This window comes from Larus michahellis, chromosome 2 (genome assembly GCF_964199755.1).
Source record: "Larus michahellis chromosome 2, bLarMic1.1, whole genome shotgun sequence".
Lineage (NCBI taxonomy): Eukaryota > Metazoa > Chordata > Aves > Charadriiformes > Laridae > Larus > Larus michahellis.
In genome coordinates, this window is record NC_133897.1 from 20,700,524 (window position 1) to 20,844,702 (window position 144,179).

General features: G+C 40.5%; 1 protein-coding gene across 9 annotated transcripts; it reads left to right on the forward strand.

Moving 5' to 3' along the window:
- The first annotated feature begins 2,303 nt into the window (after window positions 1-2,303).
- PIP4K2A (phosphatidylinositol-5-phosphate 4-kinase type 2 alpha) lies at window positions 2,304-119,219 on the forward strand. 9 transcript variants are annotated; one of them, XM_074574483.1, is made up of 11 exons: window positions 2,304-2,672; window positions 62,949-63,100; window positions 67,136-67,233; window positions 68,336-68,432; window positions 85,257-85,409; window positions 98,109-98,255; window positions 100,894-100,932; window positions 110,526-110,639; window positions 113,719-113,962; window positions 114,910-115,013; window positions 116,872-119,219. In XM_074574483.1, exons 2-11 carry the CDS (start codon window positions 62,981-62,983, stop codon window positions 116,950-116,952), a joined length of 1,197 nt encoding a protein of 398 aa, XP_074430584.1. In that variant the 5' UTR covers window positions 2,304-2,672; window positions 62,949-62,980; the 3' UTR covers window positions 116,953-119,219. The 9 variants fall into 9 exon arrangements, with proteins under 9 accessions (XP_074430584.1, XP_074430582.1, XP_074430586.1 ...); XM_074574481.1 differs by lacking the exon at window positions 62,949-63,100 and having other exon boundaries at window positions 2,306-2,672; XM_074574489.1 differs by lacking the exon at window positions 110,526-110,639 and having other exon boundaries at window positions 2,315-2,672.
- The last annotated feature ends 24,960 nt before the right edge of the window (window positions 119,220-144,179 follow it).

Here is a 144,179-nt window from a genome sequence, read left to right on the forward strand (position 1 = left end):
GCCAAGATGACAAGAAAGTCTCCTGGAAAAAAAGAGCAACTTTCTTCCTCAGCATTGCCTTCCCTGTGATAAACCTACCAAATTGTTTGCTGTTTATTACACATTCATAAACCAAAATGCTTCAATATATGGATTTACTCTGGAAAGAAGATGAAAGACACGTATGTGACAGGTGTTAGTCACGTCGATGTGTGCAGCATTGTACGGTGCTCAGGTGTCATGTCCTAAGCATAATATAAGGAGTAAAACAGGTACCGAACTCTTCTGGAAGTCTGACTTCAAACCTATATTTAGGCATCTAAGTGACCTGCTTTTATTCAAAGGTGCTGACTATTCAGCTTCCATTGACTGCAGTAGAAATGTAAGGGATTTTTTTGTTGTTGAATCTATTCTCAAGATAAAAATTACAGTTTAGAGTCTCTCTGTAACTCCTAAGTAACTCCTTCCTCTAAAAAAAAGAAAAAAAAAGAATGACAGAAAATGAAATACAGCATCTCTGTTCTCTCGTGCTCCCCATAAGATGCAGAAAAGGGACGATATAATAAATCCCAGTAACTGCTTCTATGCAGGAGGGAGATTAAACACCACTGGTTTGGACTCCAGCGTGATAGATAACTTCTCTATTGAGATCACAAGGGCAAAAGAGAAATAACTGCTTGGTGCAACAAATTTTTGCAGCTGTATAGATCTGTGTCAGGGCCCTGAGGGCACCTACTGACATTAATTGCTCTGAACAGCCTCACCTGGGAGCACCCTCTGCCCAGGACCTCCATTTAAGCCCAGGAAGGGCTCACTTTAGGTCTGAGCTATGTTGGAGGGACACCTGTCTCCAGCGCTGTCTTCTGGCTACGCCTTGGGCCTATTCTGTAGGTCGCTTGCCCGTAGTCCTCTTTCTGGCCCTGTCTCCTGGATGGACCCTGTGCCTATGTTGTTGTGCCTTACTAGATGGACCTGGTCCACCACCTCGGCTTCTCTGGGACTGCTGAGGTGTTGCTTTTGCCAGCACCTGGCCCTGCCCACAGTGCATGGACCCCGTGGGACTGGATCTCATTGCTGAGGCCACTGTCTGGACCGGGATGACCCCTGGATGCTGGTTTGTCTGCCCTCATGGAGCAGCCCTGCTCTCGCTTCTCCCTAAGGACCTGGTCACCCTGCTGAGTGATCAGCTGATGAACAAAGCGAGGTCTACAGCGGGCAGGTCAGTGTGTGTGCTTCAGGAGCTGATGGTTGACTTCCGTAAATGCACAGAAGATGTATGCTCTGCGTTACCTGTGTGTATGGACCCTGAGCAGGGACTGCAGTTGTCATTAAGGTTCCTCGTTATACAGTGGAGGGACATGTATGTTGCGTACAGTGTTTCCCAGCTGGGCAGATGTGCGTCTGCAGAATGTCGTCCCTCCCTGACCACATCCTCTGTGGCCATAGAGGCAGTTAAGAAATATTTTAAATTATTTTGCTGTGGGTATGAATAGAGGAATGCAGTTCACAGGGGTGCGATACCTTTAAGGAAGTGTGAAACTTGTGCAGGTGGCTGCGTTTTCAGTATTTGCCATATCCCGGCTGAAACAAGTCACTCCTCAAGTCCTGCCTCAGAGTGTCCTTCTCCAGCACTTGTAGAACGGTTTGGGTGGAAAGGACCTTAAAGATCACCCAGATCCAAATCCCTGCCATGTTCAGGGACACCTCCCACTAGACCAGGTTGCTCAGAGCCCCATCAAAGCCTGGCCTTGGCCCCTGTCACTCCTGGAGGTCTGGAAACTTGAGTAAATATTAAAAAAAACTACAGAAAGTTAATGATGCGTGTGATGAGTTAGGTAAAGATTAGGACGATGGTGGGTTTTATTTCCCAGAGGACTTGGAGATGAGGGTGGCGAGGGGATGACACTGGCACAGGTTGCCCAGGATGCTGTGGATGCCCCATCCCTGGAAGTGTTCAAGGCCAGGCTGGATGGGGCTTTGAGCAGCCTGGTCTAGTGGGAGGTGTCCCTGCCCATAGCAGGGGGGTTGGAGCTGGATGATCTTTATGGTCCCTTCCAACCCGAACCACTTTATGACAACCACCTTCTCCGGGAGGGTGCCGAGCCGGGGTCGGCCTCCGCAAGCCCCGCTCCATCCCCCGCGTCCCCGCCGCCTCCCCGGCAGCGCATGCGCACCGCGAGGGAAGGGGGGGTGCGGCGGCGCACGCGCAGTGCGGCGGCAGGAACCGAAACTCCCCCGCCGTTCCCGCGCCGGCGGGGGGGGGGGGGAGGGGCGGGGCGCGGTGCGTGGCGGGCGGTGGCTCCCCCGCGGGGGAGGGGGGGGGCGGGGCCGGGGCGCGCGCGCGCGCGAGCCGGGGCCATTTCAGCGCGCGGCACCGGCGGCCAGGCCGGGATGCGCGCGGCATCCCGCGGCTACCAGCCCGCCGCCGCCGGTCGCCGCCTGCCCGCGGGGCTGGGGCGCTGACTCGCCCCTTCCTTTCTCTCCTGCCTCCCTCCCTCCCTCCCGTCCGCCCGCCGTTTCCCCCCCCCTCCTCCCGCCCCGCCGGCTGCGCCATGGCGGCCCCCAGCAGCATCGTGCCCGTCATGGCGAGTAAAACCAAGACCAAGAAAAAACACTTCGTGGCGCAAAAAGTGAAGTTGTTCCGGGCGAGCGACCCGCTGCTCAGCGTCCTCATGTGGGGGGTCAACCACTCGGTAAGCGCCGCGCCTGGCTCCCCGCCGGGACATCCCTCCCCGGGGGGATGCGGGGAGGAAGGGGGGGGAGGTGGCGATGCGGGGACACGGGCGGGAGCGGGGAGGTACGTGCCCCCGGGAGCCACCCGCCGGTTGTCGCCCTCTGCCCCGGCGGGGGGGTCGGGAGCGCCGCCACCGAGCCGGGGGGTGCCGGCGGCAGCCGGTGTCCCCTCCATCCGCCGCTCCGGCGGGTGCGCGGGTGGTGCCCGGGAGGGGACGGGGCTGGCGGCGGAGCCGGGGCCGCTCCGCCAGCGGGCGTTGCGCAAATGTACTGCGGTGAAAAGGCGGGGGTGGGGGGGGAATAATAAAAATAAAAATACCCCGTCATTAGCGTTTAACCAGCGAAGTTTTTACCGTTTTCCGTGCAGTTTGCCCCAGCCGGAGTCTCCCGAGGGGTGGGGTGGGGGGGGACAGAGTTGCGGCGTCCGGGGGCGCTGGGTCACCCTGCGGGCGGCGGGCTGCTCCGTGCCCCCGGTGCGGCGGCGACGTCCTGCCGCGGTTCAGCCTCAAAAACGAGGAGGCTGGGAGAGACGTCACATGGTGGGGGCATTATGAGGCTCAGGCGGCAGCTTTACATCTTTAAATAGCTGCGGTGGCAGGTTAAAAGTGCGGGGCCCCGAAGATCAGCTGGAATCGGGTATCGGGGCGGTTGAGCCCAAAACTTCTCTCCTCTCGGCGGTGCGGAGTCGGCACGTTTATATTGTCGCTTCTGGTTGCTCCTGGAGACCTAAGAATAACTGTCAACGTGCGATTTGGGGTTAGACTACGAATGTTGTAACAGCTTCGTGAAACAGGCAAAGCAGTCTGTTCTGTTAAGGTGATGTTCCTTTTGTTTCCTACACATACAAATCCCGTGGGGTTGGCTGTTTTTTTTTATCCCCTTTGTGTACATTTTGGTAGTTTTTGCCCCAAAGCCTGGAGGGTGAGCATCAAGGCTAAGCCCTGTTATGTCACAGTGCCTGAAGTGATGGTCTGGGGGGAAAATGCTTCGGCTGTACGTACCAATGTGGTATGGATGGCAGAGAGGAAGCTCTGCTGAGGTTAAATAGTCTGCTGAAGATAGCCCCGAGTCGGTAGGAAATGGTGACAAAGGATCTCCAGCTTTCTGTAGGTCAGTTGTAAGCAGTGACATCCTATGTCACGAACCGATAAGAAACGAGATATTGATCTGCCAAGCAAAAAGATGTCTAGCGATGGAAGTGCACGCTATGCTGTTTGCCAGAATTGGGCTTAAATACATGATTTCTTCTGAGCCTTCTTTAGTGGCTAGCATTATTCATAGTAAAGTTCCCAAACAGGCCTCTTTGGTGAAAGGAAGCAAGCTGATAATTACAGGGTGAGAGACTTCCACTGAATGGCAGCGCGGTAGCTGTCGGCCGTCTCCCCGGGGAGAGGGGGAGAAGATCTCTGACGGGAGCGGAGATCTTCCTGTTGCAACAGCTTGTTGCTACATGTGCTTGTGCTGGAAATACCACCGCTTTCAGAGGAAAGACCTCTCCAGTAGCCTGCAAATGATAGCAACGTGAATAGTGACAAGCACAACGCTGTACAGGACTCCTGCGATCGCATACGGTGGTGTACATAGCTGTCCCCATTAGAAAATATCATAAATAAGCATACTGGTTCATGGATATACAACTAAAAATTGTAAACTAAAATACTTGGGGGGGGGGGGGAGCTCACAGAGCAAGCTCAGCAGTACAACAGGCTCAGAGAAAGGTGGTTTTGTGGTCATAGAAAGATGATGGTTGTAGGCGTGAGTGTCCGCTGTGGCTTCTGCAGATATTCTTCCATTTCTCTTACCCTGCTGCCAGGTGTAGTCGTGAATTGGGTCACGTGGAAGCACAATCCCTCCGAATGAGAGAGCGTAAAAAAAAAAAGTTAATTTGATGTGTCCAAATCTAAACATCTCTCCTTAGCCAAGAACACAGGGTTGAAGTGTTGCAGGCTCCTCTGTTAAATGCTTGCCCTTGTCGGTTTGTAATGTTTGATGTGACAGTCCCCAGCAAATGAAAATAAGCGTTTGGTGTGGCTGGAGCAGACTCTGTTATCGCAATTAAGAATTTACCATGGGAGAAATACGAATTTTGCACGTGGATTCATTAAGAGCAGGAATTAAGGATCCTTGAGTTTCTGAGCAGAATAAAGAGAAATCCGTAAGGAAAGGTTAGACTAGGAAATGAGCAGAGATCGTGGTTCATGATGTCAGTAATAAAATAAACTTAGAACATAGTAGTCACTTGAAAAAAATCTTATTTAAGGCTACTTCCAGTGCAGTGCGTATCAGTTAACGAGATAATAGCAGTCTCTGAGTCTTACTGTCTTGGGGGATAAATACGTATTGAAATGGAGAAGCTGAGATGCCATTTCCACGTTTTCTGACAGGATGCGGCATATACTGGAAGGAAGCACTCGGGGAAGACAAAAAGGGAAAAACAGATCTTTTTTTTTCTGTAGGCTTTTTAACTTTTTGATCTTAGGGCCAAGATAATTGATAACTGAGTTCTGGAGGGTTTTCAGATTTTAAATTGCATGTCTGAAGAAGCTCCATCTAAAGAAAAAAGTTACAAGAACTGTTATCTTAACACTCCTGTCCTAGGAGGAAACGTGACTCGAGAGGGAGATCTCGAGTGTTGGTGTCGCCAAGCAGAGGGCTTGCGGCAAAGGTGTGAATTCTTAATGCAGGGAGGTGTCCGTTACCCAGCGTTCTTATAAATTACACCCCCCACCCATCCAAGAAGCTGTAAGCGCATTGCTTTTGGTGTCTCAGTAGTTGTTTAGGTAGAAGTAGAGAGATACCTAATGCAAAATCCTCCTTGGTAATGCAGTCAAATTCAGTAATAACTTAGAACAGCATGCAAGGGGAAAGCACGTAAGCATTACCCAAGTATCTTTAACAAGAAAATAGGTGCTCACATTCAGAGCTGTAAATTCGTTTCTCGGTATGCTGAAATACGCTGCTGAACGAAACTTTCTGCTAAGTGAAAGGGAAAGCAACTGTGTCCCATTTTGCAGATGAGATTATAATACTGATGACTTGTAGCAGCAAAGACTAATTGTCAGTGCGCTTGGATCTTGCAGGCATCTGCATCATTAAGAGTTGATCTTATCTCCGTCTTTTACCCTGTGTCAAAGATAATCTGGCTGTGCTGCTGAAACAAATACTTAAACTCGGTGGTTAGTATGACTTAAAGCCATATTTTTAGCTAGTTAACATAATTGTAATAATATTTCATTTACAACTGGTATGGTTAATAACATCCTTATTCTTACTTCCATATTGTTGCTGCTGCTGAATTTCCAGGGAAGGGAAGGGAAGTGGCATGTAACTTTTTGCCTAATGCTTTTGGAAGTAATTCTTCCCTCCTTGCTTTCTGTGCCAAAAATGAAAGCCGGAGGTATTCTGTGTTTTCTGCAGCCTATGATGGTCGTCCTGGGCACAGTGATGGTGTGTCTGCTCTTGCTCGTGTCAGTTGCCTGCTTCTGTTAGAAGCTTGTTAGGAAGGCGTGGAATTTGTAGGGAACTACTAAGCTTAGGTCCTTTGAAACATATCACCCCCAAAGATGGAAGAAAATTAATAGAAACGGGTTTGTTCTTGTTGGTTTTTTTTTTGTAACTAATTTTGAGGTAAAGAATGGACTGCTGGAGACCTCACCTACTGTGTCAACCATTAAATTAAACATATTTAGGAGAAGAGAGTGAATGCCTGATGCAGTTATGGACCATACTGTACAAGTCGGGGGGGGGGGGGGCGGGAAGCGCAACCAAAACCAAACAAACCCCCCTCCCCGCCCCCAGAATCTGTAATCGCCATCTGTTTCTTGGATGATTACAAGCTGATCTAAAAATTTAGCAGCGCCTGACTTCTCAATGGCACTTGCTGCCTAATAAGCAAGTGGAACAATAAGAATACATGGATCAAATGACACCCCCCAGTCCCCCCCCGGCATATTGCAGAGTACATCAGAAAGAGCACACTTTCCGTGGGTGAAGATTTCAACAGATAATAAACTCCATGACTGCCGTCAGCTGCTCGTGTGAGGCAGCGTGAGCCCGGTGCTTCTGTTGCGCTCTCGGCTCTGGCTCGATCTTTTTAACAAAAGTGGAACAAGACAAGGACAGAATCATGAGAGCGAGAGCGGTGGGACTCCTCTCTCCGCCAGCGCAACTCCTGGACTCATTCACTGATACAGTTAGGAGTGGGGAGGGGGGAAAATGGTGTGACATGTAAATGCATCTTTCCCCCTCATACGTACCAGGGTCTCTTTGGTCACGTTAGGAAATCCTCTGTATCTCTACAGAAAGCTATAAAACGTCAGTGCTCTTGTCATTTTTCAGCTAGCATGCTTGTTTTTTCTGTTACAAACTTTTATCCGGGCAAATACGCAAATAGCTCACTTATTCAAGCCTGTCCTTATGTTTTAGCATGGCTCTGGAGAGCTTGTTAGGTAAATGTGTACCCGCTCGGTTCGTGGCATAAATCAAGTTTCTTAGTGTTGACTTACCTAGCCTCTCTCCAGAGAACTTCCTATCCTGAAACGTTGTACATCTAGGAAAATGACACTGAAAAGTGCTTATTGAGTATATCCTTAGAAAGATTAAACTCAAAATAATTAAAAACTAGGTTGTGCCTTCTGGAATATGATGTACTGACTTATGTTTATGATCAGTTTCCTTTAAAGAGGCGGGGAATCCACAAAACCAAACTCACAGCACTTACTACTAGCAATATATCTTCGTAAGTTATGGGAGCTGATAACTTCTGGGTTCATATTTTTAATATACCCATAAGCGATGATGGGACTGGTGAAACCCCGAGGACGTGGAACTATAACGTTGACTCATGGCATCAGCTGTTGGCACAACAGGTTGGTTGGGAACCATCTTGAGATGGAGAGGGCTGCTTGGACGTCATGTTGTCAATTGTGTTCATAGTATTTGTATTTCATGCAGAATGTCATTACTGCAAGTGTGGCTTTTCAAAATGACTGAAACAAAATAAAGCTAAAGCTCCTGATCTTAGAGTTAACTCGAGATTTGTAGCAGTGAGCTTGGGAAGAAAACCCCAAACCTTATTAATTGTTTAATGGCCATGGTGGTAGACTACATGGGAGAAGGCTCTTTCGAAGAAGCAGGAAGAAACAATGTATTAAAAAGCATTGATTACAGCAGAGCAGGTAATAAAGCAATTAAAACTATTTTAAATAAAGTCAGCTGGGCACGCAGCCCAGATGTTTGTATATAGAAGGAAGTAGAACAGGAAGAGCTATTTATTGAAAACTTGGTTCTTTTTTGGGTGTCAGGCGCTGTGTGCTGCAGAAATTAATTTGGTACTGCTTTTGCAACTGAGTGGATGGACTAGTAAAAATACAAATTGTAAATATTTATTGTGGTTCAGTTAAAGGTAATAAACATTCCTGTATGAAATACAGATGGGAGGTGATACTTCATGTCCTTCTCTGAATTATTGATAGGGACATGTGCAATAGCCCCTATTAGGGAAGAGATGGGAAGAGCTATGGAAAGAGCTCTGACAGCAGTTTCACAGCTACTTTCTGTAGTTTCTTCCGCTCCACAAGATAAGGTGCTGCAAAGGCTAGAGTTGGGGGTTTTTTTGCCTATAGGTTTTCGAAACTGAATTTCATTAACCACGGCGGGGAGGGCTGGACAATGTTCATCAAAGCAAACAGGCGGCACAAATTTGTTTTGCTGACTCAACTTTGTCATTCTATTTGAGTGTCCTGTACCAGTTCCCTTAAGAAAGAGTCTCTAGGGGATTATTTTTTTAAATTCCTTGCTCATTAAAGCAGACACTTGTATTATGCCCATTGGCCAGAGCCTGGTAGGTGTTTATTTTCCTCCTGTAGTTTCAGGGTGACCAACCTTGTTTAATATAACTGACTCACCTCATTATGCAGTTCCTGCTGTACAGTCCTGTTTTCTGTGCTTCCTTGAAAACATCTTGTGCCGTAGGGTTCCATAGGTTAGCTGTAGGTTATGCTGCTTCATGACGTCTTTAGTGTAAGGTGAAACTACCTGCTTACAGATCCTCAGTGTGATCTCGCCAATGCGAAGCGCTCAGAGTTGTAGTCATGTTGGCTTACAGATATCTTGACTTGTTGCGAGGTTAGTCATCTTTGTTGTTGAACTATGAGGTTTTAAAGGCTTGAAAGAAGTACACGTTCATCTTCATTTTCTCCTGACTTTTAAGTGATGATGACTACTGTTATGGGTAATGGACTCCAATATGAATTCATTATTTAATGTTTACTCCCAAGGCCTATTTCCATGTTTTTCTACTTCTTGATGCTTACTATTTAGGTGTCTAACAAGTCTTGATTTCTCTTCCTCATTTCCACTGTTGGTAAAGCACAAGTTTGCACTTGGCAAAACAGCTCAAGCAGTCTAAGAAATTGCTGCCGCCGCTCTGGGATGGTAATGACAAACCTTGTTAGTTTTCATGGTCTGCATCCTGGTATGTGCTGAAATGGGCTAGCTTTGAATTGTTGAGATGGTAACTTCTTGCATGTGGCTTGCTATGTGAACATCTGTCTTATGATCTTCCTAGATAGCCTGGGCTGCTCTATAATAAGTTAATTAGTTTTGTGTTGAGAGATTGTTTAATAAGGGTGTTGTGAAAATTGTTTGAAGTAGCTGAATGCTGTAGTGATGGCTGTTACAAACTGAAAAGAAAACATTAGCTTTGTCTTCAAAGAGCGGGATTGAATAGTTTGCAGTAGAAATACTTAATGGCCATACACCTTTTAGAGTACTTCTTTTTCATCAGACTTGGTGAACAACTACCTTGTGTACCGAGGCAAGGTAATTAGTCTAATCCAGCTCTTTTATGCGCACTGTAAGTTCCCAAGGCAACCTTAATATTCTTAACACAGCTGTGAGCGTATGCATGATCCTTTTAGATTGTAAGACAAAACTGAAAAAAAATCACATTCCCTTATGTGGTATTATTAGAAAGCCTGTGGAGCTCCTTGGCGAGGCTGGGACATACAGAACCACCTTGCAGCTGCTTGAGCTAATCGGTTTAATCTGTCACTTTTCCCAGTCTCCCTCTTGATGCCTTGGACATACGCTGTCTCACCTCTCACGACGCTGCTATTCCTGTGTTTGCGTTTTATCAAACAAGTCTCTGCCACTCCAGTCTTCCTGGTTAACAAGTTCAGCCGTATCTCTCTTCCTTATCAGTCATTACCCAGTTCCAAAGTAATAATCCAGCAAAAATAATACATTTTGAGGAGTTTTTAGATGGACCGTAATTCACTGAAGTTCGTTGTCCAACCGTGCAAACAGTTGTGCCGGCACAAAGAACGTGGAGTTGGTGGGAAAGCAGAAAAGGTGGGGCAAAATGACCTGTGTGTGAGGAAGTGCCCGTTCGTGCCGGCTGAAGGTTAGTCAAACCCCAGCCTCCACCGTGCCGAGGCCAGCTAGAGCTGGGGCTGCTGGAATTGTTTCCGCTTTCTCTCTGGCTTTGGTCTGATCCTATGGTAAGTTCCTTCAGGGAGATGCGGTAGATGAAAAACTCATGCAGAAGAGTGAATAAGTAGGGGTTTTATACCACAACGGGCCATATCCACGAGTGTCGGCCCCAGCTCTAAGGAGGAGCTGCAAAGACGCTGCGGGGAGAGTGGAGGGAAGAGGCTGATGTATGTGTACTTTAGGGTGAGTTTTTATAGTTGCTTAGGACAGTTGGAGGGACTCAGATAGCTCTGGTGCATACTCTTTGACCAGTGATCTATCTACACCTGAATTTTCGTATTTGGTAGCCTGGCGTTATACTGTTGCCCACAGTAAAAAAAGACTCAAGTAGAGAACACTCGCTGTGGGATTCTGCACTTTCAACACAGAGACATTTCTCAACTCTTTTAACATTTTGAAATAGTCATGTGTTTTGTAAGAGACAGAACTGTCTATATTGTACCTGTTGGTCTCTGGTCATCTCTTCAGTCTTGGTTGTTGGAACATGCTGAACCATCTAACCTCATAATTTCTCTATCGAGGTAGAGGGTAAATGTCTTTAGAAAAGTTGTAATGGCTTCCTGGGGGATGAAGTTTTTGAAGTTGCCTTTAGAGGTAAACACCAGCATTTGGAAGACCTTCTAAGCAATAGTAACTCTTGAGAATCCTACCTTAAGTGTTCTCTTGTAGGATCCCAAGCCTGTGGCTGTAGCAGTCACTGACTCTCTTTTTTTTTTTTTTTTTTCTCTCCTTTTGGGGGAGGAAGAGAGGAAAATACCCAACTTGGTTAGCCTAAGACCAGTCAAAATAAAGCAGCTTAGTAACAATTTTATTACACTGAAGGGAAACTGAGCAATATCTGACTAGCTTCTGGTGCCAAGCCTCAATAATTCTGTTACTAAACTAATAATTCTGATATAATGCCCTTCATCTGTGGCATGTCCTATTGCAAAGTAGACTTGAAGCTGTTTTTCAGAGTTTAGTCTGCGTTGGTCGTGTTGCCCTGTTTTTTGTAGACCCTTGCTAGATCGTTTGGGTACCAAACCCACTTTTGGTACAGCTGGTTCTGGTGTCGCGGTGTTGCTGGCTGTGTTTCTATTTGTTCAGTGTACTTGTTTTCTTTTTTAGCTGTGTAAGTTGCCTGTAAATAGAGCACGTGTTACGGTGCGGTGTGACCCCCATTGTGGGTTGGGTTCTGGATGATTATGACAGAAAACTTTCTAGAAGAGCTCAGAGAGAAATACTCTTTAAGTACGTAGTTGTCAGGGCCTTTACAGTGTGCAGGCCTGATGTGTTATGCTTGCCTGGAGGTGAGCAAAAATGAGAAGACTGGCATAACAAAAGCAAGGTTGCTGATCTCTGAGCTTCCTGCTTCAGTCTTTCTGGCTTTTTGTATTTTGATCTGAATCTAGAGCTAGTTTTGGGAGCCAAATTGCAAAATACCAAAACCTGAAAAAGCAGTTGAGTTGAGGAATGGGATATCTATTTTTATTTTTGTTTTATATTTTGAAGTTATGATCCTAATACGGTGTTCTGGTTATTTTTGCTTCTATGGAATTCTGAGAACAGTGGCAGGAGCACTTGCGTTCAGGGTAGTAGTTCTAAAATTTGTGCCTCTCTAATGAAGTATTGCATAATTTTCTTTTGCAAATAACGAATACAATCACTAAGATGCTGTTTGGGTAGATCTCTCTCCTCTGGAGTTTGTATTTAAGTACTATTCTGTTTATAGGGGTTTTCTGTAGCCTTTCCCATCCTGAAAGAAAAATAGTGTGATCTCTTCCATGCTTACTCAAACAGCATATATAAAGATATACAACTCCAGTTTTAAAGATGATATGCAAATCTGTTCTTGATTCATAAAGTACATATCTGAGACTGCTTGGTCCAAGTAGTGGTAATATTTAATGGCTTATACTTGAATGAAAATTATTTTTACTGTAAGTCCTTGAAGAGGAAGTGTTTTATCAACACATTCTGTCTCAGCTGGCTATTCAAAACAGCTGGTTGTCTTTCTGGGAAAGATAGCGGTCTCAAACAAGCTGACTTCACTGGAAAGCCCTTACCCGTCCTCCTCCTCCTCAGTCACTGCAAACTTGCAGTTGGAGGACTCAGAAATGACTCACAGGAACTGAGATGCAGTGTCAGATGCTCAGCGAGGTGCTGCAGCTCGGCAGCAGCTTGGGGCTGATCAAACTAGGGTTTCCCTGCTGCTCTCGATGTTCCCCCCCCCCCCCCTTCTGGTGATAATACGGGTAGCAGAGGAGGACTGAAGAGAAATTTTTCTGGCATCATTATCCTTTTGGGTCAAAAGCAGAATTGTCAGACCTAGTGAGTTTTCAGTCAGACTCATGCTGTGCTTGCAGTCTGTGGCATGTAAACCAGCCTTCTCCTGTGCTTGCACAAGGGACAGGACCAAACAAACAAGAAAAGCTTTTCTGGATGTTCCCCCAGCCCACGGAAGACAAGTGGTAAGACTGACTTACAGAAACAAAACCTTAGTGCTTGCTAACAAACACACATACCTGGTAGCAGGCAAAAAAAGCACTGCAGCCACTGTTTTCAGAACCTCTTTGCTCATTTCTATGGATGCAGGGAGTTCCTGATATAGCAGTTTCTCCAGCTGTTATTTTGGGCTTCAGCTGATTCAACAATGCTGCTGTCTGTCTCCTACCTACAGCTGCAGGCGGTTGTAGCTGGTTATTTCGTTTGAGTGAGCAATGTCCTTTGGGCTATGTTGGCTCAGGGATGTTAATAGGGTTCAGATGTCTCTGGGCTCACAGAATCCTGTGCTCCTTGTCCCTCCTCAGCATGTTCTTTTGCAGTACATCAAAGCAAAACAGCACTGAAGTCTTGAGCATCTTGAATCTTGCTAGTGCTCTACATCTATTTCTTGGTTGAAGGTTTTTTCCTTTTCTACCACATGTCCCAGTTACCATTTGTCAGGATTCCTGTCCCCCCTCACCCCACCCCCAGCAATTATCTGAGGTTGGCAGTGGTGTTTTTAGTTCACTTTTCAAGCCAATTACTCTACAGATATTGTTTTGTACTTGCTGAATTTTTCAGAAAAGGTATATGGCAACTTTCTCCTTGAAAGGTGTCATATGGTAGGATATTTTTTAATATTCTTGTCTTGTTGAGGAAATCTCTCAGGCTTTCATATTTAAGTTATCAACTTTTTCATTTTCCAGTGAATGACTTCCTAAGGTTTTCTGGTTGAACATGACTTGCTTCACAATAAAGGCTGAGCACCTAAGAATTTACTGGAAAAGCCTGAAAGAAGTGGTTCTTCCTGCATGATGCGTTGATCACCTGAAAGATGAAGAAGGTCCATTGGGATGTGAACAGTGGTAACCCTTACAATGGGCTTGTTCTTGCTAACTAATCTGGAGTGATGTGCCTGAGGTCTCGTTCACACCGTTATGAATGCCCTTCAAAATGCAAAGACTTTTCTTTACTGAAAAGCCATATTACTAACCATTTTACAGTAAAACGTATGTAATGACAGGTAATTTGGAGGGTGTCTTTGTGTTCCTGAAGTGGCTAAGCCATCCTTATGTTACTTGGCATGCAAAAATGCTTGTTTATCTACATATCTTAAGAGTTATTAGGGACAGGAATACATTCCTCTTGTTTGGCTTTGTCACAGGATACCATACTATTTTTGTGGCATAATGCTGAACGGAAGTTCAGAAATCAAGTTTAATTAAGAACAGAGGGAGCTGAGGGTTACAGAACTATGGCTAGCTGGCAGACAGTAACTCCGTCACTTCAGTAGCTGTTGCTATGTCTGCGTGTTTACCTCAATAGCAAGGCGGAAAGTAATTTCAAAACTGCATTCATAGCTTAAGGGAGCCCGTGTTACTCTGCTTGCAAAGTGGAATTAAAATGTGATGGTTTAAATCAATGTGTATTAACTTTCCGTAGTTGAGTTGGCTGAGGGTGTAGACATCCTTGCACTCAGCTGGGAAGTAACACCTGAAGCTGAAGTAACTTGCTTGCTTTTATTTGGGACCCCTTTCTGAACTGAAGACATCAACCAGGAGATTTGTGTCCCATATAAACACATAACTAATATTTCAGGGTTGCTTGTTCTTCAGTCAGACTTGCATTCTGACCAATATTAGCTTCTTGATAAGCAAAACCGAAAGGAACCTGAATCATCTGTGTCGTGCTGATATGTGTCTTGTGACACGTGTATAGCCTGTTCCTCAAAGGAAAAAAGGGGAGGTGTTTGAAATGTTCTGTGAGGGTTGGACTTACTGGTCAAAGACTTTGAATAGGGTTAACTTGGGAGACGAACCAATTTCTGACACGGCAAGAACTGTTAAAATATAAAAAAGCCAAAGCCCTTTGGGGGAAGAAGGTTAAAGGAAGAACATAGATTTGGTTGTGTAGAGTTCTCAAGATGGAAGTGGCGCGGCTGCTCATCAAGACAAGTATTTTTACTGCAAAGACTTCCCTGCCTTTCTTCACCTGCTACTGAAAACTGACTCAGTGGGGCGAGCTGGCGTGCATCGCTTGGATGATGAAACTTAATACTACATCTCCAAGAAGCAACAGGGAGGGCTGAGATAGTAAGGCATGATCCTTAAGCTCCGTGTTCTCTGCTGCTTACCATTGCTACCCGAGCTGACCAGTTTGAGCTCAGAATTGGTTTGTCAGATTCATGCTGGCTATGTTTTGTGCCAGTTTTCCCCTTATTTGATAGGCTAAGGAACTGAACCCTAAAATAAGGTTTTCGCAGAAGTTATTGTTGTGTGTCACCTTCCTTGCCACCCAGCTCTGCTGAGGGATGCAAAAACTCAGCTTTCCAGGTACTACCGAATATATCCGAAGCTTTGCTCCCTGATTCTTATGCACCCCACTTTTTCCATCCCAGATTGCACTGTGGGATCATAGTAGTTGTCTAGTGTGCGGAGTTAAGTTTTTCCCTCTCCTCATGTGCTTGATCTGCCAAGTATTTTAAATACAGTTCTGCAGGCTGTAACCACATAGGGTACATAGTTTATGAAAATGATCTCTTTGTTGTTGAAATGTATTTAGTCCAGGAATGCTAAACCTTGTTATAGTATTGTTGTTGATGCAGTCGTGCTATACAGTAATCTCCCTACAACTTGTGCCAAACTCGTTAACCGGTCTTTGAAAAAACAGGCATGTGTCTGACAAAACTAACTTCCAGTTAGTTTTAGCCAAGTTTTCAGCTATATCTAATGGCTTAGAGCTTGAGGTAGGGTGGGCAGAAGGGGTCCAGTCCCACCTTCTGCATTTGATTTTGTTTAGGATTGTTTTGCCATAATGGCTCTTCCAAATTGAGGCTTTATAGACCACTTTTTCAACGAGCCTGACAAACCAGGAATGAAAATGCTTGGCTCTTAGACTCTGTGAACATAAAATAGTTTGTGCGGTGAGTCACAGCACTACCACTGCATAACAGAGGGGAGCCTGCAGTTTTTTAATATTTCAGGGTTTGTTTTTTTTTTTTAGAAATAGACTAGGCAAAAGATTGCTATTGTTGAATTTAACTGTATCTTCCAGGACAGAACAGCTGATTTCCTGCCTAATTAACCTATTGCTTTGTGAAGTGTTCTCTAAAGCCTTGAGAATCCTGTGCATGTACATATATTTGCTGAAGTAAAGCAAGGAGGAAGGTGCTCTGGAGAATCTGACTGGGGCTTCTGGTGGAGTTGGCGGGATTCGCTGCTGCACTAACTGCCTGTTTCACAGCTCCCTCTGTGAGCAGGCAGCTTTGCAGCTCCTTCGGGAAGGCATATCGAATAAAACAGTTATAGAAATGCAGGCAAATAAATCCAGCCTAGAGCTCTGCTCCTAGGCCAGTCACCCTGCTCCGGTTATGGGCAGCGAAATCTGTGCTTACGGGGTGGATGTCTAAAGCTTCGGAATGGTAATTGCCACCGAAAATCTGAATTAAATAAAAAATAGTGCAAGATTGCTTCAAGGCTGAGTTAAGCTTACAACCAATGGAATCTCTCCACAACATCATTAATCGTCTTTTAACTGTCCAGGCTATGACTTCAGAATTGTTGTGTTGCTTTACTGGAAATATAAAATATTTCCTGTGTATAAGCATCTTTACACAAGTGATGTTTTCTTTGTCACTTAGCTCCAGCACTCTGAAACTGAAGGCATTTAATTAATCTTGTTAACTTTGCACAGTGATTTACTAATGAACTATTTCAATTATTTATTAGCTCTTTTTTCTTTTTTTTTTCCCCTTTCCAAGGGGTACTTAAGGTCAGGAAGCATGAAATGACTAACCTGAAGCCAGTAATGCTGCAGTGTAATGACTTTGCTCCTAAAGATTTCCAGAGATCTAAAGCTGGCATTGCACCTTCCCTCTCTCCATCTGGGAGGGGGAGAGTGTTTCCTAGGACAGAGGGGAATTTTATTTGAGGGTTTACATGTTTTTGGGTGCAATTTTGTTTCTCCGATTTCTGGCCAAGTTTTTTTTTCAATAAAGGCGTGGCTTTGTTGTCAGAGTGAGCAAATGGGATGGAACAGCAGGGCAGAGGGGGGGGTCCTGCCTAAAATCTCTCCTTCCGGTGGTCAGGGGACAGCCCCTTGGCCAGCAGCCCAAGCGTGGCCACCAAGTCTGCCCTGGGTCCTGCTGAAAACTCATCCTCTCTGGAGGTGGGAAGAGTGGAGAGGACAGGGATGGGATACGAGTTGCTCTTTCATTTTTTTAAAGAAAAAAAAAAAGTACAAAATGACTCTTCGTGTCCTTTTTAAGCACTGGTAGGAGCAGTTAGTGGTCAAGAGAGCACGTTGGGAGTTGGGCTGTGTGATTCCTCGCTGTAGAGGAGAAGCTGAGTCTCGCTCTAAGCCAGCTGCAAACCAGATCCTCTTCTGGGCTGTACTGGTTTCTCTCCCTGCACAGAGGCCGGTGACTTTGAAACTTGGAAAGTGTTACTTCTGGTGATGCTCAAGAGGAGGAGCAACAAAAGAAAAAGTGAAATCTCTAAGTCAGCTGCTACTTGAAGTTTCTGCTGCTTAAGACTTTACCAACAGACTTATACTAATAAGCCAGTTTATTCTTGAGCTTGTTGTCCTCTAACAACAGACACCAGATTCTGTCTGATCAGTCTCTTCTAATTAGCTTCACTCCTCTTAACATTTAATCAATATTGCTCTTTCTCTGTCATGAAAAGAAGCAGTAAAATCTGATGACTCTGATATTGCCGGTTTAAATATCAGTTTCTTAGTGGAAATGCTTTTCAGGCATATTTGCAGCAAATGCTACTCAGCTAAAGTATAAAGGAAATTAAGGTGTAGTCTCTGTATGGGATTTTTTTTAAAAAAAACAAAACACCCCCCCACCCCACCCCAAGTTTTGGAATACAGATAGTCCTTATCCGTGGTAGCTTTTGGGGCTCTTGGAAGTGCTTCTGGTTGTCCCAGTGGGAGACACTGACATCAAGTCTGAGTCTGTTGCTGAACCTAAAAATGAATGTATTGGACTTAATCCATCTTGGTATTCTGGTTTTAATGCTGTGGTTTTTGCAGTAAGTGGTAAAGAAATCTCAGCAAACTGTTCTCCTGCATCTTTGTCAAGAAATGGGAAAATTATTGTGTTCTTTTTTTCAATTAGTTCTCTGATGACACTCCTTCCTGGCATTATGTGAGACTATGGAAAATCTTCTTTCTACAGAAAAAAAATTGTATCCTTTTTTCTGTGCTTAGAATCTCTTCCCTTCTATTTTTGAATGTGCATCTCATGCTTGTGTGGCTATGTCCCTTTCAAGTCTAGTGTTGTGTCTTAGTAGATCTTTCCCCCGAGGGACAACTTATGCTTCCTGTGAATAACAATTTGCCCTATAGGTAATGCTATGTTAGATTGTTTGCATCTATATGTCTTTAGGGAATGTGACTATGTGTTCCTGGTTGGATTCTTGGAAGGGATAACTTTAACCTGTGGTTCAGTTTTAAATGTTACTTCACTTTTACTTCCTTTCGGCAGCAGGAGTTGTTGGTCTTGGTCCTGTTCTTTCCTTCCTTTTTTCACTGTCCTCAGTGTTGGACCCTTGGCCAAGCTGTTTTAACTTACCAAATCAGCAGGAAAAGTATCATTTTGGGGAGGAGGAAATATTTTTAGGAAATTAAGAGGCAGTGCAAAAGGGGTAGGCAGGACTGCCCGGCAGGGAGCAGCTGGGCAATGAGTGTCCCCCTCGCCATGGGAGCGAGATGTTGGGTTTGGTGTCTCGCATCCCTTCTGCCTCGTTCTTTTCAGTTTTAACTTCAGCCGTGCTGGGTACACTTGCAGACTCTCACAGCGGTACTACTCTATAGCTGTCTTGAGCAAGCAGGTATAATGTTTACATGGGCAGAAAAGGTAAAAGGCCTCTACTTGACACGACACACATCTTTTCTGTGCAGCTACAGCGTGCTGCTGTGTGTTCTATATGGTACATCTAGTAGTTAACTGGTTTACTAAAAAAAAAAAAAAAAAAAACAACACTTCTGCAGCTACTGCTGTCCAACACACCATTTTAATTTGTGTCTTTGTTCAGACAGGCATAAGTCTCTTCTCTGTGCCACTCCAATAAAAAATGTGCTTCAAATTCAAGTGGTTTCTCCCCTCAGTGACCTATTTGTCTTTTCTTATGTGATCTTTCTACTAAACTGTGTCCCATCAGTACAAATCGCAGCAGATCAGCAGCACTACCTGTGGTATAAGATAAAGGGGTAAATAACTCTGATGAAGCCCCTTCTCAACCGTGTTTGTGGTTTTAATAAAAGGAGGCCCAGTTCCTACTGCTTAGTTCATGCTGGCTCTGGTATTTGTCTGATCATCCAGTAAATCAATTCAGTTTGTTAAAAGACCAGAGATGAATCTGGCAAGAAGTCTGTGTTTTAGGCTTTTGTTTTGATCTCGTTTTTGCTGGGTTCATAAGCTGAATCGACTTGCTTTCTTATCGAAGGGGTTGGTAGAGAGGGGAAGAGGAGGTGAGACTCTTCCCGCTTGCCAAGTGGCAAACCATGTCATTTGGCTCAGCGGAGAAGCAAGAGGCTGGGAACCCGCCGCCTGAGCTGATCTGACTGCTGGGTGCTGCTTGGGGCACCCTCCACTAGCTGAGCTCCACGAAAGGTCTCTCAAATGCCAGCGGGGTGGGTGGCTGGATCTGGCTGTCAAGGTGGCTTAAGTGGCCATCGAGCTACAGTCAGAGATGATGAACAAAATTAACGCCGTAGTGCAGCATTGTGTTGTACAGTAGTCTTCTGAGTTTCAAGCAGTTATTCTGACAATCAGTATTTTCACTTCCTAATGCTGATAGGCTTCCATACATCAAACCTGATACCTGGCAGTACTTGTGTATTAATGTGCTTTCAAGACCAGATTCCAGGCTATGCATGAGTTACGATGCACCCACTTTGTGCAAATATTGTAGCTCTGCCTTTTCTTTAATGATGGCAGGTCTCAGTGTGGGCTTGAGGACTCTTCAGAGTTGAGTTGACTCCGCGTAGGGCATGTGCATCAAATACTTCCAGAGTATTCTGGAACCGCTACTGAACCAGAGCGTTGTGTTCTGAGTTTGTTTTTTTTCTACTATTGTTTCCGCAAGAGTAGTTTTACTCACGGCTATCTACCTTGATCTTCTTTTTCATAACCTGGATGTTTTCTGATACCTTAGATCAATAAAATACTGTTGTCTGAAGGTCTCCGGAGAGAATTGTGACTTCATGCATGTACAGTTGTTCGTGGGAGATGTAACACTCTCCAGCTTTCTTGGTGTGTGTCTGAACTAGCTTATCTCATTTTGATATTGTATCATAAAGACTCTTAGTTACTGTGATTGGTTTTAACACTTCCTCCTCCTTTTGGCATTTTCTGCACAATGCTATTGTAAGAGCTATGCATCAGTGTGTGTCGTGACTCCAATGAGCAGTAGACTTGGATGAGGTTTTTGGACAAGCATTTTGATGGTTGGCTCTAACAGACTTATAGACAGTGCTGGTAAGTGCTTGAGAACTTTCATTTTATCCCCATAGGTTAAATTTTGTACTTGAATTCAAATCTTGGATGCTAGCTGTAGTTTGTTCATGTTAGGTATCACTAGTGCCTCGCTTTCCTATGGTTGAAGAAGTCTAGAAGTGTAAAGGCTAGTAGCAGCTTTGCAAAAGGTACCGAACATATTTGAAACTCAGGTGATGTTGAGCATGTCTGTGTATGTCTGTAAAATGCAAATGTATTGGTGGTGAGGTAGACAGCTACTTTTTATGTGTACAACAAAAGAAAATTGTAAATACTGTACCAAAATTGGAGAATGGGCATATTCGAATACATCCTTGTAATTTCAGGGGACTTAAAATACTATCAGTGGTCTTGGCAGATGGCCAAGGGCGCAGACGGCTTCTGGAACTCTTCCAGCTGCTAATGGAGTGTGGATTCTGATTAAATTTAACTGTGGCCGCTGAGTCTTGGTCTGCATGTTTCTGTATGTGTTAAAATGTATGCTTTTCTAACTAGTAATCCTTCATTTAAAAATCTATTTCAATACTCAGAACAGCTGTACAGTATGCTCATGACATGGATCTCTCATATACGTTAAGCACAGTAAAGATTGAGACACCAGCATTATATGAGTGGGAGGATGCAGTCCACCATATAGCATTTTCTAGCTTTTAGCTGTTCTAAAAGCTTTAAAGTCTTTTTGTGTTGGCAGCCTCAAATCGTCCCAAGAAACACTGCTGCGTTAACTATATGCAGTCTGTTCTATTGTTGATGTAATTAACTGGTTAAAAAAGATAAAATCTAATATAGCTGAGTTGTGGTGTTGTGGATAGGGCCCTCGACAAGACCTCAGGCTTGTAGTCTGGACACAAGCCTGGATCAGTTGCCTGCTCATCCGTTTTGCTGTGGCTGAAATGGTTGCAAAGAAAAGGGATGGTAGGATGGTAGGGTGGTCCCTCATACTTCAAGATACGTCGGTGTAGGGAAGAACACATTAAAACAAGGTGGTAGGATGAGGCTATTCTTCTAATTTGGAAGAAATGGGAAATTTTCTCAAACTTCAGACACCAAAGAGTAAATGCATAAGAATTGGTAGGCTAATGTCAAAGACCAGTGCAGTTCCTCAAGTGCATTCCTGTTAAAATACTTAAAAAATGCTTTTTACTTTGGTGCCACAACTAGTTTGGGAGAAGGGGAAAGCAGATTTCTGTAGCATTTGTGTGAGTGCTGGTATGATCCTATGGAGTAGGTGGCTATACATATTGGATTAGTTCAGCTCTCTACGTGCAAATACATTAGGATTATATTTTTTTGCATTGTGGGTTTGTCAAGTCAAGAAGTCAATCTAATTGAATTCAGGAGCAGTACAAGGTGAGGTAATACTTTTTCTGGAAAACATCTTAGACAACCAATGCCAAAACATAACTGCATAAGTGTCTATAAAAAGGAATGGCTCTGCCTCAGTAAACTTGTGAAGAATCGTTGATGAGAAGACTTCAAATAAGGCTGTATCTGTAAGAGAAATAAAGTCGTCCATCTGAATGATTTGAGAAACTCCTTAGGTTCTTGGCTCCTGATTGGGTGGTTTTTGTTCCAAATTATTAACATATTTTTTTACAATACAGTGATGTAATTGCAGTGATGTCATATAGATAGGTTTTAGTGTCTCTGAACTGCCCTTGTCATTCCTTCAGTGTTGTTAAATTCTGCAATAAAATTTGCAATGTTTTAGTGTGCTATTACATATGCTGTGTTATTAGAGAGGTCTATGAATTTTAAATAATGGACCTTTTAACTATGAAAAAATGATGGGTCTGATCCATTGCTGCATTTTCCTCTTCGGTCTTACTTTCGGTCCTTGCACCAGTTTGTAGTTCGTTTGCAAGCAGTTGGAAGTGAACAGGCAGAAGTCTATTGATGCAGAGCCAGGCTTCCCAGCGCCTGCTAAACTGTATGGTGTTTCTCCTGAGACTCCAGCAATACTTACCACAGCATATCTTTGTGCAAGACTCCTGTGTCTTTGCTGTGCATTTCTTTTTCATGCTGAAGAGATGAACAGAGACTGTATAGTGAGGGGAGGCTATCGTGTGCAGAATGGCACCCTGACTCTTACAGAAACGGGAATGTGTGTTGTGCAGAGGAGCACGAAAAATGAAATCATATTAAGGCTAAGGCAATTATAAAACTAATCCTAAAGCTATGGGAGGTAAAACTAGGGAGCTGTGTCCTGACCCTTACTGGGGAAAAAAAGCGTAAGTGATTTCAGTTACCATGATGCGGTGATCGTTCTGGATACACTTACTTCAGTGTGCTTTAAAGCCGATATTCAACTTCCACGTATTCAGTATTTCTTCAGACTAGAAGTCAAGTGTGAATGTCAGTTGGATGTTAAATATGCTGAGTACTAAAATCTTATTATAAACGCTGAGGTTTTGGGGGAAGACTAAAAGCAAGAGGTGAAGGGGGTTTGGGGGCAAGACTAAAAAAATCAAATTTATTTTTAGTATTTCTGAACTTCCCTTGTGTCTTGTGGGTAAATCAAGATCCTGCCTTCGCATTCTGGATCTACGAGGTAAACTTTTGAAATGCATTAGCCTCATTCTAAGCACCGCTATTCTAGAAATGGATGAGAAAACTAATTCTATAGCTAATGCAAATTTAATGTTGTGGTGTAAACTATACTGCTCATCTCTCTTTTATATAAGAAGTGATGCACAGTCTGCAGCCTGTGGGTGGGAAAATGAACAAAATCAAGACTGCATGACACTGTTCAGGTCTTTCTAGTTCTTGTAGACTTTAACTGTTGTTGTTCAGCACAAGTTTTGTTTTATAATTCGAATGTAACTTTATAGTTTTTCTTATGTAAAGGTCTTCTATACATGGGATGATAGTTACCTGTCACTACAGTGTGTATGCATGGCGTATATGAACTAACACCCGAAATGGGGAAAGAACAGTTGTTCTTGTATGTAGCTGGATTAATTTTTTCCAGAAGAGTTTCACTTCCCTGTCAAATCAGAACTGAGTGTTTTAAAGCCGACATGGTGTGTCAGGTAAATCTAACAGGGCCCTGAGTAGATAACACAAAGCACTCCTCTGTGAAGCTAGTGTTGTGAAGAAGCAACAAATGTGTGTTTAATATCATTTAGTGTTTCTTAATGTAAATCTCTTAATTGCGTAAGATTTTTTCTTCTTTCTTTTTAAATCCTGGATTTAACTCCTGTTTTGCAAAAGTGACTTGGGGAGTCTTCCCCCCTCCCCTCCTTAGAGCACAAACCTTTAAAATAAAACAGTTTGGCGCTTCTCAGAGATGGCGATCTCTCCAGCTTGTGGAGCAGCTTCTGTTCCTTCATGTTCTGCCTTCAGATTATCTGTGAAGGGATATTCTCCAGCGTATGGATAGTCCGTACCTTTTGCAAAACCACTGGCTTGCATGAAGCAGGGAATTTGGCTGGTTCCACCCCTTACTCTCTCAAAAAGCACCAAAAGGAGCAGCATTGTGCCCAGCGCCTGGCCTGGCCTCTGCTTTTCCTTACTATGGAAATCACTGCAGGGGAGTGGGGGAGAAATACCAACTTAATTGCAGTGGTAGTTGCAGGAGGCAAGCTTGCTAGAGCAATACCTCTAATGTGTGAGTATTTCCAGCTTTCTCAGCATAGTGCTTTATAATTTCAAAGGCTGAAGTTGCCTTTTGGCTGATCAGAGCATTCATGTTCTAAAGGGCTCTCACTGCAACTGTTTCCTTACTGATGGAAAATGAAAGCAAGGTGAGGTTGAGCAGGGAAAATACACCAAAGGAAGGTGATACTCTGCAGCCAGTGGTTAATGTCTGCAGTGCACTCGCGTGGGTCTGGCTGCTCTTACCCCAAATTGTGTCAACAAGCATAAATGCAACAAATAAGTGTCTGAATAACCAAACGTATGTCTTCCTATACTTACCAAAGTGAGTTCTTATGACTTTTTTTAGTAATTTTAGATAATCCATTCTCTTGTCCCATCCTATCTTTTAGCAACTATTGAAAAAGACATGCTTTATCAAAAATCAAGGACTCTAGTTAAAATTAAATTTGTGTTATGTGGCTTCCCTCTCTTTGTGGGGAGGGAAGATAGGAAGGAACCATTTAAAAGGCAAAAAAACCCACTTCAGCCATGAGGTGCAATCTCTTAGTTTTTGCAGTTGGTTTCCTCTGCACTAAGTAATTCTTGGCATTTTGAATGTTCTGTAAGGGTTGGAGTATTTTCTCTGTGCTGGGATCTGTAGGTCTTTGCAGTCATTTGATTTGTGAGAATGCTGGTGTATATAGTTGCATTGAAATAAACACTCTATTATGCATGTCAGGCTTCTACCTGCTGATCTGAAATAGCTACAATGACCCCAAAAGACATACTGAAAATACATTTCTCCATGCTGTGATGTGTGTGGAACTTGCAGTCAAAAGTAATAGTTGCTTAGTAAGGCATCTTAAATAAGACTTTTTATAAAAAAGAACTTTTTACAAGGACTACACTGGAAAATGAAATATTGATCTATATTCTTCTCCCTGGTATAGCTGTAAAGCTCTTTGCATTTTATGAGTTGTCCCAGCTGGTATACAGCAGTGCCACCGATATCCATGACACTTACTGCCTGTTGCTCACAGCCGGTTACTCAGTGCATGTACCTGACCAAAACAAAAACATTAACTTGCAATATCATCAGTTTTAGTCATAAAACATCTTCATATTTTTTTTACCTAAATTACTGATTTGTGCAATATATCCACAGATAAATTTGAAGCAGTTAGAGTAATCCGTTTTATGTGGAGTTAGCAAAAATTCCTGAGGGGCATGGGAGCTTCCATTGCAAATTTGTGTATAACAGCACATATGAAAGGATCAGGTTAAAGGCAAGCAGTTACTAATTCCTTTAGGAAACGCTTCAGCTTACAATCTGTATAGATCTGATCTGCGGACTTAAATATGGCAAATACCTGCTTAAAATGGTCTTAAGTCTGCTCCCTCCTGGACTTCCCATCTATATTTAAACCAAGACCCTGCCTCACTTGATTTACTTCTTTTGTTTTAGACCAGTTGCCTGCTGTTGTACAATGCTGAGGCTGAATCTTCTCAGCTTGAGGCTTGGCTAATGAATGCACGGATGCGAAACGAGGAGCAGCGCTGCCCTTCTAGGGTCTGTGGCACCCTGATCGATAGCAGGAATCCCACTAAAAGGTAGACTTATGTTGGAAAGAGAATGAGATTCTCATACTGGCAGAGAGATGATCTGGGTCTCAGGAGCTGCGGAGCGTTGGGCACAAGTGGTTTGACAGCAGCACTTGATTATCAGCCAGTAATTAATGTAAGCAGCTCACCTCAGCTTGAGTTGCTGTGCGCTGACTGCTTGTAGTGCAAGCTATTAGTTTAGCACCAGCTCTGGTATCTCCCTGCTGTCTTGCAGCCTCTTGGGCTTCTTTGTTTGTTTTCTGTGGTGGGGGGTTTTGGTTTTGGTTTTTTTTTTTATGTTAGTGCTCAGACATACCTGTTACCAGAAAGGATGATGGAGGTATTTCTTGTGGTTCTTTCTGAATGAGGTTCTTTCAACCTCATTTCAGAAGGTTGAAAAGAATGGTTCTGTTCATCTGCTTTTGACTGGTATACTCAGGAATCCTTAACTCTATATTCTAAACCTTTTCTGATTGTGAAGGAACTTCTCCAACAGGCAGAAAGCAAGAGCTCAGCTGCCCCCCTCGCCCTTCTTACATGCTTTCCACATGTGAAACTTTGTGCACAAGGGTGGTTCCTCAATACATTTGTCCCTCTGTCGGCTCTGCTCTTGCTTTGCTTCTGCTGGGGAGCCTGACTTTGGCTTCCTTCAAAGCGCCATCTTTAACAGAGAGGGAAATAGGTAGCTTTATTGCTTGCTTAGGAAGTAACCTATGGGATTAAAAGAGGAGCAGGTCAGATTTTCAGTTAGTGCAACACCATGTGTGTTTATGAACTGCTGACTTAGCTATGTTCTCTTCCAGGGGAATCCTTTCCATTTCCCTACAAAGGGATTTCATCTTCCTTTCCTCCCTAAACTCCTGTACTGTTCCAGATTTCGAAATCATCGCATACTTAAAATGAAAATATGTGCTGGTACTTCTGTATCTCATCCCACAACTGTAAATTCATCAGTATTTAAAAGCCGGCACATATTTAGCCTATATGCAAAAACTTTTTAAAATAAATGTGATAGCATTGACCTAATGCTTGTAACTAATCATATCTTGGAGCACGAATGCACTGTTCCGTCCTGTCACCTCTTCTTTGACAACATGTTTCCCAGATCAGTCTTCTTTCTGTATAAAGCTTTTTGAAGCCTTTTAAACCTAACCTCGATTCAGTATGTGTGCCGTGTATGATCGATGTAAAGGCGCTGTCTCTCCGTTCAGAGTGGTTCACAAGTAACAAACTACTGCCGTGTGCTTGTTTCCTGCAATAGTCTGGGTTTGTAAATGAAATAAAGTGTGCTTGTTTGTGAATGGTTTTGTCTAGTTTGTCAATAATCCACACGGACCCTGTCTATAAGGGTATGTCAGTTGGTTTGAATTTATTGACTTTCATTGAACTACTCCACAGTCTGGATTATAAAGTTGTAGAGTTGGGGGGAGGGTGTGTGTGCGTGTGTGTGTGTGTTGATTTGTTTGGGGTTTTTTTAAATTCACATATAAATTACTTATGTGGAAACAGGATTTATTCCAGTGCTGGTATCTTGCAGTGAGAGGAGGAGTTGGTGAACAAATAAAGTTTTTAATATATAAAATGGTTGCTGAACAAATATATTATTAATAATAAATATATTATTAATAATAAATATATTATTAATAATAAATATATTATTAATAATAAATATATTAAAAACAAAACCCATCTAAATAAACCAATCTGGCAGTGATTTAAGAGAGCCATAAATCTAACTTTATCAAATACGTGTTTCTGTCTTTGGATTTTTTTTGTCCTCCCTCTTTTTTAAGGGATTGAGGCCTATAATTTAAGAGTCAGTGGAAGTGTCAGCTTGTGTAACATGAGTACAGTGGTGTGCACCAGCTGTGCTTAGTACACACTTGTTCGTCACACACATCGCTAGGAGAAATGGTAGGTGAGAGTGGACTTTTGTATTCTTTAAAGAAAGATTTAAGCCTTTCTAACCTTTTGTACATCACCACATGCTTGTGTCAAAGTCTACTTCATTCAAAGAGATGCTATAAAAAAAGAGAGAGAAAAATAAAAGCTTCTTAAAAATAAAGTAATGAGACAGTTCTTAAATCTCTCAAGGTGACATGGACCATAGTGAAGGAGACAGATACAGGACATGGAGATCGTATCTGAAGCAGAGTGCCAGTGTGCGCCACCCAGCAAGAGAATTACAAAAGGGCAGAAGAAAGCTGGAGAGGATGAAGGAGACAACTAGAAGCAGGACAACTGCCTTCAAAACAAAAAAAGCCATTTTGAGATGATCCCTCACCGAAGTCTTTAAATGAAGCTAGTTAGCCATAGCATAAAAAGGGAAGGCCTTTGCATGCATAAATAATTCCCTAAAAGATAAAGAACATAGGGCAGAAGTAAATGCTTGGCTGTATCAGTAGAAAAAGTCACTTCCAGGCAGCACAAATTACTATTGGCATCTAAGATTTTCTAAGAAAGCTTGAGGTACAACGACAAAGAGCCACAGAAGAACTCCAGTGACTGAATTTGCAATGTTGTAATTTATCAGAGTAGCTTCCTGAAAGTCACGCCTTGAGGAGGACAGCCCCAGTTCTGCATACGGAGTGATGGATGCTAAACTGGCCATAACCATTCGGGAGTGAGGCTTTGGTAGTATGTCAGCATTCACTAGGAGCCAAACAAGCAGTAGCTGTGAGTTAGTAGAAGAGGAATAAGGAGTAAGATAGAAAAGATTGTCATGATACTTTGTAAATCCAGCTTGCAGACACGTTTTGAATGTTATATGCAAGAGGTACAGTAGAGCTTAAAGCTCAGTTTGAGGGCAACGAGGATGATCAAAGATACGGAACAGCTTTGACGTAAAGAATTGACTAAGAGTCAAGACTTCTCAGGCTGGAAAAATGATGACTGAAGGAGATGTCAGAAATCTGAAAATTCTTAAGTTAAACTGAGGCCTGGGTAGGAAACAATTTTTGCCTTTTTTTCATGAAAGACGTAGAAACCAGGTTCAAAACAACCAAGTGGTGGTTCTTGCAGCAAGCAGCCAAAGTCATTGCTGATGGGTACTGTGGATGCTAAACATCTATGAAAGCTCAAGGCTACAGTGGATGGGTTAGTAAGAGTGACCCATTGAGTGGTACTAAATGCATAGAAGCTACCTTCTGTGCTATGCGGAAGCTGACAAAAGTTTCTTGTGTGTTCAGTTCTTACACTGCTCCCTGGGGTATTTATTTCCAGTCAGTGCCATGCAAAGTCCGGGCTAGATGGACTCTCTGTTGAACCACAGTATCTGTTCTTGTGCCGTGTTCTTGTTGCAGTGTGACCTTGAGGTGTATCTCAAACAGGACTGCTAAGGAAAACTGGGAGATCAGGTCTTTGAAAGTGCAGTAACTCAAGGTTGTTACTTTGATGTTTCCACTTCACTTTAAAAGGTGGATACAGAAGACTTTTTATAGGATTTTGTGCCTTTGGACCAAACGTAATTCAAGTTTATCTAACATTTGTTAACATAGGACTCTTAATGTGGTTTCAGGAGAGATGCAGATGTAAGTTTTTAGAGGATATAAGCTAACAATCTTTAATCTTTGATCACAAGTCATTGTGACGGACTGCAGACTTGCTGTCTACATTGCAGGAAGAGCACTGAATTTTAAACCATCAAGGTGATGGACATCTGCTTTGTCAATGATGAGTTCCTGCTATTCCAGTTCAAAATTAATATATGTTTTCTGTATTACTTCTTAAATATCTTCAGCACAGTAGAAAATATAATTCTAATGATCTTGATGTAGTGAATTTGAAACCAATCCAAATACAGTTTTACTCTTGTTTTTATTGTTCCTTCTCTTGCTTGCCTTACAGGCTTTCCTGGCTAATTCTTTGCGGTTTGGTTATGTATTTTATATTTGTTATTAAAATAGTCTGAATAAAAATAGTACTGATTGAGAAATGTTGCAATAAGTAGTTACTCGTGAGAATTTGCACTCGGGATGCTACTCTGATATAACGTAATGTCCCCTTCATCAGTTCAGCCTGTGAGACTTCAATCAATTTCGTTAAACACCGTACAAAAGGCTCATCACTGTGAGTAAGGGAGGCAGCTGATAATCAAGACCCGTGTTTAGTCTTTGCTTTACCATCTAATCTTGGTGCTTTCAGTTGTCCACCTGGATAATCGAAATGATGAACCTTACTTTTGCCTATTAAAAGGACAGATGGAGGGAAAGCTCTGCCTAAGGAGTTTGTAAGAAGTAAATCTTGCCCTTGTCCTCGACACACCACCTCAGCTAAGATTAAAGATTGTTTCCTTGAATCAAGTAATGTAATCAGCAGCTAGGTTAATGGCTTTTTTTCAAACACAGGATTTTTACGGTTGACAAGTTTCAAACCTTTACCTCAAGTGCTGCAGATCCAGCAGTGAGTGGGTGCTTGCGGACATGGACCACTGGCTTCCTTCAGCATATACATCTGCTGCTGTGTTAGCTTCATCTCATCCTCCTTTCTGAAAATGTAACTAAAAATCTGGCCTTGCATGGAATGATATCATCATCATTTACTTTCTGTGTTAAGAGATGTGTAAGAACGAGCTGCAAATTTAATTTTTTTTTTCCTATAGCTTTTAGCTGAGGAGATGAATAAAGTACAAAATTATGAAGTGACCTTTTATCAAAGTCCAAAGCTGCAGCTTGTTCCATTTCAGTCCTAATGAAAAAATGTAAGGCTGAAGTGAAATAAAGGAATTGCAATGAGTGGTCAGAGGTGGACACCGTGTAGTCTCTTAGCACTGTCTAGTGAACCCGATAAAACTGCTTTGATGCTTTTACTTAGGCCTTCACAGGATCTGAGCGGAATCACTAATCTGACTTTTATGATAAAAAGCATCAAAGTATTAACAGAAAGTAATTAATGATTACTTACGTACTTCTCTATAATGTGTGATGTGTAGAGTTAAAGGCTTTCTGTTCAGTGTACTCGTTATTTATGTGAAAGTTTTTCATTATTGATATGAATATTTTAATAAATAAGAGGTTTTCATATGACAGCATGAAGTTTACATGTCTTGCATTTGTTATGTTCATGATAGAGTTGAAGTCGCTGGATAATTTGCAATCAAATTCTTGTTGCCCTCTTATCATAAAGCACATCTTATGTGCTGTGTAAGACTCATTAAAGTTGGTCAGTTAGACTGAGCTTATAGGAAAAGATAACTTGAAAAATCAGTAATTGCTATTGCTGGAAGTCAAACACACACTTCTCAATATAAAACCTGTTAACTCTCACTGGTGTTACCATGCGTGGTCTCAGTTAAAAGTCAATTTCTATGTATTCTCTACAGTCTGTCATTAGTTGCTGCACCTGAGAGAGGAGGAAAATGTACTTCATTTTCCTTCGTGTGATAACTTCTCCCTTTTTATGTGCTTCTTGGTTATTATTTTATTTGCAATTCAAACATGTTGCCTGCACACCGAGGCACTACAATCTTGTCATATAGTGTCATCTTCGGTTTGCCTGTAACTTTGCTTTTTAGGCTCTGTTTCTCTGAGCAAGCATTCTGTGTCAAAAGTTGTACTGGTGGGTCTACAAATTGAAATTGAGACACGGTGCTTTTATTTTTCTTTAGTCAAGTTGAATCATCTAAACGTACAAAAGGGAAACTTGACTTTATATCTTCCTTGACTACCTCTAAGTGAAGTGAGTTGTTTGTGTCACATCAGGGTGACCAAAGGAATCAGTAGCTTCTGTGAACTTCTCAGTGTCAGGCTTCACTGACGTGAACATCGTTGGTTCTGTTCCTTGACGAAGTGGCATCATAGCATATTACCAAAATGTGGAAAAACTGTTCCATTTAGTGGTCCTGCATCATCAGACTTAATCTGTCTCTTTATTTGAGGGTATTTAAGGTATGGTTTAGGGTTATAATAGGCTCATCCCCTTTCTCTTGCCCCTTAACGTGTACTTCCTAACTCTAAAGCAGTTATTTTATGGTTGCACATCACCTTTGTCTCACAGAGGGCTGCAGTGTTCTCTTGTCAGAACATGGTCATGTTCCTGATGTTTGTTTTAAATTGCTTTAAGGCATCAAAGTGTATAAAAGAACCTGGGCTACAGATCAAACACCTGTAGTTTACTCACTTATATGCGGAAGTATCTTGTTAGGTCCAGCAACATCAGTGTTTATAACCATTTAGGGATAGTTTAAAAAAAAAAAATGTTTTAGGGGGATAAATAAAAGCCATATTTGTTGACCAGGGTTATTGGAAGAAGGTCAGAAGGCAGGGGTATTGACTTGCAGTCAGGGAAATGAATGGTAAGTGACCTTGTTCCATTTGAAGATCTGTAACATTTTTGAAGAGGCCCTTTGATAGCTTTTGTTGCACAAATTAATTCTGTTATTCCTGAATTAAGACTCTGTCAGTTTAAAAAAAAAAAAAAAAAAAAATTATTGATACCTGTATATCACTAAGTCTGTAGGAGGAAAATCTTGCCCGGGAGGTGGGATAGCTAATCATCTTTTGAGTATGCACTGTGAAACAAATGGCTGTCTGGAGGTAGCTGCACAGTAGCAGCAGGAAATGAAACTAGATTTTCTTCAGCCCCAAGTGCCAGCACGGGTGGGAGGGGAGACTGAAACTGCTATGCCCTAATACCTCCACCTTCCCTCCTACCTGCCTGTATTTATAAGTCTTTTAGTCTAGTATCGTAGAATCACGGAACGGTTTGGGTTGGAAAGGACCTTAAAGATCATCTAGTTCCACCCCCCTGCCACGGGCAGGGACACCTCCCACTAGACCAGGCTGCTCAAAGGCCCATCCGGCTGTGATGGAGGATCTGTTGCCTGTTATCCTTTTCATCGCTTTAACTTGTTGTGTCTGTTCATTCCTTGTCCATTCCTCTAGCGATGCTGATAAATTTGAACGCATATAGCTGCTTTTTTTTTCTGTCCTGAATTTTGTACTCAAAATTACTTTGCAATACTTAAATTTTAACAGAATGTAAAATACCTCAGACGTAAGAAAATTTTAATAAAATGTTTTAGGGTTTTTCTTAGGCTTCTCTTAAAATCCATCTTTTATGGAGCTGGGAGGGATCTGTCAGAGCTTTCCAGACAGACAAATATATTTTTGATTTCAAATTTGATGCATGTGCCGTGGAAGGAATCTGCGCGCTAGTTGGGCAGAGCGCATCTCTACTATTTGCTGCGTGGGAGCTCAAAAGTGACGTCAGGCTGCGTTGCCAACCATCCTGATCGTGCTTAGAGAGAGGTAGGCTCCTATAAGCTTTTTTTACTCTTCAGAATAGCAGAAAAGTGTCCCGTTTCTCCTCCCCACTCGGAAGTTTGAGGAGCCGGCAGGCGGCCAGGGCGCGGGAGCGGGTGGGAGGAGGCAGCTGGAACTTCCCTTTCTGGCACTGCTTGAGCTGTTATATGGGCTCCATAAAAAGCAGTGAGCCATACTCGCAAAATCCTCATGGATTTTCAAGAATTTAGCACCTTCTGAAGTCTGAACTTAAACCATTGCTAAAATTTGAAGCCAGACAACGGTCTTTAAAATAAAGAAGTCATTACTTTCTTGTTCTTTTTCCATGCGTAAATGCAAGAGATTGGAAGAGGCAAATGGGGAATAAAATAAAGCCTTGTTGTGAGACAGTGCGATAGAGGAATACCAACTCTCTTTTAGAAGTTAAGAATCCTTTACTTTCTCTCTGGTTAGAGAATCCTATCCATGCAAAGCTCCTCCAGTCAGTCAGTAACTGTCAGCTCCTCAAGCTCTGTGTCGAACTCCTGTGTTCGACTTAATTCTGATAATTTGAAGGAAAAACATTCTAGTGCAGATTTGCTTATCATAACCAAGAAAAGGCAAGAGGAAATAGCTTGTACGTTCAATCTTATCTAGTGGCTTCTCTCTAGAAGGAACACAAGCTTAACTTGATTTGACAGTGCTGACTGGGTGGGACACACTCGCTGGGTGGTGGCTAAAGGGAGAGGGAGGAGATTCTGCAAGGCTGATTCCCCAGCAGAACTGACCTTAATAAGGAACAAGTATTTCTGGACTTCAGAAACGTTTTGAGAAGCTTTAAAAGAAGTATAAATGTGTCTGAGTCCAGAAGAAGGCTCTGCTTGCGTTCTTCAAGACTTCTTGTGCAAAATTAATTGGAGTATGTCCTCACATATTAGTTATTGATTACTATGTGCTGGGGTGGGAGGGGGTGTGGAAAAATATGCCTCAGATTCAAAATGCTGTGTGTTGAAGTGAATGAGAAGGTCAAGTTAGTCCTAAATTAATGGTACCAACAAATCCTTAGAAAAAACTTCAAAATTAATTTCCTGATAATAAAGCAAGTTAAGTTACTGTCTTCTGTTCCCCCTTGACACATGTACAAACGCATGTGCAATTAAAAGTAAGTGGAATGAGAAAACACATTTAAAAGCCTCGTCTGTTCCGTCCTGCTCGTGGCTGCACCAGCAGCTGCCCAGCAGAACTGTTTGGCTGCTGATTTAAAAACAGAGGAGCAACAAACCATCCACTGCCGTCTTTCACCTGCCCTTCACTTGCTCCTCCCGTCTCTCCTACAAAAAACGGCCCCCCCATATCTGTATTACTAAAGGCTGAGTTAAAGAAATCTGAGTGATTTCACATCAGGCTTGGAGGGGAGATGGGGTGGGACATTTTTCCTCTTGCAGACATCCTTTTCTCTAAAAGTGAAAAATAGTAAACATTAGTACGTACTTGTGTTGTTTTGAGGATCTGAATTAATCCTGCTGTATCCAGTTCCTGAATGCACAAGGCAAACGTGGCCAGCAGCTCAGGCCTTTTCCTAGTGGGAAAGACTGGGTTGCAAAGGATAAAAGAGACTGAAAAATAAAACGGACCATTTTTTATAAATAAGTGCTTCTTTAAAACCTGGAAGAAAATAATCCTCCTGTTTAAATTCCCTTCAGGTTCCTACTACCTACAAAGCAGCATCAATTGGCTGGTTCCAACTGGAAAATGCAAAGACTAAACATCAGTAAGAGCAACACTGTCAGTTCCCAGGTACCTGAAAATAAGGAAAAAATTGAAACTCGTTCAGAGGTTGTTTTTGGCTTCAAGCCTCTAGATTGTGTACTTGGGCATCTTTCTACAAATGTGTGGGCTAGACATTTTAACATTGCCTTTATATCAAAACATATGCCAACAGTGATCCTAGAAACTGGAACTTTCCTACACGGTAAGACTTTTTATAAATTAGCAGGAGTAACTTCAAGCCAATGTTGCTGTGCTGTAAAACTCAATAGTAACGGATTTTCATACATTGTTGGAGCAAGTTAGGATTTTACGTAGCAGATATATCTGTTATGTGTTCTTTCTTTAGACCTCTGTAATAGTGGGAACAATTTTGTTGTCTTGGGGAAAAAAAAAAAAAGACATGCCTTTACTTTTTGAAGATAGTAACTCTTTTAACGTCTTGCAACTATACCATTTTAGATATCTACCAAGAGATGATAACACAAAACATGGTGGAGGCAAGTGCTCATGGTAAAACAACAGGAAAGCTATAGTTGTCAGTTTGTCATAGATTTGCCTCGGATTTGTTTGGCAGAAGGTGTGCGTTCGCCTGATTGCTAGTGCTGCCTGTGTCTTTCTAGCAGCAGTCGCCATCAGCTTGAAAGTGTAGGAGTAGAATCCGAGCTTTTAATATTAATGAAACATTCTTGAACACGTAAATGGCTGCATAACTTCATTTTGGAGTAGGAGAGTGAAGAACGTGGTAAAAGCATAAATATGTCTTATTTTCTGCAATAAATTTATATTCCCATTTGACACATGTTCACCGTTACTGGTTGTAAATACAACGAGAACGGAAATGACAGCAAAATAGTGATTCCTATGAGAAGACGTACCACGGCTTCGATGTAGAAGAAGCCATGGTTTGACTGAAGCAGGGTAGAAAGCACTGTTATGGAATCAGATATCTAAGGCTTTATCTAGTTTCCAGTTAAATCAATAAGACTAACTGATCATAATGGAGATTTGATCCTCTCTCTGCCCATTTGCTGATGGGTATGGGAGCACAAGGGACTTCTTGTCTCAATTTCCGGCACTACCTTCTCGTCCCATATCTGACTCTGCTGCCAAACGGAAAATTAGCAGCTTTGTCTGGACCCAGAGTTTGGATTGCAAGAGCAAAGTGTGGCTGGGATGCGCGTTTGCTTTATTTAAAGCAGAAAAGTGAAGGCACGTCCCTGTGGTGCATCCCCCTTGGCTGCCACCTGCCTTTGGAAGGTGGGCTCTTCAGACGCAGTGCTCGCCAGGTCTCCCCACGTGAGGATTTCTTGTATTACTTCAGGAGGTGAAGTGTATGGTTGAAGAATAAGAAAACAAAAAAAGAACAGATTTTGCCTAGAGTTTTAAAAATAATAAATTTGTGAGATTCCTCTTTAGAAGGAGATGCCAATGCAGGCATCACCTAATGCCTTCACCCCAGTTAACTCAAGCAAGCAGTCATCTCTTATACAATATAGTTGAAAATGCATTTTAAAATGAAGTTTTTTACTGATTAATTGTCTTAATAGGGAACGCAGGCACAGTGCCTGTAGCTACAGCAGGTTGAAATTTGAAAGTATCGTATGCTCGTTTCTTCAGATTTTAAAGATCAGAGTACTAAACTTGAATAAGAGATCATTTACAATAAGAACTTTGATGCAAATTTTAGTCTGTTAAAATTACCTTTGCCTGGCAGAGGCCTGTTCTGTAGGTGTCAAGAAGACTTCCATTTCGTTTTAAATTTAATCTTATTCAGCTACATAATTTGAAGTTGCAAGAGTTTTTCCTTCTTGCTCCATATATGAATAAAAGTGAGGTATGAGAGAGTCAAATATGCTGCCTCAAAAATCTTGAAAGATGGTGATTAAAAGAAATCAGCTTGGATAGTAAAGCACGGATAATGGCTTTGCTAAAGTCATTAAAGTATAGTCAAGACTGTTTAAGGAGTTATCTTTAGCTGGTATCCACTTCTATTTTCTTTTTTAGTATATTATACAAATTCTGAATTAAACTGCTACATTTTTGTAAATAATTGTCAACTGTAATTTTCTAATATTCTAAAAAGCCAAGGAAATCTAATTTCCCTGTCGTCCACGCACCCTGTTACACAGCAAAAAATAAAAAATAAAATTATTTAATTTAGTAAAGAGTATATTCAGTCGCTGGTAAATGAAAATAATAGTTAAATCTCAAGCATTAAGATTAATATGTATTATATAAATCAAGGGATTTTTGATGTAGGTGATGCATCCCTTCATGTTACACCTGTGACATGATTTATTTTTTTTTTAATTTTGTTTTGCTCAACGCAAGTCTTCTGTTCTGAAACAGGCTTTTCCTTTGATCTGTTGCTGTTTCGCTACCAGTTAACCAGCTTCAAATGGTTAGTTGTGACATCCCAAATACTGTTTTCAGATTGAAACAGTGTATATATACCATGGGGGATTTAGAGGCAGAGGCAAGAGCAGAAAAAACAAGGTGTTTTGTGTTTTCTGTCTCCTTCATGTAGCAAAACTAGATCACAGAAAAGCTTGAAGACATCTTAGAGGCTTAATCCTTTAAGCTCATCGTGAACTCTGTGGTCATTTGAAAAAGCTGTGGAATTGTAGAGTTTTGTAACAGAAACATTAAGATCGATAGAAATGCAGCATGAATAGAAACGTGCATGGTAAGGATTGTAGAAACCTGCAGAATAAAGGGTTAAAAAAGTGGCCGGTGTTGATAACCAAGGACACCATCCCTTGCTGTAAAATCTGAGGAATGTGTTGTTTATGTCAAGACCAACAGGCTAAAACGGCCGGCTGCCAGAAAACGCTGCGTCGTAGCACCAGGAGAAGAGTAATGAAGCTGCAGCACGTCCCGCATGCTCTCCCTGTTCCTCTTAGCTTGGGAGGAAAAGCAGAAAAATGGGGATGCAGCCTATCCTAGTGCTGACAGAAACTGAAGTTAAAGTGATTTTGAGACAAAGGACCACCCATTATTAATTAGTGACTCCGAAAAATCAATCTGAAATTCAGTTTTTATCACCAGTTGGGAACCCCCAAAATTTCAGGAGGACAAGACGACGAAGTTTCCTTCTGTGGCAAAACCATGTGGTGGACACAACATCTTGGGACTTGGGATTACGTGGGAGTGAGCAAGTGAAATCTGAGAGTGTGAAGGCATAAAATCAACTTGCCTTTTTTTTTTCCCCTTTTAATCTTATCCTTCCTGTAAAACCTTGTATTGGGCTGTGTGGTGCTAATTTCCCTACAGAAGCTTTCTGGAAGATGGTGAATGTATAACTTTCTTCTCTTTTATTGTTGTTGACAACTGACGTTGTCAGGCAAATTTATTTAAGTTTGTTAAAAACGGGTTAAGAGACACCCCCCACCCTTGTGAAGGGAAAAAAAGTATCAAGTAGCTTTACTTGCAAAATCCAACTTTCTGCAAGCGGGGAGGTAGGTATACAGGAGGATAGCTAAGAATGCCGTGGGCTTTATTGCACAAAAAAGGAAATTATCTTGCATTTTGGGTTCTTTGTCGTGCTGATAGTACTTACTGCAGGGAAGTAAGTCCTGTGGGAGAGGCTAAGATTTCCTCTGGGACTTGTTAAGATACTCAAAGTGATAACACATTGTAAGTATCATGACCCTCATCCTTCACATTGCATCTTCTCTGCCGTCCTCATCTAGGGGTGGGCTTTTCTAATGCTCCTGGTGAATCTTGTTGAACTTTCAAAATTTGTCTTAGCAGCACTTATGATGATGAGCTGAGGATAAGACTGAGGTTAAGAGCATCTAAGTTGTTGCTTGAGTACGTTAGTTCTGAAAGATCTCTGGAGAACAATTTGCAGTAAAGCATTTGAGGGCTCTTGCGTCTTGTCTAAGTGGTGTATACTTCTGCCCTTGTGGTTGCAGCATTACACTGAAAGCAATGATGAACGCCAAGTGGCATAATAAAGATGTGCCAGATGTACTGGCATGTGAAGCTGCCGCATTAGACTGTAAAATAACGAAAGCGGGGAGAGGAACTTCCAAAACCTTCAGCCTCCGAAAACAAAGTATGTTCTAATTTGCAGGGGAGAAGAGGAGGGCTGGTTCTTGTTGGACCAGTGAGGAAATAAGAACTGTGGACCTTCATTTCCAAGACGCTACATGGCTGAATACAAGGACAGGGAGAAGGGAAAGCTGTATCTCTTCCTAGGAAATCACCTTCTCTTTCTTGCTAAAAGCAAAGACTTGAGTCAAATCTACTAAAGCCCTGAACAATATTTAATACTTCTGTGGAACCAAAAATGCTTATATTACTATAGCAGGATTATAAGTATGCAAAGATGGTTTATGAACTCTTAAGAATAATTTGCAGCAAAGCATTTGAAGGCGCTGATATCTTCCCCAATTGTTATGCTATTGCAGTTGCTCAGAAATATTGATGAACATAACTAATTCTTATTTGTCTGTCATCATCATGATTGAGAAGGGAGAAGAAAAAACATTCCAAAATTCTCTAATGAAACCTTCGGACGTTGTTCTGTACAGCCCTGGGGAAATTGATTAGAAAAGTTTTGCTTTCTGTTTCCTCATATTAATAAAGCGTTTTCATTAAAAAATCTGAAAAGAGCTGGTTTATTAAACTACCTGCAGCAGGCTCAAGACTTGCTGCCTCTGTTGAAAAGAGAATTCACGGTCACGCAGCAGATACTCAGTGCAGATGTTTGGTCTACAGGCGAAGCTGGACTTCTGCTAACACCGCGCGTGAGGGCAGGTCAGCGTGCTGCTGCGTGAGCCCAAGTTTAGCCACTTTATCTCAGGGGAAGGAATTGGTGCGGACTGGTTGTTGGTGGTGAGGTATAATGTCTTAAATTCCCATAAACTGTGCATTTTAATCCACATGCATTACCTAAAAAGCAGTCGCTTTGGCAGTGCTCGTTGACCAGGTGTTTTGGGATAGAGATTTTGTACATTGTAATGCCAGCATCGTATTCTGTTTTATTTTCTCAGCTGAGTTTTATTGCAAAATTCTTGTCCATGCAGGGTAGTTCTTGTGACAGCGTCTGACTCAGTTTGGATTGTGGTGGGTTTTTTTTCCTGTAAGTAGAAAAGGGTCAGACTGTACCGTGGTTCTGTTTAGGATTATAATCACTTTATGCTGGAATTTGCCATCTTGGACTGGAGGATTACAGTTCTGTATGGTTGCCCTTAAAGCATTTTAATCTAATTTTATTACTGACTGTTCATAGTGCATGTTTTTTAGCCATTAAAAGGAAGTTGATCTTCACATTGTTCTTATAGGGGACAATCTGGATTAAAATAATAATGCAAGAGTTTTAAACAGATCATAAATAACATCTGTAACAACTTCATCGTGCCTACTTTTTAAATGCCTTTTGCAAGTGATGAATGTTTAGAAAAACATCATTCTGTTACAGGAGAACTGGAAGAAATCTAGTTTACAGAACAGCAATTAATTGTTTTAATGTGTAAATCAGTCTAGATCCTACAGTTGCTTCTGTAGTGAGGGAGAAAGAGCAGAAGCTGGACAAGCCTGACTCTGTTTATGCGGCCTCAGAGCGCTGTGTGTGACAGTTAATGACACCATGTTCCTCCCGAGACGGGAATGGCTAGCACAGCTCCAGCCTCAATGGAAAAACATCCTTGTGTAAGGAGGCAATTGAAGCTTTTCATGAAAGAGTTCGAACTGACAATAATTTCCATTGAAATCTCATTTTAAACCCTAAATATTGAGGCCGCAGAGGAAACAATAGCGAGCCAGCTGTAACATAAGCTTTACTCAATAAGTTAATTGTTTTTTAGAATATAGTGGTTTGTTCACAAGTTTCTGTGGAAACTTAAAAACATGGGGAATGCGAAATTCAGAGTTAAATGGCTTGTACAGACTTGCAGTCTAATGGAAATGGAATGGAACATCAGTTACTGCTTGCTTAGGGAACGGATGCTCTCCTTCAGGAGAATCTGCTCCCGTAGTAAGCGGCGCGGCTTCCTGCAGCAGGAATTGGCGCTGCTCTCACAGCACGCGTGGGGACACAGTCCAAGGTGACAGATTTGTGCAACAGGCCATCCCATCCCATCCCCTCCCCACCTCCCAGTCTGCCCCTTCAGACACCTCCAGGAAGAAAAGAATGAGCTGTTGCCAGATGAGAAACTTGCTGCCCAGACCCTCCTTAATCAAACGGTCTTTACACACATGGTAATGGATTGAATTTATGCTCTCAATCCTAAATATCTATTATAATCAAAAAAGTACGTTTATAATTGTTCTGATACCTGGTTGTGGCTACTTCTGAATTATGTCTATGAAAAGGTTTTCTCATCCTTTTTTAAGCGTCTCAGAGGTAGAGATTGCTTAGCAACCAACACCTGAGAAAAACTTACTGCGTGGCGCTCTCTTTGTGCTTGAAACAGCGTGCATTTCCCATTTTTACTGTTTCCTTAGGGGTTAAAAATGCTAATTAACCAAACGGTATATCACAGTAATGATGTTATCTGTGCTGCCTTCTCCTTCCTTATGAAGCTTTATCAGTGAAGGTTTAAAAGTTTTTCTTGCCATGTGAAGTCAGAAAAAAAATCAGTCCGTCAGTCTGCTTGCCTGAAGTTTGCTGCTATATTAATATAACAGTTTGTACCAGAAGAAGCACAACTGGTGGGTCTTGTTCCTTCTGTAAGTAGCTCTCCTTTCTTCCTTCCTTCCTTCTCCTCCTGACTCACCGTATGTCTCCTGCTAGATAATAAAATACGGGATGCAGTGAGGGAGAGAGAAGTTTGTTGACTTTGCTCCCCCTCCTTTTTCTCCTTCCTTGCATTATTTATACACTCCTGTGGCCTTAATCCCCCCTTTCATTTTCCTAACGCTTTTGGTTGTTTTGCTTCCGTATGTATATAGTAGATGTTATTTTAATATTTTCTTTAAATATTGAAAAGTTACGTTTTAACCTTAGAGTTCTGCAAGCCCAAATGAGTTGGATTTTTATCAGCGATGCAGTAACTGTGTGGAATGAGTCAAGGCAGTTCAGAGCTTCAAGATGAAAACTGCCGCCTCCTGAAGATCCATTTAGTCCACGTCCTGCCAGAAAATGATGTGTGTTGAGAAAGAGGGTGGAAATGAAAAATGATAATGTTTCCCATTACTGGCAGTAGATGGTTGAGGTGTGAATTTGCTTTCCTGAGAAGGACCTTGCTCAGTAGTGGTAATTTCTGTTGTACCAGGAGGTGTTCCATTGCTTCAGAGCTGAATCTCGATTGATTGAGATGAATCAATTGAATTAATCACCTGATTAGTCCTCCTTAATGTCTTCCCTTCTTTATAGTCTATGAAACTTTTGCGGTAACACGGAGTTACAATTCACTGCGGGTAGACCTCAGGAGTTTCAAGCACCTCTGCGTCTTGTCACCTGTTGCTGCTCTTCCATGTGCTTCTATCACAGTCTGTAGAAGCTGGTTTCTTTCTATGATACAAATAACCTGTAAAGAGATTTCTTTAGTCATCTGATTGCAGAGCATAAGCGGAGCCACCAAGGACAAAAGGTGGAACGCTGGAGCGTATGAATGCTGCTGGTAGCTGCTAGCGAGCTGTAAAGTTTTAAAAACAGGCAAGGCTCCTTAAAATGGTGATGTTCTGCATTTTTTCTGGAGAAGTGTTTGGAAAATATGGCGGTTTGATCAAGCACCAGAGCACACAAAATACACCTGTTTTTATGGGTCGAAGTATGTAACAAAAATAGAAAATTCAGTAGTGTCAATGAAAAAATCCTACACAGGCACAGTCATCTTCCTAAGAAATATCAAGTCATTCCTGCTGCGTTATCTTTCTCGAGTTTTATGTGCATCCTTGTCAGAGAAGCATCTACAGCTGAACTGACAACAAGTGGTTAGCAATTAAATGGATCTGTTGATTTCTACGGTGTTGTCAGCTGATGGTAGTCGGTGTGAAACAGGACGGGGATTCCTGTGGTACTGTGTCATCTCTCCAGCTCAGGATCGTACCGAGGGGAGGGAAAACGCCCCTTGTCATTCTGGCATCGTGCGGTAGCTGATAGTCTGCTTCTGCTAGCCTGCGCTCATCTCCGATGCTTTAGAAAAACAAAGTCACTGCACCTTTCTAAGGTAACTTCTGAATATTGTCATTGTCCTTTCACTTTCTTGCTGCAAGAAAGTGGAAAGGCAAGTGGTCCTGGCTGTTCCAAAAACATTGCAGCAGCTCCAGTGGTCGATGGCGTTGGGAGTTCATCTCCCGAAACTGCCCTCATCCAGCAGCCTCGCTCGAGCTGTTCAAGCCGCTGCATTTTCCATGTCATCAATACGTAAAAGTATCAATATGTAAAAGTAGGAGGAATAGCAATCTCATCTGTAGTAATCTTGGGGATGTGGAAAATGGTGCTTTCTCCTCTAAAAGAAAAAAAAAGACGGATCAAACTCTAAGGAGCTAACTGCTGCCCTGTTGTGTTGTGCTCACTGGTAGCTCAGGCGAAGGGTGGTGGGACTGGGGCAAGCTCTGGGAAGCCTGGGATACCCAAACGCCGTGGTGATGCAGTTCTAGGAAGGAATAAAGGGATTTCTTCCGTGTGGAAGAAATGATTCCTGTCATGAACAGCCAGCCTCTTACTTTTGATGTGCCTAGTTTTCTTTATCAAACAGAAATTATATGAAGGCATTTCAGAAACTATATTAATTTTATTTAACAGGTAAGACAGGACAAAAACCAGGTCTGCAATATTTTGTTATATTGCCTCCTCTGAATTTTATAAACTCTTCTTCAGTATGAATCTCTTAACATCTGTAAAATACAGGTTTTCTCCATCTTCTGTTTCCTGTTTATTAGGCACTGGTTTGAAAGAGTTTATCAAGTGAAATATAGTCAGCCTCTACAGTCCTCCACCATGTCTGCTCTAGTCCCCATCTGCAGGCAAGGACACAGGAAGAATATTTTCTGGTGTGATTTTACTGTTCATATTTTTACGTTCATCTTTGTTGCTTTGAAATCTTTGGGATAATTAGTAACGCTTGGCATTTGTTCCTTTTTAAGAGAAGGTCTTTAAACCTTTGAATCAGTCATTGCAGATGTTTAGCTGCAGCACCCTATAGTTCTCAAAACCCACAGTAGGGATGCATAAAAGTCAAGAGTTGGCAGAGCGTGTGCCAATATACTCCTGTAGGCTCCCACAACAGCAAATCGAATGCTCATCTTAAACTTATGCTAGTTTTTTTTCATTCATCTCCAAAAAAAATTGTATATCATTTGTATACAAGACAAACCCCTATCCAAAAGACAGAAAAAGACTGAATTAAATATGAAGAAAATGACTTGTTAGGAAAGTCCTCAGTAAGTTTCTTATGTTCGTATGGAGTGATAAAGATTTATTGTAACAACAAAACTGTTGAGTAGTTTCAAGTTCTTGAATTGGGGGGGGGGGTGTTGGTTTGTTTTGATTTTTTTTTTTTAATGTGCTACAATAATGGAATATCAATAGTTGAAGGCAGACTCTACCACTCTGTTTTTGTCATAATTCTTTTTGCTTTGAGATTACCCAGCAGTGGAAGGTAGCATCCAGCCCAAAGATGTCTCCTTGCTTGGTCAGGGATTTCTAATGTGGTTATGGATACTGGTGCGTCTGCGTTCGAGGTGATGGCGTGTTAGTAACTTGGACTGCTCTGTTGCTACTGCTAATCATGTAACCGCAGGAGCAGCACTACTTCTGTGCTTACTAGAAGTGTCAGCTTTATAGCTCCTGGGGTGGGTTTTGTAGCCTGGGTGAGGCTCTAAGTGGGCAACATTTCACTAACGTGCATGCGTGGGCTAATTAAATATATGCCTGTGTGAGCTCCTATTGGATCTGTCTAGACCTAAGTAAAATTTCAGGTTTGATAAGGTCGAAATTGCCTCTATCTGTGTTCCCAGCTCTGCAGCTGGCTTCCCAAGTCCTGCTGGAGTAAACCTGAAAAACTTGCCTTGTGTTTTCATATCTTGTTGAAGACCTGCTTTTATTGATTTATAGGATCTGACCCAACTCAGGGGTGGGGGGATGGGCGGGCTTTTAACACGTTTTATATTTTCAAGTTGGGGGGGGATACTTTTAAATGCATTTTTAAACTTTCAGGAAGATAAGTGCTGTAATTAAATAGAGGATTTTTCATGAGTCTCCCTGAGTTCATTGTATTTTCCAGTGAAATAGGTGTAGCTTACTAATCAAGAGTCTGCAGTTCCATACTGTTTGGTGTTATGCTGTCTTAAAAACATCGAACTCATATCAGGCACTGAGACATAACTGTTTAAAAAAATGTTATTTTTTTCCTAGTACTAATGATGCATTATGGTTATACTGTAGGTAGTATAATGGGAGTTACTGCATGAGCTTAATACCAACCCGAGAATCTGGTGGTTCATAAAGATTTTTATTTTATGTCTTTTCAAATAAACATAACTTATCTAAAGAGGTAAAAAAAAAAAAATTGAATATACTCCATGTAGAGCACTAAACGCCCTGTTAAGGCGGTTATAGAGTGATTTGGTGCAAATACTTATTTTTGTTTGGGGTTAGTTGTTTTTCATGTAGATGAAAAGCACCCTGCTTAACCAGAGATAGCCCAGAATAATCAGATAGGAGAACCTATTGCTAGCATTCTTTTCCAACTAAAACTGTCAGGATAGTATAGGAAGAATTAGTTTTACGAATTCAGTGTTCAAAAACTAAAAGTAGATCTCAGCAGCTTCTGGAACTTCAGAAAACGATGTGGCGTGTGCTCTGTCATTTTCTTTTCTGTAACTGTGGCCTGACAAATGAGACTGTCACGGTCCTGTCCCATCGATCTGCTGAGAAGGTCCCCTGCAATTTGAGGCAAGACGCTGGTTGGTTAGACCCACTCGATGACTTGGCACCAGAAATAAATGAATGGAAATCGTTGGTACGGGCTTACCACAGGGTTATGGTATGGACTGCTCAGGATGAAATACTCTACCGCCGTATAATATTCTGCCCAATTTACTGCTTGCCGTCATGCTGCGTATCCCCTCCCCCCCGTCCTGCTCTCCTGCTGCCTTGGGTTGATGTGGCACTGTGGTGAGCCATTTCAGCCTGTTAACTCACTGAAAGGAGGAGGAAGAACCACAGTAATTGTCCTTGCGGCTCAGCAAGAGCAAAGCCACCAGCACTGGGGACAACGTGGGGGGGAGGATGGGGAGAGGCACGGAGCCTGGACGCACCAGACCTGCTTAGGCTGCCTGCAGCTCCCCACCTTGACCAACGCAGGGCTTGGTGTTAGGTACAGCAAACGACTTCTGTGGAAAGTGGTTTTCAGGAAAAAATGAAAGGCCACTTTGAGGGCCCTTTGCCATTTCTTCCTACCAAGGCTTTAGGATTTTTGTTCAGCTTATAGAAAAGCAGTTAAATTTAATTCAGAAGGCAGCTGACTCAGCTCTTCCTTGCAATAACAAGATTTGGGTCAGAAAAGATTGGAACAAGAATAATGCTCTCTTCTGTTGAATTTGCAGTGCTTTACTTACAATGCAGAATTGCCATTTTACCCGTATTATTGGTCAGTCTCCTTTTGTTTCCTTTCCAAATCGCTGTGTATGAGAGGCCAGGTAAGCTGCTTCTGTTGGCTTATTTATTTAGAAACATTCACAAAGATAGTCAGGCAGGTGTTGTGCCCAGAACAACTTGTAACTCCAAAAATAGATGGTTTAGGTTGAGCGTCACGCTGATAGCTTGGATTTCGCCTGCGTTTTTTTGGCTTTCTTCCTTCCTATCGGTGAGTTTCTCTCTCCTTCATTTACTTTTTTTCTAGAGTTCTTGGCTTTTCTTCCCGTTAACCTGTCAATGTCAGTGGGAATTTCCATTAAGTTACTGCAGTTTGAGTACGGCAGCCTAGGCCCCACTCTCTTGCATAGCGGGAAGGCAAACACTGAGAGTCTGATTCACCACCTTTATTTCAGTTTTGTTTCAGCTGCATAGATATCAGTGTAGATATTTTTGATGCACAGCCTTTGGGATGAAAGACAGTCAGGCCTCTGATCCTCAGCAGAAGCTTTTGACAGGGTGACTGTGCGTCCTCTCTGCTATCCGGAGACACCAGAGTCTGATGCATTTGGGGCGAAACACTCATGGACATCGTTACGTCAAACTCAGAACCATTAAGGGTGTCTTCAGCGCTGCTGTGCCTGACCACCGAACTTCAGTCAAAGGCACCTTTACTCCAAATGCCTTGTCTTTAAAATATCTGTCCCACGTTGTACATTTCATACGGTATTAGTTTGTCTCGAAACTGAATATTGACATCAGCATTAAATCTATTGTGCAAAATACAGTGACTTTTTTCCCCCGCTAGATATAACCATTGTTTCGTTCTTTTCTTTCTGTTTTAAATGTTTTAGCTTGTTTTATCTTGAATCCAATGTCTTGGTGTAGCATTTCAGAGAGAGGGGAAGGCTACCCACAAAAAAACTGCTGTGACACTGGTTTCATTTGTTCTGCTTTCCTTGGTTACTGGTGGTTCAGCAGAAAACGAAGAGATTATTTTGGAAGAGAGCCTGACGTGCATTTGAAAAAGAGACCACTGAGATGAGTCGCCATTCTTGAATGCCGAAAAGTGTTTGTGAGGATTCTTTCTTCTGACTGTAGACTTCTGCACACTTTTCATAGTAATTGCTTGCTTATCTTGATTATGTCCACAACCATGTATTTATGTGTCACACCCAGCCCAAGCCTTCCTGCGGAGTACAGTTTGGGACGGCGCAGGAGAAGGAATCAAAGATTTTGGACTTAAATCCTACATTGCCCAAAGGCAGAGATCTTCACTAGAGCTGTGAGACGAGTGACTCTGCGTTGTGAGCAAAACTTCCTCCTGGGATTGTTCTGGTTTTCTCAAAGAGCAAATCCAGCCTGTTACCCGTTGATTGTTTACATTGCACATAGAAAATATCTTTAGGACTTTATCATAGTTTCATACTTCCTTTTCTGTTAATACAGATTTCTGCTTCTGGAGGCTTGAGTGTGCTTTGATTTTTCCAGAAGAAGAAAACGGTGGTTATTTTTAGCACAAGCCTGCTTTCCAGGTTGCTGTTCGTCACCGTTTTGCTAAATGGCTCCTCACAAATGTGGCAGCAGGTTTTTGCCTCTGTGCTCTTAGGATATACGGGTGTTGCTTTTTGTGAGAGTTGATCCAAGTCCTGTCAAATCCTTCCTAAAGGTATGGTTAAGCTCCTTTGGTTCATTAGCCATTTCTCATGGGTAATACTCCTGCTGCAAATAAATATCTTCATCCAGACAGTAACAGATAAGAAAAGCATGGCTTCTCCTTGAATGGCAGCACTCTTCATTTTTTGTAACTCAGGTTCCCTAACTAATAAGCGAAAAAATCTCACTAAATCAAACTTGATGTCGTTATAGGTTAAATAGTGCACCCAGGATTTTTTATTTAAAATATTTGGGAGCCTTTCCAAAATTTCAGTGAACGTATGCATGGATTAGTGCAAGAAATATAAAAGATTTTGCATGGAAATGATATATGGTAATAATTATATACTAATCAAAGAATCAGACTCGCTCCACATGAGGTGGGAAGTCTTCTGGGATGGTTAAGACTTCAGACATGAAGAAATATTTTTTGGTGGTATAAATGTGTTTGCTAGTTGTTCTTTCCAGTCTAGCATTATTTTTGCTAATGACTTTTTTTTCCTTTTCCCTACCTGTCCTTTTATTAAAAACTGGAAAACAGTATATGGTTGGTTGTAAAATACAGTTTTATATCATCAGAAAAATGTTCAGGAGGCGTAATCCACTGCTTTAAAAAGAACAAATCTCAAGCTAGCTACGGTGTAAGTGACTGATAATTCAGATGCAAATTTAGGGCCAAGAAAATATCTTCTGTCAATAACACTGCATATTTCATGTTGAAGTGTGTTGACAGTTACAGGCTCATGTATAAAAGTCGCATCAAATTAAGTTTAAGAAACCAAAACTGAGGCTTTGTATTTTTTCTCTTCTTCCTTCCTTCTCTTCCCCCTCCTCAGCCTGCAGTGAACATTACTACTAGTTCAAAGCGCTTGCACAGGTTTAATTCTCACAAAAAGGGCAGCTGCTCACAGACCTTCTGCTTCTTGTGCATCTTCCCAGCGCTGACGGTTTGGGTTTTTCCTCCCGGCACCTTTGCACGGGCTCTTCGCTGTTTGCTCATGTGACTTTCTATATTTATATTCTCTGCGAGGTAAGAATGTATTTTGCATAAAAGTCAACAGTCTTTATCCTCGGCCTCCAAAAATTGTTCGTACTACATAATAGTTCTCAGTAAGTAGGTGCTTTGCAAATATTTGATTAGCAGAGTAGCGAAGGAATGATAAGTGAAACCCAGCCGGCCTCTGCAGTAGCAGACGTCTGGAGCTGAACTAGTCGCCCTCGGCTCCACTTGGAATTAACACAGAGAAAGAGGTGCTTTAAAGGCAGTATCTTATGGCCTGTTTTAAACACTTGACCATGACAAGGTCAGTCGGGACTCAGTTTGTTGTTGACTAGATCTCCATCATGGTAAGTGCAGCTGAGTCTTATTCCTCAGCTCATGCTATGTCCATAGTCCATTGAATTCTGCTCTGTGTGTGTGAGTATTGCTGCTCTGATGCTTTATTAATGGTTGCAAAAACTATTTACAACGTTAACTATTGCCTTAAATCTTAAGGCAGACTAAAGTTAAATCCTTCAATCAATGTAATATCTGTCTGGGGAAAACCGAAGTTTGCCAAAGGAGGACGGAAAGTGAAGCGAGTGAGAAATGATTTAGGTGTTTGCTGTTATTTCCTGTAAATTGGGAGTTACTAAAGGCTGATCTTGGTTGGAGTGGACTTAAGGGGGGAGGAGGTTAAGAGACTGGTGGCAACCCGGTATGGACACTTCAGGTGCTTCTTGGTCAAGATGTAACTTGTGAGCTGGTAACAGATTCCAGCAGTTTGGATTTTCTTGTGAATGGGAACTGCTTGATAGCAACTGAAACAGCAACTGGTCTGAAAGGTAAGTAGCTGCTAGTGAAGCGTCTCCTGGTTGGTTTGGGGGTGGGCTGTTTCTTTTTTAGTGAAAACGCACAAGTAAATGGCTTTGGAAGTGCCCCCACCTCAGCTAGTGAACGCCAGGTTTGCTTTTGGTTTTACTGCTTGCCAGGAGACACTAATGTAAGCTGGGTGCACACTGTTAAAAAGCACTTTGCTGCCAAATTCAGCCTGCTATCCAGATACATTAGAAGCGTAAAAAAGGAAGGCAATCTGTAACTCGTAGTAAGGTAAAAAGCAAGTTACATAAATTTCTTTGTTGAAACAATTTATTTAATGTTTCGGATATTATTTTCCTCTTTATTGCACCAAATGATTTCAATATACTTTTAAAGTGTTAACAGCGAAGTGGATGTTTTAAGGATGAATTACACTTGTAATTTTCCCTAGCTTCTATGAAACAACAAATACAGTAATTTGTGAACTCAGAAACATTTTTCCTTTAAGCACTCTCCTTTCAAAGAAATTTAAAATGACCAATTGTATAAAGATGGGCTAGATGCTGTTAAAGAGCCACATAAGCATTTCAATAATTTTACTGCAGATGCATTTCTTGTCTCTCTCCGAGTGGAGCATTAAGTCTTTCTCATGGTCTGGACTTTTCACTTCCTCCAGAGCACTCACTGAACCAGAGTTGAAATGTCTGGTGTGCTGAGATGGGCTTGGGAGCTGAAAGAGAGATTATTGCAGTGATGTTAGTTTTAGCAAATTGTTCCTTTTTTCGAAAGCAATAAAAAAAACCTTACAGCTGGTGACAGTTTGTGGTTTAGAGGTTCTGAAAGGGAAATTGGACAACAGTGGTTTTAATATAATTTTAACACTCTTTCTAGCATTTGCTCTATCTGGAGATTCTTTAAATATCAAAATTCATACTTTCTAAAGTTGAAGTTGTTCCTGTTTTATGTCACTGGCTTTTTGGTACTTTCCTTAGGCTGTAAGACCTCTATATTTTATAGAAAAACAAGATTATTGGCTTGAAGGGTACCACTAGTCAAGAGTAAATTCATCACTTATTGCTAACTTATTTGCACAAGTATTTGCCTACTATCTGTTGTGGATTTTTATTTTGATTGTAACTGGCAAAGTTTTCATAGGAAAGAGAGCTCAGCAGCAATTAATGCTACTTCAGTTTGAAAACTTGAACCTAAATAAATCTCCACTGGTAAGGTTTGCCTTCATATTCAAACCTCAATCAGAACCATTGTCTGGCTAGCTCTTGGGAGTATAGATTTCCCCAAATTGAACAAAAGTCAGTGGAAGCTGTTTCTGTGGGGCACTCCTGAAAACCAGACCAGAAATACTCTAACGTGGGAACCCAAACATCCGTGTCAGGTTGGGTGCTGAAGACGCAGGTGCACCAGCCATGCTTCTCATGGGAACTGGTTTCTGACAAGCAGAGCTAATAGACAGGAGTCGCTGTGCATTTTCAATTTGCTTGTGAACCATTCTCCTTCCAAAACAGCTTGTACCCAGTGTCTCCAGCTGACGTGAGATGAAGCAAGCTACAATAGCAAAAGTGCAATTTTTTGCTGGCACAAATTAGACCAACACTGTGGTTTACTGGTGACATTTTTCAAGTGCATAGCTAGCTCTAACTTCATCACATCCTGGATAAAACTACTAATTTCTGGATGATAAACCAAAGGGAAATATTATGAGAATACAGCATTCTGTATATATAATTTTCATGTGTACGAAAACCTCAAAAGAAGCAACTCACATGTCTTTCTGGGTGGTACTGGTCCTTAATTCCACCTTACTGTAGAGGAAACTTGGCTGCTTTCCTTATGGGTTTCATCTGAGCTAGTCATATTCAGTTCTCCTTGACATGTTCGATTTCATTAATGAGTCACTGAGAAACGAAACCTCTGCTTCTACAGAGTGTTGGTGGATAAGGGAAGAGCAACTGACATCATCTACCTGGACTTCTGCAAAGCATTTGACACTGTCCTGCATGACATCCTTGTCTCTAAATTGGAGAGACATGGATTTGACGGATGTATCACTTGATGGGTAAGGAATTGGCTGGATGGTTGCACTCAAAGAGTTGCAGTCAACAGCTCGATGTCCAAGTGGCGTTCCTCAGGGGTCAGTACTGGGACCGGTGCTGTTTAATATGTTTATTGATGACATGGACAGAGGTATTGAGTGCACACTCAGGAAATTTGCCAACACCAAGCTATGCGGAGCAGTTGACACACTGGAGGGAAGGGATGCGATCCAGAGGGACCTGGACAGGCTTGAGAGGTGAGCCCATGCAAACCTCATGAAGTTCAACAAGGCCAAGTGCAAGGCCCTGCATGTGAGTGAGGGCAATCCCATGCACAAATGGATTGAGAGCAGCCCTGAGAAGAAGGACTTGGGGATGTTGGTTGATGAGAAGCTCAACATGAGTCAGCAATGTGCGCTTGCAGCCCAGAAAGCCAAACGTATCCTGGGCTGCATCAAAAGAAGCGTGTCCAGCAGGTTAAGGGAGGTGATTCTGCCCCTCTACTTTGCTCTGGTGAGACCCCACCTGGAGTACTGCGTCCAGCTCTGGAGCCCCCAACATAAGAAGGACATGGACCTGTTGGAGAGGGTCCAGAGGAGGGCCACGAAGATGATCCGAGGGCTGGAGCACCTCTCCTATGAAGACAGGCTGAGAGAGTTGGGGTTGTTCAGCCTGGAGAAGAGAAGGCTCTGGGGAGACCTTTTAACAGCCTGCCAGTACCTAAAGGGGCCCTACAGGAAAGATGAAGAGGGACTCTTAATCAGGGAGTGTAGCAATAGGGCAAGGCGTAATGGTTTTAAACTGAACAAGGGTAGATTTGGATTAGATATTAGGAAGAAATTCTTTACTGTGAGGGTGGTGAGGCACTGGAACAGGTTGCCCAGAGAAGCTGTGGATGCCCCATCCCTGGAAGTGTTCAAGGCCAGGCTGGATGGGTCTTTGAGCAGCCTGGTCTAGTGGGAGGTGTCCCTGCCCATGGCAGGGGCTTGGAACTAGGTGATCTTTAAGGTCCTTTCCAACTCCAACCATTCTATGGTTTTTAGCACTGGCAGATAGATGGTATGTTATTTTAGAAAGTGTATTTATTTACTTTTTTATTTGATGGTATCTGTGTTAGTACTTGAGGTCACTTGAACCAGGCCCATATGAGTCATCTTTATCCCATTGAGTTTACGCATTGTGGTCTAAAACATTTCTTTTTAACATCATTTTTATTTTTTTTTTCCTTTTTTTCTCTGGAGTATGACCCTAGAAAAACAACATATTCCTCATGTTGTGCCAAGTGCAGCTCTCCTGAAAATTGGCTTTAGTTGATCTGTCTTGCCTTCTGGGCTTATCTACTAGTAGACAGTAGAAGTGGGAGGAAGACAGTACAGAAAGCCTGAAGACAAGAAGACATTATTGTACTGCTGGCAGCCTTCCCGTGTTTGAAGCCTGCAAAGAAGTCTTCAGTCTAAGGAAGAAAAACAGAGAGGAGCATTGGAAAGATAATCTTCCTAACCAAAAGTTCATCAGAGCGTTTAGTTTTACTGCTGTTTGAATTCAAATTTCGGAGCTTGTGATATAAAGTTTGATGGCTGATAAAGAGCTTATTGATGATCTGAAGGTCATACGTAACCGCAACTGTAAACCTAGGCAGAGATAGAGTGCACTTCAGAATTTATTAAATGGTTCGAACGTTGAAGTTCTACAAACCTAGTCTTAAGTTTTTCTTTTTACACTTAGAGTAAATGTATATCTGGGTGCCCGAGATAGGATACCTCTGTTTTGCATTTGATAAATAATGCAAAACTTGGCAAGAGTTTTCTTTTATATTGAGACAGTAAATTTACCTGGGAAAAATTTGTAAATATTGAAAACTTGTCATACAGACCTGAATTTAGTGAGTGACAATATTTTAAGACTTAAAAAGAAATGTAAATGTTTTTCTTTTCAAGGATGTATACTTTTTCAGTCTTGCTGAGGCTTAGTCATGGCAGTTGTTAGCCAAGCATTTGGGATTATTTAGTTTTCTTAAGTACTTGTTAGCAGTTGTATGTATTCTTGCTGTGAATAGATAAAATTCTGTTTACTTGGGAATTAGAGAAATCTCATCCATTGAGATTCCAAAAGGTAGCATGAAACAAAAAAAACATGTCAAACAAGGCTCTCCTTAAGTGAACCTGTAGACCTGAGGCAAAAGACTATAGTAAATTTTAAAGCAGAAGTTTAAATTTAAATTAAGCTTAAATTGATAATCAATTTATTTTTGTTAATATATAACCGATTTTAATTCTGGTTTACATTTGTATTTAATGAAGTGAGCACTGTCTTTCCAAGTAGGAAGGTATGCTGTATGCCTGTCTCCTCTGAAGATTCTTGACAGTGGGTTGGCAGGCAAAAGTTTGTTTTTTAACAAAGAGATCCTTTTTTTAAATCACTTGTGTCAAGCTCCATCTGATAAATTGCAAGCAATGCACTAAATGGGCATTCTTTTTCCTAAGTTAAATAAAACAACCTTAAATATCCTGGATCCACAAAGTGGAAAATAAGTTAATCAAAGCGATTTTTATACTTGACATCGTAATATTTTTTTAAAAACAAAGGAAGTACTATCTGAAGTCTATAATCAGTTCAACTCATGAACATGCCTTAAGATTTCAAAACTAGATCTCGTCTTCCATAACATTTTTTAATTAGGAGACCAGAAAAGGAAAACAAGTCTTTTTGCTTTTTTGACTCCCAACTGGTTACTCAACTCTGAATGACCTATCTGTTCAGCTCTGTTAGCTGAATGAGCAGAAATGAAGGAAATATTCTGCCTGCACCTGAAAAACAAGTTAGTTACCCAAAGCTGGTTTTGCAGTTCAGCAAAATGATTTTTTTAAGTACTTAAGTGTTGGCAGCAAAAACAGACGTCAAAATTGTTTTGTGTGCATGAAGTCCAGTCATTAGTGCACGTTACTGTTATTTCTCATTTTATGATACATTTTACAAGGTATTGAAGTTAAAACTTCGCTTAAATTTCAAAATACATTTTTGGATTAATTTTTTCATCCAAAAATAGAATTTTTTTTTTATTTACCTTGTAATAACCAAATCTAAGACTGATGGCAGCACTTCCAAATTGAGGGGTTTTAGCTCAAAAACCTGTTGTAACCCAAACCTTTTAAGCTAAGGAACTGCAGAAAGAAGTATTTCTGTGCTGCCTTCGCTCTCCTGCGACCTCGCCTTGGCAAAACGATCCAAATGAACAAAAATTCTTTCTGGCAGGTTTGGGTTGGGTTCTAGCTTTGGTTCATCACACAAGCGACCACACACCCACGTAAGTCAGATGAGGAAAAACGATGGTGTAAAAGCAGGGAAAAATGGGGAAGATCAGAAGTGCTGCTTGTGGGGGTGATGTAGGCAATGCTGACTTGTTTGAAGCGTGAGACTTTATATGCTTTTCGGAAAACACCTGTGGCTCACTAAGCCTATTTTCCTCTTGAGGAAATTCCTTTTTTGTAACTAGGTAGAGGTGTCTCTTCTAGATTTCCTGAAAAATACCCCAGTTTTAACTGTGCATTTTCAGTCATAAGTTTGTATAAAATCATAAATGCTTCCATAAATAACTGGGGGGGGGGGGGAATCAAATGCAAGAAAAAAAGCCTGAGCTTACAAGCTTGAAGGAGATACTTTTAATCTGTCCTAGGTTTTTTATCTTTCCTGATGGCAGAAAAACAAGCATGTTTTTTAACGTGCTGCGTGTGCGCTTCACTCTGACTCCTCATGGCTTGGATGGCCACTACCTTACCCTTCAGCCACTCCACCTTTCTGCCACTGTAGAAATCAATTAACAGTAGAAATTAATGGCTGTCTCGTGTTCAGGAAGTCCAGTCATTCATGCAGGTTACTGTTATTTCTTATTTTTTGATGCATTTTACAAGGTATGGCAACTTTTGGTCTCAGTTTCCGTGATAAAAATGGCAATAGCTTTTACTGTGAGTCTCTCTTTCCAAAAAAATTATCTTTTTTTCAGTTCTTCAGGCTTATATTCAAATTAAAACTAAGGGCAGCGTTGCCTTTCTAAACACCGTTTTTCAAAAAATACTTCTTAGCAAGACTGAAAATGGAAAAATGAGTATGTGTGTGCGGAGGAATGCGGAGGGCAGAAGGGTGCACATTCCAGCTGGCCTGTGCTGGTGCGGTGATGCAAAGCAGCTGCGACTCCCGTTAACTGGCCCTTGTACTGCACAGGCAGCCCGCGCATGCCTCCGGTCCCAAAAATATCACTTGGTTTGATACTACGTGGTTTCAGATCTTCAAAAATGTGCTCACTGTGGGTGCATTATTCAGAACTGTTTAAATTTTATTTATTTATTTATTTATTTTGCGTTGGAGAATTTTATATATTAAGATTAGCATTAATGGTTGAAAATGCATGTTGGTAGCTCAGGGCTTTTTTATTATTTTTAATGTTTATGTATATGTCTATGTATGTGTAAAATATTTATGTATGTGTAAAATATTTATATCTGTATATGAAATTCTTGCTTAAGGGATAAATTAAATCTGTTAAATATTTTTAATTTGGATTTTTAAGCGCAGAGATAATCAAAAAGGTAGCTTTCCTTTATGGTACTATTCATCAGCAATACATAACCCAAGTCCAGGTGTCGGTGATGAGAGAGTGTTTCTTTGGGCTGGTTCTGCTCTCTGAGTCTTGAAATGTGATCGTGGAGTCCAGGAGAGAAAATAAGTGGCAGCTGACCCGGTACTGGCATCAACCACCTAATCGTGGGAAAATGCTTTTTTGACTGGGTTTGAAACAGCATTACCATGGATAGTGTAGTAGAAACTACTACTGAAAATTTCTTATCTTTACCATTTGTTTTAGTCTTCATCTTTCCAGTAAAAGTGATATTTTGTTGTCGCTGTGTTTACTGAATGGCGAAATTTGGTAATTTGTGTTTTGATCTCCCTTCAGATGCACCGTGACACTGGAGCATGTTCAGATTAACGGCACTAAAACTATCAGAGTTGCTTTTTATTTATGGGCTATGACAAATATAAATAGAAAGCGGATTTATGTCCTTTTGCCTATTGAACGTGTCCTGTTGTTCCCCTAAGCCCATGAAATCCGCTGGTAAGAAAGGTCTGACCTGTAAACTGAGGAAAAAGGTCGTGCAACTATTACGTTGCTTTTAACAAATTATATTTTATTTCACATCAAGGGATAAAAAATATGTTTACCTTGAGTTGTTTAATCATTTCAACTTCCAGTTTAATCGGACCAGGAGCGTGATGGGACTTCAGAGCCCATGAACCACCGGCGGCTCTGCTGCACCCTCCCCTCACATCCCTCTTCTCCTGCCAGGCCGGGAAGGCTTTCTGGGATGTGAAATACCAGGCAGTCATTTAAAGAGTCAGCCTGCAGCAAAATGAACATTGCATTACCATGTATCTGGGCGGTTAATATCCAATAAGTAATGATAATAAATCCATGAAATTTCGTATATGGTGTTACCACCAAAATAAGTTGGGATTCGGTGTGGAAAAGGGATATCCAGATATCCTGAGTCATTGTAAACACACCAAGATCCTGTTCTTTTCCGAATACCAAACAACTGGCACATAAACACGTGGCATCAGTGGCAAGAAGCTGCAGAGTATATACATATATATTATTTTTTTTCTATATTTAGGTCAGCATTGATGTTTGAAAATGCGTGTTTCTAGCTCAGGGCTTTTTTTATTATTTTAAATTTTTATGTATATTCATATGTGTGTGTAAAGTATTTATATCTGTATATGAGATTCTTGCTTAAGGGATAAATATATATGTATGTGTGTGTGTGTGTGAACGTGTATTTTTAATATATCTGTCAGAAGGGGAGAGTAATGCATGTTTAGAAACTATTTGAGAGAACAAAGATTCCTGCCTCCTGGACCACAGAAGAGGGGCACACTTCTTGCAATTCTTGCACTTCAGCAATCCCAAATGGCTGTTCTGAGGTTGCCACGCAGCTCGGGCTCTTTTTGGATTCCTTGGACTGTGAGGCCTTCCACATCTCCTCCCAGGAGCTGTCGTGCTGTCTCAGCTAGCGACAACTTCTGCTTTTGCCCTGGCAGCATTTTTATAAACAAAGCCCATTAGAGTGGCTTCGTGTGGCAAAACAAAAAATGCCTGGATGGCATCTTGATAAAAATCTATGAGACTGGTAACCCTCCCGGGTGGCTGCAGACCCGTTTGCCTGAACCTCAGGCGTTACACTGCTTTGAAGTTAAAACATAATGCAAGAGGAATACAGTGCAACCAGGGTGCACCAGGGAGATAAATGAAGGGATTCCTCTAAACCGAGGAAATGCAATACTTACCTTACCCATTTGAACTTTGAGTACGGTATTTTGCGTGGTGCTGCACAGAAAATTATTACTTCTCCTGGAGGATATTGGCTGAGAGCGGACAAATGGTTGTAGCTGACGGTTAACGCGTGTCGGCAGAGCAAGTTCTGTACGTTGTGCACTCCGATTGCTCTGTAAGGTCCGCATTACCAAGAACAACTGCTGCACTGCTTTTCCGAACAGTTAAATACTTGTGGTATGACCTCTGTGTACTTGCTTATGGTGTCACTCGTGTTCAGTTAATTAACTTCATAAATTAGATTTATGTAATGCAAATGGTATTGCTTCTGTTTTCAGAAAATTTGCCTCCCGGTTTCAGCCTTCACTTAATCCATAGTCAGAAATGGCCAGAAGGAATCATGTTTTAATGTCATCTTTTGACAAGCCAACGATTTCCGAAATAATAACATATTTGTGAGGTTGGAATATATGACAGCACATTGAAGTGTGTAACCAAAAAACCTATTCACAAGTTGGTCTTCCTTCTTTAATAATAATAATAATAATAATTTGTGGTTTCTACATTTGTTATTGCTTCTGAACAATAATGAAGCCCATCTGACGCCTTAAATTGGTGCTTTACGGCATTTATTCTGCCACCATCCCAGTTTGTCACTCTTAGGCAGGATGCTCTTAAAGGCTTTCTCTTTACTGAGCATCTGAGTTGCATGTGTTATATGTGAAATGGTTCCTTAGGTTTCTTTTCCCATTATATTTTGCCTTACTTTGTTGAAGAGATTTTTTTTCTGTTTAATTTCATTTTGCAGTTATGGCACTCAAGTAAGGCTACAGCATCTCCGTATTTGTTCAACTGCTTACTGGGATTTTATGTTTAACTTCATGGACTCATTTTTCCCGATCAGAAAAGTTATACTTGAAAAATACGATCTTAAACGCTGTTACAAGAGATAAGCTTTATTTAATAGGCTCCTTTAAGTATGTTTTCTGGTTGATTGGTTGGTTTGGTTGTTTTCCAAACCTGAGTAACATGATTCATGGAATGTAAGTGTAATTTTATTTCATTTTGTTCCTGCTTGTTGAACTCTTCTTCCAGGATCCACAATAGATCATTTAGAAAATCAGCAGAACATTTATCTGTGTGTTGTGTATTACTTTGTACGTAGAACTGAACTTATTTCTGTTAAAATTTTCTCTATGTTGTAAATAAATACTTGGTGCCGCCTAGCATCCTTCTCCCTTTAGATACTCTCTTGTGAAGCTTCAGGACAAAGACAAGTGAACTCCAAGTTTATCTGTTGCCAGATAAGGGGTTTGTTCCTTATTTAGAAAAATATAGACGAGATTGCTGTCGGTCCTTGTGGCAAGTGTGTGTATTTTAATTCAGTATTTCGAACAATAACTGAAGATACCTACTGCTATGAAAGATTGTATTAAACCGCACCAACTTCCCAGCACACAAGTTGGAGTTTAAAAAAGATGGCTTGAGATACTTCTGCTCAAAAATTAAAGTGTTCTTTTACCAATTTTGTGGCAAGCCCACTAGCTAATAGCTTGCAAATTGTTAAGTTGTCTGAGCTGCATGCCTTGTCTTGCTTTCTTCTTAACCATTCCATTAGCAAACAAGGAGGAGATAATCTGTGTTGTGTGCATCACAACTCATCCAAATCTGAAGGACTTCCACGGCTTTACAGTTTCCCTTCGGACTGCGACTGCACTTTATTTTAGTATGCCGTTTGCTACTCAAACTGGTTTGCATGTGAAAAATCTCCACTGCAAATAAATCATATTTCTATTCTATTTTCCATTTCATTAATGTGCACTAGTATCTTTTACACACTATTGCATTTCTCATAGCTTTTTGGAAGAGTGAGGGATTATCATGACAGGCATTATATCTGAGCTGCTTAATTTATATTTGGTCTTTGATTATTTGGCACATTATGAAGTGTTAATTTTTGCACTCACTGAAAGGTGTAAGCAGATTCACAGGAAGTTTAACCAAATCTGTAGAAATGTGGCTTTACGCTTGTCTGACAGCATACAGCAGATGTTCTGGATTTTCTAGGCTGCGCGAATGTCTAAGAGACTTGAAAGACTTAAAAACTTGCAGCAAAACATTTGTGAAGGGAAAGGGATTTTGATGCTTTTGTTGTAGGTCCTTTAAACACTTTCACTCCAAACTATCTGAAGAGGAGTGATAGCCAAGCTATAAAATCCTTTGTTTGGATTTTGGGCCCTGATATTCCAAATTTAAAGACAAACACCAAGAAATTAATGCTCTTCGAAACCATTTTTTGTCCTGTGTTTTGGAACTATATTCGGTATGTCACAATATCCTGTTCGGAGCTTTCTTGGGTATGTCACAATATCCTGTTTTCCACATGGATGCATGTACTACAGACCTTCCCTCCTCAAAGATATCCTTGGACTTTTCGAAACAGCAACTAAAAAGTCTCATGAAAACATCTGGGGTTTGCTGGGAAATTTTTTGGTTTGGTTTGGTTTTTTAATTCAAAGTCAGACTGTAAGACTTCAGAAAAGTCTTGCTACTTTTTTTGATAAAAAGGAAATAAGCTCTAATTGATGTGTTCCTTTCTCAGAATTTCTAAATCCATGAAGTGTATTTAATATTTTTGCAAAGTATTTCAGATATTCTGTGTTTAGTATTTTGGGGAAAGTATGTCTTTCTGCATTAAGGCAATTTGAAAAACATTTGGTTCAATTGGGCCTACTTTTCTAGCATTAGATTATTCAATTTCATTGAAAGCCAGCAATCTAATGACAGGTATCACCTGAACTGTAAAAACATGAAGGTGCTCTAGTAATTACTGGTAGATATTTTGAGACATGTAAAACTTAAACGCCTATTACTCTGGCAGCTAGGTGGGCTTTTATGTTGGTTTAGTTTTTTTCTCTCCATATACCTCTAAATTAAAATGATCCTAAAGACTCAGAGAAAATTAAATACTTTACTTGGTGTTTTTCTTAGTCATACAATTGCTTTAATTTTAGGACTTGTTTCTGAATAGGTAACCAGAAATGACTTATATAGGAGAAGTCTCCTATGCCATTTAAACTCCTAGCACGTTGTGTAGTTAATTTTAAAAAAAAAAAAAAAGTCTGGGTAGATATTTTTTACCTTGTGTTTTCAGGAAAAAAAAAAAGAGATGAATTTTTGTGTGATTGAAATGATGAAAACCTCATTTAAAACAAATTAAGGAGTATTTTGCTGAACTGATTTATTTCTCTACAGCAGAACTTAGCTTAACCTTTTATTTCTCTTGCAAGAATGGCTTTGAGTGTAATTTAAACTGTCAAATGACATTTATCAAATGATGGTTTTGCCCTGTAACAGGCAAATGTCTTCCACAAAATTGATTAGCTGCTGACCTCATCCACCCTTTTCAGACCCTTCAAGGTAGATTTCAAAGAGTTGTAAAATAATCACTTCACTTTCAGTTTATACTTCAACACAAGGCGTTTACTGTCCCGGTAGCGATGCTGCAGCGGGTTCCACATCTGGGAAGGAGAGGATGTAAACGCCTGCCTATAGCTCTGCCTGTCACCACCCGGCCCGTTGCGCTTTAGCCTGAACCCCTACTCCTTGCAAAGTAGGAACAGCTTTGGAAGTGGCTTTTTACTGGATAATACAATGAATAAGATTAAGAAACTTTATCTTCTAGATGACTGTGCTCAAGTAATCAGGAAAATGCTCTGTTTGGTAAGACCTGTAGGGTGTTCAGTTACCAAGAAGGTGCCGGAAGAATGAAGGATAATAGTCTCCCAAATGTGAAATTTTAGACCCCCAACAGTTTTCCTCTGTTGCGTTCTTGTTCTCTAGCCTTGTTTTGTAAGAGCAATCCATTAGAAGCCAGTAGGCTTGCTTTTGTAAGCATTAACCTACCAGTAAATGAAATAACTGTGTCTTTGAAGAAGTTTGTGGCCCTGTCAAAATGGTCGCTCTGTGTCTGAACGAAAAAGTACTGTCGGATATTTTTTTCTCTTCGGAGCAAAGTTTCCTTGCCAAAGAAGAAACTGAGATGCAGAAAGTAAACAATGGACATAAAAATCTCAGAACTGCTGGTGGTGTTAAAAGTTCAATTCTATTTTTAGACCTCAATAATTTCTTTCTTCCGAAGTCTCTTCCACTCCCACTTCTTCCAAAATCTGTGTTTAAAAATACACAAATTTGTGAAGAATGCACTTGACTTTCTCTCAGAGTAACAAACCAGATGTAGCTTGTTTGTCTGGGCAGAACAGGCTGCTGTGCCCTGGCTTTCAGTGCAGAAAGAGAGCTGGGAGATAAGCAGAGCTGAAAAGAAAGTAGCATTTCCACGACTTCAGCCTCATCCAGCATCAGGAGCAGGGATTTTCCTGTGTGAGAAAATGCCTAGAGCCGTAACTGCAACCGAGATGTTTTATCAAGCTGTTCAGTGTGAAAACGTGTAATCCCTGTGTAGGTTCAGCCAGTGAGTCTGGCTGGCTGATACGTTAAATTAAAAGTATCTATGCTGTGTATTAAAGCTGAGATATTAAATGCAAGAAACCATGTACACAATGAAGGCTTTAAACAGGAGGAGAGTTTCAAAAGCAACCAGGAGGCATTGCGAAGTAGTCTGCGTGTGATTTGTGATGTGCTTGGGATGAAATTTTGGACATTGATGTACATGGCTTCTTTGATTTTGCACGAGGTTTTTGTTGTTGGGTTTTTTTTAATGAATAATACCAGCTGTAATGTGTTACGCGGGTTTCTTGCTGCAGCATCATAGTGATAGGCATCAGCTTGTATCTGTTGGAGAATAGGATCATTGTTCTGGCTCCTGTAGCTAAACATGCAATATGTGCTGTAAATTGCCTGTATTATATGCTGCTTAAATATCTCATTGTCTGCTTTGCATATAAGCAATTTGTTGCTGCTTATGTTCTGACAGAATGAAAACTAATGTTTAATTATGCATTGCCCAAGTAATGTGGTGTTTAGGGTGAATGTATCTGAATTAAATAAGGGCCATTAATAATGCCTAACAATTTATGATATATTCATTGCTTGATTTCAAATCATATAAATTAGAGAAGCTTATTTGAAATGTCACCAATGTAAGATGGCTTTGTGGGAACACCTCTCTGTGTGCTAATTTCAGAATCATTACCAGCTGAGTCTTACTATTTATTCAATGTCCAGTAGGCTTTTATTATTCCCTTATTTGCAGTTTAATTACAACCTCTGTTTTCCTGACAGTGTGAATTCAATCCTAAACCTGCGGGAGCAAAATGAGTTGCAATCAGTGGGTTTTTTGCCTGAAAGCCTCCTCCGGCTTCGCCCCCCTCCCGCCTGCCATGACCCAGCCACAGCTCTGTGCACATCCCGACAGCCCCACGTTTTTGTACCAGGTGTTTAAAATTTTAAAATTGTTCTTCCTTAAAGCTTGTAAGTCGTGGGCGATGTCTCCATCTCACATAACCCCGTGGTTTTATGCCAATATCACAGAAGATAATTCAAATAAATTACTTAAAGGGAGGTTTCTGGGTCACTTACTCATATCTTGTGTACGTGAGTTTACGAATGTTATTAATAGACATGAGGTATTTATACATAATATGCATGGTTACTGTGCAGCTAAAATCTTAGTCATTCATATTCAAAATAATCCATGCTAAGCCATTTCTATGTGGGATTTAAATTCCTCAAAGATAGAGTAAGCATTGTCTGTTTCAAATAGCAAGACAAACTGCAGCAAAATTTTGTATTGGCTACAATAAATCGGGGCAGTTAAAGGATGTGGGTTGCAGGACTAAAAGAACTTTCTCAGTATGATGCACATGCATTTATTGTAGAGACGCTATAAACGTGGATTCTCTTAGAAGTAATTGTAGTTAAATAAATGTTTGATCCCGCGTTCTCAGCAACAAGTCAGTCCTCTGTCCAGTGAGCTCTTTCCGCTTCATTTATGCGTCGTGATTCTCTCTGGTGGGAAATTATTTCCTATTATTTTCTTACATTCAGAAGCATTCCTTAGAGGAAAATGGGTATTTCCTATTTCTTATGTAATTATTACAGCTATTGTAACACAGTTTCAGTTGTAATTGGGAATACTGAACTTTCATCCTCAGTCACATTTCATTTGCTATTGCTAAGGGAGCCCGCTGTATTTAACTGGCAACATGAAGAGATGCACATAATACTTGGCAAAGGTATCACATGCATCTTACTTAAAACTTTGTGTCACACTTGACTTTCAAACAGAAAAAGAGGCACAATTTTCATCTGAGATGAGTCAGAAGGCTCAATATGTCTTCTTTGTGCTTCATATTTAGTGTCTTTCAGATGTGACTGTTTCTTTACACGGTGATGGCAAAGTGGAGAATTGATCCCTCTGACCTTTTCCTTTTCTTTTAGCATTTCAAGAGCTGTTTGTGGGGGGAGTTTTGGATATTGTTTCTTCTCCCTTCCCCCTGCAATGTGGTTCCAGTTTCCAGCAAGATCTAATGACATGGGTATTCCTTTCTGTCTTGTGTGCACTTTCCAATCTGGCCTCATCACATCTATCCTAAAAATGTACTATTGCACAAAGAACCAGACCTTATACTTGAAAGGTTTAAATTAATTAATGGCCTGTGCCGCTGGGACGTGCCATTACTCAGCTGTGTGCTATACCAAAGGTCATTTCTACTGTGTGTTCATCACCTGCCTTTTTTTCCCCCTCTCCTGCTAGAGAGGAATTAGCTAAAATATTAGAGAGATCGCTTCTATATACCTGCAACTTGAATGAATCTCAAACCTACATCCACACACACACCCCCGAAAAAAACCCCAGCCCTCCCTCTCTCCCCTACCCTACCCACCCCACCGCCAAAAAAAAACAAAAACAAAACCAAAAAAAACCCAAAACCCTTCTGTTAGCCTGCATTTTTTGCCTGATTGGGGGGGGTGGGGGGTGGGGTGGAATGTGTGTGTGTGTGTGTATGTACGTTCACATCTTGTAGGGAACTTCCTGGGAGAATTATTTTGGAATTTTTGTTTAGAATAAAAGAATCTCTAAAGTATGCAAATATGCGCCCATTTGGCTATATTATTCTACTATGCAGATGACATTTGTAAGGCCTACAGGCACAATTAGAACTGTGCAATTATAGCACAAATTTGAATATTCACAGCGTGAAAGCAATTCTGTAGGTGTATTCAGGGATTTTACATTCTATAGGTGTATTTCAGAGATTTTAATTTACATTACTAAATTAAGAAAGTGAATGCATGTGAAATTTTGATCAATGCAATTTTGATAATCTGAAATCCAAATTTTTAAGGAAACTTGGGAATTGTAGGTAGGTCATTTGAAGATGTGTGAATTCAGCATTATTGAGAGTATTCAATGGAAGATATTCTTGGGATCACTTTTGGCTGGGGTGGGGATGCACGTAGGTCTCTGTTATCCCTCCTTCAGGTGTGCAATTTGTTGTACAATCCGACCGTTAAGAGAGTAGGTAATTCCGTATAAGCAAATCTAAAGTTTCATATCTCTGCGTAATATACCTACTCGTCTGTAGTTTTATTTGTACAACAGCTAGACTAGTTCTGCAGACTCATGATCCTGCCCGGTGATTTCAGGGTGAGATTGATGTACAGCGATATCAACTGTAGTAAAGAGCGTGTATGTTAGATGTAGTGATTTTCGATCAATGTTTTGTTATTTTATGTTGTATTTAATGAGGTGTCAGCGTGATTTATTAGGTTTGTACAGCTGTGTTTTCAAAATTTTACTGGAGTTTCTTCTTTCTCTCCCTTAGAAGGAGGAAAGAGTGTTTTCCCTACAACTCCAAGGAGCAGAGCACATTGAGTGCATCCCAGACATCTTTCTGTCTGCCTTCTCTGCTCTGCTATAGAACTGCTCTGCCTCTATCTAGGGCTTTTCGGGGCTTTGTGAAGAAGCGTTCTGTAAAGTAAATTCAACGGATTTTATCAGTTTTCGTGTGGGCTGCAGGGGTCTGAATAATGAAAATGAGACATAACGGGAAGCATTACTGGGACTTCTGAAGGTACTGAAAAGCGATGAGGCTGCCGGACCTGCCTCCTGCTTGCCTTGGGTGCTTTCCGCTGTTTAAGAGCAAAAAGGCTCCTCAGCTGTTTTCTTATGTTATTTTGCAAAAGTCATACTTGCAGCGAGTGCATTTTTTTCCTCTGTATTTACAACCTATAGCTGCTGCAGTGAAGGTTTCTCCAAAAGCCTCTCTTAAGCAGGATAGCTTTCATAGGCAACCAACAGCTTCCTAGTTGGAAAACAGTGTCGGATAACCAGCGCTGAGAGCAGCGGAGCACCCCTACATTGCTCTATCCACTCCCAGTCTGTGTTTGTATTCGTGTAGGGTGGGTTTTCCCCTAAAACCTGCAGAAAACTGCTGAAGCAAAATGTGCTCCGCATGAGCAAAAGTATTTAAACCGGGGAAATCGAGATGCGTGCCCAGGGTGTAGGGCACCCTAAGAACATAGGTAAAATGTATGTCATGGGTATTTGGTGACTGTTGTTGTAATGGATATCTCATTCGTGGTTTGAAAGCACTGTTGCAGGCTCACAATTCTACGTTTATCGTGTTTTAGTTAAAATTTACTAAAGTACGGATAGATTAATACATGCAGTAATTAAAACATGCCTACAAACTAGGTAATGGTAAAGTTGTCTACATTTTATCATAAAGATGTGTCCAGAAGTAGATTTCAAATATATATGAAAAATTCTAATCTTGAGAAGACTGACAATACTTATTTCAAAACCAGAAAGAATAGGTGGTCCCCATAAATAGAACAAAATAAGGACAACCTTAGAATTTACTTCTGCACCTATTTCTAAGCAAAAATTAAGCTATTTAAGTAGTTTGTCCGACTTGAACATTCAAAAAAATGCCTAAATGCTCTGACTTACAAAAACTCAGCTGAGGTCTGCACTACTGGAAGAAGCAAGCTCTGCTTATTGAGCATGTAAGCAAAATTGCATTTTATTTTCACTATACAGACGTGTAAGACTAGCTCGTAAGCTGCAGAGGTAAATAGTTGTTTGATATACAGAATTTGAGTTATCTTTGGAGACTGTAGCTCAGTTGACAAAATAAGAACAGTGTGTTGGGATTAAAGACCATTTTGTTGGCATCCTCATTGACCTTCCATAAAAAGTAAACTCCAGGTGTGCTTTGAAGCACTTTTTTTTCTGAAACTAGTATAAATATGGAATGCTGTCTCTTCTTTTCCAAAGTGTCTGTTTTGGGATCGTACTTAATCTGGAAATAATAAATTTCCTTGTGAATTCCTCTTTTACTTACATTCGCTCCCGGGACGTACGTGCAGGAAACAGGAGACTGAATAACATTTTCATAATTAAGACACATGCAGCATTTTTGCAAAGACATCAGCAACTAAATATATTCTGTTTTCTCTAGATCAATGAACTGAGCCATGTTCAAATCCCCGTTATGTTGATGCCAGATGATTTCAAAGCATACTCAAAGATAAAGGTGGACAATCACCTTTTCAACAAGTAAGTACAAGCAACAATTCTTCGTAGAAGTGGGTAGTGGCAGAGATGTTTTTATGAAGTACCGTGAACTCTGTTATTTTTCAGTTGATGGGACTGAAGTTTTGATGATTAAGTTAATCCTGCGATAAGCGTAACCATCTGTGCTGTTCTGAAAAGCAACAGCAGGGGCTGCTGGGTAGTATTTTTTCCTCCATATGGTTTATTATTGCCTTATGAGTATCTTACGTATTGAAGGTTATCCTTTCTTGGTATTTACGGCTGATATAAGCGTTTATTTGGGTATTTTTAAAAACATAAATTCACATGCATGTACTTTTTATTAAATTAAATACTTGAACAAGAGCAAGAATTTTAAGCATATATCGAAGCTGAAAAATGTTCAGTTTTTTATAATCCATAATAGGAAATCATACCAATCATATAGAAGCTCCAAAAGTATTAAGATCATTTCATGTAATATCTGTGTCTCTTAAAAATAAAGCGGTCCATGAACAGTATGTACAAACATACAAAACTATTAATGCTGTTTTGTGTATAACCTGAATTTTATTCAAGAATATATTTGGAAAAAGGAATAATTCTGCTACTTTGGATCTCCTCTTCTATGGCAAAGGTCAAAATAACTTTCCTCACATATAAGTCTGAAATTAACACTAGGATATTAAAATTAGCCCCGTACTGAATGAGTCCATTTTTCTTGAAGCTTTGGCACTGTCAGTACTTTCTGGTGTCACAGATGGTATAGTAATTCTTGTGTAATCCAATCTAAGATTTCACCTTCGAAGCAATTTTAGGGCAATGGGAAAACATCCTTTTCTGCTTTTGAGTCCAGGTTACAAAGTTAGCAAAATATAGTTCATGTTTATTTCATCCAGCTATGTTGTAGCTTGGTAGAGACAAATACGTATAAATTTATTAAACGTTGTAAAGAAAAAGAATAGGGTGAGACCAAATCTCATTGGGGAAAAAAAAAAGCATTAGAAGAAAGATTGTAAATCTCCTTATCATCTGCTTTGTATGAACAGAATGGAGACAGAATGCTCTAGAGTTACTTATCGCATATGCAAGTGAATGAAGTTGATTTGGTTTTATGTTCTTTCAGAGAAAACATGCCAAGTCATTTCAAATTTAAGGAATATTGTCCAATGGTTTTCCGTAATCTAAGAGAGAGGTTTGGAATTGATGATCAAGACTTCCAGGTAAGTTCATTTTCAAAACACCTGAAGTGGTGATGTATACAGATTTTAAAGGTTAGTAATGGTGCAGCTGTGAACAAACGGGCCGATGTGCTGAAATAAAGTTATTTTGTTTTTATATAAGTTGGAGGAAAACTAAGAGAAAAAGAAGACATTCTTTGTACTCCTTCCCCCACCTGCAAGCAGAATATTTCTATTTCACCTCTTTGCCTGCCCTAACTGCCTTCTGGTTCCTACCCTGCTGCTATCTTCAGTCCCCCTCATTTCCCGTTAGAGTACCTCCCAGTCATAAGCCGTATTATTAAAACCGCGGGGTGATACCTCTTGCAATGAGGAATGAGGAAAAAATAATGTCTGGACACTACTGACAAGAGATGCTATATTCAGCTGGGTCACTTAGATAACAGTTGCTTCAGTGGTGTGTCTGTGTGAGATGTTGTTTCTGAAACGACCACAGCCTTTTTTTTTTTTTTTTCCTCCATGCTCTTTTTGTTTAGAAAAGAGTGACCTGTGGGCTGCCAACTTCATACTGCTTCATTATGTCTCTATTTCCGTTGTTAAGAGGATCTGGAAACAAATAGCTTGCGTAGAGCAGATAGAGCAAAACAAGAAATGGCTCTCGAATTTGGCAGGGTTGTTCCTTGCAGTCAAAGCCTCTTTCTGTCTTTGCGAAAGAAAGTTCTTGAACTCTGATTCGCCAATACTCACTGACATTCCCTTTTCCATCAAGTGCTCCTAATGCACGCTATTTCAGTCACAGGGACAAGTCCTTCTGCATTCACACGAGATGTCTTGTCCTAAAGAGCACTTGCTGTATAACCCAGTGCCGCTTCTTGTCGTGCTCTTTTGCTCTTTAAAACTATTTTGATGTGGGCTGCAATTGTGTTTGTAGCCTGTCACTGAGATATATTAGGAGAAGGTATTTAATAAATGGTTTCGAGTAGCTAAACAAATTGCACAAAATGCATTTGCCGTAACGCTCCCGTTCTTGCTACCTTGAGCAGACAGAATACTGCAGCCAAAATCACATTTAAGTCCTTCAACTATCCCCTTTACCAATTTTTCCCCTTTTCAATAGCAAGCAATGTGTTAAAAACGCATAGACGGGTTAAAATCTGCTTGCAGGAGTGGAGTTGGAGATTAGGTTATGGATCTCAATATATATCACTGTAACTTTGGTAAGACATTTTCACAGTAGGTGGAGAAGAGGGTTGGGTTGGTTTCTTTTGGTAGAGCTGTCGTGATCGTATCCCATGGTTTTTCATTATCCTGTTTACTGAAGAACCATTTAAGAGGAAATACACCAAAACTCAGGCCAACGCTTAAAACAGTTATATCAAATTGCATTCTTGGTTCAATTTTCCTGATGGACCAAAGAGCATCCCATTGTTTGGGAAGTTATTTGATCCCTTTATATGAAGATTTCCTTTTTCTTGACAAAGGAAAAGGATCAGTATGTCAAAGAGGAAGGACATGTGATTGCTTCTAAACTTAAAATTACAGTGTCAGCTCATGCTTGATATATTTTAGAAGATGGGGCAATGATGTTCCTAGGCAATAAAAGTTACATTTCAGTAAATGCATTAGAAGGCAAGATGCTGGCATTAGTTAAAACTGGCAAACTTCGCATAATCAAAAATGCTGCGTTCCACAGCACTGTGAGATTGTTCTACAACAGAAATTCCTGTTGTAACTATGTTACACTGCTGTTTGGATTTATTGATGATAACAGTGATAAAACAAAGTTAAAGGATTGACACTAAATAAAATGTCCGTATTTTCAGATTAAAACCAAAAATACTTGTTGGTAACTATGTGTTTTGGGCTTTTTTGAAAATGTAACAACATCCTGGTTTCTGATTCAACAGAATTACGTAGTAGTTAGAAAAGATTCTTAAATATTATTTAGTACTTCAAGTATATTTAGTGAAAAACAGAAGATAGTATTAATTTTGATCTAAGGGAAGTCAATGTCTGCATTCACTATTCTTTCTTAGCTCAATCCAAGCAGTTTATCACTCTGAATTCTTATTCTACTGGACTGTTCTGAAAAAACTTTTTAAAAATGCTCGTAGTAGTAATGTATTTTGAACTCACTTTTTAAACTAAATTATTTTTACAGAAATACACATAAATGAAAATTCAAGTCACCCCATGTGAACAACGGGGATTATCCCTATTAATAGTAAAAGTTGCTTTCCTTTTGATGTTACATTCTCTGTGATTTAAAAAGAAAATCTAATTTGACAAAGGGAGAGTCACTGTATGTATTTTCAGATAATCATTGTCTTCAAGGAAGTTGTTCCAATGAATATTGTATACTCGGAGCCAAACATGAATTGGAAAAAGCCTGTGCGGTATGGAACTGAGGGAAAGCTTCGGGAAGAGATAGCAAATAAATTTCTCTGGGTAGTTTTTCTTATATAATGATTTTCAGGAAGGGAGTCCTAATCAATTGCGAACAATGTCATTCCCATTATTGAGCAAGATAGGATTGGTTTAGATAAATAAACCCAATTACCTTGTTCATTAGTCAGACACATCAGTTTAAATCAGGAAAAACATTAATTTTAAATGTTTTTGTTTTCAGAATGTTCTGCAGATATCCTTGATGAGTTGTTCCAGAGGGCAGATAGTGCTTACTTATAAGGAAAGACTAAAAAATCCCTACCTCATGAGAAGAATTTGGTAGTGTACGCTCTAATTGCTGTGCTGTACTAATTTTAATTCTTGACATTGTGTTATTCGCTTTGTACAGTAATTTTGTAGACTGCTTAACACATAGGCTTAGTTCACGTATGGAATGGTTAATGTAGGGATCTTCTCTTACAGCGGTCTCCTCTTATCCCTAAAGAGAGATTTAAATCTCATAAAGTACTATTTTTTCCTACAACCCAACCAACTTCAGAGTCAGGGGAATTCCTTAAATTGTATATGGTCCATGCCTTACAGGAAGCCATTTCTAGTAATGGCAATTATGATTCCTATAACGGACTCCCTCCCTTCACATGATGAAAACCAACTCCTTTTTTTGAGGTCTCTTTGGTAATCTGTCCTACATCTGTCTTTCATAGCTGGTTGAGCATCTCTGAGAGACGTTTCGATTAGTACTGAACCTAGGATTAAAGTTCCCTGGAGATACATGTGTGTTTGCTAATACTGAGTGGGGTTTTTTTGGTGATTCATTCTTTACTATGGACAGCAACGTGGAAAATACAGTATGAAGTTAGTTAAGCCCTGAGTTTTATTCAAAGGTTGCCTATAGAAACTTGTTATGACAATTTAAGTCTTCAATCTAGGTTAAGAAACTTTGTTCTTATGTCAAAAAAATCTTTTATTAGACCCTCATCTTCCTTCTTGGTGATCTTGTATTAGTAAGATATCTGTTGCATCAAATTAAAGATAATTTTTAAAAGTGTCAAAGTAATTCCACAAGCCAGAGCGTTAAATAATGGCCGTTTTTGCCTTGATAGGGTAAATTATCTTGATCTTGTATTTTTTAGTGTCTTCTGTTTCACTGAAAAAGAATCCCTAACTCTTTAAAATCCTCATAACATTGACAAGAAAATACTTGAGAGTTCCTAGCAGAAAAGAAAAAAAAAGGGATTAGAAAACAAATGTAGTAAAGTAAATCCCTCACTACAGTGCTAAACTAATTTTCAGTTTCTGCATTCCCCCATAGCTTTACATATCAGTTTGGCAAAGGTTATTCTACAGAAAGGCCTCTTTTTTTCCAAAATACATGGGGTAGCTCTGGTAACTATGGGGTGTCTTTTCAACATGATTGGCATAATTTCTGATGTTACAGAATCCAAGAGTGCAGTTCTGTCAGAAGAATTACAGGAATAGCTTCTGTAAACTGCAAAATTACGAGGGATTAACAGGCAAGCAGCTATCTTAATGCCCCCCAACAAACTCTAGAAAAATAGCATCTACTACAGTTACAAATGCTTCTGTTGCTGTTGCTCTGGAAAGGGAAACTTACTTTACTATGCTCCAGCACATCTGTTCTTGCTTAAAGTTACTGCTGAATCCCACATCTGGATTTTGCTAGGCAAAAGAGGGAGACTGGGTTCTTGCCTAATAAAATAGAATTGCTCTTACCAGAGGGCACCAGTGTCCCAGGGTACCTAATGAGCTTTCTACTGGGGACGGGGGAGAGCACAACTGATTTTCCTTAAATTTTTAGTACCCGATGTAATAGGAGACGTGCTCAGATCTGACTTTGCCTGTCTGCGGGAGCAGTTTGTGGAGGTTCTCTGTACACGACAAAGAATTCATGAAGAACTTCTAGAAGATGGTCTTTTTAATGGTCTTTTAGGAGAAGTTCTTTTTAATTTAGAGATTATTATTATTTCTCTATGTGCATTTTTCCACAGAAAAGATTGAAATCTAAAATGAAAATTGAGAATTCCGGCTTTTAAGCAATTTCTTTAATAGCAAACCGTATTAACTCAGTATCTTTCACTTCTGATATGGGTGTCTCCTTACATTTCAATATCTCTCGTAGTTTTCTATATAGAAGGATTTATAGTTGAGACCTAATATGGCATCAGGTAAATAATGCAAATTCTAGGTTCATTTTTCAGAAGTCAGCCTTTAATATAATTTTCAAGTATCTAAACTTCAGTTCACCAAAATTCTTGTCAACCTGTGAATATTTTTGCTAATTCTGTGTGACTTATCCATTCCTAAGACATCACATTAAGATCTTAAAAACTATTTTACAGTCTGGGATGATATCTTTCTTCAGAAAAACAAATATTAATCAGAGCTCCCTGCTGGTGCTTCTGCACTGAAATTCACGCGTCCCATTTATTGGCCCTTGGTTTGGGAAGGAACAAGCCACCTCTAGCATCAAACTAGAGACAACAAGGTCAGCAATAACTATGTTAGGAGTGGGATCATCTTCCCACAAAATCATTCATGATCTTCTCATTGGACGTTTAATAAAATGCATAAAAAATCCTGGAAGAAAGAACTTTATTGAAAATAAAATTCCTGTGCTGGTCATTTTAGCATGGTAAGTCTGTCAGTGCATGAAAAGAGTGTCAGATGAGGTGCCTGTAGCAGACTATACAGTTTGTGGATCCCAAATGGACACTGGCACCAAGATATTCAGAACTGCTGACGTCTTGTTTGACGTGGGCATAGGCATTAGTGGTAGTAAGGTCTTGAGCCAGCTGTGCTAACAAAATCTATGTCATTTGTGGTCTTTACAGCATGTAAAAAATGAAGTTTGCAATCTGAATATTATGTTCTAGGATTTGGTGCCTTAAGTATACTCTTTGCTGGGTTAAAAACTGGCTGGATGGCCGTGCCCAGAGAGTTGTGATTAATGGGGTGAAATCCTTTTGGCAGCCGGTCACCAGTGGTGTCCCTCAGGGCTCGGTTTTGGGGCCAGTTTTGTTTAATGTCTTTATCAATGATCTGGATGAGGGGATTGAGTGCACCCTCAGTAATTTTGCAGACGACACCAAACTAGGTGGGAGTGTTGATCTGCTTGAGGGTAGGAAGGATCTACAGAGGGACCTGGACAGGCTGGATCGATGGGCCAAGGCCAACTGTATGAGGTTTAATAAGGCCAAGTGCCGGGTCCTGCATTTCGGTCACAACAACACCAAGCAACGCTACAGTCTTGGGGAAGAGTGGCTGGAGAGCTGCCCAGCAGAAAACGACCTGGGGGTGCTGGTGAATGACCAGCTTAACATGAGCCAGCAGTGTGCCCAGGTGGCCAAGAAGGCCAACAGCATTCTGGCTTGTATCAGGAAGAGCGTGGCCAGCAGGAGTAGAGAAGTGATCATCCCCCTGTACTCAGCACTGGTGAGGCCTCACCTCGAGTGCTGTGTTCAGTTCTGGGCCCCTCTGTACAAGAGGGACATTGAAGTGCTGGAGCGTGTCCAGAGGAGAGCTACTAAGCTGGTGAGGGGTCTGGAGACCAAGTCATATGAGGAGAGGCTGAGGGAGCTGGGCATGTTTAGTTTGGAGAAGAGGAGGCTGAGGGGAGACCTCATTGCCCTCTACAACTACCTGAAAGGAGGTTGGAGAGAGGTGGGTGTTGGCCTCTTCTCCCAGGTGAATAATGACAGGACCAGAGGAAATGGTCTGAAGTTGCAGCAGGGGAGGTTTAGATTAGATATTAGGAAGAATGACTTTACTGAAAGAGTGGTCAGGCACTAGAACAGCCTGCCCAGGGAGGTGGTTGAGTCGCCATCCCTAGAGGTATTTAAGAAACGTCTAGATTTGGCACTTCAGGGAATGCTCTAGTGGAGAGATTGTAGGTTGTTTGTTTGTGGTGGTTTGGGGGTTTTTTTGTTTGGTTTTTTTTTTGTTTTTTTTTTTTTTTCTTGGTGTGTGTATCATTGGACTCAATGATCTCAAAGGTCCTTTCCAACCATGAAGATTCTATGATTCTATGATTCTAAGTGTGAACCCAAATAAGAATTTAGTGGCTGTGGGACTTAACCTTAGTATGTATGGCAACAGAAATTTTAACCTCCAGTTTCTCATATTCTTCCCTAGAGAAAACATTTAACTTGCCTTGCTTTCAGCAGTTCCTTCCCTAAACTTAGTGTCATTCACAATTGGGTATTCGAACTAGGAAAAAAGTAATTTAGCATGTGCTGGCAGCATCAAAACAACGAGCTGATAGGCACTCCCTGAGCTCCTACGGAGACAGCCACTGGAAGTGAGGCATCAAGCCAAGCTTTTCAGGGTTGAAGGAGAGAAGCTCCCAGAAAAAGCCCTAACTCTTTCCAAAGCAATGGCTTAAGCTGACAGCTCCAAATCCAGACCTACAGTCTGGATAGCTTGATTTAGGAAAGAATCACATGTTTTATTCATTAAACTCTCATTCAACCAAGTCAAGGAAACCATAGCCTTTCTCTTGGAAGGATAGCTCAGTGCAAAAAAGAAAAAGTTGGTGTTTTGCCTTTCTTTTTTTCAATGTCTTTCACCACAGTAATCACTCCCTGAATACAACTTGCTTATAGGTTCATAGGTTTTCACATCTTGTGAGTGTTGTGCATCCACATCTTGACAAGATCATAGAAGGGACGCTATATTTCTGACAGGTGTACCACAGGAGCAGTGGTGGTCTGTTCTCGTCTTTTGGAGGCCCCATGACGTTTACCGTAAGTCTTTGGAGAGCCCTGCTTTTAAGCTCACAAGAAGTCATCGTGCAGTATTGTCCATACAGCTGCCAAAGGCAAGGGCAGGTCATACCACTGACTGTGCTTGTAGCATATGTTACCGGTCAGGTACACTTCGTTACATGCCGAACTTCTTAAACACGTGTCAGTGTCGGAGATCAGTGTCTCCTGAACATGTTTTCTCATCACTGTTTCCAGAGATGAGCCTGCTCAATGGCAGTGGTAGAATGCACGGTGCCAGCAGACAAAGTAAACCCCAGAGTCTTCCCTGCTCTTCCCCGTATGACAAAACCAGACATCTCTGGGTTTGGTGCTTCTGTTGTTACATTAAAATACTATCTGCCTTTCTTCTCTCTAGAAATCACTGGCGAAACACTGTCCTGAACGCCATCCCAGAAGCAGGCTGTTTATTTCAGATTACAGCAAAAAAAAAAACAACTTGGAGTGTCTGTGTCCAGTTGTATGACACCGTTATCTCTTTGATGTGCTTCTTAATCAGTAATCCATGTCTAATTCATCCATATCCATCATTCCTGAGGTCTTGTAACAAGAAAAAAAAAGGTTGGGGGGAGCTGCAGGCTTGTCTTCACGAGAAGCTGTGCACGGGCCAGGCAGCACCACTGTAGCTGCTGTCACAGAAGAACGGCCAGACCGTCTGTACATGATTCTCTAACAGCGATGAACCGCTGCCAGCCTTTTCCACTGACCTATGATTTCAGTCATCACAGAGCATCATCTGTGCACTTGTTTTCGCCTGTTCGTTCATGCAGAGCTTGCCCAGAGGCACTCTGAAATAGCCTGGGATAGGATCTGATTTGTCTTTAGGGTACATTGGGCTTGTGAAGCTCGTTTTAGCCTTCCACGACTTTTGGATGAGATCACAGTACCAGAAACTGTTGTTTGCCTTTGTCCAGACATCGCAAAATGGGAAAGATTTAAATCAATGAGAAGCTGTTAAGCCAGTCAGTTTGAAAGATTACTGCTCTTCTAAAGATCTCCACACTTTATCACCAGAATTTTCCTATTGCCCTTTTTCTCTTTTTTAGGAAAAGCTCTGACTCAATGACAATTTTTATTAGGCTCCCTTTTTAGATTAGTTACGTGAAGTATTTGTATTACATCCAACACATAGTTTGTATGTTCAAAGTTTCTCAAATATAATCTTGTCTGCTAAAGTAGCAGTTAGAAAACAATGACATTTACATTAGATGTGTAAGAGATTAGAATGAGCTAATTAAATTGACCTTTAAATCTCTCCACCCTCTTGGAGGCTGTGGCTAATCCTTGGCCTCCCACTGTGGAGATAAATATCCGTGCTGTGAACGTTTTAAGCAAAGTGGGCAGAGGAGGAAGAGCCTCGCCAGCAGTTCGTCTTTGAAGAGGAGGGCAATACTTTGCCAGTTATAAATATAGCTTACAATTATGGAGGGAGTGGGGGACGACAAGCTTTTCCTGTACTTCAGTGGCGCTGCTCCATGTGTTTTCTCACAAAAATGGTCTCAGTTGGAGAAAATAGCTCCAAACAGCTTAACTTGTTGCTCTTAGAAACAACCAGAGTCTCTCTGGAAATCGGTTTGCTATTTTTGGTGTCTGGTGTTGGCACAGCTAGCATTATCAATAACATCATTCATGTTACTTCATTACAGCAGGCTGCCATTTTTCTTGACAAATGTGCAAGGTAAAAATAGACTTCCAAAGGATAAAGCGTTAGGTGGTGTTTTAGCTGGCTTCTAAGGACTCTTGAGGATGCCTCTTACAAAGTATTTGGCTTGATATTTTGTAACTTTGATTTTTAAAATGCCAGTTATTGTGGGGCTTTATAATAAAAAATAAAAATTATGTAAATAATTGATGATTAAATGACAACAATCAAAATCTAATTGTCAGTGAGCAGCTGACATTTCATGTAGTGAAAACCTGCAGAAGATGCAAAATCCATCCAAATGATAAAGTGGGATAAAGACCAGGATTTTGTACAAAAACCACTTTGATCACCTGGCATTCTGAGCCTGTCCAAATTAGATGCTTTTTAATACAGTCAGATGAATAGTTATATGACTAAAAAGGAGTGTAGAACCGCAGAGTGGGGAAGGCTGCATTTCGGGAGGTAGTAGCTCTGAGAAGGAACAAGAGGTCAGAAAGGACAAGAATTCAGCACTATTGTGAGCTCCTGACTAGGAGTAACTGCACCCTTGGGTGGATAAATTGGAAGGTATAAAATAAGACCAGAAAGAACTCTTAACTTTTTTTAACATCTGTTTATTTTATACCTGAAGCTAATACTATATATAGTTTTGGTGCTAGTCATCTTAAAAAAGGATGTTGAGAATTTGAATATAGAATCAAAGGAATTTCAGGGCATAGAGGATGCCTTGTGGTGGGAGTGACAAGAGTTTGACCTGCTGCATTTGCAAAAGTTAGAATTGGGAAGTAAGTAGTATGTGAGCATCCTTGCAGAAAAATCCTAGATACTTTAGGAAAGAATGAATGAGAATGGAAAAGGAAAGAAATAAAATTCAAAGTTAAACTCACCTTTTCAGCAACACAAATGATTAAATACTAGAAAAACTACAGTGGCGAATCTTGGTCTTCTGAAGTTGGAATAATCAAGGCTGCCTTTCTGGAAGTTGTACCTTGTCCAAAAAGCAGAGATTGGAGTTCAGTTCAGGAATGGCTGGGTGAACTGAAATGGCTTATGCTGGGTAGAGGTTGTGTTGGATTCCAGTTTATGAAAATGTGTTGAATGCTCTAGAAAAGCTCCTGTGAACTTCAAAGAATTGTGGATCAGATCCTAAGAGCGCCTTATTCCTTACCTAATATATTTTTACTTTAGCAAATAAAACTCTGCGCAGATTGCTGAGAGTTTGGGAAAGAGATGCTGAGGGAAGATAGTGGGTCTATATTAAAACTAAATAACCTGACAGTTAATCTGCTAAAGATTGTGCTGTTCTTGGGTGAAATGATGACATGTAATTTAGGTGTGCTGATTAGATTTTTCTATCAAGAACTCTTTGGGAAATGAAAAAATAGGAAGTGGTGAAGCTTTTGCCCATTTATATAAGCTGTATTTTTATTACTTTATCAGAAATTAATTCTGTGGTACAGTACAAATTCTTTGTGATTTGTAGCCTCTCAGTACTGAAGACCAGATGAGTATTTCTGGTTGCCTGCTACTCAGTGCAATATAGGTGATATTTTTTATATAGGATTATATAAGGGCAGTGAGACTTCCAGCCAGTGATTTCTCAGAGGGAAACTGGGAGAGAGGGGGAAGTATGTGAAAGAAATTTATCCAGTAGAGGTATCTTTGAGCTTGGCATGTTAAATGTGTCTTTGGTTGTATGAGTAATTACACAGGTAATTTAGCGTAGTCTTTAAATGACCTCGTAAAAGTATTCACACTTTAAAAGTACAAAACCTTTTCTTTCTCCTGAGACAAAAAAAAAAAAAAAAAAAAACAAAAAACCAGCAGGTGCAAGATTAAAACTTCACAAATGAGAAGTGGATGGGGAATTGGCAGAACAGGCATACTCGGAGCAGGAGCCTTGCAGTGAGATGCTGAGTGAAGCCGTGAAGCGGCACAGGGTACGGGGTGGCTGACGGATGTTTGAGTTGTGCCGGAGGACCGATAATGTTGGGGAAGGCTGGGAAAATCTGAAAGGGACAGAGCACTGTGACCCTCTTTTCTTTGAGTTTTGGGTTCACTAACGCTATAGTATAAGCAGGTGATTTTTATTAACTACTTCTGACTACTGCTCCAGCGTTGTATGGATAGATAGATACTCCACTGGTGCCTCCTACAATATCGAAGTTCTATATAGTAGCAGTAAGTGATGGTAAAAACGTTGTTAGATCATCAGATCTGTATCTCTTGGAGGGTAAGAGTCGGACATATTTTTTTATTTATATCTGAAGGATATCCTCCCTGTTCTGGCTTTGTGGCTCATAGCTCTGTGTTAAGTGAGGAGTGGCTCGTTTCCCATCTGTTCATATACCACTTAGTCTTCCCCTAATTAAGAAGCAGAGCCAGAGGGAATCTGGTCTGGTATTTGCCATGATCTGTCTCTCCTTTCCCCCTCCCTCAACCTCGTTTATATTTTCCTTTTCGAAAAGGGAGATGCTTGAGTTTCATTCTTTATTTCCTTCCCAGTCCCCTGCGGAAGCCTCACCTAAGGAGGAGACAGAGCAGCTGGGGACGGCAATGGGTCTCTCTTAGCGGAGTTCACTGCTGAGCAGAGGAGAGCCCTACACGGCTCTCTTTAGGCAGGTTCAATCAGCTTTTCTTCCAAGGTGTTTGTGCACAGATGTCTATAGTACAACTTACTTTACTCACTTTTTGTACAAATCTTCCCTGAAATTTGTCTGTGTGATCTCACAGAAGTCATCTGGATCACAGGAGTGTTTTACCATGTATTGTCTCGCAAAACTGCATTTGACAGCAAGAAACAAGTCTATACAGCGCATCCAATAGTCTGAAATACAGAGCAGAACAAGTCAAATAAATGCATATCTTCAGTCTGTCTGATGAGCACTACTATGTTTCTTATTATTGTCTGTGTTAAGATGACTAACTTAAAAACTTGCATTAGGTAACCTCAGAATAAGTTAAACTTTTTTACTTATGTAAGCTATGTCTAAAGTCTCATTTTAAAAGAGAAAAACCCACAAACTTTCCACAGTCTTTGTGGTGTAAAGTGCATATTGGACGTTACACATGGTGTTACTTGTATTTTTGTCTGAGATTTCTTACCAGTTACAGGTTTGCTAGTGGCTGTGCTTTAGAGAGGCTTAAGTGAAGGACCATTTTGTGTGTTAACTTACAATAAACATTTTCCAACAAAGAATCTTTTCACTTCTAATATATGTGTTATTAATTTGTTAGTATTTGGCAGGGTTGAATGGGGTGCAAAATGCTTTGGTTTATACTTAACAGTGTTGGGTCAAACATGTAAGTTAGCTTTACCTACATCAAAAGGGAAGGATCTTAGTGTTTTTAAAGTATTTTTAAATAGCCATATTTTTCCCCTTTGAAGCCCCTAAACTTTTCTAGTTTGATCCTTTCAGTGAAGCTGTTCCTTGATCTTACTTGCTAATGGTGACTTACCAGTGCAGGCCAATTTTTGTCATCTTTTTATTTCAAGATTCATTGTCATGATCAGGCAACAGTATATGTATTTTATTGAAGACTGATTTCTAACTATAAGCAAATATAACTAGTTTAGTTGAGAGGTAAGATAGTTTGCATCATTCCCAGAAGCTTTACTTTAGAAGGAATTTGAACTTTTCTCTGTTCACAGAAGCGAGAGTTAACCATTACAAATAAAACCATCCGCAGATAAAACTCAGCCATGCTTTTATCAGCACAAGAAAGTGCTAATGCAGTTGCTAGTAATCAGCACAATATGATGTAATGAGATTTTTTTTTTCAGCTTTTAAAACTGTACTTATTTAATAAGCTTATGCTTTAATAAACTTCTGGTACTATAAAAAGGTATCAAAATAAAGCACAGCAAATAGTAATATTAACAATATCCTTCATGTTCCACCACTTTTCCAAGTTCAAAGGGACTACAGTCCATGTCTGAAGGGAGCATTATATTGAGAGAGTTATCACAGGAATGGAGAGTTAGTAAAAATAAAGCGCCAAAGAGGTTGTTTAATTAGACATTGGCTTTATCTTAAACATGTTTAATGTTTAAACATCTGATTTTAAGCTCTGATTTATTATTAGAGTCAGAGTATTGTAGAGAGGGCACTTGGGTTACCTGTGCATGTATGTAAAGGTGCTGCTTAGCATAAAGTGAGTTGGTTTATTGTAACAAATTAATATGCATGTCGTAAAATGATAGGTGTCTGCATTCTTAATTAAGCTTGCTATGGATAACTGATAATAAAATAGCCATCTACTAAAAAATAAATGCATCACCATTTCTAACCCATTAAAGCATTAAGAAACAGTAAAGTGTGTGCAAAATTATTATCTACAGATGTATTATATTGTCTTGTTAGCGATGTTTTTGGTGTGACAAATTAACATGTCATTATAGTTAGCAATCAGGCAGAATTCATTTCCATTAGAAAAAAATGCTATTGCTGGAAAAACCAAGAATCAGTAATAAGTCATTGACTTTACAAGGTTTCCTCCAATTGATTTAAAATATGACTAAATTTATTAATTTCTATTTGAATCGGACTAGTTTCTATTTTTTTTTTTCTGTCTAGCCTGAATTCCTGAATTGTAATCAAAGAAGCGTGATAAAAGGGCTACTAGTTGATTCATTCTTTTAGTGTAACAGCTGGGTTTTTTTTAAATCAGAATTTCTTATTGCTTATGCTATCCATATTTTTAAATGCATCAAGTATCATATTCCGTCATGGGGAATGAGTAAATTTATGTTTGTTTTGATGGGCTGCTACAAAAATATACCTATATACTAGATATTCCTGGTTAATGATAGGATGAAAGGAGGTTCCTGGAAAGCAGGAAGAACTTTATTTTAAGACCTAGAACTTAGAATAGCTCTCCTGTGCAAATACTGCTTATGAAGACAAAAGGAGTCAGATTTTAGAAGAGCAAACAGTTATAGGAATAGCATTCGGAAGGTTTTACATCAAAAGTGGTTATTTTTGTAGCTTTCTGGCCACAGAATTAGTAATTGAGATTTAGCAACTGCAAAGTCCAGAGAAGTATCATCTCCCATGTGTTGTATCTCGATCAAGACATTGCTAGCAAGATACCGAGTGCTCCCAGGTCTGAATTTCACTCAAATCTGACAAGTCTTTTGGTGACGAATGTTAAAATATACCTCAAGAGTATTTGAAATCTTGGAGAATAATGCGAGTTCAGGTACTCCTTACCATCTTCCCTCTTTCCCTCCTGCTTCAGAGGTTCAGTGTCAGACTGGCAACTACACCTTTTTGCAACTTTTTTTTAGCAAAACAGCTTAAGTCTCCCCCCATGTTAATTGCTTTCAAGGTTTCTACCACATGGCTTTACAGTTTGAAGACTAGGGTTCTCTGCGAAAAACGCACTCAGAAAACTGTGGTTACTGCTTTATTGCGATAGTTAACCTCAGAATAATGCACCTTTTTCTGCTGGGAACAATAACAAACAATTACTCAGTATACTGCCTTCATTATTGCTAAGTGAATTACAGCCTAACTTAGCAGTAGTTGAATTCAGTACCTACACTAATGACTACCCATGCTTTAGCGTTTTTCAAAATTAAATATAATTCTTATGTTACATCATATTTTACAGTTTGTGATGAAGGTAACTGAATTTGCACAATTTTTTAAAAACTTTTATTATCAGTTCTTCATCTTAAACTATTAAATATAAATCCTGTCAATAAAGCCAAGTGCTGACTTTAGAATGGAGAGGGTTTCTAAGACTAACTCAATTTATGATTCAATTTGAAAATTGATGAAGTACTGATATCAAGTGTAGCATTAAGAAAATTTGATCCGTTTATGATACCTGTTCTCTTGAATAGACTGCATCAGTACATACAAAACATTTCAGTGGTGGAGTGGTGGCAAATGCATTTGAATAGTGAACATCTGAAAATAGTTACAAGAAAACTGCAGTAACACTTAAGTTCCCTTCTCTAGTATCTTCAATACCATGTGAAGTGATGGTGTATCACGACTCGCATCTGTTAAAATTGTCTGTCCAAAAGCTAGTGCAGAGAAGGAACAGAGTCTACAATGATTGTCCCTAAAGTTTTGTTCTGACTGGTCTAGAAAAATTCTTTATTTGTAGACATTAGGGAAGTACCCACATCCTTTCTTTCTTTAGTGAATAGGGAGGATAATGGAGAAAGACATGACTTTTTATCACAGGCATTAGGAATGATTCTACTTCATTGCACAAACCTAGAAAAATACAGGGAGAAGTGTGCAAAGATTTATTTCTCCTACCTGTCATAATTAAGGTTTTCATTCTAAGACGACCTTGTAGAGCTGTGTGCCTTTAGGTGATATACTGTTACTCCTACTCCTCCTGAGTATTTCAGTTGAACAAAGTAACTGTGTGGGAAAATGTTTTTGTTTCGTATTAAACTGAGTTCGGAAAGCATCCCACATTTGGGATAAAGTTTAACTACACTGAAGGCCTGTGGAAGTCAATGGGTCTCCAAAATCTGTAAACATAATTGTACGTGTTCAAGTGTCTTCTTAAACTGGGGCTATAGTTGCCCTCATCTCTTGGTTGAGGTTATTACTTTATAATAATTACTGACCTTCTGTCACTGAGGTTGAGTCTGTGTGTCCAGCTTCTGCTGAAGGCCATAGAGTTTGTGAACAGATTTATCAATGGTAAAACGTCCAAATAAGACATAGCTCCGATAAAAATTAATTTTTGTGGGTTTGGTACCTGGTTGTGGTAGTCTGAGCCTATTTGTAATTACTTTCTGAAAGCATCATCGCTCTTCCAGTGTAAATCTGTTTTGTGACTTAGATCACAGTGCCTTATCAAACCGACAAATGTGACATATTCTGTAGCTGCTGGAGCTGAATTTTTGCTGTTGAGGAATCTGCAACGTTTATATACAAAATTTTAGTAAAACTCTCTGTGAAAATGGCTTTTCTTCTAGCAGGGAGGATGTTACACTATGTGTGTGTGGAAGGGGGAAATTATATTTCAATTTAGCAACAGCTGCTTGTGCAGTATGGTACAACGAGGAGCCATAGCAGGAGCTGGGTATTCTGCCACCAGTAGGGATATACCAAATGGGGACTGCAGGTTTATTGTGATTAACTTGATTAACCTTTTCAGAGTATGGTCCATTTTTGTGGAAATACACATGGGGTGTAAGAACATCCTTGTGTTTTCTCATGGCTGTGCTACCACTGTTGCTACTTATTTAAAAAAAAAAATAAGTGGTGTGATTCACGTATGCAACAATTGGCATAAACTCTTACTGGTAAAGAAAGATGTTTCCATCCAAAAGCAAGTTGTTACACTTTGTCTAATTTATTATTATTGTTCTTAAATATATATAAAAAAAAATCTGAATACTTCTCATTTTCTGAAAAAATCAGTAGCTTTTTTGCTACTGTTGAAGCGCAGATAGTCTCAAGCTTCGGTCTAGAAATGATCACTAGCCTCTAGAGGTTTTTCTTCTAACTACTATACAGTCATTAACTAATCTTCCCCTCTTGAGTCTGTAGGAAGGTAAGTCTATTTTACAAAAGGAGGATCTGTACAATAATATTACTTGCCTAGTACTAGATATGAAATCCATGGAGTGGCTCTGGTAATAGAACTCAGAAATCTAGCTGTGATCTTGTTTATGTGATACTTCTACTACAGGTGAATCCTCTATTTATAGTTATTATGGTGTAATACAGTGTTGCTTTGGGATTTTTAATTACTGTATGTTTTCTTCCCAAAATCTAATAACGTATATGTAACAAAGTGCAATAAATTATCACTCAGCGTTGAGAATGACTTTTGAACCACTGATGGTCAATATCTTCCCCAAACATTCTTCTGTTCTCAGAATATTTTTGAAGCGATTTGTCAAGATAATGCCGTCTGTGATTACATGCTTTGCAGAATTCAGCTTGGAAATGATTAAAAAATAAATGTAAACGGTTTATATTTGTTCTAATTAAAGTTGCATTATTTTTGTCTGACTTGTCGCTTTTTTTGTTTTAATCCAATTGACAGAATTCATTGACAAGAAGTGCACCCCTTGCCAATGATTCCCAAGCACGCAGTGGTGCTCGCTTTCATACATCTTACGACAAAAGATATATCATCAAAACGATAACAAGTGAAGATGTAGCAGAAATGCACAACATACTGAAGAAATACCATCAGGTAATACACTCATTATTATCAGGGTGTGGGATCTCTTCTTGAATATTATAATGCCAATCTTTTTTAGAGTGTTAAAAGCTTTAAATGAATGCTTATGGAATAAGAGTCACTTCAGACTTTTTCCCTTTTGCATGAGCAATTTAGTATATGTCTGCAGTTCACAAGGCTGCACTCTTCTAAATATCTAAGCTAGCTTTCAGTAAAATGATACATCTATGTGATACAGAGACACTAACTTGGAGGCCATAAGCTCCTTTGCATTAGTAAGAAGATGCCCTTTCTTTCAGCTAGTCCAAGGCTTGAAGCTACTTTATCCTGGGCCAGCTTGCAGATGTCTGTGTACGTGTATAGGAACGGTGCAGGCCACCTCTTTCTTCCTGGTCTGATCACTGAACGGTCTGTGTTTCACTTACAGCAGATTTCAAACAATAAAGGTTGTATTGTATGAGAAATGAAAAATCGGGTATGATTAACGTAAAATTCCTGCTAATAAAGAAACAGGTTTTGCCGAGGTGAAGTTCCATAAACAACAGTAAAGTCAAAAATGAATATTGGAGATCCCTCAAATCAGCCTTGACAGCTGTCAGACACTGCCAGTGCGTAATTTGTGTGGATGGCACATGGGGGGAGCAGAACTTGGGAAATACGAGAAGCCTTAATAAAATCAGTGCTAATTTTCTTAGCCCCAGATCTGTTTGAATAAGCTCTAAAGCTGCGCTAATCAGAAAAGCCTCTAATAATCATCTAAAATATGACACCCAAAATGAGGAGGGGTTTATCCTTCCTTCCATCTTCCTGCTCACTTCCATGGGTTGGAATTTCAGGTAGAGGCTTCAGGGTATTCACGGTTGGGAGGGTTTTTTGTTGTTGTTTTCGGTGGTTTATTTTTTTGTCTTGCAATGTTTAGTAATTTTCTGGGGACTTCAAACAATGTATAATACGAATCTCAAACTCCAGTTTGAAGGCAACACTGGATGAATATAAAGCCCTTGGGTTGACTTTTTTTTTCCTTTTTTTTTTTTTTTTTTAATACTGTTACTTTCATAAAACCAATTCTAAAGCCATCTTTTGAGGTGGAAGGGAGGCAAAAGCATGATTTCGGGGTGCTTGGAACTAAAGGTATTGCCAGCCATCTTTGTGGTGCTGCTTGGCTGCCTCCCTCTCTGCTCTGCCAGTGTTCGGCGGAGATCTCCGAGTTCCCCCCGAGTCCAGAGTAGCTTGGGAAGCCTTCAGTGAGTTAGATATGAACAATCTTCTCTTTTATGCATGTTGTTCTTCTGTTTAAATAAAATGTAGGACCACTGTGTGTTTGTTTAAACGTAGCTAAATATCGTCACTACCAAAAGCGTTCCCAAGACCATCTTTTAATTACAATTTTACCAAAGATAAATTTTAAACTATGATCTAGATGTAATTTGGGGGTTATTCTTTATTAGAGTTTTCAAGCCTACAATTTTAACTTTGATCTGAAAGGATTTTGATCTGTGAAGCAGTGCAATAGAATTAAAGTTTTAGTCCGTTTCATATTTGGCATTAGAAGCTAGAATTAACGATCCAGATTTTGAGACTTAATCCAGATGAACAGTCATAGAGCTTTTCAAAACAGTCATCTCCTTCCAAGAGTGTCAGTGAAGACAGTGCTAACGTGAATGAACTTAATAATTTGGAATCTTTTTTCATTAATGCTTTCAAACATCAGGGTTCGTAATAAGCTAGGTCACAAGGAGCAATGATCTGAGAGTTATCTGTACCAGGTGTCTGATTTCACTTTATACTGGAAAACATCCATATAATAATGCAAGCATGCGCTTAGTATTAGTAACATCTTACACATTATTGCTTCAGTATCTTTAATAGCTTGAGTCTGAAAGCTTTCAGTGGTGCCTCCAAGAGATTCATAAAGATGCAACTTGCATTTCTTTTTGTTTCAGAACTCACAAGCACTTTATAAAGTGTAGTAAATGCTGAGTAACTCAAGTACAGAGACAGTTTAATAATTGAACTTTATAATTAAATACATTAATTTCAGTATCTTCAGTAATGTACTGTTAAAAGAACAAAATTGTTCGAATTAATTAAAGGAAATCTAAATTAATTGCCACTAACTCTGGTGACGGCTGATACCGTGTCCTGTGTGTTGCTCCTGGAAACTGAATGCTTGGAATTGTTAGGTACAGCAGCTTGTCCTCCCATTTCTCTAGATGTTTTTCAGGCAAATATGTTAGCCTGCTGGACAAAGTCTAGAGAAGCCATTGTCCTGGTGGGAAGGTTTTAAATAATTCTCTTGACCAAGTCATCCCACACAGACTGGCCTTAGACTACATTTCTAGTAGAAAACAGTGCAATGCTAGATAACAACCATCGGCACTGGAGCTCATTAATGGTCCCTGCTGTGGTTTTGCTTTGGTCCAGCTATCTGTCTCCCAGATAATTCTGGGCAAGGCTCAAGATATTAACTCAGGCCAGTTACTATTCCTACTTAGGATTTTGAATGTGAGCATCCTGTTCAATTTGGGTGCACGTTATTCCATTCCAGCTAGAACTGATCCCAGAGGAGAGTCCAAGACCCATCTAATTCACTAGTATGGATGTAACTTTATGGTTCTGGCGGATGGCTTAGTTGTAGTAGTAGAAGGCTTGTCAAGTACTGTACTAGTACTCCTGTGGAAATCTTTGTCAATTAAACAAGTTCTCTCGAGTTCGGTTTTATTTTGGCATACTCTCTTCTGCCAACAGAATAAATAAAAAAGTTCCCTATACTGATTTACGTACCTATCCTGCTGCTCAGTATCTTTCTTAATTGTAATTGTTGCTACAGTTGAAGAGGCTAATTTTAACTACACACAAAAGGACCACAAATATGGGATTATTTTAGGGAAAAGTCTGCTTTTTAGCTTTTTTCTAGTTTCAGTTCACTGATCAACAGCAGCACTTACCACATATGTGAAAGTTCCTGGCCCAGTTAAGTTTACTTCACAGCCCAGGTGTGACTGTGTTTGGGACTAGTTTGGGACTTGTGGTGGCGTGCCCTTCCATCACACCCGGTGTGGTCTGCTCTTAGAGCAGAGCTGTATTTGAAAGGTTCAGCCTTCCACGGAAGGGAGCGTGCAGATATGTTCAGACCCAGTTACATAGTGCAGGGACCATCCTGGGAGGAGCAACCTTTCTCAGGTGCCTGAAGACTAGGGAGGTGATTCATGTGAATTTTAGAAGACTGTTTCTCCCTTGTTAGAGGTTTAGTACCCCCAAAGGACCCGAAGTTAGATCATGTGTGCAGTATGTCACTTGTAAACACTTAGTATCTTGCACCCTCTTTCATCTGCCCAAGAGGACAGTAATTATTTTCCAGTTACCTCTGACATGAAACCTGGTCTAGCGGGAGGTGTCCCTGCCCATGGCAGGGGGATTGGAACCAGATAATCTTCAAGGTCCCTTCCGACTCTAACCGTTCTATGATTCTATGATTATGAGTGAAATTCATTCCATTTCTGATTGATCATGTCTTTCCTCTCTCTTCCTCAGGCTTTTTTTTTTCCCCCTCTACAAATTCATTCCAGGTTTCTTCCACAGGTTGAAACTCTGAATGAGTTTCATTTAAACCATAATATTTACTCACCTGTTTCCTGATTAAGGCTAACAGCTCCAAGCTGATAGAATCATTCTGGACCTTGGAAATACCTCGTTCCTTGCTTAGGGACAAAACAGGCCTTATCAAATGTTTTCCAAGGCTCCTTGAACTGCTTAACAATAAATACAAGAGGACAGCTATCTTTAAAAAAAGAATACTGGGGAGGGGACTGTGTCAAGTCGGAAGTGTGAGAGACTGGCTGTGTTCTTCATTCACCAAAATAGTCCTCATCCCTGGCACTTGCAAAATAGGTGACTTTTCTCCTTGCACCTTTTTGAACTGCAAAGCTACCGATGAGGCATCTGGGAGTTGGTGTGGTCAGCAGAGAAATGCAGCAGGGCTGTTTTCTCATGAACACCTCCAAAATCCAACTCCAAGTAGCAATGATTTTTTGTAAAGTCACCAAAAGGTTAGAAAGAGACATGTACACTGCCACTGGAAAGTAGAAATAAAGGTTATTTTATCAGTAACTGGAGGTTATAGAGATGTATGGTCCACAAACCCATCCAGTTTTTTCTGTCCTTCCTCTCTCCATCTGTCTGAAGGTGCAATAGCCTGTCTGTTCTTTGGAGCTGTGAGGAACTGAGGTTATAGTTACGCACTTTATACTTACGTATGTACAAAAGGAGCAGGAATTGTGCATAGTTGTAAACACTTTTAAGTCTAAACATACCAAATCTAGTTGCCTGGGTTTTAATTAACCAAAGTTATAATGGATCTGACTGTACACCTTAGAGAAATCAGGTTATTTTCAGGAAACAGGATAGCTACTGACTTGTTAGGAGTAAAAATAAAATAAGTCAGTTTGGCTGAGTTTTTAGCTTTCTCCTTTCTGGGTGGAGTTCTATTGCAATATCACATGGCCTTTTTTCAAAAGCATCCCAGTTTACAGTATTATTACCACTACGTGAAAATTCAAAAAAACACCGAGTGTAAACCCAAAAAGATCAAATTCCAAGCCTAAGGCTACATACTAGAAATTTATAAATAACTAAAAGTGAACCACGCTTGAAGGGGTGTCAAGAAGTTACTATAGAAACAGCATATAAGTATAGATAGCAATTCCAAATTAAAGTTGTTGAATTGTAAATAATAGTCCTGACAATTGTAAATTATAGTTGCTATTCAAAATTATGAGTTGCGTTCGTTCATTTACCCTGTCTTACGTGATGCCTTTTTTCTTTAGTGGCAGTCAGGCCTACAACCTCAGACAGGTGGTGAAGGCTTCAGTCTATCAGTCTAAACACTGACGCTTTCTGTCAATTCATCAGATGAGTCTGACGCTTTTAGTACTGAGTAGGAGCGCTAGAGATCATTATTTTCTCTTGCAAAGTTTTAAAAAAACAAAACAAAACACTAAGCCCACCACTTCTACACAAATAGGGGGGAATAATGTCTTTCTCCATGTTTAAACTTGCAAAGCATCTTGTTATTTATGACTAGATTATAGAGTCCATCATGCATGGACCAGCTTTCTATTTACATTTAAAGACAAAATGGCCTAGAGCATGCACCAGCTAGGTTTCTAAGTGTTACGGTAAATACAAATATATATGACATATTAGGTTCCTAACGCTGTGAATTTCCATGCTAACCTGTTTTTAAGTGTTGTAATATTTTCTCTCACATAGTATAAAATGCTGCTTTTTTAGTCACATTTTAATGATAACTTGCAATTGGTTTGGGCTGCTTATATTGTCGTTATACTGTCAGTTAGTAGAACTCTTCTCGCTACTCTTACATAGCACTACTTTAGCTGAGGGCTCACTTCACCTGAATATCATTTACTTGTCAAATGGAGCATAACCATCATTATGCTCAAACAGGTCAGACTTTGAAATATTAGAAAAGTCTTTAGACTCTTAAACTTTTCTGGTTCTAAACTTTAGACTTTTCTAAAATACTAGAAAAAAGCTGCATGGGCTTACTTACTCTTAGTCCTAGTTTGACCATTCAAAATAGCGTACGTTAATCAAGCACGTTCATGTCAAATACTTAAATAGTATTATAAATAAAATATTCATTTGAAATACCTCCAAATCTAGTGCTGTTTTGTTTTAAACCTGTGCTCCTGACCCCAAGAGCATGGACCAGTAAGCTGGAGTTAAACCTACCACTCCCTTTGGCATTGTTAAAGGAGAGCTCAGCAAAGTCATCTCTGATAAGTGCGTTGCCAGGATTTCACCCTACATTTAAGGAACAGGTAATACCCTGCTTCCTCCTAAAGGAAAACTTCTAATTTCAGCACAAGCTATGTTTATATGTTTATTTTGGATGTATTTTCCTGCTCAAAAAATGTATTGAGTAATTTACATAAAATACAGAATATATTAAAGTAGGTACTAGTATATATGTAGGTATTTTATAAACTACAAATATGATTTTCAAGGGCAGAAATCAGTGGCAGTTAAGTAAAATTCTGTTCCAGTTTCCGAAATGCCTGAATGAAGGCACCTTGTCCTTCCTAGTGACCTAAACTTGCTTTAAAGATTAAACCGGTGTAAATCGATGTAAAACTGGAGTCCTGTGCTCTTTGAGAATAGACAATGGGCAGGCTGGAAATTTTTAAAAATAAAATGAAAGCAACTGGAGCGTCTCAGAAAAAAACAACACCGTTTGCACACCTTTTCTTTTTTTTCTTTTTCATTAAAATGGACTTCAAAGGGGTTTTTTTTTTATTCCTCAGTGCTGACACCCAGGTAGCTTCAGTAAAGAAAAGAAACTGGGAAGCCATCTCGAAGCAGGTGAAAAAGAGGGAATTGTTAGTGTACAAGCCTTCCAGTGTAAAACTGCTTATGAGTGTACGTACCCTTTGGGTTTTCTATAGGTGGCTGTCCCTGTTGACTGCACATTCTTTTCCCTACACAGGTAATTGTGTGCAGAACTGACACCTATTGCACTGCCTGTTTGTCTCCCTGGCAACCGGCAGAAATAGTGAATAGTGGTAAAGGAGAGAGACTGCCCGTTTACCGGAGGCAGGGAGTGATGGTGATGTGAATGGGAAGAAAGGAAAGAATAGAATGAGCTAAAAAGGGCAGACAACAGCATAAAGGAGAAAACAAAAGCAGAAAAAAAAAAAAAAGAACTTCTGGAGAGGAAAAAAATATGAAAGAAACAGGAAGACAAATGAAAGGAGGAAAAAAAAAAACAGACAATACAGAGAAAAAAGGGTGAATTGCACCGAGAGCAGGGTTAAGGGCTGCACAGGAATCAAGGAATAGCACCAGGTTATTGAGCAGGAAGTAGGAGAAAATGTTAAAATCGTAAATAGATGGAAAAATGGTACTGTAGGCTAAAAGGAATTTTGTCACAGACGTGGTGGTGACATAGGCTGGGGAATACCCCAGAAAAGAAAGTGGGGACTAAGTGTCTAGGAATGTGCACGGAGACGGGCTGACATCAAACCAGCAGGTTGCTAAAGCAGAGCTACAGTCAAGTTTGTGTCATCCTCCATCCAATGTCATTACTTGCACGGGTTATCGATGGCTTGCTTCCCCCCAGCTCCCTCTGTTTCTTCATGAGTTGCATCCGTTTGTATCACAAAAAGAAGGGAAAGGGTAGGTAAAAAGGCATATCAAGGCAGTATAATGTACTGTTATTTAAACATAAATGTGGATTAAGAAGGATGTAATGGTGGCACGGACTCTCTGTATGTCTTAATGTAGTAAGAGGTGAAGGTATACGGGAGGTTTATGAAGAAATGCAGCTGAGAAAAGCCCTTCAGCCAGTTCCTTGTGCGAATCAAGAGGCTGCGCAGAACATGGCCTCTGCCCTGTGCTAAGATAACTGACCCATAAAGTAGCTGTGATACGAAAAACCAGGAGAAGCAGAAAACGTAGAGATGAGAACGTAAGTGTTCTCATCCAAACAGTCGACGTTCCACCTGCATCCATGGGCCCACTGTTTCCTATAGGAGAGGTGACCCTGAAAACGGGAAACTCACTAGCCTGAGCGTTAGATGGAATTGCAAAAGGGCAATATGCCAAAGGGCCGTACCACCATGGGCTGGAAACACATCGAAAATCTTCCCTGAAAGATGTGAAATTTCATAGGTAAATATCTAACTACACGAAATGGCAGAATGGACTTGGCTGCACTGGATCTGTTGAGGCCTGGGTTTCACCAGCAGGTGTTTTCTCTATAGTTATTGTATTTTATATATATAAGGTATTGGTGCTGTGCACGGCACTTTCAGAAGAAATCAGTGACTCATTTGATTGTAGCAGTACCAAGTATAATGTTCCTGGCAGCAGATCTGCAGCCCAGATTATCACATGTGGTGGTGACATTTAGGTAACGTTGCACTTGGAAGTAAAATTAGCGCTGGCCCAAGTCTGAAACAACATGAAATGTAAGGCTGTGACTCACAGGGCTTGTATCTGAAAACCTGTGTATTTATTAAACACTTCTTACAATGAAATTGCTTTCTTTCATGACTTCCTAGAAGAAAGCAGCTGTATATACCTTGAAAATCTTTAACTTTCTGTTGTGTGCTGTAGTTCAGCTAATTAATCCTTTCAATGTATCACATAAGTAACCAATGGATAATTTTCCGTGAAATTACTAGGGTTGAAGAAAATGGCAATAATTGGGATATTCTGAAACGTGACATAACTCTGGACAACTTCTCAGCCTCCTTTTTGAGGAGTGATTCCACACGTCAACGCACACAGCACATTGGTGAAGGATATTTCTGATTGCAGACAATACAGTTTGAAAGAGAAAGTTGAGCCCAAAAAAGGAGTATCAACTTCGTGTCCTTCACAATGTCCAAAATATTTTCGAATAATTATATCGCTTGCCATTCAGTTTCTTTAATGAAAGTATCCTAATGAATGTATAGATTTGTCATGTAAGGGTTTGATAATTCAAGCATGATTGCCTTAATGACGACATAGAAAATTGTGAAGATAATATATAATGGGATAACAGAGAATGAGCATGTTGTGTATTTCTGAATTAATTTTTACAAAATAGGGCTACCAGTGAGAAATAGCAATGTTGAGTTTTGACACAGAACCGAGATAGATATAATTCAGGATTTAGTCTTCATTGATGTCCAGTCATTCCATGGATTATCCCCAAGGGGAGGAGGAGAAATAGCAGAAACAGGAATTTTATCCTGTGTTTTTCCAAAAAGAGCCAGAAATGGCATAACTTCTTTGCCAATAAATTCTATGCGCTATGTTATCTTTTAGTCATCCTGATATCTTACTAGCATTACCATGGGGAAGCAAGAAGCTAAGAATCTTATTTTTCATGTAAAATGAGATAGGAAAAGTTCTGTTCTTATTGAGGAAACTTGAAGCTGTATTTATACAAAAAATTAATGAGAATGTAGGGTCATAAAGAATTTCTTATTAATTTTCAGCTTTAAGCGTGGGCTTCAAGAGAGCTCAGAAAATTATATATTTGAAAACTATGCTGCACAGCCGATAAAACGTGTCAGCATGTTGATGATTCTTTATTATGTTAATGGTAATATTGTCCTCATGCTGTGCAGAAAAACGAAAATTGTCTGAATCAACAAAGAATGATGGGGTGTTTATTATAACACTCTTTTTTAAAAAGATGGATTTTGTTACTGCATATAAGGACTTGTAAATGTATTAGCAAAGTATTACAGTATCGTTTAGCAAGGCTGCTTGATAGAATTGTTTTAATGTTCTTTTTAGAAAGAGTTAACGTAAAGGAGTGAAGGTCTTTTCTGTCACTGAAATTTAGCAGTCCTGTTAAGCATGTATCGGCTTATTTTCTAGGCTCACTTTTATCCCAGCTGTGAGTGGGAAACTTCAGGAAATCATTCCTAAAAAGCACCTTGAGGTGACTAAATTGCTACTTCATTTATATCAAGATGGACAAATTGAAAATCTGCCAACCACAGTCACCAGTGCAAGTCCTGCTGGACTCCCACCCAAACAGATGACACGTTTTGCCTCCTCTGTGATGCAGATATGGGGGATTGATAGTTTCAAAGGTAGGAAGTTCTAGACCAACCTTGTAGATGCTGAAAGCAAGTGGCATTCCTCCCTCTTTTCCTTTGTCTCCCCATCAGGATAAGATATGGGAAACACCGAAATCGTTTTAGGGGCTTTTCTTTAAATTGCAATGGCATGAGTGGCCGCGGTCAGCAGCGAGTAGGAAACAACTTCCATGGTACATGGTCAGCTTTGAGAAGGTCTCTTAGAAGTCTGCAAGAACACGGCCAAGTCCCTTTTTAACAAGTGAAGAGCAATACTTGCAGAGCTTTTCGTGTCCTGGGTTGCGTGCTAGTGACACTACCCTTTGAGAAGGCTTGTTTGCAAAATAGTAAAATGAATCTACAGCCTTAGCAAATGGCTAACCCTAACTTGCAAATAGAACTTAAACGATTCTCATTAATTGCCTTTTTTGCCTTGTCACGTAATACAGAACAGTTTGGGAGGGGGTTGTGTGCTGCTAACCAAAGGATTTATTTTATGTTATTACAGTGGGTATGTTGCACATGTTCTGTGTTAATGACATTGCTGTTTTACAGATGAGAACACTCAGGACCAGAAAGGTTAAAATTGCAGAGTTAGGAATAGCTAAGGTTGAAGAGATGGTTTAAATGTCAAGACTATGCCCTAGCAGCTGAGAGGAGGGGCAGGGACTGGAGATGCCTAGCTGCTCATCCTTCATGTGGCACAAACTCTGTGATTTCAGACAAAGCTTCTGCATCTCAGGTCCCCGTATGGAAAACCGGGGTAATAGTATAATAGTTCTTTTACTGCACAGGAATTCAAATTCTGTAGTTAAGAGCTGTAAGATAGGAATGGATGGATCCATGTAACAGTTGAGTGGCCTGAAATTCTGTGGCACTAAACTCTTCTTGGAAACTAGATTCATTTTTATCATCATTGCAGAAATTAATAGTCTCACTTAGAGAAGGAATCACTCAGTAAATGTTTTTGTGAGAACAACCCATCCCACTTCTAAAGCATTAGAAAAGTATTTACCTTTAGGACATATGCCAAGTACTTTATGTTTATAACAAAACAATCAATGTAGTTTGAATAATATGGATTAGTATTTTAAACAAGTTTTCTGTAACCTCAGCATTAATAATTCTAAATTCACTTTATGATCAGATCTTTAAGAGAAGTTACTGATGGTCAGAAAGAGCTGTGTATCCTGTAACATGTTGTAGTTGCTCTGTGAGGTTGATAACAGCCCCATGATTGAAAATCCTTCCATTCGAGAGCTCCATCTTACAACTGTTGCATCTGTTAAAACAAGAAGTGCTTCTCAGATGCAAAATGATCAATCTTTGTGCGCTGCTCAGGACTGACACTGCTTTTGTGGCCTTCTACCGTCAAGCTGCCTTGTATTTTGGAGCATACAAACATCTTTCCTTCCTATGGTTCTGATTTGCGTTCACTGGGCCTCTGCAGCGGCTTAAGACCGTTTTGCCCATTCATAGGCAGTTTGAGTTTAAAAATGCTACTCTGCGAAGTGGCATGACTGCGGCGTGATGGTGTGTTCTCTGCTTCGGGGCTTGTGACCTCCCATAGAGCTGCAGGGCAGACAGAAAGGGGTGTTACAGCCCGAACCGTGCCGGCAGGATTCAACAGAGCTCATGCGTCAAGAGTTGTTAGTCAAAATTACCTTCAGTTCACAGTCCGCCGTTTCAGTCTTTGTCATACATTCCCTTTGTTTCTTGCCGGACAGGATTGCTTTCAGGACTCTTTAAATATTTCTGGTTTTATTTTGCCATTTAAAAAAAGTCTGTGTGTGATATGTACAGATTCCGGTATTAAGTTAGTGTGAGGAATTCCTTAAGATTAACGGAGGAGCCCAAAATTGCAAAATCTCCAGGGTTCTAAGAGCTTTGTTATATTATTTGTTACCAAATACTAACTACCTTTGTTACAGCGTTCAAATGGCTGATTCAGTGAATTTGTTCTAAAGTCTCCTGTATTTTGGAATAATGTGTTTCTAATAACCACGTCGCTCTGGCACAAAAGAAGCAGCCGCTTCAGTATTTAATGATTATTTAAAAGCTGATCTGCTTTAAAAGCTGACTCTTGGTTAGTTTTCGTGTTGTCCTATTTGAGGCTTGAATTTTTAATTTTTCTCCGAGTTCTTCTGTTTGAGACTTGGCAATAACAGAAAGAGGAAAGCTGGTGAGTCCTTTTTCTGGTTTATATCATTGTGGCTTCACTTCTCCTTCGTTCCACAAAATATGAGTGGATACCTTTGTGTTGGGTTTAGGATTCATACAGTATGGGCATTCTTATTCTGGGAATAAATATTCATTCGTCAGTACTTCTCGTCATCAGTGTAGTCTCTACTTTCTGCTTCCTCCAGTAGCCTTTCCAATAGTACTTCCAACTATTAGTTGTAAGGCAAGTGATTTTTTTAAAAAAGTCAGTTTTTGGGTGCAGGTGGCAAATCTTTTCAAGGTTAATAGCCCATTTGTAATGGAATATGGTGACCTTAAGGAAATATAATCGTCCGTAAATAAAAAAATACAGGGATCTTGCACTTGAGTGCTCAAGTCTATTGACCCTGAAATGCAGCCATCACGTGGGAACTTGCAGAAAGTTGGTGATAATAAATAATACCCCTTGCTGGTGACAGCAGCATAAATGTTCATCGTAATAAAAAAAAATATTGAGAATGGAGAAACATACAAATTAAATGCAATGTAGGACAACAGAGTACAGCAGTGCGACGTTTGAAAAAATACTTCTGTTTTTTGACATCGGTATCAAATATGTTATCTGCATTAAGTGTGACTTTTGGACCGTAAAAGTGGAAAGGTCTGTCAAATAGAGCCTGCTCCTTCTATGACATCGTCTAGAGAAGTCAGGAGTTATAAGTTATGCAGTTCAAGATTTTCTTTTTTAAACACTGACCTGATAGCAGGATAACCTCCTGACGAAGGGGTTTGTTTCGGCTTGGTTTTTGGAAGGTTTGTCTCCACATCAGTACATATTCAGCAAATAGATGTGTTGTTTCTGTGTGTTTTATCTTTAAAAATGTATAAACATATGTATGTATATGATATATAGCCATCCTCATTTCTCTCTTTTCTTTTGCTCCTGCAGTTTATTGTGGAGTGTCATGGGAATACACTTCTTCCCCAGTTTTTGGGCATGTACCGGCTTACTGTCGATGGAGTTGAAGTATATATGATTGTTACAAGAAATGTGTTCAGCCATCGTTTATCTGTTTATAGAAAATATGATTTAAAGGTGAGAAATAACTGCTGATGAAATAACTGACGAAGTAGCTGAAAATCTTTGCTGTCAATGTTAGATTATGCTGGTGCTTGAATATTGCTCAGACTTTCAATTAATTTAAAAATTGTGTTATGTAAGAGCCAGCATTAACTGGTTTACTTCTGCATCTAGGTTTAGCAAAACTGAAGGATGGTTTTATAGAAATTGTACAAATGTATTTGTATTGTACATTTTTAAACGGAGCAGTTTAACTGGATTCGTTTGTTAAATGTAACTAAACCTTTAACAGGTAGAACTCGTCCCGCAGATATAGTAACAATTCTGCTTCCTATAGGTTTTTATCAACATTATGGAAAGCCACAGCTGATTCTGTAGAGGGCTCTTATAAAATAATTAAAACACATCATCATTTAAACCAATAAAATGCTACTAACAAAGTGCATCACTACTACAAAAGCTTCATATTTCATTCTATATTTTTGAAATAATTCAAGTAAAAAATAGAAGGTTCTTAAAAAACTACTTTTCTGTTGCTTTTATCATAAAGTGTGTTTCAGAAGGTTTATCTGCTCATTGTAGTTTTGCCAATAGTTAATACACAGTGCCTACAATGAATGCCCAAAATATAGTCTTAGTCTTTCTGCCTAAGGGATTGTATTTTAATTTCCTCCGTAAAGTCTCCCCTTAGAAACCTACTTCTTTCTAATACATTTAATTTTTATGTGTTGAACCACTAAGTGCACCTGCAAACTTGTTTTAATATGTATATTTAGCGTTCTGTATTGAGAGATTTGTATTGCTATGTACTGCACCATCCTTTCCTACTGTCAAGTATCTACCTAGCAATTGGTTAGATCATTGACTGAACGTGATTTATAAGAACCGATTTCCAGATTGTCACAATTGACTTTTTGGTATTTAGTATTCTTGGCAGCAGAGCTTATCCGAGAAAGATTTTTTTTTTTTTGAGAAACTGTGTGGTTTAGAGCATCATAATGTCCAGATGCTTTAAAAAAGCGACAAAAGCACAACAGAAAGAAACATAAATGACGTACAGTAGATTCTTAGCAATGATGTCAACAGCTCTTGCTATTATTTACCTCTGCGAATGCTTTTGTATCTATTCAGTTTGTCGAGCTGGACAGAACTGCTTTAAAGATAAACTTCTCTTGCAATTTCAATTTAACATCAATATCATATTATTCCTCAAAACAAACTCCTTCACTGAGCAGATCTACAGTGACACTGCATATATAATAAATCATTTTTTCTTGATTTTCATTGCTACAACATCTGCAGTTGTAGGTCCAGAGTCCTTTTTCCAATGTGAATATTTTTGACACCAGCTTAGAGCTCACTTGTAGCACAAGTCTTTACCTGTGTAGATACTAAGAAAAAGAGACCACAGATCAGCACAGGATTTCAAAGGTATTTTCCTGGACACTGAGGCATTTTATTAAAATGATTTCAATGTCAAATTTGGCAATCTCCCTAATTTTTAGTATTGTAAATCCACTTTTTTTTCCTCCGGGTTGGTTTTCAGCTGGTCTTTTTTCAGGCCCAATAGTTTGTTGGAGCACAGAATACAACATAAAAGGTGTACCATCAGTAAACTAAACTGTCAGACTTTTACCAGGCTTTATTATCAGTTAATGATATAACGCAATGAAATCCCTGGTTGCTGGGCTGCACATAATAACTACGGCGTACTGTCCCATTTATCTTTCCTCTCCATCCTTTCTAAGTTTTCTAAGTTTCTCTCTGCAAACAGAATAAAACATGGTGTAAAAAGATGTGGTTGGGAATCCTCACGTTCTTTCAACTAGTATGACTCCACTCCAGCACTTCTTTACACAATGCACGCCTTCCAAAAAACGATAGAGCTAATATACCCGTCTTTCAATGTCCAATTATCATGTTTATAGTTATTATTTCTTGCAGTGTTATTATGTGATAAATAAATGCTGGGTACTAAAGGTGTGGTCCTGCTCCAAGAAATTTGCAAGGAAATATATACAGCCATTTTTTGTCACCTCCAGCTTATTCAGAAAGGACCATATTGCCTACTAGTTTTAAACTAATAAATAAATATCAAAAATGTCTTGGGCAAGCACTGTAAATCTTGCAAATCCACAGTTGGTTTCATCTCTTCTTTTGATTTCATGTTGCTGTGAGGTGCTCTGTTCTTGTTTGTACTTTGTGATCTTTTAACATTTTTATGTGTTTATATTGTATGACATCCTTTTTAAATGTCTATCTACATACGTTCGAATAGTTACATAAAATAGGCTATTCCATAACCATACCGTTAAATTGGCACAAAAAGATGAGAAGTCTGCCAAGCAAACTGAACTTCCAGGATGGTAGTCTCAAAATGAGGAAGAGACATGAGGAAGAAGCTCCAGCAGTCAGGAGGACAATAGATGTAGAGCATTTGAGGATTTAATCCATCTTTCTTCTCTCATGATCTTCTTCAAGTGATGGCGGCAGTTCAGCGGCCCTGGGCATTCTACCTACTGTATCACCTTTCTTTAAAACAGCTCTCAAGTTCAGAAGGATGCAGTTCATCCGCTTTTTGACCTGTTATCGTAACATTTTCAAATTAGTTTCTGACATATGCACATTTTTAGATCCATTTTTTCTGTTTCAGGGCTCTACTGTGGCTCGAGAAGCCAGTGACAAAGAAAAGGTATGGTGCATTTCTGTTTCTTTTTCAGTTATCTAACCTGCTAGCTAGTCTCAGGACAAACATAACCAGCACTGTTCTGCCCCTTTTCTTTGTTTTCTGTCATATTCTCCCCTCTTGAGTTCTACCTTGTTCCCTCCTTTATCTTTCCTCTATTTTCTGCAGACCTTTGAATATTGGTTTGCAATGCTGTTGAGATTTCAGAGGTAAGTGAGCCAGTCCTCTACCTCCTCCTTTTCCTTTTTTCTCGTCTCTTCTTAGTTTCTTCAGGGCCTGCCCTGTGGTAGGAAAACATCAGGACTTTCTTCTCTTCCCTCCTGCTTCTTCATCTTCTTTCTCTTGCTCTTTAATATTGAGATTTATGGATACTCACTGTCAGTTAATGGAATGATGTGATGTGGCACCACTTCTAAAGCGAATGCAAAGATGAACCAAACCTTGAATTGTGAGAACCTTTGGGTATGTAAAGCTCATATAAATGAGCAAACAACTAACAGACTTGGATGTACATGTAGCCATAATGAGAGACGGTCTCCCTCAAATTCTAGGCTGAAACTTTGCTCTGAAAGGAATTTGATCACTTTGTTTTTCTCCATCTCCAGCTTCAGTTCATTTGGAAAATTTGATGTTCTCAAAATCAACATTTCTCTGAGCTTTCAGTGAAATAGCCTCATGGCACTTTAGGATAGGTTTGTCTGCAGATTCTGCAGATAATTGAAGGTGGAACATAGTCTCCATCGTCTAAGACTTCTTAGATTTCCAAATTTGGGTGAAGTCGAGGAACCCATGACACTTGTTTTCTTAATTTTTCCAAGCACATTCCTTCTGAATTAGCATAAGATCATTCAGCAATTCACTTAAAAGACCTCATTTTATGTAGTCCCTAAATTCCATTCGGATGATTTATTTTTCTCCTGAGCATTAGTTGTACCATACCTGCCTCTCTGAGTCTTCTACAGATCACACAACTGCACTGAGGAGTAAGGGACATGCAGTAGCTGTCAGTCCTACAGTTCTCACTGCATGAAAAACTCTGTGCGAAGTTTTTCCACTTCGTCCTGAGGTATGACCGAACAATTACATTTCTTCTTCCAGCATTAGGCAACTATCGTGTCCCAAATCCCAACTGCAGTTACAATAGTCGGCATTAGCTCTCTTTTGCTGTATTGGGCCGTTAAGATCATGTCTTGAATGGTCTCCATTCTTTTCTTGTGGTCTATTTTTGTTCTTGTTTAGTAGCACAAGTCTAGTGTTTTTGAAGCAGGGGGATTAACCCTTCAGCATCTTACAAACGATACCTAGTGTCATCGAAAACCTCTGCTGGTAGTACTAAAATAATCTGATGGAAATGAGGACACATAATTTGGATGGGACTACTTCAGGTTGCAACGTTAATGCTTGGAACAGTAATGTAAAATTTAATGATATTACATACATTCAGCTATAAAGGAGCTGATACTCTACAGATAGTTAGTGCAGTAGTTTTGAGCACTTTTAGGAATATGTCTCATAATAATAAATAGATAATAATAGTACCCACATACTGTAGTTAATACATTGAGTGAGAACCTCAAAGAAACAGTGCCTTGATTTTTTCCCCAGATATGTTCATGGCAAAATTACTACTGAACTTGATTATAGCTAAGTTGAAACAAAGTTGTGTAGTTTTGTATAACTGTATACAATAATTATTTTCCAAATTTAATGTGAAATCATAACTTCAGTAAGGCCAATGACAAAAATTCCTATCACCTTCAACACATCTAGAACCTCCCTTTCATTTTGAGTACTTTTATGAAAGTAATGAAAAAAAAACCTGGTTCCCTAGATTATTCTTCTGCTATTTCAAATGTCTCACATTATTTCCTTTCCAAAGGAATTTGATTTCTTGGAGATAGAACTACGTTAAGCTTATTGATGTTGCAAGCAGACGGTCTGAGGCCGTTAGAACAGCCTTCTGTTACTCATGGTTCCTTCAAAACGCCAGTGCGGTGCAGCAGGGAAGCCACAAGCTAACACTCAGAACAAACATTTCTAAGAAAGGGGATTAATTGGGTAGACTTCTAAGTTCATAGAGGGAACGACATTTTGCAGACACTTTTAAAAAAACTCTTAGGTATTCAAGCAAGGGGAAAATAATATTTTGCTTATTACATGGTTTTTGTCTAACTTTTGGAGTCTGCTGTTTGATTTGAAAAAGTCATAAGAATACACTACCGCATGTCTCTATTGTAGATGTTCAGCACATTCATCATCACTGTGATCTGAATTTCCTGCAATAGGCGCTAGAACTGCAGTGGTTTACTCATCTAAACTACTCAAGTGTTTCTAACGCAGAGTTTTTAAGCTTAAATAAAAAGGGGGTTGTGTATTTATACAGATAGGCAAGGAAAGTTCGCTTTTGAAGTTCTGAGCAGTGCTAAAGACCTGCTGTCATGAGATGTATCTCTGCACGTGTGGCACTGATTTCAGGGCCTTGAGGACCGTGTGGGCATCAGTATAGAAATGGTCCGTTATTCGTAACTGGCAAGTGAGAGCTCTGTAGCATGCTTTTCTCTTCCATTTTCTCTTAAGTAGATGTCACTGCTTCAGAATTTTTTGTTTGTGGTCTTCTGTGAGAATCTCAAGCCAATTTTAAAGACATTAAAATGCCTGGAAAATTTTTGCTTGAGAAGGGGAAAAAAAAAAAAGACATTTTAGCAAATGCTCTGAAGAGATTTTGGCGTCTCCTGTGTTAGAAGAAATTGCTCTGAATGGTTAAACAAAACCAGACAATGTCAAAAACTTAGCTGATGTAGTAACTTACTAGCTAATTTTTAGCCAGAGGCAAGTTTAATCATCAATTTATTAATACAGCCCTGAAATTACATTAATAATAATAGAATTTCAATTAATGGCAGCGTTATTTCATTACTTACTATAAAGGTATCCACTGCTGTTCACATCTGAAAAACAGAAAAGTAATAAAAGACAGGAAGCTTTTGGTGCTAAAATGTACGGCTAAAACGTCTGGCAAAGCTGTAATTTTTAAATGGGCTTTTAAGTAATTCATATTTAATTTCAAATGCCAACATTCAAGGAATCCAATGGGTTTCAGAATATCGAGCATAATATGTTAGCTTCTTTTAAAGCTGCAGAAGCCAGAAAACAGAAGAGCAAGTATTTCAGTCACATTCTAATGCAGACTGCAAATTTTAGATAAATTACTCTGAAATGGCAAACTTGGCTAAAGTTGTGATGTTCTTGAACCTTTTTCCTATCGAACTACTCTTTTATTATTTACTCAGTTAATAAAGAAGAGGCAATTATGCAGGAAGATTTAATGGACTATAAAATAAGGAATCAGGAAAAAAAGTATTTTTCTACTTTAGTTTTGTAGTGTAAAAAAGGAGTCAATGTTCAAACATATCTTTTTTTAAAAATCAGTTTTTAGGAAGAAAAGCTGGCTGGGATGACTTTGAGAATGTTACTTTTTTTGTCCTGTTTTCAGTTTATCTCCTGTGCGACTGTCTTCAACTGTTTAATATCCTGACGTATTGATGAGAAGCTCCGAAACTTGTCATTTCAATATTTTGTGATAATCGGAGCGGAGACAAGCTCCATCCCTTAGATTTCACCCTGACACACAATTCCTCTCATTTGCATTATAAGTGATATTTTTAATAATAAAGGCATCACTTTCTTGGCAACAAGTATCATAACACGCGCTTACAGATGTCTTGAATTTTAAAAGAACGGTATGTTTCAACAGTTGTCAAATTCTGACAGCTGCTCCTTTATTTTTCTTTAGGCTTTAGTTCTTTTTATATTTTTATTTTTATTTTTTAATAGTGGGCATTTTGTATTCATTCCTTGGACAATTTTGCCCTCTTAAGTGAAACCAGGATAATGCAGAACTCCCCTGGTGGTCTGCCTGCCTGCTCACAATTACGCTCTGCTTGTAGAACGACACCAAATTAGCAGTTACAGCTGAATCTACTTGTACGTATAAAGAACTTAAGTGTCTTGCTTGTGAGTGAGCAACCCAGAAGGAAATTTGAAGAAGAAAAATAAAACCTAACTGAACTGAAGCTCACCGTATTTTTTCTTTCTTGAGCAATTTCAGAGATTATTACCTGTTTCTTAAATTAGTCTAAAAGTGGTTGCATTTCCCCCTCTGTGGTACGTGTTGTTTCATAAATAAGCATAAACACAGAAAAATTATAGTAAATACATTTGAGCAAAGGATTTTCTATTCAAGTTCCTTTTTGGAAAAAAAAATTGCCGTAGTTGGCGGCTATGTTACATCGTAGTCGAATTGTATGCAAAATCCATAGCTCTGATAATTAGATTGGAAGATGCTGCTAGATGTAAAACAATCACTTCTTAGCTTTATTTTTTATGTTGTATATTACAACATATAGTAATTAACTGATTTCTGAGAGGACAATTATAACGAAGAAGGATTTTAGTGTAGGAGCATAGCAACAAGATTACTCAGTATTGAATTAGTTTTTTTCTTTTCATGTCAATCGGTAAAACTTCATTCAAGATAGATCATCCCAAAATCTGAGCTGTTTTTTTCTTGCTATTTTAAAATTGCTTATTTCAGAACAGCATTTTTTAACTTAATTCTTTTAGTGATTTCGATCTGCTTCATATGCTGATCTTGCACAACAGCCGTGTGAAGCGTGTCTGAGATTTCTCTGTGAAACAAATCTCAAGGTTGCATATACAGAAATTATAACTTTCAAAACGTGATGCTGCAATACATTGCAAAGATGGGACCAGACATTCAGAGTTCAGATTCCTGTGTCAGCATTTAGCCTTCGCATGACACCCGCCCCATTATTGTTTTTCAAAACAAATCACTAGTTTGCCTTTGTTTGTTTGGGGTTTTTTTGTTTAAAAGTCTGTTTTCCATATGTTAAAAGAATTCAAAAAAAAAATAAAAGGGGAACTTTGTCTTGCATTTTATATGTTGCATGTTCGTTTTGCAGCAGGAAGACATTAACCGTAGGGATAATTCTGGATGCATTTCCCTGAGCATTGAAAAGATGTATCATTACTATTTCAGTACACGCTCAAATTCCTAATTCGTCTACAACGTCCTGCACAATTTTTTTGTCCTACAAAAATGGCTGTTACACTGGCTAAAACCACTCCAGTGTTCTTTCTCAAACCCTATTTTGGGGTTACAGCTCAATTTCTGTTGCCATTTACAGTCCTGTGATGCCAAGCAGAGCTGCTGACCCTCATTTGGTTAGAAACCCCCGCCAAGGACAAGGCAAACTGTCCAACAAAATTTTGTCCCCAGCTCCCACAACTACTGGAGGGAAGAAGTTTCAATCTCCAGATTTCCAAAGAAAGTTCTAGTTATTCTTCTGCCTTGTAGATCTAGTGACTTCAGACTTTTGATTCAGTTCAAAACCACCTGTGCAAAATAATTGCAAGCTATATTTAGCATAATATCCTTTTTTAAAAAATACTGCCTGCCATATATGCTGCTGAGCACAGTCAGTCTAAAGTTAATCTAACTGGTTTAATTTTTTTTGTAAAAAAGGTGCATGTGAGCCATGGGCTGCGGAAAGAAGCCCAGGGTGTGGAAATTCACTCTTGGCAGACTTTTATACCATTTTCAAATGTTATAAACTGTATGCCCGTTTTTGCCATGATTAGCTGTGTAAATAACATGACTCGTGGCTAGTTCCAAACAATAAGACTGCTGTGCAACATTTCTCCGACAACCTGATCTTTGCCTTTGTTAGGTGAGAAATTGCTGCCAGGTTGTGAAGACAATTAGCCTTTTTCCTTTTTCAGTCCAAGGCTAACTCTAAAACTTAAATGTCCTACAGCTGGTTTGGCGAGCGTCTTCCAAAATGTCAGCATCAGTGTTAGCCATGATCATTATTTTCGGTCATGATGCACAAAAATCCCTTTAGAAGAAAAAAAAAATGCTAATATTCATTTCAACACATTCGGATAGGATGCTGAATTGAGATGTGTTAAGAAATCTGCAAAAACTATTTCCATGTTCATGTAGAAATAAAACTTCACCTGGTTCTTACCTTTTAAGATATTTTTTTTAATTCAAAAACAATGTTAGTGGGCTGTTTCACCATGATTTTAGGTTTTGAATCAGGCTTTACACATTCTGCCATCTTAGTCAAAAAAATCTTCATTGCTTTTTGAACTTTTCAAAGGCAGTGAAATCTTCCTGACATTAAAATTTTCTGTGACCATGGCAAACTTTGGAATGAAAACCTGAAGTGTGCAAATAGCATGCTTTTTTAATAAATAAATACTTCATATTTGCAAAATCTATTGTGCCTTTCTTGCATTTTTAAGTAGGGGATTTAAAACGATGGGAGATGTTTCAGAAAGAAAACCTATTATTAATTTAGTGGAAGTAGTTAGATGTTCATCTCCTGTGCAGCTCTTAAAATATTTAGTTCTTTAATGATAGTAATATGTTCATTATAATGAATTACATTCTAGGAGAATCGTTTTCCAACAAGGATTTTGCTTCATTGGAAATATTTGAGACTTCATTAAAAATTAACCGTATCAATTATTTCATTAAAGCTAAGTCTCCATTTTTTCATTCAGATAGTGTTTTAAACTGGCACAATGTGGTTTTCTTTGTATTTATTTCTTTCAGTGCGTGAGAAGAAAATGTACATATTGGGATTTTTCAACAGGAACACTTCTATTATTAATTTTAAATAGCCACAAATAATGTGGTGAGGACAACTACTGGCACATCGCTTTTTAGCTTCGGTTTCTTACATGGGACCCACTGTTTTTCTTTCTTCCTTCTTTTTCTTCACATGCCTCAGTACTGGCTTTTAATTTATGCGGTTCTGCACTTGCCAAGTCTTCGCAGCTACGGGCGTTTGGGTGAGGAAAAATGACCTCGAATAAAAATCCTCAGAGCGATTATTGAGGACCAGGGGAGCCTGCGCACAAGGCAGGGAAGAAAGAGTCTGGCTTTTTGGGAGAGCTGATTCACTGCCCGGCATGTCCTTGGGAGCACCCCTTGGGTCTCGTGATGGCAAGAAATGCGGCTGTGTCAGCTTTGCTAGCTCACTTTTATTAAAAATAGATTAGAGGCAAGGTTAAAGCAGACTATGGCACCTGCACGACTGGCTTACCAGCTCTAGTGTCTTCCAAAAAAGACATTGCTCGTAATTTAAGTTTATTTTTACTGAAGATAGGACTGTCTTCAGTGGAGAAGCGCGCTTCCCCCTCCCACCGCCCCCAGGGTCCGCCTGGCTGGTGCCGTGCCGTGCTGTGCAGGAAATCTGGCAGAGCCTAGAGATGAACCTGCATCTCGGCGTCTTAACCACAAGCACATCCTTCCTCTTTACCCATCCCCCAGCTTTAAACAGCATCAATAGGGTGGGTTTTTTTTAATGTTAATGGGTTTGTTTCACTTTAACCTCTGCCTTGTTTAATAAATAACTTGGATACCCTAGCTGGAAAGATAATCTGAGGATTTTTTTTTTTGTGACTTTGGGCTAGAAATGAAGGGAGTTTGGTTTCCTGCATTCTTTTTGTTATTGTTTCATCTTAAATTAATTCATCCAAATCTCCTCTCCATTCTTAAGCATCCCACGCACTGGATTCCATCCTCTGGTGTTGGCAACATCCCTGGATCCGCAGTCCCGCCTCTGCAGAATTAGCCCTCGTCCAAGGGACAGTTTGCTCGATTGTGTATGATAATCTCTACAGCTGTTAGCCTGGAATGCTTATCTGTTGTTTCCCCTACCCATTTTCGTCCTCAGCCACTTACTGAGTAGGCCAGAAAGAAAATCGATGCGCGCTGTGCTGTCGTATTATAGTGAGCAATTCGTTGGGAGCTTCAAGAAGTGTCTGTCGTCATCTTTAAGTAAAGCAGCGGAGCACGGCAGGATGGCTCCTCCGTGGAAGGAGTCTGGGACAGATGAATGGTTAGAGCTCCATCTCAGCTGCTTGGGTTTTTTCCTTTCATTTTAAATTAAAGTAGACAGTCTCTATTAGAGGGTATTTTAATGAATCAGAATGTTCTAGATGCAACACAGTAGTAATTCAGAGCAGCCAGATTATTTTTTCCAGAGCTCGTACGTGTCAGGATGCAATGGATTTAACATGAATTCATAACAATTTAAATGTTACTAATTGCTAAAGTGTTTTTGAGCAGTTATTTTAAGAGAAGTGTTACATTTCTAAAAAAAAAGCTGCATTGTGGGATCTTGAGCAATTCACAAATTCCAGGTCCAGAAAATAAATTTGGACAGTTGGGGAACTGAGTATTTCAGCCACTTCCGTGCTCAGCCCAACAGCGAAAAGAGCTTTTGGCCATTGTGAAGATCTAGAAGGGCATTTCAGGTTCTGCTGTGATGCTCACATTTTAATGCTGCGTTTTCCAATATGTACATTTTGGAGCAGAGAAAAGAACCTCTGAGATTCTTTTCCTTATTTTGTCATAAGAAGAAAATAAATTTTATATAAATACCATCTTCAGTAAGTTTATAAGCAATGTCTGACTAGTTAAAGTTATGGAGGACATTCCAGTAGGCTGATGCCTTTTGTTCCTAGCGGGAGGACTTTCAAATTAAGGGGAAATTATTTTATTCAAAGTACCCATTAATTCATGGTCATTGAGGGTTGCAGCACTCGGTTGTTCTGCAACACTTTCTTTGTAAAGTAAACCTGTTCTTCCCTACTATTGATCAAAGGTGGGGGACAGGGAGAAAGGCTGTTCGTCGCTCTTAATGGGCCAATTTTTTAAAGGCTCTGCTTGCAGAAGCTACTATCGCTTCTAGTTTGCTTGACCACATGCCCTAAAGGAAGTGCTCTTTTGTTGGTTGGCTTGCTGGGGTTTTCTAAGTAAACTTCCAGTCACTGCCCATTGAAAACAAAGCCCATTTGGGGGGTCTTAGTGCTGAATCCAGTGATCACTTTATCTGGCTTTCCTTAATGCTGTTGCAAATCACTTCATGGGAGAGTTGAAGATAACCAACTAATGCTCCAACATCAAGAATGTTTAATTACTTATTAAAAGGCCGTGGTCTTCTCTGGCATTTACCACTTCTAAGGAGCATTACATAATTCATGTTCAGTTGATGCTTTTTAAATGATTATTTGGTATTAGGCACTTATAAAAATTCACAGTAGCTATGTAAAATGCAGTCCAATCTGACTTCATCTATAAGATCTAATGCAATAGCACTTTGTTACGAGGTATAGATTGTGTTTCGACTTCACTTATTGCCAGTCACTTTGACAAACGACATCTTGTAAGAAGCTCGATGCTAGTCAAGGTTCGATGCAAATCACGTATTGAGTCGGAGATTTTGTCTTAGCTACATTTGCTGCACGCCCAGTAAACGTATACCTTCTAGGCCATTTACAGGAGGGATAAGCAAAGGAAACGGCTCCGTGGGTGCAGTTACGGAGAGCTGCATGTGATGGAGGTGCCTCTGCTCCCCCCACAGCGGTGGCTCGGTGGTGCCCTCATGGGCACAGGGGAGTTCTGGAGGCATCCCTGCCGGTGGGGACACCGCGCCGGGACAGCAGCTTCACCACGCGCCTCTTCACGATCCCGCTCTGACAGGAGTTTTGGTTTATTTTAGGCCAAAGAGCTGCCGACGTTCAAAGACAATGATTTTATTAACGATGGCCAAAAGATTCATATTGATGAAAGTAACAAAAAGATGTTCCTTGAGAAACTCAAAAAGGATGTTGAGGTAAGAATTAAAATGTGATTAAAATGTGTGGCAAATTACAGATAGCCCAGGAAATCATACCTGTAATTCATTAATGAAAACTCTTGTTTATAAGACTGTTTTAAATGAAACACAATTTAAACTTTCAGGAGTTGATCACTGCTTTTGCTGATGTGGTAAATGGCTTGCTGCCATAGCTGGTTGCCATACATTGTCCCTGCCTTGACGAGGTGATGTTAAAATGATGGTACTGCTTAGTACTTAAGCGCTTTACAAGCCTAGTACTTCCAAATGCCCCCGAGAGAGGTGAGTATTGTTAGTTGTGTTTTACAGGCTGGGGTACGCCACAGCTGAGGCCGTACACGGACTGTAGTCCGTAACAGAGAATGTAGCATCCCCTATGCAGAGCCATGCACGTTCTATTTGTTTCATGTTAGTAATCCAGTTTTAAATCATCCTTAGTATCGCAACGGTAGAGTGCTTCAGTAATTTGTATACAGCAGTTGGACTCGTTATCTTAATGTAGTCTTCTCATATAAATTTGTAATTGGCTGAATATAGTCAATGCGTAATAGAAAAGTGTTAAAATGTGAATTTAATATAATATTTTATTGTAACTTACTTAGTTCAGCAAGTAAAATAAATATTGGGCTAACTAGTTCACACAGCTTGACTTTGGTTTCCATAATTTAAAATATTGTCACTAAACGCAATATTTTGTGATCCCTACACTCAGAGCCTAAAATCTGTTTTCCTTGTTGGAAGAGACTTGATAGCAAAATGTGTCTGTGATTTAATAACACTTTCAGCTATTTATATCAAAGTGGCTCTCAGAATTGACTTGTCTAGTTCTGAAGATCTATGTCTCAGTAGTCGCACAAACAAAATCTGTAAATTTAGAATTTACCCAACAATTTGCTTTTGAGGAATTCTAATTTCCCATCATAATAATGATGAGAAATTCGTGGTGATGATGATTATGAAAACATAAATATTTTGTGAAATATCAATATTTATTTTATATTTAAAATATCGTGCTGGAAAATTGCTCTACTCATGTCCCAGCTCTAGAGATAAGTTTATTTGGCTTTAAGTTTTTTGCTCTTCTAACATGTGCCGCTGTTGCTGACTAACGCTTTTACAGTGAGTAGGCTGCAGACAAGATCTTACGTATGTGCAATGAACGTGGAAGATACTTTATTACCCCAGAAAGTGGATTGTGTGTCATCTACATCGTTTACCGGATTGTAAATATAATGGCAGATTCCCGGTCATGTCTTGAGAGGCTATTTTTTATGGTTTTGAAATTGTTCAATATCCATGTAAACCAGTGTGAAGTGATCTGGCACCTGATTTTAACAACGGCGAGCTGCTCTTTAACCTTGTTTTTCTTTTATTGGGCCTTCCCTTGTTAGATAACTGACAGTATGTGCTTTGTATCCAATGTGTAAACACTCAGATTTCACTACGATGGAAAGAAATGCATGGCACTTGATACATGATTATCTTATCACACAGTATTTATGGTTAAACATATTAACGAGTAGTATTCTAAACTGTGTGCCTTTATATCCATTCTCATTTGTCATCAAGTAATTTGTGTTACTGTGTTTCTCTCACAGTCGAGTCTTATGTCTGTCTGTTTTCCTGCCTCCTCATTCCATTGAAAATGTCCTGAGAAAAAGCGCATAAGGATACTTTTTCCATTTTAAATTAGATGATCTTTTCCTTGTGCCGATCTCTTTTTGCTGTCAGCAGCAGCAATCTTTTTTCCCAAGAGCCGTTCTCTTCTAATTTGCAGTTCACTCTTTTTCCCAAGCGTCTGTTCTCTTTCATGCTTTTTGAGTGATTATTGGTAGATTTTTCTCCTGTCTCTCTCGGTATTTGTCAAGTACCTAATGATATGCCTGGAGTCCTTCCACTCCATCGCCTTTGGCCAGTCTCATCTGTTGTTCTTGTATATCGTTGTACATCATCTCTTCAAACTTAGATCTCTTCTAGTCTTGTGAAGAGTCTTTTGCCTTATTGTATCAAAATTATTAGAAACCAACTTCTTCTTAAAACCTCTTCTCAGTCTTACAGTATTTCTTCTCGCACTTGAATTTGCCATCACTTTGTTATCTCTGATGTCCTCTTTTTTCTCAGATTCAGGATTTTGACAAACTGTAGTTTCTCATCTCCTAGTATTTTATACTCATCTCTCTCATCACTATCACTATTCCAAAGTCTGGCTTAAACCCCTTCTTCTCTGGTCTGTTCTAACTTCCTTTTTTGTAACCATTTAGAGTTTCTAAAATCACAAACAATTTGTATTTTCAGCCTTTTTCTCTGCATCCCATAAGCAAGGTCTCCACAAGTTCTACACCCCTTGAACTGTCTATCCCATCTTCCTGTCGTTGTACCACCCTTATTTCCATCCTCCTCTCTTAGCTTTCTGCCTTATCCTGTTCCCCTCAACTAAAATAACACTTTGTCTACACAAAAAGTGTATTCATCTTTCAGTTTTCTAAAACCTCCCATCCTTGGTCTTTATTCAAAACCACCCTTTCATTCACATTCATGTGATTTAAATTGTGAGCCTGCCACTGTGACGAGAATATAGCATCATTTCATGTCTTAATGCTGGAAAACTTCACAACTTTTCACTGCAACAACATTCAGACAATTTCTCACGATTCTTTACTAAGGCTTAAAAGGGAGTGAAGGGGCAGATTTAGCACCAGATCGTAGTGTGCTGCGTGCCTGATAGCGCGGAGGCTGCCAGGATAGCCCTGGTTGAGACAGGAGACAGGGGTGACAGTCATTGGCTCACGTAGGCACTGGTCTTCACTACAGGAAAAATGATTTTTCCCTGAGGATTTTGGGAGGACCGGCTACAGCTTTTTTATAATACAAGTTGCAAGTGACCCATGTGCTCTCGCTGCATCTTGATAAATTCAAGTATCTCTCTGCTTGCTTTATCACTTAATCCGCCCTTCTGCTCCCTCTTAGAGGTGCCTGTTTTTCTCGACTGATGGCATCTTTGTGTAACTTCTCCTGTTTGTAAACGGAGTTTACATTTTTCAGTGATATTGATAAATTGCTTATCATCGCTTTCTAGTTCCTTGCTCAGTTAAAACTCATGGACTACAGCTTGCTGGTTGGAATTCATGATGTTGAAAGAGCTGAACAGGAAGAAGTAGAGTGTGAAGAGAATGATGGAGAAGAGGAAGGTGAAAGTGATGGGACCCACCCCATTGGAACCCCTCCGGACAGTCCAGGGAACACGCTGAACAGCTCACTGCCCTTGGCTCCAGGGGAATTTGATCCAGCTATTGATGTTTATGGAATAAAGTCCCATGAAAGTAAGCAGTAATAAATACTTTTATGTTAAGATGTTTTGATTCCTACACCAGAATCCCGAAGCCTTCGCAACCACGAATGCTCAGCACCTATACACAAATACAGCTATAATGCTCAGCATTGTTATGAACATATGTTCTTAAATATGGTGATGTGTGGGGATGCAGTCAAATAATTTGCCTTCTACACAATCAAATCAATATCAAAATACTGGCTTAGCTATTCAGATACAGCAGTTCTCAGTTAATTCACAGGTTTTTTTCATCCCTTTCGGGAAATCTAGTATCTATAATTGTTCTTTTCCTGGCAGGTAAGTTAACACTGCTAAAAACAGTCTAGAAAGGATGAGAAAAGCAGCATTCCAACTTATATTTCACTTTTTTGATGCTTTTTGAAAATTTGTGCGCTCATACCCAATTGCTGTGTTCCAGCTAAGAAAATTGTTATAAGGAGTGTGTAAGAAGCCTGAAACTGGGTTTGATGTTAGCATGTAAAACTAAGTATAACTAGTTACCTGTGGCTGTTCAAGACAGGAAAGTTATCTTTTTCTTCTTTTTCACAAGCATTTGCATGGATAAATACATGCTTTTATTCATAAATAAAATATGATCTTTTCTGTTGACACAGACACATTACCTTTCATAAAACTTCCTAGTTTTTCCACAAAGGAACATGAAATCTACATTACTTGAAGTGAGCAATAATTCCTATTTCTGTATGCTGGTGGTTTATTTTACACTCGTTTAGGGGTTTTTGCATTATATAGGAGTGCAGTTAAACTCTCGTTGAAGAATGGCTTGAGCCTGTGGTCCTTACAGATCTGTGATCCTGACTGACGTTAACCTGTCTTTGCTGATTGAGCCTTATAAAGTCTCCTTTGTTCGAAGGAGGACTCGTGGTTAAGATGCCTCAAAAGTCGTTCTTACTGCCATGTATTTGCCATTTGCAGATGCACCTAGGAAGGAAGTATACTTTATGGCCATTATTGACATTCTTACTCATTATGATGCAAAAAAGAAAGCTGCCCATGCTGCAAAAACGGTAAAGCATGGGGTAAGTATCTGGGCCGGGTTTTTTCCTCTGATTCCATTTATACTGATGCATTTTTGTTGTTTAGTGCACCGATACAGCACAGTTCAGGAAATCTAGGGCAAGGGGAAATAGATCAGAATTTTTTCAGGTTTCCTAGTTTAACATGATATATAAAAGTACAGAGTAACTGCTACCCATTACATACTGAGAGTGGAACTCCCTTTTCAGCTATATGCATAGCTTTCTTACCCACAAAGAGCTCCAGTGAGATGCCTTTTTAGAACTTTTTCCCAGATTTGTGAGATGCACCGTTTTCTCGCGAACAAAGCTGTTCACTAGACACCTGTAGTAGTATACAGCTCTGTGAAAGCTGTTGTGAATGATATTGCAGATGCAGGGCCCTAGGGATGGTCTCGTTGTTTGGTACAGTCTGTTGAAAGGTAAATCTTCAGCACGTACTGTAGCTCACATGGCAAGACTTCTTAAGAAAAAAGTTGCAAAATTCAGCATATAAAGCATATTAAATACTTGGAGACCATTAAGTGAAGGCTTCTGTTTGTCTGCCATGAATTTCTTTATTTTGACACCAAAAAAAGTGGTGAAGAAGCCCAGTCTTCAGAATTACAATTTCTATTTACCTTTATCACTTCTATGGTGATTTAAGGTTCAAATTTCATAAACTTTTTAAAAAGAGCATAATCGTTCATGCGGCTAAAATCCCTCCTCTGTCTAAGTACCTAAAGGATCGCGGCATTGTGGGGGGTCTGCAGCAAAGGGCTCGGGGGCTTTCAGTTTACAGTAGAGAGATGTGGAATGCTCAGCAATAAGCCCTGCACAGGCCTGTAGAGGGTATTTTTTGTCTCTCTAAAACAATGCTCTCATTACTCTCTCTGCTCTCAGAGCAGCTGAAAGTTGATGCAGACCATATGCAGCCATTATCTGGCAATTATTAATGAACTTCGTATGTAGCAGACTTTAAAACCTCACACTTATGGCTTAAACAAGGAATAGAAACGTATTGTAAGTAACAGCTATGATTATTAAAGCTGACTGTGATTAGAACTTATTACAGAACGTTACTTTCGTACAATCGTTCTGTTTATTTTGCCTCCTATATCCTGAGCCACCCTGACACTGAAGTTTGTTTATTAATTGCATGCGTACAATTTTCCCCTTTTGTAAAATGGGAAAAATATACATACCAATGTAGCGTAAGGCTCTGAAAACCTCAAATAAAAATATGAATGGAATCGAGACTTTGTTGAAATAGCAATTGTACAGCTTATTCAGTGAGTCCAGAATTAAATGCACATATATTGAAAAAATGTTGCTCGTTGTTACCATGTATTCCAAACCAGGTTATTTAGCATTTAGATAGCAATATGCATTACACAAGTATTGACACACCAGATCCGAGTAGGATAATTTAGTCTTCTCTGTACGAAGGCACTGCTGCTCAACAGACCAGAACCTGTTGATGCATCAGTGGGTAGCATGGTTATATATGCCGTAGAAATTATATAGGAGACTGAAGTACTATGAACGTAAAGAGAAGTGAGGAAAATACAATTCAGAAATGGGAGACGGATGCCCCACAGTTTGGGTGGTGAGTACCGAGTATCGGTGTACTCACGTGAAGCCTAAAAACACATCAGTAAGATTCTGGTTGAGGGCCGTTACACTTTTCTCAGATCAGACACTCTGATCTCAGAGGTCCCTTCCAACCACTAAGATTCTGTGATTCTGTGATTTTGTTTATAGTGTCCGGTTCTAAGGCTGCAAATGAAATTCATTGAGTAAGAAAGACTCGCGGTGACAAAGCATGAAATAAAACGCTGGCTCTTCCTTCTTTCCTCTCCTCTCCCAATTCTCCATATAGGCTGGTGCAGAAATTTCAACTGTTAATCCTGAACAGTATTCAAAGCGCTTCTTGGACTTTATTGCCAACATCTTGACGTAACCTATCATGTTACATAGGACAGACACGAGACCTGGGGACAGCAGCAATGGCTACAAGTGTAGGGAAAAAAAGGAACTCAGAGAAGCGCTCATCTTGCGGAAAGCAACCCCTTTGTTTACATCTGCTGGCAAAGATGACTGAAGTGGGGTGGAGTACTCGCTTTTAACAGCTGCCTGATATTCCCAGCATAGTTCTAGCTATTTCTGACTCTTTTATGTGTGCAAAAAAGAAAAAAAAAAACAAAATAAATTAAATAAATAGAACAGCTTACTCAGAGTGCACTGTGACAGTAATGCTCTGATGCTACCAGCTGAAATGGAATAAACGAGCAAAGAGGTGTGGGGTGGGGTTGGGGAAGAGTAAATGCATGTTAAATCTACAATATCGATATCAAATTGTAAACTGTGGATCAGTTTATTTTTTGAACTAAAAAGATACATGACAGTATTCTTCATGATGATGGTGATGGCGATAATAATAAAAACCTTACTGCGAATGTTACACTTACACCCTGCACACTGGCACTCCTTAAAAAAACAGCTGCAACAGCCCTTGGTGCCGGAGGCTTTTCCCATTCGGTTCCAAGCAGTTGGGTTTTTTTTTTCCCTTTTTTTCTCCCTCTCCCGTTTCTGTCTTCTTTTCAGCACATTGCGTCAGGAAGTTCAGCCTCTCAGACATCTGAGAGATGGCGTCTCTTACCTTATGAAGAGCTAACGTCACTCATGCTATGTGTACATTTTTGCTACAGGAAACTTATGTTAAGGGAAGACTTTGCTTATTTCACTTTATTACCTGAAGTTTTCATTTGTTTTATATTCTTGCAGTATAGGAACTAATAATGTTACAAGTGGAAAAAAAAAAGCTTATCTGAAGAAGTGCATAGTTTTGGGCAATAGTAGCTCCATCTTTCACCCATCGTGAAAGAGGCGCGCACTGATAGGAATTCCATTCCCTTGTAATCTACTGGGAATTTGAAGTTTAAATGCTTATGTTGTACTGTTGAAAGAGCGGTGTTTTATTATAGATTATCCCTCGAAAAATGAAACCTGAATTTTACTGTTTACATTATTAGGAAAGCAGGGATATTTCTGAATTTCAGAGCCGTGTACAATATATGACTTTTGAGTTTACATGTAAAGTTATTTTGCAGTACAAATGAAGTAATATTTGTCATCTTCCAAGGTGTGATGTGCAGTAGTGTACTAAAGTGAATGTCTCGCTCACCTCCGTGATGGACTCTTTTACAATAAAACGAGAAAGGCTATTTCAGAGGGATTTTTTCCCCAAGGTTGTCTTTAGGATCAAAATGACCTGTCCTGCCATTTACGCGAGTTTGATTGTATAGTACATTGCCTAAAACTGTGCTGATCATGTTTAACTTGTTTAAAATTTTTAAACAACGACATTGTATTTCTTCTCTTGTATTTTTCCCTGGAAGACTCCGTGCTTGAAAGAGACACATTTACATATGCTTAAAAGTTTATCTACTTATACACTGTGCTAAAGCTGTGCCTTTAAAATTTCTTTATTGAAATTGTTCGATTTTGTAGGCAACGTTGAGAGAAGTCACACCCTCCCCGTCACGGTTTATAGCTCAGATCAGGAGTGCCAGCATGCCTTCTCCGTAACTAACGTCAGTGCTGTTAAGCCTGCAACTGTGCGTAACACACGTAGTGGTTTACTTCAGAGGAGCCTATACAATAGCAGCCCCATACACTCTCTTCAGCGGCCAAAGGCAATACTATCCCTCTTGCTGTGTACTAATTTTTTTTCCTCCTTTCCCCTGACCTTTCCTCCAGGAGTTTTTGTTACGTTTGACTTCGTGATGTCCGCAGCACTGTAATGTATGTGTATACTTTTGTATTGTATGTATTTAAATAAGTTGGTACTGTGGCTTGGTTTTTGGTTTTTTTTCTGTCCTCTCCCTCCCTACCCCAGTTGTCTACATTCCCACCCAAGATTCGCTTCCTGAAGCATTCCGTGGCTTCTGAAAGTACGAGGCCACGTGGAGACCCTGAAGTAAAAATGAGGTACACATACTTGGAGTAAATGTTTAATTGCGGCCAACGAGTGTACATTTTTAGACAATTTTAGACATTTACAGCAAAGCATTCTTTTTGTCTGTGTAGCAGTTTCGTCACTCATTCTTGTTGATAAACTGTTTATTTGGACAGGGCAAGGAAGACTCATTATTGTGTATGTTAGTGCTTAGATTACACTCCAAACATGAGCAAGGCTTTATAAAATAAAGCACTTTGATGACTCACTAGGTAAATCCTTTGTTTTGTGTTTCGACTATGGCTTTGATCGCTTACAGATGAATTTTGGATATTAAAATGAACGCATAGTCTGTATCGCAAAGAAAAAATAAGAAGAAACTTAAAAACTTTTTCATCAGATTTTACTCTGCTTCTATGCTTTAAGTGGCTTGAAACATGCGGCCTTTGGGTTTTTGGGCTTAGGCTCTGTTCTGAGAGCAAATACTGCTGTTTGTAATTGACTATTCTATGGACTAAATCATAATATTGCTACAAGAACAGGAAGATCATCTGCAATAGTTAATTGATAGCATTGGCAGAACTTTGCTAAGGTGTGTAAGATCTTACGCTAAACCTGTTATTTAAAAAGTACTGGAGAATAAACCCAAATAATTCATGGGGAGGAGGAGGGGGGCTTTCTGTTCTAGAGTTTCAAGACTTTATCAGGGCTTTCAGAGGATGATACAGCCTGTGCCGCACATGGTGGGCAAATGACAGAAAGGTGTATTTTTGTCTTTATTGTGACTGACTTTTAATTCTCTTAATACCTTTGGCCACTTTTCAGTTCCTTTTGATTTATTGCACAAATATAGCAAGACAATATTTTCAACAATATTTTTACCTGTAAAATACACATGACAGAATTAATGATAAAGTAGACATTCCCCACAGGGGAGATGGTTGAGGAGCTATTCTGTTAAAAGCAGGTGAAGTCATAGGGAGGGGAGAGAATCAGCTTCTTAATTACTCACTTAATGATGTCTCTAGCATTAATCTAAGCCTGCATTTCACACAACCGCTCCAGCTGCTCGGGGTTTAGTGGGCTCATGGTGCTCAAGGAGCGCTGCTCAAGTTCTGTGGAGACGTTGGCCACGGTGGACAGCAAGCTCCTTGGCTGATTCTCCATGCATGCCACTCGAACCATCTACCGTGCCCTCTGAACAGGCTGCCAAACTCTTACACTGCATTTATAATACAGACGTGCCTGGGTTGTTGGTAGGTAACTTCTCAGTGCCGCCTCCCTCACAACATAAAGTTAAAGCTTCTAATATACAACGTGCCATATCTAAAAACCTGCTCCAGTTCTCCTCCAATAAACTAGTCAACAGATGAAGGCTTAGTTAGGCTTTCCTTTACTTTTTCCTAAGACTTCTGGACGTGCTCAGATTTAACTTTCCAGTAAGTACACTCCATTTAGGTTTTAAGCCAGCCCTGTGTTTTGAAGCGGTGGCTTAGTGGAATTACTGCTGCAGTCCCCTACGGCACTGTTCTCTAGCTGACACTCCCGGGTCGTGTCGGTACAGCTACGGAGCGAAGATGTGCTAGACCTTACTGCTTGCTCCCTGTGGACATCCTGCTCGTCGCAGTCTCTCAACGCAGAGGTATCCCTCGCCCATCTAGCTGTTGGTGTTTCCCTCCTGCCTCTTCTACATCAACAAGGGTGAACGCCATTTCTCTTGGTGGAGGTTGCTGCAGGGCACACTGTGCTTGACAGGCGCTGCTGACTTCAGCGAGCGGCCAAAGGACCTTGTCCTTAGTAGAAGTGTGTATGTGACAATGCATAGGAAATTAATATCATTTCTGATAAAATCTTCTCTCCCCCTCTCACCTGAAGGCCATGATGATATTCAAAGTAGGAGATACAATTGCCTTGTTAATGCAAGGACTGCAGTGAAAGAAATGTTAAAATTAAACATTCTTGCAAACAACATTTTTCTATGTAAATAATGTGTAATCTGAATTTCTAGCTCCCTCCTGGTGCTTACCTCTTCTTTACCAAGTAATACCAGTTCCCAAGTTCCTGTGCCAGGTGGGATCATTGCATTCTGACGGTCTTATACCCCACCTTTCTCCAGTGTCAGCTCTGTGTGTGCTGCCCACTGTTTCTTCTTGGTTTCTTTCAAACTCTAATACATGTGATGGAAAAAAAATTAAAAGAGCAGTTAACTCGGAGGAGAAATCTCTTTCTTCCTTTCCACCCTGGTTTCTCTATGGCAGGTATTGTTTCTGGAAATCAGCATATCCTTTACAATGCAACGTGGCAGCAACAAGGGAATGTTCATGAACAAGCGATTGAGGAAGAGCTCGAGAGCAGCATCTTCAAGTGGCGAAGCAGGGCTGGAAAGGACCTGAAGAGATAGTTACAGCCTGTCCCAGAGCCGTTCAGCTCTAGATAAACAGTGGCAAGAATTGGGTTAATCTTTTCCAGGCAGGGTAGTTCCGTGACTTCCCTGTGCTATCCCTTCCCATACTTCCCTAGCTATATCATTAGAAAGATTTTTTTCTAATATCTTACCTAACTCTACATTACTGCAATTTAAGCCCATTAATATTTGTTCTATCTACAGCGGACCCTGAGAACAGTTTATTCTCTTCCTCTTTCCATTTCTCTTAATGTGATCCTGCCTCTGTGTACTGAACAATGTAAATATTAGCCTTTGCACATATTAAATTGAATATTCCCTTTCCTTAGTTAACAAAATAATCAAAATAGTTTAAGCCAGACAGAATGACCTATTCTATTTTTTGTAACGCCTAATTTAAAAAAAAAAAAACAAACTGTTAAAATGGTGCTTCTTAATTGTCAGTCACATTTTATAAATGGATTTCCAGATTGCCATTTTGAGGATTTCCTAGCCATCCAAAAAATTTGCAATAATTGCTGTTGGAACAGAATGCAGCTTCAAAATGAGTGCGCAGCTACTGCTTAGCTGTAGTTACTGCTGCACTGCAATAAAACACTAACTGCTTTTTCCCCAAAGCAAACGTTATCATGATCTTAGCTGTCCTAATCATATCCTCTCTTCACAGCTTCTAGTCTCATCTCCATCAGTGATATGACACAAAATAATTATTCGATTGTAAGTATTAAGATACAGAAAATACTTCTTTGCAAGTTCCCATAAATTCATTCTTACTTAGTGCTCTGAATATTTGCAGGCAGTTTAGTTATTGCCCAATATGTTTTGAGTTTATAAAGAGCTCCTACTTTGTTCCCACTCAATCTGATTCATTCATAGTGACTCATTTTATTTAGCGATGTGTATCCTATTGGAATAAATGGCGTTGGTGAGAACCTTGTGTTTTGAAGAGGTTTGGCACTCGCATAGAAGCCTGGAAGGTGATTTAACTGATTACGTATCTCCATTTCTGCTCTTTCACCTTGCCTCTCCTTAGGAAGCCCAAGGCCAGAGCACTCTACTTTTTTGTGTGTTTTATGTATTTTTAAGTGGATGCATAGAAAGATTTCATTAGACAAATATCTCGGTCCTCTTCCATCTACAGTGTATTTGGCATACCGAGGCGGATGCAAGGGCTCACTGCAGTTACGGGGCTGACAACAATTCTACTTTGCCTCCCACCACCTGCGGGTAACGGGGTCGTGTTTGATTCTGGTTGAGAGGGAAGTTCCGCGTTCCCGAGATGTGCCTGCTTATCCCAGCAGCCCGGATTCAAGCGATGCATAAGAATCCTTTCTACCCCAGTAGGTCTGATTAATTAGTGCCTACTTTAACCGGACACATAGTGCCAAATTGAACTTTACACTCTGGGTCAGGGCCCTATCTTCCTTCGCGCTGTGTAATTGCATAACAAAAACGAAATATTTTCTGTCTTGAAGGGCTTTAGCCTTATGTATTTCCACTTAGTTTAGTAGTCAGTCTTGGATAGAAGTTTATTTGTATATCGGCTGCACCAAAGACTTTGTATTTGGTGTAGGGGGCTGTTAGAACATCAACTTGTGCTGTGCAGTTAGATCATCTCTTTATAGGGTACGGTGGAAAGAATCTGCTTTCAGTTAAGCACGCTAGTGGTTAATATCACTCTGCTGCTGCAAAGCTCTATGAGGAAGGCAAAAGGACAGTGTTTGATCTGATGGTGTTGCAAAGCGGTCTAGAGCAGAAGTTTCCAAGTCGCGTTTCCCATGCAGCAACCTGCAGCGTCCCTGCGCTGGTCTGCGCTGTCAGGGTGCAGGAGAGTGGGGTGGCACAGGGTCTGTCAGAGGAGGGAAAATCAAGCGTACGTTTGTAGCCTCAGCGTTGGGCTCAGCTGTACAGAAGTGCTTTTGGAGGCCCCAGTCTGCAGGGAAAAAAAACAGGCTTTTTGTACAACCCAGAGAAATTGTGGTGTTTGAAATTACATTCTGGATTTAAGCAACGTCCTTAAAAAATCCTGTATCGCTCCTCGCAGCACTTCCCGTTAGCCATTCCCCTGACGAAGCTGAAATGCAGCTCCCAGCTCAGCCGCTCACTGGCTTGCTCTGAGGACGCTGACGTGCGTTGCGGGGCTGAGAAGGCTCAGCGAAGGCTCCTGGGGCTGCGGGCAATGGAGTGTTAGCAAGTGCAACAAAACAGACGGGCTGCCCCCGTTGTTTAACTGTTTTTCTAAACATTTTCCCATGCATTATGTAGTTTGCTGATCTCCCACGCCAGTCTCCTCATCAGACACGCTCGACCTCCCACACCAGTCTCCTCATCAGACACGCTCCCCACAGCCACGCTTTAGGAAGACGCTCGTGCGGCGTATTGTCTGCATTTGTGTCCCTCTGTTCCTGCCCCCTGCGTTGAAAGGTAGAAGTATAATTTGCCTTGTTTGCCACCAAATTGCAGGACAAAGTGGATAAAGCCACCCAGTTTAGTCCTATGGTGACTCAGTTTATAAAGAGGAGGCGGGGGGAAAAAGGCACAAGGGAAGACACAAGCCCTCTGCAAATGATGGCATCTGACGGACACGTAATAAGCCCACTGAGCAGTGTCCCACCACTGTGTTCCGAGTTCTCACCTTCCCAGGAGAACCAACGTTGAGCAGCTAGCTTCCTTGCTAGAGGACTGAATCAAGCAGGGCTAATCTGATAAGAGAAGTGACTCATTTACTTCTGGGGAGAAAAAGAAACTCACACCACAGACTGCAATAACAGGGGTTTAGGGTAAGGGAAGGCCATAAACCAAAAAGCTTAACCTTTTCTGAAGCAGCAAGGAAGAGATGGTGCTGAGGCCGGTAGAGGAATAAAGCTGAGAATGAGAAACAAAACACAGAGAAGCTACTGAGAACATACTCTACAAGATCCCTGAGCAAGGGGTGTCTGCTGCGTGTTCCCAGGTTTGGCATTAACTGCAGCTGCTCCAAATCCAGGATCAGGGAGGACAGTCCCATACGAATTTCTCTTCAGGAGCAGAGAAAAATCTCAGACCATAAAGATTATGATGCAGAAGGAAAGGCGTAAAATATTATGTTGATAACATCATAGGAGCATTTTATCATGGTGTCCTTCTTGCCTGAAATAATGTGAGAGGTGCTATGGTGTGAGATTAGAAGTAGAGGAAAGCAGAGAGGAAAACTGATCAGCCTAGAAAGCAGAACGATAGCACCCCATAAAAAAATCAACCCAACATCTTGAAAAGCAATGCAGTAAAAGCTTCAAGGAGATAATCATGCAGAACATAATCAAACTGCTGGGCTCATGCCTTATGGTAGTCTGTTAATACAGAAAAGACTCTTGAGCTAGGATGGGCACATGGAACATCTTCATCATCAAAATACGCTGTTTCTATGACCCACACCAGTCTGTGGAAACACTACTTATTTGGACGAGGTTTTCTTCTGACACACAAACATTTCCTTCAGCGTTACGTAGCCTGGTGATCTCCAACCTTCTTAACCCACTCTCCTCATCAGACACGCTCCTCACAACCATGCATTTTGGCTTCCTTTAGAGTACTAATTTGTCTGGCCTAAAACAGATGATACTTGTTTTCACAGGTACATTTGGTCAAGGGAAAGGAAGGGCTAGACCATAAAGAAACAAGCTTTTCAGATGAGAAGGTGGTTGTGAAAAGACTGTCATTCTCTTAAGGTCCACTGTGAAGCAGCTTCTTCCTTCTCAAGCATTGGGCTTAGGTTAGGACAGTCAGTCCAGCCTTTAGGTTATTAAAAAGAGCTCTAACTGGCCTTGGGGAAGGTGCATCAGCTGTCTCACCAGTCCATGAGATGCCACCACTGCTGCAGAAAGAACAGATCACAGCTGGTGTCCTAGAAGTCACCCAGTCTGACATGTATATATTGCAGTTGCAGGCTCATGCTTTGAACATGTGGCAGTTCTGGAAGATTAGAATACAGATGTTTTAAACACAAAATGTTCTCCCAAAATGGGTTTCTGTACTTACGAACCTCCAGAGAAGAGCTGTTCTCCCTTATATTCCTGTGCTGGTGAGCAGGGCTCATTAAAGACAAGTAGACATAATACTTAGAGATACGGTTTAGTGATGGTTTTTGTCAGAGTTAGGTTGATGGTTGGACTAGATGGTCTGAAAGGTCCCTTCCAACCTAGGAAATTCTATGATTCTGTGATCCAGATCCTCTCCAAAGACACAGTGCCCTTCATTACCACTGATCCACTGTGTATTTATTAGCAAGATTACTAAAACAGCATTTGCTGGATTCCTGTCAAACACGGCTTCAAAGAAGGAGGGAAAGAAGGTACAGAGCTGTTGTTAGTAATCAAATTCCATTAAACACTAAAAATAAAAAGAAGCTTTTTCAAAAAGGTGAGAAACCAAGCAGGTTGCACCCTAGTAAAGATGAGCGTACATCCTGATTTTACATCCCACCATCCCGAGGGTAGAACACATTAGGCAGTGAACCGTGGCCAGCCACAGAAGCCCAGAAGGTGAAGGCTGAAGATGATCTTCAAACATGGCCAAGCTTAATAGCATAAAGCGCTTTAAAAATCAAAACTACCAGTTTAAATTAATCCGTGCTTTATAGGCGGCCAATGTAAAGAACGCAGCTGGGACCTAATAGGATCACGGCACCTCAAGTCAGGGGGTAAATGAGTTGCTGCACTCTGCACAAGCTGTGAGCACAACAGGAGCCCCGCTGAAACCCTGCTCGGGGAGAATCGCAGTGGCTGAGCCTCCACCAGGGCAGCCATAGCCCAAATAAAGGCAGGGGCTGTGCTCTAGGGTAAAACCCTACAAGCAGCATCTGAGACATCCTGGGGGAAGGAGTGGTTGGAAGGGAAGCCAATGGACTTAACCTGATATGGTGTTTCCAAACAAGCCATCTCTCATTACAAGCAGGGAGTCTGCACAGTTACAGGAATCACCAGCTCCTAAAACATGTACTTTCGCAGCCAGGCATAACCCGAGGGCTACATTTCACAGCTGATCCTGAAAATAAAGGGTGGAAAAGTTCAGACAACGTAAAGAAACCAGCCAGGGATCGCACACTAACATACTTCTGGGTATTTTCTAGATTTTTTTGACTAATGTTTGGTTTTAGGTCTTTCATATCATACAGATATTGCCATGAAGTCACAGCCAGGAAATTAGTTTTAGATGTCAACAAGCAAACTGTTTCTAATCCTAATTGTTGCGTTTTTGCTAAACAAAGTGATTTAAACAGACTTCCCATGTAGCTTAATATCATGTTTAAACAAGCTGCTCACAATAAGTGCTTTAGTTCCTTCTTGCTTGTTCCGCAACTTGAAACGTTACCTTTCCAAAGTAATTCGCAGCCCAGGGTGCACCACTTCGGGTTTTTAATCACTGTAATAGAAAATGGTCTCACCTACTTCTCTTGCACTGCTCACCCTACAGACACAAGCAGGTTTGGCTTTAACTGTGACTTTCCTATAGCAAAGATTTACAGTGGTAAAAAATAATTTGTATTATGTCTAAAGTCTATTTTGTCAAGCACAAGCCATTCTTTCGAACCATTATTCACCTTGGAACACGCTCAACACATCAAAAGAAATCCAGAGGCATTTGAAATATCTTCTAACTTAGAAATACCTTACGTTAGAAATTAAAATTTGATCCAAAGCCCAGGAAAGGCTCCATCTAAATACAATAGTTATTGAACGAGGTTCTTCAAGCATAACATTTTCATCATCAGTGACTCACACAAATTAGTCCCTGTGAAACTAAAAGGTGTTGCTGTTTTAACAGTGCCAGCATAAATTCATATTTCCTGTCTTTCTTACCATGGACCTGAATTTGTCATGGTAAAAGCACTTAACACTGTTAGCCCATATTCCAATATTTATTTAGGATGCTTATTGAAGTACATTCTGCTTTGTACCAGCGTAAGAAGTATGACTTTACCTGTACTAAAAGCTTTACAGCATAACTGCTGCTGTAAAAGGAGAGTCAAACTTCTCACCAAAATGTTTACGGAGTATAACTATATTAAGTATAATCACTTAGCAAGACAGATGTTTGGACAGACCTTCTCCTGAACAGTATCTTCAGTCCCATTTGTCTAATGCTCCCGCAGAACTTAACGGCCAGCTCAAACATCCCTTCAAGCTGTCAAATAAATTCCCACAGACCAGACGAGAGCAGAACAAATCGAGCTCCAGCACACACAGTATGTGCTAGCTTTCCTACAGCGTAATTAGTACCATACAGCTTCCCTATGCAACAGGATCACTCTCTGTCCTAACCAAGGGCAGGAAAAGCGAGCTCATACTGTCTGTGTTAGACCTTCTCAACTCCAGAAGAGAGAGGGCTAAATATGTAATTTAAAACACAAGCATGAACATTTCAACTTCGAATTGACTGAGGCAATGTAGTAAGATGATGCACTTGGATTGGATTGGAGCTTGGATTGCTCCGAAACCTTCCATGAGGAGTAAGACATGGCAGAAGCTTGGTTTACAGCCAGACACAACAGCTTTAATGAAATCAAAACATGGGAAGAATACTTCTTTCACAAATGTATAATATAAAACCAATTTTGCTCAAAGCCTTTTCAGTACTACTCAGTTTTGATTGAGAAAGAAATGCCACAAAATCAGCTCAAAATAATTTTACTGAAAAAGAAAAACATTGTAGAGCAGACCTCAGTCCTAACAGTATACATGGCAGTTTGCACCACTGAAGAACGTATTCCTTCAAGAAGTTTCTTATCTGTAATATAGACCTATGTCAATGTGTTCCTCCTACAGGTTCCAATGCAGCAAAACACGAAAGAAACTGCCCAGGTGTTCTCTGGCTCTGTTCCGCTGTCTTGCTCCGGTCTGGTAACGGTGGCGGGTGTATCGTCAGACTAATAATTACACTTACATTAATGGAAATAAGTCGGAGCAAGAACCTCAACCAATCTAAGCACTAATCTTTTTAACTCACCAAGTTGCATTATGCAAATGAATGAGGTACGTGGGAGGTGAGCAGAAGAGGAATTGAGGGAGACAGCTGTTAACGTATTCGGGCGACACACACCAATGGGTGTTGTTAAAGAGCAGAATGGTGTCAATTCCCAGTTTTGCAGCTATGGCACACTCCTTCGTTCATGCAACACATGACACACAGTTATCCTGCAGGGGTCATGGAAGTCAGCTATCCCTTTCATCTCATTCACATCAATTAGAAAAATATGGCAAAGTTCACTGAGATTGATTCTTTTTTTTTTTTTTTTTGCTTTTTATGGCAGTTAAGGGACAGATTCTTGACTCCAGAAGCTCACAGCCTGCTATCGTGTCCTCAAGGCGAGGGTGGGGGCTGCAAAAAAGAAGTAGGCAGCTGCTCAAAAATCAGATACCTTTGGTGCACGTGCCAAGGAACCATTATCAAAGGTGCCCCTAGAAGTCACAGTCATTCCAGAGAGAAACAATAAGGGGAAAGAAAAAGAATGGAAGCGGCCTGACATCATTTTGAGGCAGCAATTTCACCACCCACAACCAGCTGTTTCTGGGGCAGAAGCACCAATTGTGCTGGTGCTGGGACAGCTACCAACTATTGTGTCTGAAACGACCATCCGCAGCGGCAGTATTAGCTGTCAGTGCATATTTCCTAACGTGGTGACATTCCTTCTGCCCTCTTGCTTTTGCTTGGGCTTTACCTTGTAATTAGTGCCAATCCTCTTCAGCATTTTGTGAGGAGTCCATCCTCAAATCCCCTCTTGTCCTCTGCTGGGCAGCTTTCCCTAGCTTCTTCTCTGAGATGCTCTTTATGCAATATGTGTATTTCTACAGATACGGTAAGATTCTGGAAATGCATAAGCCATTGGAGGATTGCATGGGATCCAAGCATTTCTTTGGCATGTAAATTGTAATGTAATGTTCAAACCCATAAATACACACGTGCAGAAAAGTGAACATCTTTAGATCTATAAAGTTAACAATTGCTTTTCAAACTTCCTTTTTCTATCACGAGGCTTGACTGTAAAACAGAGCCCCTGAACGAAAACACGCTGCGTCAGATCCTCCTGTGCCATTTTAGGTTATCACCTCATCAAGAGAGAAATCCTCTTAAAATTAAAAATAACCTCCAGGTTCAAGACTAGGCAGCAAAATTATTCCCAATGAGACAAAAAAGAAAGAAAAAAAAATCTATTCTCCAGCTGATTTATTAAAACAGGCAAAGCACATGTACAGTGAGACAGCAGCACACTTTGCTTTCATGAGGAGAACAGTCTGGACTCATGCCCATAGCTGTTCCCCTCAAACGCTGCCTCTCCAGGAGCTCCACATTCTCCATTCCATCACTGTCTCTTACACAACTTATGGGAAGATAATGCAAAGCCATAGTGACCAAAAAAAAACCACCTGGTTTTTTTCTGACCTTACACAGCCCTCTCATCTTTTCACAGGAGTTTAGTACTCCAGAATTTTCACTTTGACGAATAACAAACCTAAGACTTTGCCTGAAGTCTCCCCGATTGCCAGAAGACACTAACCTGCTCTGCAACGATCTGCGCTGAGCTGCCCTACCCCAGATCTCCCCACACATGGCCCCTTTTCCAGCCACTTGTCATTTGGAAATGCAATGTGTTTTGGAAGTTCTTGTCCAGATCAACTGTGACGGGACAAGGGGCAATGGCTTTAAACTAAAAGAGGGTACATTTAGATTGGACGTAAGGAAGAACTTGTTTTACAGTGAGGGTGGTGAGACACTGGAACAGGCTGCCCAGAGAAGTTGTGGATGCCCCATCATTGGAAATGTTCAAGACCAGGTTGGACGGGGCTTTGAGCAACCTGAACTACTGAACGATGTCCCTGCCATGATGGGGGTGAGGGGGAATGGGTGTTGGACTAGATGGCCTTCAAAGGTCCTTTCCACCCCAAACCAACCTGTGATTCTAACGGTACGTTCCCACACCGTAAGTCAGACACTGCCTGGAAGCTTCAGATTTGCCGTTAATAGACTGCATGGCTGATTCGCACATTCACAGTAAGCCCAAAACACACCCCGAGTGCCAAATTTATTGCACATTTACTGTAAATCCAACACTTCCCAGAAGCTTCAGGCTCATTGCACATGCTATGCACAGTAAAACGTGTAGCGATTTCTGTCTGGGAAATTCCCTGCCCACAACAAATGGTGTGGTAGCCTTCACTCAGTGAGTAAAATTAAACACGTCATGGCAGCTGCGTGGCTGATGGTGGTGGGCCTGGGAGACACAAGGAGACCAACCCGTATTCTGGAATGTAATATGAAGCAAAACCTCCCTCCACTTCTCTAGATGCTGTGCAGGAAGGTGCATTGACTGAAATCACTTTTCACCGGTGTTTGCAGCTTGACTTCAAGCAGAAATCCTTGAGCTAGAGTCCACCAACCTGAGTTGTGCTTCTGTTGGTATTTCTAGCTACCTTCCTAGGGGCAAGGATCCTCACTGGCTGGCATAAAGCTATTGACATTATATACAGTTGTTTAATTATAGCTTTTTCTTCCACTTGCTTATCAAGAATTATGTTCTATCATTATAAACATTTATCTAAGGACTTTTATATTAATATAATCCTTCATCCTGTTAGTATAACGTATTTCGTTGTAACTAGTGGAAATGGTACCTCAGCAGACAATAGAGGTTTTGCTCAGCTCTGTGATTATCCGCACAAGAAGTTCACAATACAAGATTAACCTTCTTCAGTTAATAAAACTACCTCTCAGCTTTCCTTTCCACTTCTGCAGTCACACAAAATCTATTTTTGAAGGTGTGTTCTCAAGACTGTGGTGATACATGGAGCATGTTAGTGAAGCAGCTTACGATTTCAGTTTAAAAGAAATATATATAATTAAAGCAAAAAGTTTCTTTGCACAAGAGAGGCTGAAATTCCTAACATCTGGAAAATGTAAAAACTCTCAATCATTAGGCTACAAAGTCTCAGCAATTGCTAAAAATTACATAGATATTCAATACCGTGCCACATTTCCAAAGCTTCAGTGCGGTAATCTACGAAACATGCTCTTCCCTTACTTTGTACATAAAGCAATTTATTTCAGGTAGCATATGCACTGATCGTATCTAAATTATTTTCAAAAAGGTATGTTTCAACATAGCTTATCACATGCAATAATAAGTATATTTTGAAACCACCTGGCAATTAAATTTCTTAAAACCTTAGTTTTGTGGAAATACATCAAAACTGGTTTAAAAACTGAACTATGACCTAGGATTATGCTGCTTGTCCTGTAAGGAAATAATTTGCAATCTACGTTATCTAAAGAAATGCCTTTTGGGCTACCATGGTGTTTCATTTTTTCTCAAAATTTCTATTATTGAGGGAAAATGAACACAGAGACGAAAATATTTTCATTTACTCCCACAAGTCTTTTATTAGGCTCAAGAGGCAAAGCAAACACGTAACACCTGGAAGTCTGATGGTAAGAGGAAACTGGAATTATTTTTATCTATTTCCCCTCCACACCTCCACTACATTTCTTCAGCCCCTCATTAAGTCATACGTCAGCTCGGGAAGATACTCTCTTTCTCCAAACTCCCTCTGACAATGCATTAATTCTCCAGCTCATTTCTGCAGCATAGCGTTTTTCTCTTGCGTTTAACCTTCTTAGAGAAGGATTTCACCTTTTTGCCCAAAGTAATATGTTCACACACACACACCCACACACCCTTTGTTTTTTAATTCATGGTTAAAATGGTATTCTGTGCTTCAACCAGGTTAATCTCAAGTGTGCACCACAGACATTACCTCATCTGTGCAGCATATGCAGTTCAGTACATGCAATCTCCTTTATGTGACAATCTCTTCAAGATTGCAAATTATCATTTCCCTATCAGAAACATGAAAGCATTTTTCACGTTATGAAGAGAACGATGGCACATAAAGGCATCGTCAAAACTTGCATTATCTTTAAAGGACAATGAATGCAGGGTAAAAAAAACCCCACATGTTCTTATTCACATGGAGTCAACAATGGTGTCATTTGGTTTCATAAAAAAATTAAGTTTTTTTTTTTTGTATGCGTGCAGTTTCTTTTTTCTTCTGTAAAATGCTAAAGGCTGCAAATTGGTCTCTGTGTCTTAGCTGATAGATATTCCATTATACCTGAAGGGATAACAATTTATAAAAAATTATACAACCTATACACACAGCAGTTGTTCAAACTTTGCTGCTTGGACCAATACTAGAACAGTTAAACTTGCATTGAAGAAATATTTTTAGTGCCTCGTGTTTTGGCACAAATTATTTATGACCCAGGATAGCTGGAAAATGATTTCCATAAGCAGCTTGCTTTTCTTCTTTCTTTTCATCATTTTTCCTCTAAAAGCTGAAGCTCACCATAACCCACATGTACTCTCCTTTACGTGTTCTGCTAGTGGCACTCAGTTCACTTTTGTTACTGTAGGAAATTTGTGGCTATCTAAATTGCATGTATTTAGGATCGCTAATTTTTCAGCAGTTAAGGCTCAGTCCTATTCCTGTTGGTAAAACTCTACTGGATTTCCAAAAAGAACAGAACAAGGCACTAAAAAAAGTGTTGTCTAGCTTGCCTAAACCTCAAGCTGTTACACTCTCCTACGTGTCGTATTACTTAAAGGAAGCTTCATAAAGGGCATAAACAGCTGAGTACATTTGCTTTTCTATTGTTTGAGAAAGAAAAAAAACTATACATTTGCAACACTCGTATTTATCTAGAAAACAGCCACATACTAAACAAAAACATCTCCAAACCCACATATATAATACTTCGAAATCTCTTGATCTAACCAAACAGTTTGCGTTTCGAGCCCACATCTCCACTAACACCACAGTTGCATCTGGACCATTACATTTAATAGCCCTCAGTGGACTTACCCCTCCCTGAACCCTTTAATACGTTTGGCCTCCACAAGTGTTGCATGTATTCACATACTTTTCTCTCGCTGCAGTCCTAGGAGCCTGAATTAGCTGAATCGGCAGAAACCTCCAGGAGGTTTGAATAGTGTGTTTGGAGGATTAAAATGGTCAATACCCCAGAGCAGAATAAAACGTCCCTCTAACAGAAAAAAATGGAAGAAACCACTAACCACCGCCCTCCCCCCCAAAAAAAGGAATTTCTGTCTTTACAATTAACATTAGTAAGGGGTTTTGATCACTTTAAATATAAATTGTGGAAAAAAATCTGTAAAAAAAAAAAATCTGTACCTTCCCATCTCACCGATTCTACCCTTTCCTTCAAACTATTTGCAGCAAACTCCAAAGACAACAACAAAGAACTGACCTTAAAGGTGATCTCCATCAAATATCTTCTATGTTGCTTTTAAGTTTGACGAGATCTAGGCAGCATATAATATACAGCACCAAAGCTCAAGTAAAGGAAAAAATTTCTACATTAAACACAGATAATGCCTGTATTACTAACTACTATTAACATAAACTACATCCCTGCTAGTAAAAGATAACTCAGTATTTCCAGGACTATGCATTGGCAAAGTCAACAGAAGGGTGCAAAATATAAAAATTGTTATTTAAATAATAAATTCTAGCTCAGAAGAGAGACTGGCTATGTGTGTAAGCCTTAGTATTCATTAAATCTCACGTTTCACCAAGGACAAAGAGACGTTGAGGGAGAGCAAGTACAGGGCGGTGGGGATGTTAAGGAAACAACACCCACAACAAATACCAGGGCATTACGATAATGCCGCCTTTCTTTATTTCTAACATAAAACTGATCCTGAACTCTGTATTCCTCAGCCCAAGAGAGGCTGAATAACGCAAGAATTTTCTGTCAAGCCTGTTCAGATGTGCAGACACAATCTGCACGAGCTCAGCAAACAGACACCAGCACAACAGAAACATGCAGGTAACTGCAACCAAGAGTTTTGTTAAGACGCAAATTCTGCAGAGTATAAAATATTTATCATCGCCACAGGTGGTGTAACAGTTTGTTGTGCAGATGCTCACCAACCTGTCTCTTAAATCGAGACAAGGAGCAGGTTTACCAGCTTCCCCTGAACTCAGAGCAGTGACCGATACACAGAACCCTCGGGTAGAGAAGAGTCCCAGCCTCCCTCCTCTTTGGGTGACTGTCCTTTGCCAAACCTTTCTAAACACAGACAACTGTATCTGGACACCAGCGTTACCAGAAGGTTGATAAAATCTGAAAGGGATCTGAAACCTGCGGCTGTGAATGTTGCAGTTGGAGTTGGCGTCAAAGCAATCCAGCTGCCCGTCCTTCCTCCAGAGCCTCCAGTTCTCATGGTGCGCAGTCCCGTGCCCAGAGCAAAGCCAGGTACGCTGGGGAATACTTCGGGGCACCTACTCAAAAGCAGAAAGGCCAGATCTGATTGCAAAGACCCAGGAATACTAAATCAACCAACAACCAGAGCTCCAGCCCAGACTCGAGTCTCCAGATGCTCTTCCTCTTTTCATTTCCTCCCTGAATTGCTCACTAACATCTGTGTTTCCTTTTAAATACCATGCTACGATCCAAAAACATTTGTAAAATATGTTCGTTTATACCAGGGTAGAGTGTTATTAGACAAAAGTGGTAGAACACAGAGTTTATGTGAAAGTATACACAGAAAGCATGGCAGAGCGAATGTCCAGAAGGCAGCATCTCCTGTTCGTGGTCCCTCCAGGCAGCATCTCCCAGCTCCTACACATGCTCACCCCAGGTGAAAGTTTGCCTCGGTTGTTGCTGTTTCCGATTTTCCCTCCTTCAGCTGCAAGACAGCCTGGAAAGCAACACATCTGCTGAGGAAACGAGATTTCTAAGAGCTTGCTATTCAGTTACACAGTGGGGTTTTTTTTCAAATTAAGTCTCCCCACCTTTAAATTCATTTTCAGAGTCAACGAGTTTTCGATTGCATGTTTACATAGTGCCAAGCCCTTAGAAGGCAGAATTAACCAGAAAGACAACAACCAGGGGCCGTCTCGGCTACGTAACAGTTTTAAAACCCAAGCGGAGACACAGAAAGTCACGGAGAAACGGCACAAAAGGCTGCTGTTCCTGCCTATAGCAATATCTGCTCCTACTCCCACCTCATTAATTGCTAGTTTTCCTGATTATAGAAACAGCTTTTTCTGCTGCTGAAATGTATGGCGTCGTGCCATTTGCATATGCAAACTGACATACGAACAATGAACCAGTTGCACAGTTCCTTAGAGAGCAACAATGTGGAGGATTTACGACATGTAGGTGGCAACAGGCAGGGAGGGGAGCGCCGGGAGATGGACATGCAAAACTGCTCCCGACGTTCTTTGTATTGCTTTTCCGGTAAATAATCTTTCATGGCATTTCTTGAAGCAAAATATGTAACACATTAGTGGATGACACTGGGTTTGGGAAAAGAATAGAACTAAATATCAGTGAGGCTTTGCTTTGCCTCCAGATGCATACCTGTTTATCAGATTTTAATATATGACCTCTGATTACATGACCGCACGCTGTTCTTCCACAAGATCTCTACATTATTCAATGCAAAGAAAACAGAGTTTATTTAATGAACAGAAGCCTAGCACTTTTTTTTCTTCCTGTTATTCAAGGTATAATCCTTTATTTTTACATGCTATTTAAACTCTACTGTCCAAAAGGAATCACTCATTTCCTTATGGACCTTCTTCACTGTATCAGAATGCTTCACTAATTTTTTATTATTTTGCTCCTAGGTCAGACGGTAGGCACCATTATTACTCCCATTTTACAGACCATGAACTGGAGACAGATTAGGAGAAAAAATAAATAGTAATTTGAGATGCCAGGAGCCTGCTTTTTCAAAGTATTTGACATTATATGGGACTTCATAGATTCAAAGCACAGCTCTCATTATGTCAACTTCACCTTTGAGTGTCTAGCATTCCCACAGGTCCTATTTCACAAACATGAAAAAAGCAGTGATCGCCTACAGAAGATTTGGCTTAAATAATCTAACCAGGAAAATGTAGAGCCCTGTAGCGATGACGAGGGTCAGCTCCAGTTCTCCAGAGCATTGTTTGGCCACCTTAATCATTAAACAATGGTTATCCCACCTCTAAGACAAATGAAGAAATTTTACTGAAGGCAAACCCAAAGAAAAAAAACCCAGAAATTGTATCACATGAACTGATGCTGAACCACAAGGCTCACCACGGGGGCTGTCATCCTTAGATCCACCACCAACACACCTGCTGCTTGAGGTAAGAAACCAACTGGCAGCAGGACTCTCAGCTATTTGGTGATTGCAAAAGCAGGGTGAGGTTTAGGAACCCTCAATCCCATCCCTGCTTTGAGCAGGAGCTTCCAGTCTTTCTCCTGGAGCTTGCCTTCTTTCTGCCCCATCCTCCACAACGTGTTTCAGGCCCACACACAGCCCTTGGTCCCATCTCAAGTGTCTTGCCCTAAACTCTGCCTGGACAGCCCCAGTTCCCTGGGCAACACCAGAAAACGCCAAATTGTGCCTCCTCATTTTAAAACACAGAAAAACGACTTGGAAGGTATGGACTATTTGGCCTGACATCAGTAGACAGCTGAGTAGAAAGCAGAAGACAGCCACACCACTACAGTATGGTTGGATCTCTCCCAGCCATCTGGCTTGGGACCACACAGCCAGTGAAACTTGCTTTACATAAAGGTAAAAAGGCATACATAGACTAAAAACCATCTTACTAAAGAGTTTAATGAGCAAGTGTCTGAAAGGGACTCTTTTCTCAGTCTATTTATCAATTTATTTATATATCGATGACCTACACAGTACCGTAAGATCTGGGTCTACTGACCACTTGTGCATGGCACTAAAAGCAAGGGCTGCAGAAAGTAATGAAGGGAACATGTCATTCTCATGAGCTCTGCTAAATGGTCACAGCCCCACAGGACATTTCAGAACAGCCAAATGGTGATCAGAAATTCAGGTGGTGCTCAAAGGACAGAAGACTGCTTTGAAAATCAGTTTCTCAGAGGGAAGCCAAAGAGTCCATTCAAATAAGCACCAGAACATGAGCTTGTGGCATAAGGTGCAAATGGAAATATTGAGTGAAAGGAACTGATTTTGCTACACTACAATTTGTTCCTGAGACCGCTACTATGTGCAGTCCTGATGCCCACTTCTCCAAATCTCTCATCTTCCTTACAGAGAGTTGCACAAACGTGATAAAAATTCAGAAAACAAGTCATAGAAGTGCGAGCCAATGAATGGCATGGCTAGGTTGGGCTGGATAGCCCTTACCCTTTCTGATCCTGGAACTGGTTTTCAACCCAGCTCCTTTATGGACACTGGCCAGGACCATAAGTTTTGTAGCTTCCCGTGAAGGCAGCTATTATTTTTTTCAAGTTTTCCATTTAAGCTTTTTAAGCTTTCTGCCGCTAAGTACAGAAGTCATAAAGGAAGGATTTCCACACACACACAGATGTAATTCTTTGGCTTCTGATCTTAAAAAGAGATACAGATCTCATTTTTATCTTAGCTTCCTAAGGAAACTGAGATGCACGGGCACCATGTGTTTCTGTACCCGTATGACCCAGTAATTGTCCAAATCCTCTGGCCAGCTTTAACCAAATTTGACAGCAGAGTGCAGATTGCTTTGAGCTACGAAGTTCCTACATGTTTTCATAGGGACAGGAGTTTGGGTAGAAAAGGGGGACTTCGTAAGCACTCTACACAAGGGAAAGTGGTAGCGCGATCCCTCAAGATGCTAGGCACTAAACAAGGCACCAAATGTATCTCCTACTCACAGCAGAGCTTCACCCGGAGTTCAAAATCAACCACAAAACACAAATCTGTAGAAACTGCTGGAAGGGGTGAAGGCAGACTAGTGGAATGATTTGTTTTGGTTTTCCTCCGAAATAGCAGTGCTTGGCCCCAGCTGCAGAAAGGCGCTGACGGCCCAGAACTGAAGGGAGGGGAAGGAAGACCCCTTGGGGCTCTGCCTGCTCGAGCGTTGGCAGGGACAGGGGTGGCCAGGACGGGGCAGGGTGTTGCTGCCAAGTCAGAGGGTAGAGACCTTGGGGAGGGTTAATCTTCCCTCCGGTGCTGAGCTACACTTCACCTGCAGGAACGGCCAGCCCCGTGTCTACTCTGTCGCCACAGGAACCCGCCGAGTTGAAAATCAGATTATAAGTAACTCCATCTATGAAAGTACTTAGCAGATTCCTCTCCACTGGACTCATTTGCTACCTGAAAAAGCAGTCACCTAAATATAGGTGAAATCTCTACCAACTGAAACATAACCTCCTGTGGTAAAATATATACAAAGTGTAGATACATGGAAAAAACTTTTTTTTTTTTTACTAGGAGAATATATGATCCAACTCACTGTACTGTTACAAACAGTATTTTTCAGACAATATTTAATGAACTTCATTAATGAACTAGCTTTGTAGTAAAGTATCTGAATAAATCATGACTGTTTGACTGGCAGTCTGCAAACAGCACTGGTACCAAATGAAAATACAACTAGGAAGTTAACACCATCTTATTATTTTTGTTGAAACTCTAACAAACACTCCAACAAATTCTGTTAAACCATTAACAGTGTTTCCCAGCAGCTCTGGAAACAGCATTTCCCCAGTCACACTCTCTTCTCTTCTTTATTCCCAAGGTTAAACATCAAGCTTACACAAGGGTAAGCAATCCTTATATTATACTATTATTTAATATTGCTAGTGATTTTCTCATGTTAACTTTCCTTTTCATCAAAATAATTTGAAAAAAAATCTGTATTTTCTGTTCTGATCCCTTCAGACAAATATTAGTTAGATGTGAAAGATTCACAAAATTGAACACTATCACGAGTGTGTAGAAAAAGCAAGTGCTCAAGCAGTATCAGACTCCTCGTTTACCTAGCTGTACTTCACAGACGTGACACACCAGAGAAACAAACGTTTCTAGATTTAATTTGTCAGTTCTAAGACCTTAACACATACGTATTCAATATCCCAGGATGATTTCCTATAAATAAACCAAATGTTTTTCTTGGACAATTGTAACATTTTCGACTGGTAGACTTCTTTATCTACAAGCAAAACCTTTTGGGTTTTAATTTTGGGAAATTATTGCTAAATCTATGAACTCTTGCATTAGTATAATCTGACAGTATGTCTAAACCAGACCTATGTCACAGCAAGTACATATTCCTTTAAATACTTTAAGTGGAAAAATCCTCCAGGGGAATAAGTAGGACAAACATGTTTACGATTATTCAGCGCTGTAGATTGCTGAACTGGTGATGCCAGCTCTACAAGGCATTTCTGCAGAGAGAGAAAAAAAAAAAAAAAAGATACTATTGAATGGCCACATCTATGTCCCCAGACTGAAAGCAAATGCCTCATCCTGCTGGCCCAGAACAGGTGAGAGGGATCTGCTCCACACAGCTGCATGTAAGAAAAATACACCAGAAGTAACATGGAACATAGACAGCTTCCAAATTAATAGATTTCGAAGCGTTCTTTATTAGCAGAAAGTATTCTAGTTAACAGTAATTATTTTATATTCATGCAAAATGGTTTTTTTAACATTTTGAAAAGGTGAAGCGAACCTATTCCCTCAAATTCTCAGTGCTGGGCGTTTAGCAAATCCCCCTGCACCGCGTGTCCCTTTTGATGAGGACAGGAGCAAACACTGTGATACAGGATGACAGGGACTGTGTTCCTGACGTGACATGGGGCTCCTTGACAGGCCTCCCTGTCACTTTGCATCGGTGCCCGCAGAGCTGCCTCTCAGTTCATCACTGGCTCCGGCTGCTGACAGGAGGCCACTGTGCTGACTTTGCTGGCTGTCTGCTGCGGCTGGCCCAGGCTTCAAGGTACCACCTTGTGCCACGCACCACAAGGCCAAAGGATCAGCCGGGCCACCGAGCTCCTCACTTCCACAGCAGGCAAACCAGGGATTCCAGCAGGTGACACTTCTTGCTTGTCAATGAGCTAAATCACCAACCCATCATCAGACCACAGCACCTTTGGACGGATAAATCATCAAAGCCAGAACTTGATTTTCTACCGCTGAACATCCCATCTTAGTTTTTCATTAAGGAAGGCAAGTTAACAGCATCTAATTATCCCAGCCCTCTAGTAATGACACTGTGCCCCCTGCAGTTTCCACGGGATACGGTCCCTCTCCTGCCTTCCTCCTCAGAGCTGCGGGGCACAGGACTTGCTTGCCAAAATGGCTTTTTTTCAGCCCAAAGAAAGTCTGGCTTGAGCCTGTGTGATGCTTACCAGCCCAGCTAACAAGGGCTAGATCCTGGCAAGGAGCACTGGATGAGTGCTCGGGCGAAGCGGAGCTCTGCATCTCATTAACTGCTTTTCACTGCTGTGAAGGTACTCAGCAGAAAGTCTTTATCAGCACAAAAATGTATTTCCAGTGGCAGTGTCCTCTTCAGAAGCTCACCCTCACGACTTCCTCTGCTACCAAGCAGGCCAGAGACACCTGCGCGCCCTTTCCATGTCATCAGACCAACTCCAGACCCTGCGGAGCCAGCACCGCTCCTTGAGCATCCCTCCTGCTGCACCGCCCGCCCGGCTGGGTGGGATGCTGCTGCCGCCGCAAAGCTCAAACGACTAGGGGCGAGGGCAAATACACTTGCATGGCGGGGCTTTCTAACCAAACTTGCTAATAAATAATATCTGCAAATTCACAGATGGTACATTACTGGCCGTGTAAGTACCATCCCAAATCATTTTCCTGCGCACAGTTAAGCACAAGTTCACAGCAATCCTAAATTATTAATATTGCAAACAATGTCATTAAAACTATTGCAAATGATGTACAAAGCAAATAAAATACACAGCAGATGATACCTCTGCAGAATGATTGAGAACTGGTGATAGCACAAGCTTCACTGACTCTACCTATTCCTAAAACACCACGATTTAATCTAAAACTTCCCTTCTAAACAAACATGGCATCTGTAGCATAAATAAAACACTTATTTGGCTCAAGCCCAGGCAGCATGTTGACCCATTTACACAATCATAGCTTCCTGCTCAGAGGCGGTAATTATCACATCTGTGTTTGCTTCTGAAATTGGAATTTAAAACACAATTTGGTTTACCTAAAACTGGGACAGTATCTGCAGGCTCAAGGAAACAGCTTTCTGTAACACTTAGGGCTCACCAAATCCAAACTGACCTTGGCTGGATTTAAGGAATGCAACTTTCTTTGCCGCGTGTGAAATGCTGACTCTCATGGAGGCAGAGGAAAAGTCCCGTTGGCTTCAACAGGGCCAGAATAGGGTCATCTCTGCCACCATATCCCCTTTCAGCGAGTAAAATTTGGGGAGCAGGAGAGTAACAGGCTGTGCACTAAAAAATATTGCAGACAAATAATATTGCAGGCAAAAAATAATTGTAAAATTATTTTAAGTTTTACAGAACAGCTAACATGACTGGTGAATTTCAAAGGACCTTTTAGTTTTAAAGCAATTTAGCTGCTCAAGACAACAGCAAAGAGTAAAGCGAGAAGCATCCGGCTCCTCACTCCCGTGCAGTTGCTTTAAGATGGGATCTGCTGTTTCCATGTTCCAGCGGGGACTCTCCAGCCTCTCACTGTACAAATCAGTTCTCTGCGGCGCTTTCTCTGGTCTTCCCACCTCGCTAGCTCATTTCGTTAGAAATGCTAAAGTATTTGCACTACATCACTGTGAGGCAAGGTGGCATTATTCTCTTAGTTGTATATGCAAGGCCTTAAAAGACAAAGTTTAAAGCTGAATTGTTAGATCTCTCAAATGATTTTTGTCAGGGAGCAACAAGGGTTGGCTCCTCCCTCGGGGCCGGCAGGGCAGGGGTTATGGCATGTACAGCATCACTGGGACAGGGACCGGTGGCCACAGGCTGGGATGACCTGGGCTCCTGGGCCATGGGCAGGGTGGGGGAGGCCCCAGGTGAGGCTGGGCAGGGACAGTAAGACCTGTCAGTGCCCTCAGTTTTGGACCTCCCAACTGGAAACACTGGGAGATGGGTCTTGTGAAAACTTCACGTGCTGTAGCGCTTCACAGATTGGTGGTGTAGCTCTCAACAACTTAAACAGAAGCTTTTCCCAAATCAGAATCCCCTTCAGATCAGGTCCCAGCTGCTCTCTGAGGACCAGAAATAAGAACAGCACAAAATGGCCATCTCAGGAGTGTTCCTTGTGGGGACCAGCCCAGGTGACAGACGAGCTCTGCAGCAGAGGCAAAGCCGTGCCCCAGCAGCGCCGATCTGCTGCCGCAGGGTTTCCCTCCCGCACTGCCCGCTCCTGCTGCCCACACAACACCAAAGCCCGTGCGAGGGGACGACAGCGATTGAAACACAACCCGGACTCACTTGCAGGGCATGGGGTATCTTCTGCATTAAATGAGGGAATCTTGCAGCAAAGATGATGTAAAATCTCAAAATCAAAATGGACATAATGCCCGTTAGCATAAGGCCGCGTTAACTTGTAGGGAAAAGTTTCATCCTGTCATTTTCTAATTTTTGAGGGCTTGATTTTATATACTTATTCTTTTAATGGTATTTTATTGTGGGAATTTCCCACTCAGGGAAAAAACCTCCCACTGAGAACACTAAGCATCATGAAAGCAAACTTCTCATTGATTATAATTCTATCTACCTCACACTCCATCCCGTGGCTTGGGACATCAGAAGCTGCAGGTGAGTCCTATGTGACTTGTGTTAACGAAGATACAATGTAGGAGTGTGCTGAGGGAAGGGAGGTGCACAATTTCCCAGTAGAACTTGGAGTTATTAGACTTGGGGCGTGGGGGTAAAATATAGCCATAACAATTCTTCAGTCACTCATGGCCACACAAAGCAAGTAGAGCACTGCAGGCAGCACAAGGGCAAGAACGAATAAACTGGAGATAAGAGGGGAAGAGCTCCTTTACGCAGCCCTACCACCAAATGTGAGAGCACAACCAGAGCGAACAGCATCTCCTCTGTCTAATGAGACCACGTGCTCATGCGACTCTGGTACTTAGAGCCGTGGCAGATCACTTCCTGAGCACTAATTTACAAACTTGTGGTTTTAAGCAGTTTTCTGGAAGCTTGATGCCACGTTTCCATACAAAATATTAGTTCTCTCCCTTTCAGCCTGGAAGGCAGCACACTGTATTTAGGACTTTGCAAACAGTAGCACCAGCAGACCACATGCAACTGGACATGCTCTAGCAGCTGACATATAGACTGCTTATGTATTTTGTACGAGAACCACTGCATGAAGTGCATAAATCTCACCATGGACTGAGTCCCAGGCTCCCTCCATTCTGGCGGAAGGTCCATGGACTATGGGCTCCCTTTTGATTTGCTGTCTTGCTGACCCCACAGATCTGGTATTCCTTTCTGCACAGCATCCTAGGTTCATCCAGAAGGATGTACATCCTTCAGCAGTAATCATGCGCTCGGCTACGCCCAGCTAGGGGAGAAAAGCAAGGCTTATCTCATGAATCTGAAGAAGGTCCTAAAGCCCAGGTGCTAGTTCCTTGACAAGGGCCCTGGGCTGCAGGGAGTAGCACTCTGCCCACTTCTCAGGTGGCATGTTGAGGAAAGAGGCACAACAATAACACTTCTTTGCACCTCTTGGTGCTGCGCTGTGCTCTCTGCTAGCCTCACCTATGGCTCAGCTATGCAGTGCCAGGCCAGTCCAGGGATTTATGTAGGAGATCGACTCATTCTCTCACCCCTAAAAGAAGGTGGGAGTAGACCCCAGTTTGGGCAGCACTTGCAGATGTCAGCCCCAGCACCGGTGCTGGAAGCTGGCGGGGCTCCGCAGACAACGCTCGGGTTGGGGGGGGACGGGATGCCGGTGACAGAGCGGGTCCACGGCAGCCGTGGGGGCCGGGGAGCCGCGGGTGGGCAT

Bases quoted from the DNA above. Each gene is read 5' to 3' on its own strand.
- PIP4K2A (XM_074574481.1), top strand. From the start codon at position 2,532: ATGGCGGCCCCCAGCAGCATCGTGCCCGTCATGGCGAGTAAAACCAAG. The intron at 85,410-98,108 runs GTAATACACTCA...TTGCTCCTGCAG, and splicing joins TACTGAAGAAATACCATCAG to TTTATTGTGGAGTGTCATGG. The intron at 110,640-113,718 runs GTAAGAATTAAA...ATCGCTTTCTAG, and splicing joins AACTCAAAAAGGATGTTGAG to TTCCTTGCTCAGTTAAAACT.